The 112,318-nt window shown below is 39.9% G+C and overlaps 5 protein-coding genes and 1 pseudogene across 6 annotated transcripts; all 6 read left to right on the forward strand.

Moving 5' to 3' along the window:
- The first annotated feature begins 882 nt into the window (after positions 1 to 882).
- On the forward strand, positions 883 to 14,409 carry LOC132874032 (uncharacterized). Of its 2 annotated transcripts, XM_060909903.1 has the most exons (5): positions 883 to 944; positions 1,467 to 1,555; positions 7,533 to 7,619; positions 8,471 to 8,655; positions 12,901 to 14,409. In XM_060909903.1, the coding sequence occupies exons 2-5, from the start codon at positions 1,477 to 1,479 to the stop codon at positions 13,762 to 13,764; spliced, it is 1,215 nt and encodes a 404-aa protein (XP_060765886.1). In that variant the 5' UTR covers positions 883 to 944; positions 1,467 to 1,476; the 3' UTR covers positions 13,765 to 14,409. The 2 variants fall into 2 exon arrangements, with proteins under 2 accessions (XP_060765886.1, XP_060765894.1); XM_060909911.1 differs by lacking the exon at positions 883 to 944 and having other exon boundaries at positions 1,450 to 1,555.
- A 15,132-nt stretch (positions 14,410 to 29,541) lies between these two features.
- Positions 29,542 to 36,119, forward strand: LOC132874046 (troponin I, fast skeletal muscle-like). Its single transcript, XM_060909924.1, has 7 exons — positions 29,542 to 29,606; positions 32,885 to 32,917; positions 33,198 to 33,234; positions 33,337 to 33,465; positions 35,285 to 35,374; positions 35,458 to 35,634; positions 35,789 to 36,119. Exons 2-7 carry the CDS (start codon positions 32,910 to 32,912, stop codon positions 35,882 to 35,884), a joined length of 537 nt encoding a protein of 178 aa, XP_060765907.1. The 5' UTR covers positions 29,542 to 29,606; positions 32,885 to 32,909; the 3' UTR covers positions 35,885 to 36,119.
- A 4,030-nt stretch (positions 36,120 to 40,149) lies between these two features.
- On the forward strand, positions 40,150 to 45,643 carry LOC132874054 (troponin I, fast skeletal muscle-like; annotated as a pseudogene).
- A 798-nt stretch (positions 45,644 to 46,441) lies between these two features.
- Positions 46,442 to 49,954, forward strand: LOC132874060 (troponin I, fast skeletal muscle-like). Its single transcript, XM_060909945.1, has 7 exons — positions 46,442 to 46,473; positions 48,072 to 48,104; positions 48,475 to 48,511; positions 48,632 to 48,760; positions 49,260 to 49,349; positions 49,447 to 49,623; positions 49,768 to 49,954. The coding sequence occupies exons 2-7, from the start codon at positions 48,097 to 48,099 to the stop codon at positions 49,852 to 49,854; spliced, it is 528 nt and encodes a 175-aa protein (XP_060765928.1). The 5' UTR covers positions 46,442 to 46,473; positions 48,072 to 48,096; the 3' UTR covers positions 49,855 to 49,954.
- Positions 49,955 to 56,100: 6,146 nt separating this feature from the next.
- On the forward strand, positions 56,101 to 61,156 carry LOC132874068 (troponin I, fast skeletal muscle-like). The gene is made up of 7 exons (XM_060909956.1): positions 56,101 to 56,151; positions 57,350 to 57,386; positions 57,744 to 57,780; positions 57,908 to 58,036; positions 60,349 to 60,438; positions 60,542 to 60,718; positions 60,905 to 61,156. The coding sequence occupies exons 2-7, from the start codon at positions 57,379 to 57,381 to the stop codon at positions 60,989 to 60,991; spliced, it is 528 nt and encodes a 175-aa protein (XP_060765939.1). The 5' UTR covers positions 56,101 to 56,151; positions 57,350 to 57,378; the 3' UTR covers positions 60,992 to 61,156.
- Positions 61,157 to 62,070: 914 nt separating this feature from the next.
- Positions 62,071 to 66,136, forward strand: LOC132874076 (troponin I, fast skeletal muscle-like). Its single transcript, XM_060909968.1, has 7 exons — positions 62,071 to 62,119; positions 63,163 to 63,195; positions 64,198 to 64,234; positions 64,375 to 64,503; positions 65,538 to 65,627; positions 65,714 to 65,890; positions 66,047 to 66,136. The coding sequence occupies exons 2-7, from the start codon at positions 63,188 to 63,190 to the stop codon at positions 66,134 to 66,136; spliced, it is 531 nt and encodes a 176-aa protein (XP_060765951.1). The 5' UTR covers positions 62,071 to 62,119; positions 63,163 to 63,187.
- Positions 66,137 to 112,318: the final 46,182 nt, after the last annotated feature.

Consider the following 112,318-nt stretch of genomic DNA (forward strand, 5'->3'; position numbering starts at 1 on the left):
GAACGGTGTCGATAACTGTGAACAAACATGTCAATAATTGTGGAACGGTGTTGACAACTGTGGACAAACGTGTCAATAATTGCAGAACGGTGTCGATAACTGTGGACAAACGTGCCAATAATTGTGGAACGGTGTCGATAACTGTGGACAAATGGGTCAATAATTGTGGAATGGTGTCGATAACTGTGGACAAACATGTCAGTAATTGTGGAACGGTGTCAATAACTGTGAACAAACATGTCAATAATTGTGGAACGTGTCAATAACTGTGGACAAACGTGTCGATAATTGTGGAACGGTGTTCATAACTGTGGACAAATGGGTCAATAATTGTGGACAAACGTGTCAATAATTGTGGAATGGTGTCGATAACTGTGAACAAATGTGTCGATAATTGTGGAACGGTGTTGATAACTGTGGACAAACATGTCAATAATTATGGAACAGTGTCTCTCAATCTGATACGCTAAGTAATCATGAATCAACTCATTTTTTTCCAGTGGAAGTTTGAGTAAATCTTCATGCACAATTTACGTATTTAAAGTCTTTTCTACTTTTGCGATGGCCAAAAGATCGTTAAGGTGTCGATAATTGTAGCCGCCACTCTAGTACATTGTAAATTACAGTATACGCAGTTCTTCTGCAAAACACTATATAGTCCTAACAGCTGGATCATGATTAAATTGGAAACATGAAGCAGAAAATTAGTTCATAGTCATCCAGGCAGTTTAGTATGTTGATGTGTAATGTTAAAGAGTTTGGCTCATCTTGTGTTTTCCAACATGGCTGTGTTCCAAACAGCGGAAACCGGAAAAGAGAGACGCAGGAGCTTTTTCCGCCTCGACTACATTTCCCATCATCCCCAGCGCGTCGCCAGGATGAGGTCAGTTGTCCGCGTGAGCCTCATTCAGCTGTGTGCTGTGAAGGCTGGGTGAATGGCTGCGGTTTGTGCTTTTCTCATTCTTACCGTGAATGTCATTTTGTCGGTGCTGTTTGTGTGCTGAGGGAGGAGAGGAGAGGAGAGGAGAGGAGGGGATGGGGCTGAGTGCTGCAGCCGCCCGCTCGCTGGTGAAGGCTGAGTGTCTGAGAGACAGTTGGGCTCGAATCCGCAGTGATCCAGCTGATTGCAGACTAATCTAATGCTCCTGTGCTGGCAGGGTTTCCCACCCGAGTGCACTGGATCCCTGAAGGCTGTCTGTAATCCCTGAGACCATGCACACACTTTATTTAACGCTATTTCTGCCTGCATTTGTCGTGTTTATGTCCAGCCGCCAAGTGGTGGAATGCATCAGGATTGCGGGGGTGGTTTTGTTTTCCTTGCCATTAAGTTATTGTGAATGCAGATAGAAAGGAACAGGAGAAGGAAAAAAGCTCATCTCTAGTGCTGCACTTATTTGCATGCATTGCAGTGTTTCATCATCATAATAATAATAATGAAAACATTGCATTTTGTCAACTCTATACAGGAGGCAGAAGATGGAAACCGTGAAAAAATGGAACAAGGATTTTATTGCACTTAACCAACTGGACAGGAAGATCCACTCCAAGCAAAATGGTAAGCCAGTTGTGATTGCTCGGTGCCTGATCAGGGCTGAGTTTCCCAAAAGCATTGCAGCACAAAGATCAAGATTAAATGGTCGTGTTAACATCATACTGTATTAAACACTCTGTCCATGTACCATGATTTTTGATATTAACTTTATGATGTTTTTGGGAAATCGCAGCTCCTCGGTTCAATCCCGAGCTCATTACGGGCTGTGTGGAGTTTTGCATGTTTGGGTTCCCTGTACACTGTCAGAAAATAAATTACATTGTTGTGTGGGGCGGCACGGTCGCCTCACAGCAAGAAGGTCCTGGGTTCGAACCCAGCAGCCAGCGAGGGCCTTTCTGTGTGGAGTTTGCATGTTCTCCCCGTGTCTGCGTGGGTTTCCCCCACAGTCCAAAGACATGTGGTTAGGTAAATATGGGACGGCCTTGGGCTGAGGTGCCCTTGAGCGAGGCACCTAACTCCCAACTGCTCCCCAGGCGCTGTTAGTATGGCTGCCCACTGCTCTGGGTATGTGTGTGTGCTCACTGCTTCAGATGGGTTAAATGCAGAGAGGAAATTTCACAAGTGTGTGATGACTAAAGTTGTTCTTTCTTTCTTTCTTTCTTTCTTTCTTTCTTTCTTTCTTTCTTTCTTTCTTTCTTTCTTACCTTTTAGGGGTACAATGCCTTGTCACTGGGGCAGTGACACTTATTTGTAGCCTTTATATACTGCTTGGGAACATATATGTACCTTTTTGGCCCTAAAAATGTACACAGTTACCTTGAGGTCCAATAGTGAGACGTAGGGGGAACCTTAGTGTAGATTGTACACCTTGGGGTACAGAAATGGACTCGCTCCGACTGTACCCCTATTTCTGACAGTGTAGGCTCTCCAGTACCCCCCCCCCAAAAAAAGGTGCAATGGTTACACTAAACACACCTAGTTATGAATGTTTGTTTGTTTGTTTGTTTGTTTGTTTGTATGATGGACTGGTGTCCAATTCAGAGTGTATTGCCGTGTCACCCAGTGTTGCCCAGGGCTGGCTCTGGATCCACTGTGACCCTGAACAGGATAAAGTGCTTACTGGAAATGAATGAATGTTGTTGGGATACCTGGTAGCCTTTATATACTGCTTGGGAACATATATGTACCTTTTTGGCCCTAAAAATGTACACAGTTACCTTGAGGTCCAATAGTGAGACGTAGGGGGAACCTTGGTGTAGATTGTACACCTTGGGGTACAGAAATGGACTCGCTCTGACTGTACCCCTATTTCTGACAGTGTAGGTTCTCCAGTCCCCCCCCCCCCCCCCCCCAAAAAAAAAGTGCAATGGCTACACTAAACACGCTAGTTATGAATGTTTGTTTGTATGATGGACTGGTGTCCAATTCAGAGTGTATTGCCATCTCACCCAGCATTGCTCTGGATCCACTGTGACCCTGAACAGGATAAAGTGCTTACTGGAAATGAATGAATGAATGTTGTTGGGATACCTGGGGCCTGGTCATTATTTGAATAAAGACCAACATGATAGATGAAGTTTGATGCTGCTTTCAGTCATCTTGATTGATGTTCTGGATTATCTGCCTGTTTTTTTTTCCAGTGGAATATTTTGTCCTTTAGGGCAGTCTATTTTAAAGAGCTTGTCTAACCATTCAGACATACAGTTGTAGTCAGAAGTTTGTGTACATGGACAGGAGTGTCATCACAGACCTGAATTTCATGGCAATATTGGGCTTTCAATGATTTCTTTTAACTGTTCTTTTTTTGTGGTAGGATGTTATACGAAATATAATTTTTAATAGAAAGAAAACCTAAAGAAAAATTTGGTGCACACGTTTTAATTTATTTTGGGTTTTCTGAAATCAACATGGTCAAAATCATATATCCAGGGTAAAAAAATATACATACAGCACACCTAATAATTGGTTAAATATCCCTTAGCAAGTTTCATGCTGACCAGATGCTTTTGGTAGCCATCAACAAGCTTCTGGTTGGATATTTGACCACTCTTCTTGGCAGAATTACAAGAGTTCAGTTAAATTTGTGTGTTTCCTGGGACATACCAGACGTTTAAGCACAGTCCACATATTTTCAATCGGGCTGAGGTCAGGACTTGTTTTAAGCTGAATGTTAACCTTCTTGATCCATTCCATAACCAGTGTTGATGTGTGTTTGGAGTCATTGTCCTGTTGTAACTCCCAGTTATGTCCAGATTTCTGATGGTTTGAGATTTGCACAATGCACCTGTTCCACTGGCATCAAAACAGCCCCACAACATGATGCTACCACCACCGTGCTTAACAGTTGGTACAGCGTTCCTCTGTACCTCTGGTCATTGTGGCCAAACAGCTCAGTGTTTATCTCATGTGACCATAAAACATTCCTCCAGAAGGCTTTCTTTGTCCGTATGATCAGCTGCAAACTTCAGTTGCGCTGGAAGGTGTTGATTGTGGAGCAGAGGCTTCTTTCTTGGTCAGCAGCCTCTCAGACCACAGTGATGTAAAACTCCTTTGCCTGTAGACAGTATTCTACCCTCACTATCTTGGTGGTTATTGGGTTGTTCCTGACCATCTGAACATCTTGGACTTTCCCATTGTACTGTATATTGGTTAACCCAATGAGTGCTGTCAAAGAAAGATCTTTTTATGTTGGCACAGAGAAGCTACCAGCTGTAGTCGATCATGATCACTAGCAGGAAGTTAAGAGGCCTTGGCAAGTTTAGACATTTCGTACCTTTCTACACCACTGAATTAATCACTTTAGTAGACGTGTACATCTTTGGCTTTGTATGTATAAATGTGTACCTTGTGTTGACTTCAGAAAACCCAAAATAAATAAACTTGTGCACCAAATTATTATTATTTTTCCTTTTAAAGATGTACAATCATTCTGCAACAGAAAAAGAACAGTTCAAAGACGACATTGAAAGCCCAATATTGCCATGACATTCCTGCCCATGATGATGTTCATGTCAGTGTATGTAAACCTCTAACTAGAATTATATATGTGTGATAACTGATGTACAATCCTTTATTCACTTCATAAAATAGTGGAATCTTTGGCACTAGAAAACATGAACTGGGCTTTTCCCATTGGCTATCACTCCTCTGTGAATGGTTGTATGGTTCAAGATTGGCACCAATAGGAGCTAATGGTACTCAAGGTGGAGTGATTGGTCAAAACGCCAAAACTCGGGTCCACTCTGTAGTGCTGAAAGCTGTCCAGCGCACTTTGAAGGGCGGCGGCCCACAGCAGCCATTAGTAGGGTCTGTCCTAACTGAACTGATGAAGTGTTTACTTCAAAGGGCCTTTTCGAAGGGAATAATCCAAGGGCACTTTGCTCCTGAGTGTTTTTTTTTCTCTGTTTTTAAGCTGATTGAAAAAAATGGACATGGGGGGGTTGTAAAATGTAGACTGAGTCCAAGAAAGTACCATTTTATTTAGTACTATGAAGTTGTCTGTAAAATTAATAAAGCCATTAAAAGTAGTGCTGCAGCACATGAACTGTTTATACTGTATATTTAATGTATTTATTGATGCATCAGGTTTTTGCGTGGCTTGTGAAATCGTATTAATTTGCCTCAGCTGAAACTGGTGACAGTGTGGGGAGGTTTTTATTGTTGATCTCTTTTATTGTTAACCCTTCAGAGTTCTCTGTGAGGAGTAGAGCATAGTCATGATCACTTCACAATGGACTGCAGGAAAAAAAATATCATGCATGCAGACAAACTGAGTACGGAAGTGTATTGCTGCCACACTAGAAAAAAAGAAAAAATCAGTATTGCGTAATAACAAAGTTTATTGTTATAACAATATATTTTCAGGTTATAGCATAATCATTTGGTTCCACGTTAGAACTTGATAATTTAAGCCCATATTTGAATCTATGGTTTGAATGAGGTGTGTGTGGAGAATAAACGACATTTATATGGAGAATAAACCAGGTAATATAGAGAGTGGCTCATTTACATGATTTAAGCACGTTCTAATTCATGCTTGGGTTGAACTGTGGTAAAGTTGGAAATATATTCACAGATTCAAATTTCCCGGATCAATAACTTTTAAACGAAACGTTGTTAAAACACAATAGATGCCTCTTTCCTACTGTACTAAGGTAGACAACGAGCTACAACCTGATTTTTATCAAAATGAGTCGTTCTTCGAGCTGGACAAATAACACTGTGCTGTGAGATGAGTACATAGGGACCGTCTAAAAAGTGCAAGACAAAAAAAAAAGAGATGCTACAAAAATATTCAGTAACTTCACTGTTCTTCACTGTAGTTTCACGTTTTAACAATATAAACAATCATGTTATAACGTGAAAATATATTGTTATAACGATACACTTTTCACTACGGAAGCAGAGAGAGGCCCTTCATATAATCCTTTTTTTTTTTTTTATTCACCTAGTTATCCCGAGGTAACGACATAATTAATTCAGGATCTCGAGAAAACAACACAACTAATTCGAGATCTCGAGAAAACAAAACCGTTATTTCGAGATCTCGAGAAAACAAAATTATTCCGTGATCTCGAGAAAACAGCTGAGAAATGGTTCATTCAGGTGCGCCAAGAGACTTGTGATATGCTGACTTTGGGGCTATTTCTCATTCTGTATAGACGCAACTTTGGTCATTAGAATGTCTGGAATAATCGACCACCTAATAAGGCAATATTGTTTTGTTTTTTCGAGATCACGGAATAATTGTTTTGTTTTCTCAAGATCTCAAATTAGTTGTGTTGTTTTCTCGAGATCCTGAATTAATTATGTCGTTATCTCGGGATAACAAGGTGAATAAAAAAAAAAGATTATATGAAGGGCCTCTCACGGCTTCCGTATTTCACGTTATTACATGATAAATTTTTTTTTTTTTTTCTGGTGTGGCACAAATACGCTTCCATAACTGAGCCACCAACGTTTAAAGAACATTTCAGGAGAATGTGGCTTTTTTTATTGTTTGAAATAGAGGTAGAGATCCAGACACTAACTCAATCTCCGCCAGTGTATGTTGGATAACCAAACAGCCAAGCAGACAAACTATTAAAGCTCATCCAAGCATTTTTCTCCATTAAAGGTGTGTACGGGTATAAAAAAAAAAAACCCACCTAACCATCTGGGGCACCAGTATTTGAATACTACAGTCATGAAGTCATTGACAAAAATCTGAAAATGAAAAGCTATGTCTGGCAATCATTTGCAACACTGTAGTTGTGTGCAAGTTTGCGTGTGTATCTGGAATGAAGAAAAGGTTTTTACTCTCTCATACCATATATGAGAGAGAGAGAGAAAGAGGGAGGAGGCAGATATGAAGCTTGCAAGGCAAAATATATGACACGTTTCCAATAACATTCAGTAACGCTCCGTAAGACGTGCACACAAAACATCCTCACTGGCCAGTGATTCAAATTTTCCACAGAGCACTGGTTTAGTAAATAAAGCCTGCAAATATCTACTTCATCAGATTATCATAAACATGCATTGCCACTAAAGAGATTAAGTAAGGCTACACAGTGATTACAGTAAGGCTACAGGCTGAAATATTGAGCTGAGTTTCAGTCGAGCTTTGGCTGCGTTTAATATTTCTGTTTGTCAAACACAAACATGTGTACTTTCACACGCAGGAAGAAAGTTTAATTGAACAGGGAAAATGATGCTTTATTATGACAGAATAATGAAGCTTTCTCTCTCTCTCATAATGGTTAACCGAATATTTGTTTATTACCACTTCCTGGTATTCCAGTTTTAAAATTAGACAGAAAGCACATCCCTACTGTTCCGTATAAACACACTGCACCGTGATAACACTGCACACTCTTATTCTAACCATTCTAGTTGTCTGTCCATGATTTGGGCCGGTTTTTGTATGTAGAGTAGCAAACTAGCTTGATGATTTTTAATAAATACAGACAAAGAAGTGCAGTGTGGAACTACTGCAATTGATAATGTAGCTGAATGCTGGATCATCTCAGTGCTTTAATTCTCTTCCTTCCTTTTTAAGGCATGATCGCCAAGAATCTTCTGAATACTCTCAAGAACTGCAACCATTTCCAGCTCCAACCCATTTCTCGTTCGGCATGTGCTATCGGTAAGGATCTATAGCCCCTCCGATCATTTGCCACTCGAAATGAAATGAACATTTGCTCCGTTCCAAGTTTGTGCTGTGTGTTGCTGAGAAATTCTCGATGTTCTTAATTTTATTCGGTGGCTCAGGCTCTCCCTCACACATCCTGCAGTGAAAGGTCTGAGCTGTAGGCTTTCTCAGCTCTAGCCTTATCATCCGTAATCGTATTTAGCCACTCAGTGTGTCACTGCCGTCTGTTAAGGCCATTTCCGAGAATTCCCAGGGGTATCCAGAGTGCAATTTACAAACGCGCTGAAATGTTTTTGTGACTGGTGATTTTGTGACTTTGGCGTTTTTACATGCTGATCCACAATACAGCTGTACAGAAAGATTCATTGTGCTGTCGCTGCTTTTGAAATGACACACTTATCAAATGTGCTTGTTGTCAATCAGTTCAACAATAAAGCGTTTGAGCAGCAGTCTGAAGTGAGCTATGTGGGAGTATTAATGCCTGTGTCATGTTGCTGTGGATCAAAAAGACCCTTCAGCTCCTTTAATGAGCGTCCTTCTAGATTCAGGCCCATGGATGTGATTTTTTTTTTTTTTTTTTCCATGGCCACTCCGAGACAAGTGGCTCACACGCAAAGGGAGGGAGAGGGAGAGAGCACTTTTTTTTTTTAGCTTCCTAATACGTGAACAGGGGGCAAGCTCAAAACATCTATGCAGTTTAATATTAGTTCTGTTATGTCAGCTCTTTGTGTTTTGGCACTTCCCACCGCCACCTTAATTTCTAATCAAATATGTTAGTCCTATAGTTTCGAACTTCGATACCAATAACCATGTGTGATTTTTATATTTTGTTGTTCTGCTGTCAGGCTCCTGTCCAGATCTGATGATGAGTAGGAACGAGCAGCGTGAGTTGCGGTCAGCCCCCGTGGCTCTGACCCCACAGCTGCCACCCAGAACCCACCGGCCTCTCTGTTTCTCAGTGTCCTCGGACAGCAATGGCCGCTTCAAAGCTCTGGAGACACAGGAATGGAAGAACAATCTCAAAGCTCAGGTGTGGACAGCAGGACAGTCTGTCTTTGACTTGTGCACATGATAGTAATGGACTAATCAGAAATTCATTAGCTAGCCTAGCAGGCAAGTGAGAGCGCTAATCTGCTGCCCAGTCCCATGTACTGGTTGCTCAGAAACCTCAATGGCATTTAAATATAACAGCTATTATTCTATCCACATTCACTGGAGTCAGCCCTGTGATGACCTGGCGACTTGTCCAGGGTGTACCCCGCCTTTCGCCCGTAGTCAGCTGGGATAGGCTCCAGCTTGCCTGCGAATCTGTAGAAGGATAAAGCGGCTAGAGATAATGAGATGAGATGAGACATTCACTGGATATGAGCAGTTGCGCACTCTGATTGACTACTAGGATATCAGCTCGTATACCGTGAGTCGAGAAAACCAAAATGGCGGAGCGTGTCGCTGAACCAACCGAGGACGAAATAAAAACTCTACTCTAAAACAAACCCCCAAAAATGATCAGGTATTTAGAAGAAATAGAAATAGTTAAAATAATATAGAGTTTTGTTTTTTCCCCCCCCAATATCTCCTGTTCCACACTCCAGCCTAGTCAGTGGCGGTAATGCACCTTTAAGTTGGTTTGCCAACCGCCAGAAAACCCAAAAGTAGACGAAAAAGAGAACCCCAAAAAAAGCAACAAAATATGGAACGAAAGTATTTGCTGGTAAGAACGTATCTTTTTAAAAAAATAATTTTTCAAGCATTATTATTATAGCATTTTTCACAAATTGCTCCTGTCATTCCGCCGGTTTGTTTACGTTCTGAGCGGAAATGATTTTCTCGGACGTTTTGTATAAAGTTTTTATTTATTGAACATGTAAAAAAATAAAAATGCTCCGTTTCTCAAAATCCAGTGAACGTGGATAGAATAAAACAGTTATTCCACTCAATCTCGTCGTACATGGCTTATAGCTAACACAGCTATCAGTTCATGTACGACTCGATTTCATGGAATAACTGTTAAATATAATGTAATGAAGTATAGCGAGCCAGTGCACTCATACAGAAACAAACTAATATATAAATTACCATGTAGGGGACGACTCATTCATAGACATTATCCTTTTCTAACATCGTGTCTGATGTAGCACATCCTGCTTGCATCCTCGTGGGGGAGAAAGTCATTTGTTAACATTTAGCTATGGGATGCGGTGTTCTGTGCAGAGCATGATACACACTGTGGCAGCGGGGGCGTGGTCAAGCGCCGGTCTGTGACAGGAGGACGGAGTCAGGGAAGGTAAGTGGCAGTATCACTACACTTGATGTCAATTAACCTGTGTTTGTGTGTCTTCCCAGTGACCGCGCCCTACTTAAGGAGGGAGAGCGAGAGCAGAGGAGCTCATCCCCGAACCAGACGCCGGTTGTGTGTGTGTGTGTGTCGGGGGTATTTACTATATGTTCACTGAAAAGTGTGGCAATAAAAACCCCAGTTTTACCAACCTGATCTCTGTCCTGCCGTCCTCTGTGCTCCGCCCTTTGTTAGAACCACTACGGTGGCGAACCGCTGTTCCTGCTCCTTTCGGAGGGTGACTAGCGCTTGTTGCTGGCTTTGCTGGGCCGTGGCGAGGGCGTGGACCAGATCGGCGAATGGGGAGGACTCCATGGGGCTGTTCGGCTTCTGCGCTCCAGATGTCCCGGGTTTCAGCACCACCGTAGCGGTTCTAACAAAGGGCGGAGCACAGAGGACGGCAGGACAGAGATCAGGTTGGTAAAGCTGGGGTTTTTATTGCCACACTTTTCAGTGAACATATAGTAAATACCCCCGACACACACACACACAACCGGCGTCTGGTTCGGGGATGAGCTCCTCTGCTCTCGCTCTCCCTCCTTAAGTAGGGCGCGGTCACTGGGAAGACACACAAACACAGGTTAAGTGACATCAGGTGTAGTGATACTGCCACTTACCTTCCCTGACTCCGCCCTCCTGTCACAGACCGGCGCTTGACCACGCCCCCGCTGCCACACACACCAAATATTAACTTGTTTTGTGAGTCAGTAGGAGCTAGATTTTTTTTTTTCTTGTTTAACAAGACAACTGAAAAAACCCCAACAAACCAAACCTTTGGTGACGGTTAGTCTGTTGAGTTTACTTTTTTGCCAGGCAACTATGATTAAAAAATAAATAAATAAATAAATAAAATCGATCAGAGGTGTAATCATCTTGTCCTGGGTAATTTGTCTACTGATGAAATAAAATGGGGCTGGGTAATAAGGTTCAGTTATTTAGCACAGCAGTCTTTTAGCACAAGATCCAATAACACTTCATCTTTATTATGAATACTTACTGATTGTTTAAAGTTGTTTGATGGATTTTTGTCCGAAAGTTGCTGAGATTCCGACCGAAAATGAGCGATTGTATTTCCCCACTCGCCATCTTGAAACTGCCATGTTTGATGTAGCCCATATGTTAGTCACCAATCCTCCCTCCAAATTATTTAACACAGCACGTACCCTGACACAGTACACTGCTACAGCCAACTTCCAGGTTTGTGTTGTCTTTATTAAAGTGCTCAACTTAAATTAGATCATATTTATTATTTACAATTTGCTAATTTGATAAAGAATGAAAAGTCAAGCAAAATTTGCAAGATGATAAGAGTTTAAAGAAAGCTTTTTGTTTGTTCTTAATTTTTTTTAAAAAAAGAAAAAAGGTCAGAAGAAAGGAAAACTATGTACAGCTGTTTCAATTATTTTATTAAGCTATTTACATTTTAGATAACTGCTGTGACTTCTAAATGCAAGGAAGTGAAATCATTAAACTTGAAACAAACAAAAAATGACAACTTGATAATCAGTTAAACTGCAGGTGCCACTAAAAATGCACACGATTTAAAAAGTTGGAAGATATTCATTTCGTTTTTAAGAATTGGATTTTCAGTTCATGTTTCAGGGATCAACAGCTGATCCTTAACATGCACAGCAGCAGAAATTCTGGCTTCCGGTCCCTAAGCAATCATAATAAACCCCTTCCTATACTACCGTTCAAAAGTTTGGGGTCACTTTGAAATGTCCTTATTTTTGAAAGAAAAGCACTGTTCTTTTCAATGAAGATCACTTTAAACTAATCAGAAATCCACTCTATGCATTGCTAATGTGGTAAATGACTATTCTAGCTGCTGGTTTTTGGTGCAATATCTCCATAGGTGTATAGAGGCCCATTTCCAGCAACTCTCACTCCAGTGTTCTAATGGTACAATGTGTTTGCTCATTGCCTCAGAAGGCTAATGGATGATTAGAAAACCCTTGTACAATCATGTTAGCACAGCTGAAAACAGTTGAGCTCTTTAGAGAAGCTATAAAACTGACCTTTCTTTGAGCAGATTGAGTTTCTGGAGCATCACATTTGTGGGGTCGATTAAATGCTCAAAATGGCCAGAAAAATGTCTTGACTGACTAGATTTTCCATTCATTTTACAACTTATGGTGGTAAATAAAAGTGTGACACTTCATGGAAAACACAAAATTGTCTGGGTGGCCCCAAACTTTTGAACGGTAGTGTATATCACGATGAGTGTTTTTTTTTTTTCTCTCGATTATTGTGACCATAATCCAGAATTGTGCTAAAGAACATGGAGTTGTGCTAAGAGACTTTAGAACTTGTGCTAAAAGACTTTGGATTTGTGCTAAAAGACTTTTGTGCTAAATAACTGGATACCTGTAATGTAATAATATAATGCATTTAATGCTTTTTTTTTGGTAAATCATTGATTTCAATGTCTAGTTAACGGCCTCCAATCCAGTAAAAAGTAGGATTACCATATCATGTATGTTTTCAAACCTTCCATACTATATTTTGTGTAAGCATTAAGTCTAATCAGCTCTGTTTTGCTCGTTAACCTCAGAAGAATTAAACAGGGAGTGCAAAATTTGCAAAACCTTCGGTTAAAATGAAGAAATTGAATGACCTTCAACTGAAGTGCTCAAGTCGGGTTTGGAAGCCAAGAGCCAAAACGCTGACTTTTTCTTCTGTAGAATTCTTTGTTTTGTCTCTTGTAACAGAATACAAGAATATTTCATTTTCAATTTATAAGCTTGGAGGGTTTTTTTTTTCCAACCATAAAACATGTGTAAATCATTATTGTGAAAATGTCTCTTCTGTTTTTTTTCACCCACCCCTCATAAAAATGTTGATCACTGGTTTTTGCCTGTGATTTCTGGTTCCATGTATTCAGTGCACTCAAATTCAGTGTGATTCAATCCGTTACGTTGTTTGTGTGCTGGTGTGCAGATGGAGCAGGCCCACAGCGCTGGTGCAGCCAGCAGCACGGGTTCTCTAGAGCGAGCCTCCCTTTTCTGTGCCTCTGGCTCCACCACTGCCTCCAGCTCAGGCCTCTCGAGTCCTGTGGAGCTTCTCGGCAAGAGCAAGTCCTCTAGCCGCTTCTCACTCTTCTCACCGCCGTGGAACAGCAGCTCTGAATCTGACTCGAACCCTCCATCGCGCTCCGGCTCCAAGAAACTGCGCCGCAGAGCAGGACCAGGGGGTGTCAAGACTAGCCCCGAGACACCCGAACCCAAACCGAGTGGCCCGGAACACTTCCACTACTCTGAACCTGTGATCTCCAAAGTGACGGACTATATCTACGTTGGGAACGTTAATGCAGCATATAGTGGCCGCATGCTGTGCCGGAACAACATCGACAGCATTATCGACATGAGCAGCCTGCCAGGCGAGACATGCCTCAACTTGATCCCTTGCACATGCTCGAGAGGCACCAAGCACAGCTGGTCACGCCTGAAAGTGCACATGGAGGAATCGGGCGAGCTGGGCGAAGATGGAGCAGAGCTGCACCAGCGTTGCTTTGATGCCATCAACGAGTGCATCGATGCCTCGGCAGGAAAGAGGAAGCGAGTGCTGGTTCACTGCCGCGATGGTTTCTCCCTCGCCCCTACATGCGTCATCCAGTACCTCATGATCAAGCATAACATGAGGCTGATTGCTGCGTATGAGCTGCTCAGGGCCAAGCATCCAGTCAACATCCGCGAGTGCCACCAGAATGCTTTAGTGAGTCTGGAGAGGACACTTCGACCTGGTGGAAACACTGACCCTGAGTGCTTCAAACAGGCCATCTCACGCAAGCTAGCTTGGACCTAAACATGCATTTCTTTTCAGCGTCATACTGATACACATCTGGTATACTTCTAGGACTGGCAGCTTGGGGCTAATTACTAACCTTAGCGATTAGCCACTGGCTATTCAAAAAGCTTCATTCAACCCCCCCCCCCCCCCCCCCCCAAACTTCTTCCAGATTAAATCTGATATGGATAAACTCAAGAACAAGTACTGTATAGCTGCTAAACAAGAGCACTGGAGTGAAAATATATCTGCTCTGGTGTTAAGACTCTGGTGCTGAAGTCTTGTGAATATGAGGGTTGCAGCCATAGTGTTACATTTTTCTTTCAGGGTAGCATGATGGGAAATCTCAGGAGACTCAGTGATGTCAAATCATGTCTGGATGGGCAGTGTAAAGCTTCTCCAAATGGACCACCTTTGCACAGTGGTTAAGCATCAGTCTAGTGCCATGTTTCCCAACTCAGTCCTGAGGAACCTCCAGACTGTCCAAATTTAAGCTCTCTCTTGGCTAGTAACAACCGCAAACCAAGCAAGAACACTCCATATCTGGCAGCTGTGTTGGGAGCGTGCAAAAATGTGGACAGTCTGGGAGGGTTGGGACACACTGATCTAGTATCAAGTCTTTAACTGCTGCCATTGTAAAAATAAACCTGCATTCAATCCGAACCATTTTGGTAATCCATGCATTTTTCAGAATCAACGGGCAATCTTGATGTTTTTGTGGGTAAGAATTTTCCTCTGTGAGGAATCTGGTCACAATATTTTCCCAGTCATGTGATTTTATCACCAACTTTTCAAGGTTGAGTGCAAAAGTATGCATACCCTTAGCACAAAGTAAAGAAAGAAATTTCTACATTTCCTGCATGATCACTAAGAAAAATAGTAAATGTTAATAGTGGTGGGAAGAAAAAAAAAATCAAAATATTAGTTCTAAATTTCAGAAAGTGAAGTACTTAAATAATATTGGCTGGTGTTGAGTGGTATATCAGATATTCCGTTCACCTAGCATGATATTGAATGAGTAAAAGACAAGTTACAATGAAAAAAAGCATTATTACTATTATTATTATACATGCACATTCCTTTTGGATCTTCAACGCGTCTTTCTCTTTCAAAATTCTCTCAAAATCTTCTGTATTTAACAAAGCAAACCTGGCGGCCATGTTTGCTTACAAATTGTCACAGTCACTCGCTAGCACGGAAGTTTTACATCTCCGACGTGTGATATGTTTTGACAACCATGCAATATCGTAAACCATATTCAACGCTCATTCTCCATTGGGTAGAGTGACGTAATGCGCATAGGATAAGTGATATGCTAACAATATTGCATGCTATCAAACCAAATGAATGAAACCCGCGAGAAGAGACTAGAATGCATGTTTTATTCCATCGAGAAAGTGTCCTGTATGTATAATAAATATATATTATTTACCAGCTGGGAGGTCCGTATCGTGAAATACTGTGACCGAGGTCTTGAAAATACTGACACGGTATTTCACGATACGGACCGACCTTAAGCTGGTAAATAATATATATTTTTTCTTTACCAAATTCTAACAGAAAATGAGAGTGCCCGAAAGGGAAACCATATTTAGAGCAAATCTGCTACAAGCTCGTCAAAAACCTGTTTTGACAAGCTACGTCAGCTCGGAATTTTCCAAAAATAAAAAAACTTTATCTAGGTGACACAAAACCAGGTGCTTTCATCGTAGTGAAATGCGAAAATAAATGTTGACAAAAAATTGCTCCTATGTTTGTTATTGTGAACGAGCGAGTCGCCAAAGCTCTGTACCCGGGGTCTGGATCGTAGGATACCGGACTACTCACGAGCTGATCAGACCGCACGATTTGATGGAAACCGGACCGGGAAAAAATATTTAATAACTCACCTTTCTTACGTAGTTGCATCATCTTCAAACTGATTCGGATCATCTTATTTGTAATATTCCTGCGGCACCTTACTTGCTATACTGCTTGGCCAATCTTGGCCCTTTTTTTTTTTAAACATCTCTTCTAAAAGGCTATCATATATAGGATCTGGAGACAGATAGTCTTCCTTTTGGTTCTTATCAAACCCATGTAACCCCCCCTTTAACATATAGATGCATTGTGTACGAGTGCTACGTTTGCCTTTTTTCATTCCAAAATGCAAACTGTTGCACTCAACTGGAGCTTTGGTGCTTGGAAAGTGAGAGATATTGTGTCTATCATGAAACTAGTACCAACTAGTGTGTATTTTTGGGTTATCAGCATTAGTAGTATGGCTGTGACTGAATTGTGAAGCAGTGAACTACTGCAAAGACCTTTTTTTATTGCACTAACTGGACGTTGTAAAGAAACTGCACAGGAGAAATGTTCTTTAACTGACATGCCACTTCTTTCAGTTCTTCATTGCTCTGCACAGGTAAACCTTTCCTATTTTTAAATGACTATGATGCACCTGCTTCCTGTGTACTGACTATTAATTGATGCTAAATTACTGTTGTGTTTTAATTTAACATGTAGATAGTTCTAACAAACCTCTTGTGTGGAATTGCTTCTGCTTCTGTACAGTAATGATTATATTTTAATATTTTAGTGAGCAGTGTGCTGAGGTGGTGCGTTTTTGAGTTTTTGGTGCCTTTGAACTCGTTCTGCGTGATTGTATTGTGAGACTCGCACTATGTATGCAGTTGTCAGGCACTGACAATGGTTTTATACTCTGGAATATTCTGTGTAAAGGCTAATCCTTGTCCTGCTGCGAGTACTGCGTTGTGGTGTACGGCAGGACACAGCTCCGTTCAGTAATGTGAAGGTTTTGTTGCAGTGCTCATTCTGTGAGTAGTGGTAGTATTTTCAACCCTTGCGGTGGTAAATTAGTACATCTCTGTCTGACTAATCGTAACTTCTTCCCACTGCTACGCCCCACAGTCTCATCTATATATGGCCTAATTACAGTGCTTTCTTTTGCTGTATATTTCTATCAGTTTGACTTGATCTCAGGTGAACTTTATTGACTTAAGTTATAATGTTCAAACTAGAAAACTGAACAATGTGGCAATGTATTTTCTGTATCATGTTTATAAAGTCTTATGCATTTGTATATGTAGATATTAAAAAAAGCAATCAAGTCATTTTTGACTCAAGACAGTGATTTGAAGTGTGTTACTATAACAAGCTCAATCACCACATACAATTAACTATTATTAACTAAAAGTAAAAAGCAAAGAATTTCTTGAATATAAGTAGTGGTATACAGTTAGGTCCATATATATATATTTGGACACTGACACAAATCACAAATTGGTTTTTTTACCTGTTTACTGAAACACATATATATATATATATATATATATATATATATATATATATATTTTTTTTTTTTTCAAGTTATAGTTATATAATGGACATAAAGTCCAGACTTTCAGCTTTCATTTGAGGGTATCCACATTAAAATTGGATGAAGGGTTTAGGAGTTTCAGCTCCTTAACATGTGCCACCCTGTTTTTAAAGGGACCAAAAGTAATAATTGACTCAAAGGCTATTTCATGGGCAGGTGTGGGCAATTCCTTCATTATGTCATTCTCAATTAAGCAGATAAAAGGCCTGGAGTTGATTTGAGGTGTGGTGCTTGCATTTGGAAGATTTTGCTGTGAAGAAAACATGCGGTCAAAGGAGCTCTCCATGCAGGTGAAACAAGCCATCCTTAAGCTGCGAAAACAGGAAAAAAAACATCCGAGAAATTGCTACAATATTAGGGCAAAATCTACAGTTTGGTACATCCTGAGAAAGAAAGAAAGCACTGGTGAACTCATCAATGCAAAAAGACCTGGACGCCCACAGAAGACAACAGTGGTGGATGATTGCAGAATAATTTCCATGGTGAAGAGAAACCCCTTCACAACAGCCAACCAAGTGAACAACACTCTCCAGGAGGTAGGCGTATCAATATCCAAATCTACCATAAAGAGAAGACTGCATGAAAGTAAATACAGAGGGTTCACTGCACGGTGCAAGCCACTCATAAGCCTCAAGAATAAAAAGGCTAGATTGGACTTTGCTAAAAAACATCTAAAAAAGCCAGCACAGTTCTGGAAGAACATTCTTTGGACAGATGAAACCAAGATCAACCTCTACCAGAATGATGGAAAGAAAAAAGTATGGTGAAGGCGTGGTACAGCTCATGATCCAAAGCATACCACATCATCTGTAAAACATGGCGGAGGCAGTGTGATGGCTTGGGCATGCATGGCTGCCAGTGGCACTGGGTCACTAGTGTTTATTGATGTGACACAGGACAGAAGCAGCCGGATGAATTCTGAGGTATTCAGAGACGTACTGTGTGCTCAAATGCAGCCAAACTGATTGGTCGGTGTTTCATAATACAGATGGACAATGACCCAAAACATAAAGCCAAAGCAACCCAGGAGTTTATTAAAGCAAAGAAGTGGAATATTCTTGAATGGCCAAGTCAGTCACCTGATCTCAACCCAACTGAGCATGCATTTCACTTGTTAAAGACTAAACTTCAGACAGAAAGGCCCACAAACAGACAGCAATTGAAAACCGCTGCAGTAAAGGCCTGGCAGAGCATTAAAAAGGAGGAAACGCAGCGTCTGGTGATGTCCATGAGTTCAAGACCTCAGGCAGTCATTGCCAACAAAGGGTTTTCAACCAAGTATTAGAAATGAACATTTTATTTACAATTATTTAATTTGTCCAATTACTTTTGAGCCCCTGAAATGAAGGGATTGTGTTTAAAAAAATGCTTTAGTTCCTCACATGTTTATGCAATCATTTTGTTCTACCCACTGAATTAAAGCTGAAAGTCTGAACTTCAACTGCATCTGAATTGTTTTGTTCAAAATCCATTGTGGTTATGTACAGAACCAAAATTAGAAAAATGTTGCCTCTGTCCAAATATTTATGGACCTAACTGTATGATACAGGGTTTTTTTTTTTTTTTTTAAATATCCCAGAAATTACATAGTCTAGGCAAATGAAACAACAGGCTTAATGTTAAGCAATATAAGATTTATTCCTCAAAATTTGAAGGAAAAATTCAAAGGTATGTGGATTCCATGAATGATTTCACAAATTTTCAATATGCGTGCCGCCTGAGACACAGCACTCAAACACACAAAACGCCTTTTCTTTTCCAGTGAATGCCATTTCTATACCTAAAAAAAATAAATAAAAACAGAAACCATTAAAGATAAAATTTTGACCTGTTTTCACACATGCTGTTAAAATTTGAGGTCAATTGAACAAGAATTGGCAAAGTTATTAGACTGTGAAATTATATCAAATTTTTTGAAACACCCTGTATTTTGATATTGTGCGATTTATAAAACTCTAAGCTGACCCAACTCATTTATTTGCTGATGATATTTTCATTCTCTTGACAGATCATTTTGGTTCTTTCGAGCAGTTTCTGTCTGCGTGATGTTTCTGTGCATGTCCTCCCTGTGTCTGTGCGGGTTTCCACTGGATTCTCCAGTTTCCTCCGACCTCCCAAAACCATGCTGGTAGACTGGATTGGCTGCACTCAATTGCCCATAGATGCAAAAGTGTGTGTGAATGTATGTACACACAGCACCAAGCTGTAGACATCCTATAAAGGTTGTATTCCTGCTTTAGGCCCACTGTTTTTGGCATAGACTCCATATCCAGTACCACCACCCTGTCCAGGATAAAACATTTACTGAAAATGAAAGAATTACAATTATCTGATAATGGAATATAATTTCAAACTATCATCTGTTAATAAATTTATTTTATGCCTGTGCTTCTAGGCACTGGAGGCGTTATGTTTTCAGGTCATTCATGCGTCCATTTGAGATTCTCCTAAGTGATATTTGACAATGATAGGTTGGTAACCTTTTTTTTTTTGTTTTGTTTTGTTTTTTTTTGTTTTTGTAGGATTTAAATATAATTATTTCTGTAACCAGCAGATTTGAGTTTGAAATTAGATTTTTTTTTTTTAACCACACAGGAGCAAGGTCATGTCTGAATTAGTTTTTCTTCAGCTGCTTCCTTCCTGTTTGAAGTACATTACCAGTCAAAAGTTTGGACACATCAATCCCTGTGTCTGAAATCGCTCACTCGTTCACTACTCTCTATATAGGGAATTACTATATAGAGGACTACTATATAGTGAGCTCATTAGTAAAATGAAAAAAAAAAAAAGCTTTTGGACACTAGTCCATCGCGCTGGTATTTACGTTGTTACTGTCACACAATTAAAACGTGCCGGATCAGTTGGCTGGTGGGTTTTCAAAATAAGAAATACATGCATGCATTGTTGTGATAAATACCTATTGTACTGAGCGTATTTCCCACATTAATCAATACAAAGTACCTGCATCTTTCAGTCTTTAAAAAAAATCAAGGCTGAATACTTTTTCTTCTTTGCCGCTGCCTTTTATTAAATCAAATTTGAGACTTTTGATTTCTTTCAGCCCGACCGCAATGCATGATGGGATATATTGCTTTGGTTAATGACCATCGTTGTAAACTACTTTTTGTGATGCATTGTGGGATACTTTGAACGCACTATATAGAGTGTAAATAATCCTCACTAAGGTTTCGGACAGCACTGCAAAATGGCGTCCCCACTATATAGTGCCCTATATAGTGAGTAGGGAGCGATTTTGGACACAGGGATTTTTTTTTTTTTAATTTAATTTTATTTTTTAAAATTAATTAGAAGTCACTTCCTGTCCTAAATAATGATGGATGTCATTTCTCTTTACTTAGTTGAGCGGTTCTTGACATAATATGGATTACTGCAGTTGTGGAGTAGGGCTATTTACTGTATTTTTATTATTTACTGTTTACTGTTTGAACTCAAACGCATTAAGAAGGAAAGAAATTGCACTCATTAACTTTTGACGAGGCACCTGTTAATTGAAAAGCATTCCAGGTGACGACCTCATGAAGTTGGTTAAGATAATGCCAATAGTGTGTAAAGCGTCGTCATGGTAAACATTTGGCTACTTTGATGAATCTAAAACATGAACCATATATATTTTTGTTCTTTTTACATTTTGTTTCCCACATAATTCTAGCCCTTAATTCATAATTGTAATACTTTTTTGTTTACCACATCATTCCATATACTAGTGCATCTCAAAAAATTTGAATACCATGAAAAAGTTCCTTTTTTTCATAATTAAATTCAAAAAGGTAAACTTTCATATATTCTATATTCATTACATGTAAAGTGAAATATTTAAAGCCTTTTTTGTTTTAATTTTGATGATTATGGCTTATAGCTCATGAAAATCAGAAATCCAGTATCTCAAATTATTAGAATATTCCCTAATATCAATCAAAAAAAGGATTTACAATACAGAAATGTCCAACTTCTGAAAAGTATATTCATTTATACACTCAATACTTGGTTGGGGCTCCTTTACCATGAATTACTGTATCAATGCGGTGTGGCATGGAGGTGATCAGTCTGTGGCACTGCTGAGGTGTTATTGAAGCCCAGGTTGCTTTGATAGTGGCCTTCCGCGTATCTGTATTTTTGGGTCGGGTGTTTCTCATCTTCCTCTTGACAATACCCCATAGATTCTCTATGGGGTTCAGGTCAGGCGAGTTGGCTGGCCAATCAAACACAGTAATATCATGGTCAGCAAACCATTTGGTAGTAGTTTTGGCACTGTGGGTAGGTGCTAACTCCTGCTGGAAAAGGAAATCAGCATCTCCAAAAAGCTCGTCAGCAGATGGAAGCATGAAGTGCTCTAAAATCTCCTGGTAGATGGCTGTGTTGACTTTGGACTTGATAAAATAGTGGACCAACACCAGCAGATGACATAGCACCCCAAATCATCACAGACTGTGGAAACTTCACACTGGGCTTCAAACACCTTGGATTCTGTGCCTCTCCACTCTTCCTCCAGACTCTAGAACCGTGATTTCCAAATTAAATGCAAAATGTACTTTCATCTGAAAAGAGGACTTTGGACCACTGAGCAACAGTCCATTTCTTTCTCTCCTTAGCCCAGATAAGACACTTCTGACATTGTCTCTGGCTCAGGAGTAGCTTGATGTTAGGAATGCAAAAGTTGTATCCCCTTTCTTGAAGATGTCTGTTCGTGATGGGTCTTGATACACTGACACCAGCCTCAGTCCACTCCTTGTGAAGCTCTCCCAAGTTCTTGAATCAACTTTTCTTGACAATCCTCTCAAGACTGCAGCCATCCCTGTTGCTTGTGCACCTTTTTCCAGCCACCCTTTTCAGCAATGACCTTTTGTGTCTTACCCTCCTTGTGGAGGGCATCAGTGATCATCTTCTGGACAACAGTCAAGTCAGCAGTCTTCCTCATGACTGTGGTTGTGTGTACTGAACTAGACCGAGAGATAGACTGTGTTCATACTGTTTTACTCAAACTCGAAATGAAATATTCTAATATTTTGAGATTTTTTTTTTTTTTTTTGTACTGTATGCCATACTGATTAAAATAGAAAAATGCTTGAAACATTTTAGTTTGTGTAATGAGTCTATAATATATAACATTTTCACTTTCTTAAATAACTGATGGAAAATATTGAACTTTTTCACAATATTCTAATTTTTTGAGATGCACTAGTATGCTCTATATATTATTTCATAGTGTTGATGTCTTCAGTATTGTTCTACAATGCAGGAAATAGTCAAAATGCATAAAAACCTACGAATGAGTAGGGGTGTCCAAACTTTTGACTGGTTCTGTACACTTTAAGGGTATTTAAGGCACACAAATTAGTAACAAGAAGGACTAGACTTGTTGCTGGTGGAGGCATCTCAGTTAACAGCACTGCATCAACCCAGTAGGATTTCACATTATTTCATTCATGTTAATGTCACATGATCTGCAATCAGCCACATGTAGATCTCACTGTTATGCAGATGAAACATAGCTCTATATTAGCGGCGCTCTTGCACAGGCCAAAGGCCTGCGAGAGCGGAGCTCCATAGGCATAGAGTGTGGATACATAAAGAAACCCATTGAGTTGTTTTCTGATGGTTTTGGTCCTGTGCGTGCCTGTCACCACAGGAAACCCAGCAACTAGTGAAGTGAGTAGTGAAGTAGAGTGGTAGTCGGGACAGTATAGTAGTGAGTAACTTGTCGCTGTTGTCGCCCAACGTTTTGTACAACATAAGGAAACAGTATAGTAACTATAATGGTAAAGAAATAAAACAAGAGGCTGGCTATGATATAAGAGAATTCTACAACCCAGAAACAGATGGGAGCTCTGCTTTTAGGCAGTGTCTAAATCTATATATTACATTACATTACCCTACAGGCATTTAGCAGGCACTCTTGTCCAGAGCGAAGTACAAGAAGTGCTCAACTTTTAGACAAGAAAGTTCTAGTGTGGTGGCATGGTGGTGTAGTGATTAGCGCTGTCGCCTCACAGCAAGAAGGTCCGGGTTTGAGCCCAGTGGCCGGCGAGGGCCTTTCTGTGCGGAGTTTGCATGTTCTCCACGCGATTCCCTTTTGAATCTGGTTCCTATCAAGGTTTCTTCCTCATGCTGTTGAAGGGAGCTTTTTCTTGTCACACTCATCTGTGGCTTGCTCATTAGGAATTTCAATCTACATCGAGATACCTGTACAACTGCTTTGTGAAAAGTTCTACTGCTAAAAGCACTCTACAAATCAAATTGAATTGAACTGACCTGAACTGATCTGAAATGAATTTAAGTAAGCAGTCTACAACTCCTGGTTGATTAATCACCATACCATATGTAGTCTGGTGGAATTACATGTGTTAAATGTGTAGGCTGGGCAGCACGGTGGTGTAGTGGTTAGCGCTGTCGCCTCACAGCAAGAAGGTCTGGGTTCGAGCCCCGTGGCCGACGAGGGCGTTTCTGTGTGGAGTTTGCATGTTCTCCCTGTGTCCGCGTGGGTTTCCTCCGGGTGCTCCGGTTTCCCCCACAGTCCAAAGACATGCAGGTTAGGTTAACTGGTGACTCTAAATTGACCGTAGGTGTGAATGCGAGTGTGAATGGTTGTCTGTGTCTATGTGTCAGCCCTGTGATGACCTGGCGACTTGTCCAGGGTGTACCCCGCCTTTCGCCCGTAGTCAGCTGGGATAGGCTCCAGCTTGCCTGCGACCCTGTAGAAGGATAAAGCGGCTAGAGATAATGAGATGAGATGAGTTCTAGTGTCAAATGAACAAGTGACAGAATAACACTTGGTGTAATATTCTGTTGAAGTAACAACAATTAGCAAACAGCCAAGGAAAACAAGCCAACCATACAAATGAGCCGATGAAGTACAACTAAATGGAGAAAAATGAAACCTCAATGGTTAACCCCAAGTCATCACGACCAGGCTAGACAGTACACAGCCTGGGTTGGTCAAGACAGCTATGTGATTACACAATTGGCAGGGAAGCAGGGGAGAGATGCAGCCTGAAGTGGTGGGTCTTCAGTCTTCGCTTGAACGTGGTCGGGGATCGGCAGTTCTGAGCTCTATATTAGCACTAGATGTAATGTAGAGCTGCCAGTACCATATTTAAAAGCACTGATACATGATATTAAGCAGTGGATGCATGTAACTTACCTCAAACATGATGCATAAAAATTTAATTTAATTATCACATAGTGACAGGGGAAGAATACAGGGTAAAGCCCCAGGTGATTTTTACACTACATGCCCTTACTGACACAACCCTCCTTAATCTTTCCAGGCTTGGGACCAGCACGAAGTATGCTTGTGCAAACCCAGCAGCTGGGTATTTTTACCTAACCGCATGTCTCTGAACCGTGGGGGAAACCAGAGGAAACCCACGTAGACACGGGGAGAACATGCAAACTCCACACAGAAAGGCCCTCATCAGCTATGGGGTTTGAACCCAGAACCTTCTTGCTGTGAGGTGACAGGGCTAACCACTGCACCACCATGCCACCCAAAACAGATGTTCTCATATTTGGTTCCATGGTTTAATGTTCAAGTGCTTTGACCTTGATCTTGACGATGATTGGTTATAACCTTAGCATCATCTTTGACTCATCACTTACATTTGAGTCGCATATCAGTTTGATCAGTACAACTGCATTCTCTCACCTCTGCAGTATTACAGGATTCTGGCCTATACTCAAATGAAAAGATGTTCAAACCCTAGCCCAAGCCTTCATAAGCTTCAGCCGTGTCCTTTTTACTGGTCTTCTTGTCAAAAGGCTTTCCATATTGCAGCATATCCAAAATTCCCCCACACATTAAATGTTCTTTGAGTATTTCACCTACTTTCTTTGCCTACAAACATGTCCCAGGTTACCTAGCTTAACTGTAACACTTGAAGCCAACCTTTTACACAGGAAGCCATGGCTTAAAGTTTAGAGAAGCAGCTTTGGAACCAAAAGGTCACTGGTTCGGTTCCCTGGACCAGCAGGAATGGCTGAAGTACCTTTGAGTAAGGCACCTAACCTCTGAACTGTTCCTCAGGCTGCTCTGGGTATGTTGTATGTCACTCTGGATAAGACTGTCTGCTAAATGCCATTAATGTATACACTTCCATACTGTGCATATATAATAATAATAAATAAAATAGCTTTAATATAAATTAAAATAGCTTTAATAGTTAGACATAATGAACTTCCACTACATATGTGCATATATAATAATAATAATAATAATAATTTCAATTTATCTAGCGCCTTTCACAAACCCAAGAACGCTTTGCACAGGAGTTACACTAAACAAACTAGGAAGAGTAGTGTGAGGTAAAGAGGAAAGTTTTCAGGTTAGCTTTGAAGGAAGAGAGAGTGGAGCAGTCACAAAGTGATTGTGGTGGTGAATTCCAGAGTTTAGGAGCAGCAACACCGAATGATCTGCCACCCATAGATGCCAGTTTAAAACATGGGACAGTCAGAAGTCCAGAGACAGAAGATCTGAGGGAGCGGGAGGGACAGTACAAATGAATTAGCTCACAGAGATAGGAAGGGGCGAAACCATGAAGAGCTTTATAAGTTAGTCGCAGGATTTTGTATTTAATCCGACAGATAACTGACAGCCAATGCAGTTGCTGTAGAACAGAAGTGATGTGAGCAATGCACTTGGTGAATGTGAGGACTCTAGCTGCTGAGTTTTGGATGTACTGCAGGCGGTTGAGCAATGTGGCAGGGAGACCATAAAAGAGAGAATTGCAGTAAAGACGAGAAAAGATGAACGCATTGACCAACATTTTGGCATCAGTATCAGAGAGAAGAGGGCGGAGACGTTCAATATTGCGGAGGTGAAAGAATGCATTCTTGGTGATGAGTTTAAAATGGGGTTCAAACGTAAGGGTGGAGTCAAAGAGAACTCCAAGGTTTTTTATAACTTGGGAAGGACTTAGACACACCATCAGCATCAATAGTGAAATTGGAGAAGTTAAAAACCTGTGTTTTGGTACCTACTAATAGAACTTCCGTTTTGCTAGCATTAAGTTTAAGGCAGTTCTTATGCAGCCATTGCTTGAGGTCAGTGATGCAAGTCCTTAGCAGCTGAACAGAGGCTATGGAAGAGGTGATAGTGATGTAGATTCGAATATCATTTGCATAGCAATGAAAGTTAAGGCCATGGTTGCAAATAGTCTGGCCTATAGGAGAAACATATAAAAAGAAGGGGACCAAGGACAGAACCCTGAGGCACACCTTGAGCTACGGTAGCAGTGGATGATTTATGAACACCAATAGAGATGAACTGTTGCCTGTTTGCTAGATATGACTGAAACCAGGCTAGAGCTAAGCCAGTATTAAAAAAGAAGATAGTCTGGAAATGAGTATCTCATGATGTACAGTGTCAAAATTATATGTACATAGAAGAAATGTTTTCGTGTAAAGTGATTATTGTTGCAACAACAAAATACATTTAAAGAATCATGGACTCAAAGGTTCTTTATGGAACAAAAATGGTTCTTCTCTGGCATCAATCTAAATAAACTTTTCTGCTACTACTGTATTATTTACAACCCCGATTCCAAAAAAGTTGGGACAAAGTACAAATTGTAAATAAAAACGGAATGCAATGATGTGGAAGTTTCAAGATTCCATATTTTATTCAGAATAGAACATAGATGACATATCAAATGTTTAAACTGAGAAAATGTATCATTTAAAGAGAAGAATTAGGTGATTTTAAATTTCATGACAACAACACATCTCAAAGTTGGGACAAGGCCATGTTTACCACTGTGAGACATCCCCTTTTCTCTTTACAACAGTCTGTAAACGTCTGGGGACTGAGGAGACAAGTTGCTCAAGTTTAGGTATAGGAATGTTAACCCATTCTTGTCTAATGTAGGATTCTAGTTGCTCAACTGTCTTAGGTCTTTTTTGTCGTATCTTCCGTTTTATGATGCGCCAAATGTTTTCTATGGGTGAAAGATCTGGACTGCAGGCTGGCCAGTTCAGTACCTGGACCCTTCTTCTACGCAGTCATGATGCTGTAATTGATGCAGTATGTGGTTTGGCATTGTCATGCTGGAAAATGCAAGGTCTTCCCTGAAAGAGACGTCGTCTGGATGGGAGCATATGTTGCTCTAGAACCTGGATATACCTTTCAGCATTGATGGTGTCTTTCCAGATGTGTAAGCTGCCCATGCCACACGCACTAATGCAACCCCATACCATCAGAGATGCAGGCTTCTGAACTGAGCGCTGATAACAACTTGGGTCGTCCTTCTCCTCTTTAGTCCGAATGACACGGCGTCCCTGATTTCCATAAAGAACTTCAAATTTTGATTTGTCTGACCACAGAACAGTTTTCCACTTTGCCACAGTCCATTTTAAATGAGCCTTGGCCCAGAGAAGACGTCTGCGCTTCTGGATCATGTTTAGATACGGCTCCTTCTTTGAACTATAGAGTTTTAGCTGGCGACGGCGGATGGCACGGTGAATTGTGTTCACAGATAACGTTCTCTGGAAATATTCCTGAGCCCATTTTGTGATTTCCAATACAGAAGCATGCCTGTATGTGATGCAGTGCCGTCTAAGGGCCCGAAGATCACGGGCACCCAGTATGGTTTTCCGGCCTTGACCCTTATGCACAGAGATTCTTCCAGATTCTCTGAATCTTTTGATGATATTATGCACTGTAGATGATGATATGTTCAAACTCTTTGCAATTTTACACTGTCGAACTCCTTTCTGATATTGCTCCACTATTTGTCGGCGCAGAATTAGGGGGATTGGTGATCCTCTTCCCATCTTTACTTCTGAGAGCCGCTGCCACTCCAAGATGCTCTTTTTATACCCAGTCATGTTAATGGCCTATTGCCAATTGACCTAATGAGTTGCAATTTGGTCCTCCAGCTGTTCCTTTTTTGTACCTTTAACTTTTCCAGCCTCTTATTGCCCCTGTCCCAACTTTTTTGAGATGTGTTGCTGTCATGAAATTTCAAATGAGCCAGTATTTGGCATGAAATTTCAAAATGTCTCACTTTCGACATTTGATATGTTGTCTATGTTCTATTGTGAATACAATATCAGTTTTTGAGATTTGTACATTATTGCATTCCATTTTTATTTACAATTTGTACTTTGTCCCAACTTTTTTGGAATCGGGGTTGTATTTTTAGGAATGTACCCCTGTCTGTGTGTTAAGGTCATGTGGTTCCAGTATACTCGTTCCTAGATTTAGACTTGCACGTATGGCCGTTATTCATTTTGTGGCACTTAATTCTGGAAGTTTAATTCCACAGACAGTCAAATTTGTTCTCTGTATTTAAAGAAAAGCTCAAACACACTAAACAGTACTATCACTCTCTCACCTACAGTATTACTAAGCACTTGCTCACTATCTCTATATACTGTATGGCCTCTCTTTAACGCTTGTAAAGTTACCTTAACTAGCACTAATGCCACGAACTGCTGAATTATTTTTAATCATCATTGTGTTGCTACCAAATTACATTGGTTACCAAAGTTTTCTTGTGTCAAGACGAGCAATTTATTTATCTTTATATTCTTGACTTTGCTACATGGCTCACTTTAAACACAATCTGTTCATAATTGTCCTTCAACACTTCAAACCCCCAACCAGTCCACCCACAGATTTCCTCTCACACTCATACATGTTCGTGTGTGTGTGTGTGCACCCTTATGTTCATCCTGGCATTTTGTGTGTGTGTGTGTGTCGTGATAGTACTATTCTGGCTCCATTCCCTTAATGTTCTGCAGAAGTCTTGCTGAGTATGCCTCTCTGACTCTGTTCTTCTAATTAGTGAGATAACAACAGCTAGCGAGTCTCTCTTCCACAGCCACTTAACACAGATGGGATGATGAGACGTCTAACTAAGAACCAAGAGTTTGGGGGAATCAAAGGAGCACTAAATTGTGACATGTTTGGTAACTCTGTGTTTGTTGTTCATTTCCTTTACCACATGCCGCTGAGTTTAAATATTCCATTCCATCACGTTTGCTTATATTGCATATTTCTGCAGTCAGGGAGTCCCTTGTGCCCTTAATGCCTGTGTTTACTACTGCAGTGTCCCAAATGCAGTTCACCTCTTCCTTTATGACCGTCTGTTCTGAAAGTCTTCCATGAAGAAACTTTTACCAGCTCCAGTTGGCAAAGCGTGTTGCCCCCTACCCCTGCCCTCTCAATAACTGGGGGTGTAGTTTGTATGAATAATTAAAAATAAGGATCACTATCTTGAAAGAAGGGTTATTTATATTGATGGTCACGAAGGGAGGAGTTGGAGGATTCCATCTAATGTTTCAGGTGCTTGCTAGCCCATTGGCCTCTGAGTGAAACTACTTCCATAAAGAGGAAGATGGGATTTCCTTCACCATCAGGGAATGCAATATAAACCTTCAGATAATGCCACCTTCCTGCAGCAGTCACAGTTGTCCCCCCGACTCTGTCAGCTGTGAGCTCCTCTCTACCTTCTTCCGCTCGTAGGTGAGCGCCTGCGTTCTCGCTTTCGGTCAGTTGCTCTGTGCTATGCTGCAGCTGTTCTTTTGAGCATTTGAGCTTTTGGATTAGCACCTTAGCTGCTAGGACGGTCCTGTTTGATCTAATCGTGTCTGATCTGGAGGATATTCTTTGGTTTTGCAGCAAACAGACGTTTCACAGTGTCCGTGTCCTTTAGTCTTTGTACATAAGATTGCAGTAGGAGGGAAAAACACACATTAATTTATGAAAATATAATGATACTATATATGTTTATAAAGCTATATATGGCCTTCTTAGATGATGATGATGATGATGATGATGATTGTGTACACATTTGCATAGAGGGTTTTCTGTAATTCTTTACATAAGTGAAGATCAAATTTGGTAAGTAGGGCACATCAGTTTACGGATCTGCTGGGTGATAAATTGTGTGTTGAGCTGAGATATTGAAATGAAATTCCTCAAGGTTCTGATCTCCAGAAAGTGATATGGCAGCGCTTGTCTTGTTGCATCTCCAGAATCTCCATATGTAAATATGAGGCTTTAGATGGCATTTCTGATGTGCATGGAATGTGGTGGACACTGTGAGGATCCCTGTGCCGTAGCTCGAGGCAGAGGTCTATGCAAATGGCTTTGTATGAGTGAAAGGGTGAAAATCATGGGAGATTAACTTGCATTATCCAGAGCTTAATTTCGGTCAGCTCTTCTGATGTTTGAATTGTGATTGCTGACTTTGTAAGACAGGCGATGATGTTGAAATTAGAAATAGTGATGAAGGAAATGACACACTTTTTTTCTTTTGCTGTTTATGTATTAGTTTCTAATTTTGTTCCATGATATTTTTTGGATGTATTCTTTTCAACACCAGGATGCCTTTCTTATCTTTTAAATATATTAAACAGGCTTGATAAGCTGCAAGAAATGCAAATGCGTTGTGCTATGCTGAATAAGCTTACAGAACCTTTATATGAATCCGTAGCTGCTTTATAAACCACAGGCGCTAATTTCTTAGTCATTTTACTGTAGCCACCCCAGGCCATTTCTAGAAGGCCAGGTGGACTCTGAATTGGTATCGGGTTTCTTGACAATCGTCCAAAAAAACAATCTTCTCAAGCCAGTGAGCTGAAGAACCTCACACTCACCCAAATATAGCATCTTACATTGATTTCCACACCACATGCCAAAATAAGGAATCACAAAATGTGATTGGATTAAGTTTAAAATTGGCTCTGGTAAAACTAGACTTGACTGTGATATTCTTAAAATATTTGAAAAGCTGTATATGTCATATATGTATGTTCTATATGTGCAGTGTTGATGCTGTTTTATGGAAGCATTCTGAAATATCACTCTGACGTTTCTCAGTCAGAGTCCTTTACTGCCGTGTAATGCCATTCTAACTTGTGTGTTATTCCTGCACAGACTTTCACAATAAATCATATGACACACACAAAGCAGTGACACTGTTATAAACACCAGCAGATAGTGTATGATTTGTGCACATAGTTGGCATTAGCATCCATGCTGGAATTAAATCATAGCAGATGAATGTGCTAAGTGACTGTTAGTGTCAAATGACTGCAAATTAACTGAACTGTGCACATTGTTAAGAGAATAGTGTTGTAGTTGAGCATGCATGTGTCATCAGTATATTGCACTCCCAAAACTTCAAAATGGCTGATTCCTTTTATAATATATTTAATAGCAAAAAAAAAAATTAAAAGGCTTTTTCATCTCATCTTATTATCTCTAGCTGCTTTATCCTGTTCTACAGGGTCGCAGGCAAGCTGGAGCCTATCCCAGCTGGTTATGGGTGAAAGGCGGGGTACACCCTGGACTAGGGTGCATCAGTTGCATTTTTGTTTAAGTGTTCCTTTTCACCAATAAAGACATCCTGTAAAATTTTTTGACCATGTTCAGAAGTCTAATGGTGGCACCATGAGGTTCATTTTTTGCCAAAAAAACGCTTATTTCATGTTTTCGCGTAAGGTTTGAATCACAATGTTGGACTCCATTTACTGATTTCTTGTGACCCAGAGATCATGTTAAGAACCTTTGCAAGGGATTGAGAAGCATTAATGTGATTCATAATACATTTGTATTGTTTAAAAGCAGTTGAACAATGATTCAATGAACAGCTAAAACTCAAACTGTGCTTGATAATATATTTAGAATATGTACTAAAAATGTGGATCTAAGATATTTGGTATACTCTATAAGGTGCCATAATGTTTCATGAAAAGTGATCGAAATTTTGTCATAAAAGTCATAAAATAGCAGCTTTTTCCATAACTTTGAGCCCCTGGTGCCACCATTAAACTTTTGAATTTTGTCAAAATATTTCACCCAGTGTGTTTTCTTACCAAAAGGAACATAAAAACAAAAATGCATCATGATCGGAGGAACTTTTCATTTTTGGGGGCAACTGATGCACCCTACCCTGGACAAGTCGCCAGGTCATCACAGGGCTGACACATAGACACAGACAACCATTCACACTCACGGTCAATTTAGAGTCACCAGTTAACCTAACCTGCATGTCTTTGGACTGTGGGGGAAACCGGAGCACCCGGAGGAAACCCACGCGGACACCATGCAAACTCCACACAGAAAGGCCCTCGCCGGCCACGGGGCTCGAACCCAGACCTTCTTGCTGTGAGGCGACAGCGCTAACCACTACACCACCGTGCCGCCCCTAACAAAGCTTTTTATTTTCTCTTTTACAACAATTTCATCAAATGATGTAGTGGGTTTTGTAGTTTCCTCCCAGAGTTACTCAATTCTTAGCTCTTCACTATCATAAAAGGGGGGAAAAAACAAAAACCTAAACTGTACAATTACTTGCCCCGGAAAAGCACCCTCACAGGGTATGTTTTTTTTTTTTTTCTTTATGCCTTTAGCATTTGTCTTTCCCCACAGAAAGTGAATGTAGCACACCTTAAAACTCAGCTCTGGTATAACAGGTCAAAATCAGAGCTTTAAATCAGTGAAAGGTAAAAGATACACAATCAAGGTACAAAAGACACTCCTCCAGTGACAAGTAATAGTATGGAGTTTAATATCGGTGGGTTATTTATTTAATTTTTTTTTTTTTTTAAGGCTTTGTGTTGGACTTATTTCTAAAGCCCATTATTTTCTCACTTGCTCCTATCATATAGATCCATTTGCAATGATCCACTATTTTTCTTTTTTTTTTTTTACATTTTAAATGATGATATGCTCGTTGTGTTGAATATTGTTAATGTTGTGAAACTTAACAGACTTCCCTTCCCTTTATACTACAGGGTATAAAAACAAAACCCAGCCAAAATGTCAGAGTAAGTACCTTGTAATCTTTCTCTTGTTCTAGGTATACATTGTAGGTTCTACAATTTGTATAAAAAGCTGTATGTGTAAAAATAAACAAAGTAAACAAGTGGCAGTTCATTTGAATCTATTTATCTTGTGTGTGGGGAAAAGTAGTGGAAGTTCACTGGAGCGCTAAACATGCAAAAATACCCATAATTATCCCATAATTAATGTACATGTGCATGCATAATTAATACTTTATCTGACATTGTTTTTAAAAATTTCACCATTCCCATCCAAACTCTTAAGGAAAAAGATGTCATCGAGTCGCAAGCATAATCTGAAGGTATGTTTGAATTTATCTGTTCGTCTTTCCTGTTTATTATTAACTTGTGCATTTATTACAATCTTTTGTTGCAAAGAAACTGATTATAACTCTGTGCTTCAGAGCTTGATGCTCTCCATTGCTAAAGGTTTACTGGAGGCTGAAAAAAAGGAAAGAGAAGAGGAGAGGAAAAGGTACATGGCAGAGATGTGCCCTTCTTTATCCATGCCAAGTGGCGTACAAGCACTACAGGTACTGATATACAGTAAATACACCCAGCAAGGATTTAGACATCTTTAGCCTAAGATGCAGATAGTTCATTCATGTCACATATTTAAAAAAAAAATAAATAAATTTTATATATATATATATATATATATATATATATATATACATACATACAGTGGTGCTTGAAAGTTTGTGAACCCTTTAGAATTTTCTATATTTCTGCATAAATATGACCTAAAACAACATCAGATTCTCACACAAGTCCTAAAAGTAGATAAAGAGAACCCAGTTAAACAAATGAGACAAAAATATTATACTTGGTCATTTATTTATTGAGGAAAATGATCCAATATTACATATCTGTGAGTGGCAAAAGTATGTGAACCTCTAGGATGAGCAGTTAATTTGAAGGTGAAATTAGAGTCAGGTGTTTTCAATCAATGGGATGACAATCAGGTGTGAGTGGGCACCCTGTTTTATTTAAAGAACAGAGATCGATCAAAGTCTGATCTTCACAACACATGTTTGTGGAAGTGTATCATGACACGAACAAAGGAGATTTCTGAGGACCTCAGAAAAAGCATTGTTGATGCTCATTAGGCTGGAAAAGGTTACAAAACCATCTCTAAAGAGTTTGGACTCCACCAATCCACAGTCAGACAGATTGTGTACAAATGGAGGAAATTCAAGACCAGTGTTACCCTCCCCAGGAGTGGTTGACCAACAAAGATCACTCCAAGAGCAAGGCGTGTAATAGTCGGCGAGGTCACAAAGGACCCCAGGGTAACTTCTAAGCAACCGAAGGCCTCTCTCACATTGGCTAATGTTAATGTTCATGAGTCCACCATCAGGAGAACACTGAACAACAATGGTGTGCATGCCAGGGTTGCAAGGAGAGAGCCACTGCTCTCCAAAAAGAACATTGCTGCTCATCTGCAGTCTTCTAAAGATCACATGGACAAGCCAGAAAGCTATTGAAAAAATGTTTTGTGATGGATGAAACCAAAATAGAACTTTTTGGTTGAAATGAGAAGCATTATATTTGGAGAAAGGAAAACACTGCATTCCAGCATAAGAACCTTATCCCATCTGTGAAACATGGTGGTGGTAGTATCATGGTTTGGGCCTGTTTTGCTGCATCTGGGCCAGGACGGCTTGCCATCATTGATGGAACAATGAATTCTGAATGATACCAGTGAATTCTAAAGGAAAATGTCAGGACATCTGTCCATGAACTGAATCTCAAGAGAAGGTGGGTCATGCAGCAAGACAACGACCCTAAGCACACAAGTCGTTCTACCAAAGAATGGTTAAAGAAGAATAAAGTTAATGTTTTGGAATGGCCAAGTCAAGGTCTTGACCTTAATCCAATCGTAATGTTGTGGAAGGACCTGAAGTGAGCAGTTCATGTGAGGAAACCCACCAGCATCCCAGAGTTGAAGCCGTTCTGTACGGAGGAATGGGCTAAAATTCCTCCAAGCTGGTGTGCAGGACTTATCAACAGTTACTGGAAATGTTTAGTTGCAGTTATTGCTGCACAAGGGGGTCACACCAGATACTGAAAGCAAAGGTTCACATACTTTTGCCACTCACAGATATGTAATATTGGATCATTTTTCTGAATAAATAAATGACCAAGTATAATATTTTTGTCTCATTTGTTTAACTGGGTTCCCTTTATCTACTTTTAGGACTTGTGTGAAAATCTGATGATGTTTTAGGTCATATTTATTCAGAAATATAGAAAATTCTAAAGGGTTCACAAACTTTCAAGCACCACTGTATATATGCTGTAGTATCTTAAAACTAAGGCCTTGCTGTTTTGCTTCTGGGTTGTTTACAGGAGCTGTGCAAAGAACTTCACCATAAGATTGATGTGCTTGATGAGGAGAGATATGATCTGGAGAGCAAAGTTAGCAAAAGTACTAAGGAGGTACAGTTTAGACCTCGCACCAGACCACAGTGCCTCAGTAAACCGCATTCATAATTAAAGATTGTTCTAATGCACCATACTAGATCGAGGATATGAAGATTAAAGTTCAGGATCTGAAGGGCAAGTTCAAGAAGCCAGCTCTGAGGAAGGTGCGCATGTCTGCTGATCAGATGCTTCAGGCTCTGCTCGGCTCCAAACACAAGGTGTCTCTGGACCTGAGAGCCAACCTGAAACAAGTGAAGAAGGAGGTCAAGGAGGAGGTGGGGGCACGATAATTTTTAAAAAAAAAAGTTTTTTGTTTTATCTTTTTTTTTCCAGCTCCTGTTGTTTCTCTCTCATTTACAAATAAAGATCAATGACCTTTTTAATGATGTTTGATTCTTAAATATATTAACTTTTCTCTCTGTATCACAGGATAAGGAACTGCGTGATGTCGGTGACTGGCGTAAGAACGTTGAAGACAAGGCTGGCATGGATGGCAGAAAGAAGATGTTTGAGTCTGAGTCTTAAATAATCATACGTAGGCTAGTCTTCAGTGCTTCTATGGAGTTACTGTTGTGTGCTGCTGCTAGAAGAACAGAAATGTCAGGTTTAGCACTTGGACAAAATCACCAATATTGTTGGAAATGGCAAAGCAAAACAAATGAAAGTGTTGTATTCTGTTTCAAATTATAAGTTTCAGATGTATTTTGTCTAGTTATAAAGAACTTCATACAGAATATGTGCATGGGGCAATTCAAGTTTCCAATGCGTGAATAAATGGTTTAAAATACGTTTGCGTTTTTGTCTTAATTTATGTTAAAATCATGCCATACTTTTCCAAGCAAGGGCTATAATACGTGAACAAAACCTGCATTTTTCCTTATACTTTAATTTATTTATTATTATTTTTTTTATAATTAATTGAGCTATTTGTTAAATTCTTATAAGTTGACAGGCATTTTTTCCTTGTGCCGTTTCCCAGTCACCCTTTGGATGATGTTGACCTCTCTGATACCATTTACACGATAACCAATTAATAAAAGTTGTCAGTAAAAGCTAAAACATCACAGTAAAAACATCTCATCTCATTATCTCTAGCCGCTTTATCCTTCTACAGGGTCGCAGGCAAGCTGGAGCCTTTCCCAGCTGACTACGGGTGAAAGGCGGGGTACACCCTGGACAAGTCGCCAGGTCATCACAGGGCTGACACATAGACACACACAACCATTCACACTCACAGTCAATTTAGAGTCATCAGTTAACCTAACCGGCATGTCTTTGGACTGTGGGGGAAACCGGAGCACCCGGAGGAAACCCACGCGGACACGGAGAACATGCAAACTCCACACAGAAAGGCCCTCGCCGGCCACGGGGCTCGAACCCAGACCTTCTTGCTGTGAGGCGACAGCGCTAACCACTACACCACTGTGCCACCCACAGTAAAAACATGAAATTTCCATATTAAGTAGGCTACCTTTTATTTATCAATGCTTCTAATTCCTTGGTAAAGGTAAGACTTTAACAGCGGCATAATTTAAATGAAGTAACGCAGTGTTTCATGGTGTCACTGTAATAATACTGCAATTAACCCTTTTCTCGTGTCTTGCAAGATTAAATATGGTTCAAATGGTAAAGGATGACTTCAGGACATTCTTCTGTTTACGGTAAGGCAAGCTGATATCTTACAGTATTTACAAGGTGTCTGAAAGGTCAGGAACCAATGAGAGTAAAACTGCATGCACTTCAGTTTATATTTATTATTTACACAATACAATATGGTTTACCTGTTCACCCTTTTCCTCCAAGCATTTTCTCAGGCATTGTATCATGTCTTTGTGGATTTTATGGGCACTCTGTAAATGGATTGTCCTTAATTTGTACATCTACTATAGTATATTGATAGTATCAATCTCTATTACAGTATCTATACTGACTAATATTTAATACAGTATCTATATTGACTGAGTTTATATCTACCACGGTATATTAATTGTGTTTATCTACTACAGTATATTGACTGTATTGATATATATTACAGCATTTATATTGATAGTATTAATACAGGGTGTTTCCAAAAAAAATTATATTATTTGAGATGTAAATATTCCAGAAACTACATAGTCTAGGCAAATGAAACTGAACAGGCTTAATGTTGAACAATATCAGATTTATTCCTCAAAATTTGAATGAGGAATTCAAAGGTATGTGGATTCCATGAACGATTTCACACATTTTCAACGTTCACAAACCCACTTGACCGTCTCTTCCGATGCTGGCGGTCGTCCAGATCCTTTTGCCCTGCACACACAGCCTTCCTCTTTGAACTTTTTGTCCCGTGTCCAAATCTGCATCGCAGTTGGTGCGTTTTTAGAGAATTCTCTCATAAATACACTCTGCACAGTCTTGTTCGAGCGTACTCTAACACACAAAACGCCTTTTCTTTTCCACTGAATGGCATTTCTATACCTAAAAAGATAAAAACAAAAATTATTAAACATAAAATTTTGACCTGTTTCCACACATGCTGTTAAAATTTGAGGTCAATTGAATGAGAATTGGTAGAGTTATTAGATTGTGAAATGATATAAAATTTTTTGAAACACCCTGTATATCGATAGTATATTTATGTTGATAGTATTAATTTTGACTATGGACCCTTTTCAGTCACGTGACCTTCGTAAACGCGACTGCCATTTTGGACATGTAGTGGACTTCGGCTCAAATCGGTTTGAATGCGAGGAAGGCGACAAACATCAAAGAAAAAGGAGCGAGATGCAGAAAACTGTATTTACTAGTTTACTGTAATTATGATCTGGCAGCTATTTACACCGGATCCAGTGTAAATAGCTGCCGGAGCCAACGTCCGGCCGGACCGCGAGCGAGCGCGCGCTGGCTCCGCGGCCGCTGGCTCCGGCCGGGCCGCAAGCGAGCGCGCGCTGGCTCCGCGGCCGCCAGCTCCGGCCGGGACGCGAGCTAGCACGCTCCGGAACCTCGGACGTTGGCTCCGGTGGCTATTTACACTGGATCCGGTGTAAATAGCTGCCAGATCATAATTACAGTAAACTAGAATGGAATGTTAACAGCAATGTAATGCCTTTTCTGGCTAATTTTATTCGTCTTACCTCCAACAAAGTGGTCACTACACAAGCATTGGTATGCCGCTATCCATCTTCTCCGTCGGTCAGCATCTACCGGGATCCGATAAAATGATAACCCTTGCCTTGTTTGTTGATGGTTACTACATCCAGGTGCACAACAACATAGTGGCATGATGGAAGTCTTCCTGAAAATAAACACTTTCTTTGCTGCCGTTCCTCAATGCTGGCTGTGGTAAACTACTGGTAATACATGTCCAAAATGGCGGCCGCATTTGTCGTGACGTCACGTGAAAAGGGTCCATATCATCTAAATATCGATAGATACTGTAGTAGACATCAATACTACAGTATATTGCTATCTAATACAGTATCTGTTAACTGTGTTTATCTGTTACAGGGTAGTTCTTCGGTAACAGAATGACATTCACAGCAAAATGTGGAACTTTTTTAGTTGCAGTACTCAAGATAATCGTACTAAATAAAAATTTCACACTGTATGGGGTATCTTTTGACCAAAAAAAAAAAAAAGCATAGAAAATTGGCTGCTTAACTTTGAACGCCAAATCTTTTATGAGGAAAGAAAAGTCAGTAACGGAATTATGTCGAAAAAAACTGAGCTTTCATTTCTTAAAATTCAAGCTGAGATTTTTCTGAAGCGACATTGCTATAATTGGGGTGAAGATTTTTAAATATAGCTTTCAGTACATTTTGCCCTGGATTCCATACTTTAGCGATATCACTGAGCTGACATGTGAAGGCAATCTTAATAATTTCATAATTTTGGCCTCTCTGCTGAAGAATTGCCATACATTATCTATTTTGACAATAATATCTACTACATCTAAATATTGATAGTATTGAAATCTACTACAGAATCTCTATAGACAGTATTGATATCTATTACAGTATCTATGACCATGTTTTCATTAACTTGCTTAGTGCGCCATTTGAAATTACGAAATTAAAAAAAATGAGTAATGGAAATGCATGAAATTAAAAAAAAAAAACCAAACCTCTCAAATATTGCAAAAACAAAGTTTTTATGCTTATATGAGGTGGTTTTTCAGATGATTCTCTAAAGCAATATTTCACAAAATTGAAATAGAAACCTTTTCTACTTTTAAGTCACATGATATGAAGAGCAACTGGAAACACTACCTTTCTGATAAAGGAGCACTCTAAAAGCTCTAGCAGTAGGAGAAACCATTGCGAGAGGAGAAAACCCAACTTTCATTTCATCACATCAGTTAGTGGAACAAACAGACCATTTGCAATTGCGTTTTGTTTCAATTCTTTAAAATATCCCTTCTATTTTGTGCAAAAACTAATAGAAACCTGGGTAGTATTGATCTACTACGATATCCATATTGAGATCTATTACACTATTTATATTGATTGTAGTCATATCTATTATTAGAAACAATTAAAAGTTCAAAATCTTTTGGCCTACTCATGGAAATTTAGAGTATTTTCACTGTGATGATGATCTCTAAGGCCCCTTTCACGGTCTTTGTCCTTGACAAAATTGCTAATAAAGACAATACCTCAATGATGATCTGGAGGGACGCTTTATTTATATTGAAGAAGCAGGGAAAGAAGCCATAGTACTGTATTTCATGACCTTGTCAGCCCATTGGTTTGGTTGGTAATCCATTTCCATAAAGAGTAAGGCAGGATTTACCCACTGATCAGAGAATGCAATATAAAACTTCTTTGCTCTTCAGCTGCCAGTGTCTCTGCTTGACAGGAGCTTTTCAGCACTTTACGAGCCTCTGTGTTCTCTACTGTCTGTAGGGTAAGAGATGTTCTTTGATGTATTTTGCTGTGCTTTCCTCTGTTCCATCTTTTGTGCAGACGTACATCATTCTTACATCATTTCTACATTATTGTTGTTTCTGACGGTAGTATATGTGTATATTTTTACAGCAAAATGACAATTAAGGTAGAATTAATTATGGTGTTGAATTAAAAACGATTTCATTTTGAGCGTACATGTACATATTTTTAGCATAATTTGGTAGATGCTTAATTTCTTTTCAAATATGCATAATAGTAATGGTAATATGAAATGGAATTAAACACCATTGAGCTTGGTGAACATGCTTTATGTGTTTTAGCGAAGAGTGGACACAGACAGCCAGGATGCTTGCTTAATATATGGAGTGATGATGTGGAACTTTGAAAGTCTACACCTGCTTCAGCAATAAATTATGAAAATGATACTGCCCAGTTTTACTTCTTGTCAACACTCACATTCTGTCGTGTGTAATAGCCTTTTCACAATAATGTCTGTTCCAAAAGATGTGTTTTTCGCCTGTAATTTAAACCAAGTGAAGAAATTGTGGTATTGAATAAGAGATCAGTTGATTAAAAATGTATGTAATCCATCATCTAATCTGGAACCACTTCCACTGACCAATAAATCTTGTTTTTCGTGTTTTCTAGTCTCTAAGAATAGCTTTTTTTTTTTCCAAAGACATGAAGGCCTTAACACGCCCTAACAACTGTCTTTGCAGCTTTTGAAGCATGCGTACTTAAGGAGTGAGATGACCATCTGAACAGACTAAAGCAGTTAACTCAGTCATCAGTTAGACAGTCGGCCTCCTCGGTTTCTCCACACCATATAAATAATGACTAAGAATGGAGTCGGTTGTGAAGGAATAAAGGACACAGTTATTTCTGAGCTCGACTTTCATGTCTTGGCCATCTCAAAGATGTTCCATAAGGCCTGGTGTGTCTCTTGGGCACGTCTAACAGTTGTGGTGTCGCATTGCAGAAACCTCACTAAGAAAATATCAGTCATTTGAGGTCACACAGCCTCCTCACATCTCAGATTTAGAATCAGCGTTCTGTTTATGTGCATGTGAAGACATAACTATTGGTAGCCGACATGGATGAACTTCACCCTGAATTTGACCTTGCACTGTCCAGTATGTTTTCCAAATTCCATTTCAGATTTTCTCCAAGGTCTAGCTTTAAAGAGTTTCTCTTTAAAGGTCAAGAAGCAACGGCAGTTGAGAAAGACCACTGACATTTTACAGAAACCCAAGTTGAGGCTGAATTAATTTCTTAACAGTTGACATTTTCTTAACAATTAGATTCTGCAGAACGTTAATTATACTGAAATGTCTAACGCATCCATGTCTTTCCAAGAATACATCATAAGCATACAACATATGTGCTCTTTCTTTGTATTACTGTCATCAGGGAACGAAGACAAGGAGCCAAGATGACTGAGTAAGTAAGAGTTTTTGTCACTCGTTTTGCTAAGAAGTAGTGCTAAGGAACTTGGCATTAAGGGAACCTGATTGAATGAGAAATAAGCACAAATTAGAGTTTGGTCAATTTCATATGAAAGAAGTAAGAAAAGGAGCAAATGCAAGCGAGTCATGGGAATTGTTGTGTTTAAGGATGAGAAAAATCAAAGTAAAATGTAATATTTAACTTGTAATTTTCTTTATAAATTAGTATCATAATGTAACTACAGAAACAAGGGGAAAGAAAACAAATTAACAGCTGTGGGTTTTATTTTCTTTCTTCTGGTAGACATAAAAGAATGTCCATGAGTCGGAAACACAGCCTGAAGGTAAATACCTTTCTTTAGATTGTAACAAGTTTTCCATTAGTTTTATAGCATATATCCTTGAACACATTTACATTAAACTATTGAGCATGGGCAAATAAAGCAAGAATAAAACCTCAGATTGATTGTGTCTGATAACATCTGTCTCCAGAGCTTAATGCTTCAGGTTGCAAAAGACTTGTTAGAAGCTGAAGCTGAAGAGAAAATACAAGAGAGGAAGACGTACATGGAAGAGCATTGCCCTCCTCTTTGTTTACCCAGCAGCAAGGAGGAGTTACAGGTAAAACTCATGGTAACTTTTCCAAGAGGTTGAAAAGACTTTAATTTATTCTATTAATATAGACACAAAATAGAAGTATCCTAGCCTATCTCTTATGATGGACACTTCTCATCTCATCTCATTATCTCTAGCCGCTTCATCCTTCTACAGGGTCGTAGGCAAGCTGGAGCCTATCCCAGCTGACTACGGGCGAAAGGCGGGGTACACCCTGGACAAGTCGCCAGGTCATCACAGGGCTGACACAGAGACACAGACAACCATTCGCACTCACATTCACACCTACGGTCAATTTAGAGCCACCAGTTAACCTAACCTGCATGTCTTTGGACTGTGGGGGAAACCGGAGCACCCGGAGGAAACCCACGTGGACAACATGCAAACTCCACACAGAAAGGCCCTCGCCGGCCCCGGGGCTCGAACCCAGGACCTTCTTGCTGTGAGGCGACAGCGCTAACCACTACACCACCGTGCCGCCATGGACACTTCTGGGTTACATTTTACATCAAGGTTCCCTTACCTAACATTATTTAGCACATTACATTAAAGGCATTTAGTAGACACTTTTATCCAGAGTGACGTACAACAAGCACACTCACACATTGCCTAGGGGGCATTTGGGGGTTAGGTGCCTTGCTCGAGGGCACTTCAGCCATGGATTTTCCGGATGGTCCAGGGAATCGAACCAGCGAGCCTTTGGGCTCAAGGCTGCTTCTCTAACCTTTAGACCATGGCTACCCCGTTAGTTAACATGAACAAACCATGAACTTCAGCATTGATATAAATGTGTACATGTCTGCTATAGGCAGACTGAGACTATAGAGACTGAACTGGATTACACCATAAGTAACATGAACAAAGTAACTCACACTTTTATTAATTCATGTTGGTTTTAAAATAATAAGCCAATAAAATGCATTTGTAAAAGTCCACAATGACCAACATGAACCCACAACTTAATCAACGTTTGTGATTGTTAACTAGCATAATTTATAAGCGAGGCTGGAAAAACAAGTTCAAATATTAGACTAGATTTCAGTAAATGATCAACATTAGGGATGTCCTGTTGTCATTTTTATTTCCTAATTTATACAAATTTATTTTTAGTCATGTATCTAATTAGTGGTGGTGTAGTGGTTAGAGCTGTTGCCTTACAGCAAGAAGGTCCTGGGTTCGAGCCCCGTGGCCGGCGAGGGCCTTTCTGTGCGGAGTTTGCATGTTGTCCATGTGGGTTTCCTCCGGGTGCTCTGGTTTCCCCCACAGTCCAAAGACATGCAGGTTAGGTTAACTGGTGACTCTAAATTGACTGTAGGTGTGAATGGTTGTCTATGTGTCAGCCCTGTGATGACCTGGCGACTTGTCCAGGGTGTACCCCGCCTTTTGCCTGTAGTCAGCTGGGATAGGCTCCAGCTTGCCTGCGACCCTGTAGAACAGGATAAAGCGGCTAGAGATGATATGTATTGAATTAACTTTCATCAAAATAGGTGCATTTTGCTAACATTTATGCCATCATTTAATGTCTTAAATTGCATTGTTACTTTAACATTTATTGATTTATTAATACTAACTTATTTTATTCAAACTAATTTAAAAATTTGTTCGTGTTAAAGCAGTAGATGATGTTAGTTAAGGAAAATTGAATGCACTTCTGTACACTGCTCCTGATAAGAGCATCTATCACATGTTATAAATGTAAATGTAGGACATTACATCAGGCAGCCATGGTCTGAAGGTTAGAGAAACAGCCTTGGGCTCAAAGGGTTGCTGATTTGATTCCCGGTACCGGCAGGAATGTGAGGGGAGTTGAGTGAATGAACGGTGCTTTCCCCTTCTTCATGTATCATGGCTGAAGCACCATTGAGCAAGTCACCTAACCCCCAACTACTCCCTGGGTGCTGTAGTATAGCTGCCCACTGCTCTGGGTGTGTGTGTGTGTGTGCTCATTGCATACTTGTGTGTGCATTGCGTGTGTTCACTGCTTCAGATGGTTTAAATGCAGAAGAGGAATTTCACTGTGCTTGAGTGTACGTGTGATAAGTAAAGGCGGCTTCTTTTATTAAAGGGTTATTTGGGTTGTCTCTCTGAGGGAACCCTTAAAGGTTCTATATAGAACCCTACAACAGGGTTTTCCATTCAGCTGACAGGAAAACACTCATTTCTGTGGTTCTGTATTGGACACTTAAGCATTTCCCAGAGGAACAACCAAAGGTCTCGATTTAACCTTTTATTCAACAGTGTACAGTCTGAAGAACTGTAGTTGTTTTTGTAATTTATGTCCCATTTAATATTCCATGTTCTTGCATTTGGAGTCTGTTATCTGTCTAGGTTATCTTATGGAGTAAACTCAGATGCAGAAGCCGAGTTAAAATGTTGGCTATAACATTATATCCTTGCTTTCAGTGTAATTGTGTGTATACTCTCAGGCACTGTGCAAAGAGCTTCATGAAAAGATTAATGTTCTTGATGAAGAACGATACAATCTGGAGCACAAAGTCAATATGGTTGTGGAAGAAGTAAGTTTTATTATTTGGAAAAAAAATCAATTTTCTTAATGCAGCATTGACACAAGACTTCTCATGCATATGGATTGATCTCTCTCTCTCTCTCTCCAGGTTAAAGATATGAATATAAAAGTTGTAGACCTCAAGGGCAAGTTCAAGAAGCCTCCTCTGAAGAAAGTGCGTATGTCAGCTGATGCTATGCTTCAGGCTCTGCTTGGCTCCAAACACAAAGTGAACCTGGACCTGAGGGCCAACCTGAAACAAGTGAAGAAGGAGGTCAAGGAAGAGGTGAGGCTTAGCAGTGCATTTTATCATGATTTCTAGCTGTCTCAAACATGGATTTTAAAATCTGAGGTTCATTCTGAAGAGTCAAATGGCTTTATTTTTCTTATGTTACCAAAGCCAACCAAAAAACCCCAAACTGGCCAGATCATCTATATAAAAAAATTAATTACCTTTCATGCTCTGCAAGCCTGCATTTGTCTTTGATGCCTCACTGGTTGTATAATATACAATCACGTCGTCACTTTTCTCCTTCCTTTCACAGGATAAGGAACTGCGTGATGTTGGCGACTGGCGTAAGAGTATTGAGGACAAGGCTGGCATGGGTGGAAGGAAAAAGATGTTTGAGACTGAGGCTTGAATGCACTGACTGGACATTTGTCCCTTAGTGACATTATCAAACTAGTTCCAACTTTGCCAGTAGTAATGTCACGTCTGACTCCGTATACAGTATTTACACTTTTCGCACCATGATTTTTTTTTTTAAAGCAACCATCTGTTCCCATCTATATCCACCACTGGGCTTTCACTACAGTCTCTTTGTAAATGAACGCAATGATGACATGTTTACGAAATAAATGCACTATGATGATGAAAGAAATGTCATTTCTGAATTATTTTAATAATGAATTATTATATAAAACCTTTCTGCTTTCTTGTTGATGAAAGGTAATTTCTGACAAAGCATGTCTCTTACTTAGAGTAAGTATCTGCAATGTAAAATATTATTTAATGAATCTGTAGCATTTGTTTAAAAGTACTTTTTTTCATATACAGATACAGACCAGATTGCTTTGCATTAGAGGTAAGTAATACTTGGGCCAAAATGCATTTATATACTAACATACACTAGAGTGTGCTGTCCATCCTGCTCACGGTCTGCCTTCCAGCAGAAGAGATCTTTAATTGTACTTGTGAAACAACACAGAGTTAATAATGGTTTCTCAAGGTAATAACTTGCTCAGATATAGATTAAGTTTGAAACTAACTCATTAGCATGATAAAAGCTAACGATGCTTTGAATGGGTTCCATCATTACCCTCTTTCGCTTGCAAATCAGGAAACATTTATATGTGTGGACTGTAGAGTTCCTGAGGCCATAAATCTTTGCTTACAGCAAGACATTAACAAGATATATAAGTCATAAAATAAGAAAAACGTCTTAAATGGTCAGTTATTTATACGGAGGTTGAAGGGAGGGGTTGAGGGTAGAGTTTCAGATCCATGCTGATCTGTTGGTCTGAGTGGCACACCAATTCCATAAACAGAGAGACAGTGTTCTGCTGAGCCATCATACAATGACATTAAAACCCCCATGGTGTTTCAGTAGCTCGTGGCAGTCTCTCTGGATCATACTTGTCGCCTTCTTCTCTGAGGTGAGAACCTCTCAGCTGTCTCTCCCGAGTCCAGCTTGTCTTCCCTTTAGCAACAGATGGATTTTATGGATCTGGACAGATTTTTTTTTTCCCCGTGGGACCTTATGATAAATACAATCTCCCAGGATCTTCCTCAAAGCAATGGCAATTTTTTTATTTGATCTGCAATAACAGAAGAATTGTATTTTATGTCAGTTGGGTTTTTGACATATTGCGGCCCAGTAATTTGACCAGTATTTGGTGATATGGTAACTATACAGTGGCCGTTGCAATAATAAAGATTTACAAACTTTATTATTGCTGACATTTTGAGTTCATTAATAAATTAAATTACACGCTTGTTCTTGTAAATTGCACACTGATGCTCCAGTTCTGTGTGAATAAGCTGAAAATGAGTGCTTTTGAAATCTATTTCAATTTTAAATTAAATTATGACTGATTTCTTCTTACTCTATCTCTACATGTTCAAATTTAAAGGCTCAGTGTGGTGTAGCTCCAACTCAGTCTGTCGTTATACTCGTATACAAGTTACTAAACCATAACAATCCATAACTTAGTTTTACAATTATGATTTTTAGATTTATATGTCACACTCGATGGTTTATGAGATTACTTAACACTCTGAAACCTTATATCTGTGCATTGAGGTCAGTTGCAAAGGTCTGGCTTGGTGTACATTCTGTGCCAGTTATCAGTGGGTATGTGAAACCTGTAAAATAATACATATAAAATACATATCTTGTATCATATTTATTCCATGAGGAAATTAAGAATGACATTTATAGCAGTCTGATGTAGATGTAAAATTGATGTAAATGAAAACTGCAGAGTTCATCCGGCACTGCTAATTTACAAATCATTTTAGACGGATGTTTTCCTTAATTATACAAATTCAGTTAACAGTTCATAAAAATCATTCATGCTGTACTTGAGCCCGTTAAGATTTCTCCACGTTTGTCACTAGTGGCTGTTTGAATAAGACTGATGAATCTCAAATGTCAGGATTGATAGCGCATGCCAAGGTGTGAAGTTATAAATGTGTCCTCGAAGATAAGCATATCACCATAAGAGGCATATGAAGTGAACAGCTGGCCTCTAATACAGTACTTACTAGCCTAACTTAATTTAGAAGGGATTTTCATTCTGTCTGTACAGTAGGACCTTACACTTGTAGTCTGTCAGGTATTAGTTTCTACAGAAAATCAACACCGTCTAGATCAGCAGACCCAGATGTAGAGAGTCTGAGTTCCATGGATGGCTAATATTATCATCTAAATGACTGTGTGAACAAATGAGTTTAAATCTGGATAGAAAGAATAGTGTAATTTGGCTGGATAAGAGCTACGAAAAATTATATATAAATATAATCAGATCTGCTCATGGAATTGCTTGTTAACTCGCTTATATTATATCGAAAATTCTCTCAGTTAATCTTTTCCCCCCCCAGAAAGCTTGCCATTTGTCTTATAAATACCCTACAGACAGAGAATTTCTCAGAAATCAGAATTAAGCTGGGAGTGTACAGTCACCCTCACACTTAAAACAGAGAATTAAACGCTGCTTCCCTGAGTTCTAACAAATAAAACAACTTTTCACAGGATCTGAAGCAAACAAGAAGGCAAGATGTCTGAGTAAGTCTGAAAATCTAAATTATTGAAAGTGATACAGTTTTGATTTGCCGGGACTAATAGATAAAGCACTTTCAGTTTTATAATAAGTGTATAATTTTTTTTTCTAACATTTAAAAAGGTTTTTAACAGCACCTACTGTACATATAATGTGAGCGTTTAGTCCTAGATATTTGCACATTATAACAAATTTAATGTCATTTCAGAGCTACTATCATGCAGATGTATTTCATCGTAGAATTTGCCAAATTTATTGCAACATTTTGCCATATTCTACAGTTTCACCAATATTTTCTTAAATGCATTTTTTCATTACACACCATGTAGACTCCTAATACATTTTCTCCCCCCCCCCCCCCCCCCCCCACTAAAGCAAAAAGATGTCCTCGAGTCGGAAGCATCAAATAAAGGTCAATCAGCTTTACTACTGCCATTGCTGACAATATCCTCATTGGAGCTTATTATTACTTTCTTACTATGCTTATGCATTAATCTAAAATTAAATATAATGTTTCACTTGTGTTCCCCAGAGCTTGATGCTTTCCATTGCTAAAGGTCTCTTAGAAGCTGAGGCAGTTGCAGCAGTGGAATCAAGGAATAACTATATGGCAGAGACTTGTCCACCTTTGGACCTCTCAGGATCTATGGCAGACCTTCAGGTGGATTTACACGAGTATTTTTTATATTGGTTTTGATATCTAGTTAAACATGTATGATTTGTATAAACTACTTATAAATGTGGCGGCACGGTGGTGTAGTGTTTAGCACTGTCGGTGGTTAGCACAGCAAGAAGGTCCTGGGTTCGAGCCCAGCGGCCGGCGAGGGCCTTTCTGTGTGGAGTTTGCATGTTCTCCCCGTGTCTGCGTGGGTTTCTTCCGGGTGCTCCGGTTTCCCCCACAGTCCAAAGACATGCAGGTTAGGCTAATTGGTGGCTCTAAATTGACCGTAGGTGTGAATGTGAGTGTATATGAATGGTTGTTTGTGTCTGTGTGTCAGCCCTGTGATGACCTGGTGACTTGTCCAGGGTGTACCCCGCCTCTCGCCCATAGTCAGCTGGGATAGGCTCCAGCTTGCCTGTGACCCTGTAGATCAGGATAAGCGGCTACAGATGATGGATAGATACTTATACATGCAATTTTCATCAATGATGCATTGCAGGAGCTGTGCAAGAAGATCCATTCAAATATTGACAAAATAGATGAGGACCGATATGACCTGGAATGCAAAGTGAGCAAGTGTAACAAAGAGGTATGGATGCTCTGCTCCAGAAAAACATGACTGTAACATTATATCATCAGCTGTGTATCAAATACTGTATGACTTGTGAACTATTTGCATGGGACAGATCGACGACCTGAAAATTAAAGTTCAAGATCTGCAAGGCAAGTTCAAGAAGCCAGCTCTGAGGAAGGTGCGCATGTCTGCAGACTCTATGCTTCAGGCTCTGCTCGGCTCCAAACACAAGGTGAACCTGGATCTGAGAGCCAACCTGAAACAAGTAAAGAAAGAGGTCAAAGAGGAGGTGGGTATAAAAGCAGGCTTCAAAGCAACCTGTGACGACCATTTGTGGTGATATCATTGCTTGACTATTCGATTTCTGGTCTTTTGGCCTTTTAAGACAATAAAACTTGGTGTCAAGTATTTTATGTTGCATTTTTTTTAACAGCCTGCAGAACAACTTGGTGACTGGCGTAAGAACATTGAGGACAAAGCTGGTATGGATGGCAGGAAGAAGATGTTCGAGACCTCCTAATTACCTCATACCACAATGCAGCTGGTTGTTTTTAACTAGAAAAGCAGACAGTATACTTTTCTTTGCTATTGCCACATTACAGGCCATCATTCTTTTGTATATGACCTAAGGATATTTTAAAACATTAAGTCACTTGTTTTGTTCCTGTCTGCTGAATAGTAAGTACTGTACAAACATGCTTCAAGTGATTAATAAATATCAGAAGTATTTTAACGATTCCTGTAGTTTGTCTGAATCTGTGCAGTTGGTTTCAGTGGGTTTCTGACATTTTTATGGACAAAATACAAATGCAGGGATTTGGCACAGTAAACATGATTTGAAGGTTTCAAGGTTCCCAAACCCAGCCCTGAGAAGTGTACATTTTTGAGTTTTACCTGCTCTGACACGCCTGAATAAACTCACGAAATTATTTAACGAGTTAAATCAGGTGGATCAGAAAATGTATATAATAATAACAATGGGAAGCCACTTCTCTAGGCAGTCTGAAAACTCTCAAGTATTGTTTGTATATATGATGAAAATGGACAGAACTTAAACGACTCATTTGAACGTCTGGAAAGAAAGACTGTTCATTTCTTCATGCACAATTGGAGCGTTGGCTCAAGAGGATTTCTCAGTTTATCAAGGCTTAACGAGTGTTTCAGCAAGTTGTCAGGTAAGTTGGCTTTTATTCTGTCATACATCTCTTTCCTCTCTACCTGGTGTGCCAAATGTCTCCTGTTAATGTATCTGTTGACAGCTTTTTAACGTACACCTAATCACGTGCCAAGGTAAATCAATCATCTTGTTGGCGAGTTCGGTTGAACCCTCAAAAATTAGCCACAGCATGTCACTGGGACACTCACATGATGGTAATGGATACTTGTGACTCATTTTTAATAGTGCTGCAGAGACACAGATGAAGACAGCTGGGAAAGACATGACTCCTGGACAAAATCAGAGAAAATACCCAGAGAAACACTGGCATCTGTTGGTCAAGTCTGGAACTAGAGGTATGATTCGGTCTCACATACATTCTCGAGCCTGTATACAATCATTGGCCCTGCCTCTTATGTATCATCCGTATTAAGCATGTTCACATTACATTATATTAATGGTATTTAGCAGACGCTCTTTTCCAGAGTGATGTACAATATACCCAGAGAACCATGGGGAGCAGTTGGGGGTTAGGTGCCTTGCTCAAGGGCACTTCATCCATTCCTGCTGGTTCAGGGAATCAAACTGGTAACCTTTTGGTCCCAAAGCTGCTTCTCTAACCATTAGGCCATGGCTTCCCCTGATGGTATGATAACCCATACGCAAAGGTAATATATGTATATATGTTGAATTTCCATATCTGAAATATATGTACATATACATATAAAATATATATAAAACCTATTAGAAATTGGAACAATTTCATATATTGACATGTATGTCTAGCCCATACAAATATGGTTGCAACATTGAACTTATTTAAATTTATTTAATTTCTTCTTTTTTCAGACAATTTTATCTTCTATTTTTAGACATGTTTACTTCTTTTCTGATTCAGGAGCTTGGTAGCAAATTTGAATTTCCCTCTGGGGATTAATAAAGTAATTCTGATTCTGATATAAAAAAAAAATCCTCATATAGATATTTTTAATACATGTATACAAATTATACTATGTGTATTTTGTACATGTTATAAACTTATATCTTCATATATCTAGAGGATGTATGTATGCGATAATATCACCCTATAGTTAACATGTATGGCAATATCATTCTTGATATAGGGCCATATATGTCATATATTACATTTCCATATGGGAAGTCCGTCCATCCATCCATTATCTGTAGCCGCTTATCCTGTTCTACAGGGTCGCAGGCAAGCTGGAGCCTATCCCAGCTGACTACGGGCGAAAGGCGGGGTACACCCTGGACAAGTCACCAGGTCATCACAGGGCTGACACATAGACACAGACAACCATTCACACTCACATTCACACCTACGATCAATTTAGAGCCACCAATTAGCCTAACCAGCATGTCTTTGGACTGTGGGGGAAACCGGAGCACCCAGAGGAAACCCACGCAGACACGGGGAGAACATGCAAACTCCACACAGAAAGGCCTTGTCGGCCACTGGGCTCGAACCCAGGACCTTCTTGCTGTAAGGCGACAGTGCTAACCATTACACCACCGTGCCACCCCATATGGGAAGTCATTGATGGTTAATCAGAAATTGTTTTTCAATGAGACACAGACAGTAAACTGTGCATTTGCTGAAGAATCACAGTCCAGTGCAGTCACAAGTTGTATTCAAAACTTGACTTGTCATTTAATTAAAGGCATGCTATAGAATTGTCTTTGATAAAAACATGGCCATATTGTCACCTTCAGAGACACAAAATGGAAATGGAGCATCCTTGACTTATTCATCTGTTTTCTTTTCTGCTATAGTTAAATGGTAAATTAACTTGGTAAAGTAATGGTAAATAGCACTGTTGCCTCAAAGCAAGAAGGTTCTGGGTTTGAGCTCAGTGCCTGATGGGAGCCTTTTGTGTGGAGTTTGCATGTTCTCCCTGTGTCTGTGCTGGTTTCCTCCAGGTGCTCTGGTTTCCTCCACAGTCCAAAGACGTGCAGTTAGGTTAACATGGGGCGGTCTTGGGCTGAAGTGCCCTTGAGTGAGGCATCTAACCCCCAACTGCTCCCTGGGTGCTGTAGCATAGCTGCCCACTGCTCTGGGTATGTGTGTGTGTGTGCTCATTGCTCACTTGTGTGTGCATGTGTGTGGTCACTGCTTCAGATGGGTTAAATGCAGAGGAGGAATTTCAGTGTGCTTGAGTCTGTGCTTGAGTGTACATGTGATTAAATAAAAAGGCTTCTTCTTCTCGCTTATTTAATCTTCCATGACTCGAGAGTGGCATCAAATTAATATAGTTTCAAATAAAGCTCTGTCCTGCTAAATCTGTTTACTTGTGCATTCATTGTTAAGTATATTTCAATACATAAAAATGAATGCACAAGTAAACATGTACATTTGATTATACTGACATCATTATAACCCTGAATACATCAAGAATACGAGTAATTGCAAAAAATGATACCATGCACTGAAAAAAATAACAAATGAATAAATAACGTATGATCAAAGAAAAAAAAAGAAATCAAATCTAAAAGATCTGCACACAAGAAATATAAACTAAAGGACTTGTTTTAATTTTTTTGAACCCAATTAAAATTAGCAAACAATAATAAAAAAAATGTAAATTTAATGTCAGTATTTTTGTTTGACAGCAAATTACACAAATCATTCCAAGACATCCTGATTACACCAACTCACAAAATGTTCTGCACTTTTCACCTATTCTGCAATCAGTACATTACGTCCCATAGCTGGGACAGTCTATGGGAGAAATATGAGAGAAACATAGTTTATTTCATTCTTGATAACACAATGTCAAATCACTGAGCATTCTTCAAGTACACAAGCATAAGATAAACTGGAACACTTTCTTAAAAGTGAACATCAGTTGAAATATTCTCTTAATTTAGAGTACATAGAGAATGTGACCATGTCTTTTGGAAAATTACTATTCATTTTTATGTATTGAATTTGAAATATACTTAACATTTTGATTATATACTTAACATTTCTATTCCAGTTCTATTAGAGTTAACAAACAAAATAAATGGTGTTGAAGGATAACCATTATGAGTCCAGTAGGACAAATCTTTATGAAAAAGTAATATCCAGAGATAAGCCCGGTGGCTCTGTGTAAATCTCACTACTTCTGCCCACTTCTTCCTTACTGCAGCTCCTGAGCTATTTATTTATTTCACTGTGACAGATCCCACCTCCTGCACTGGGATTGGCTTGTAGTTAATATTCACAAGCAAACTGTACAACAAACTGCCAACCAATCACTGTTCACGCAGATTTTAGCCAAGTTCTGAATTATGGCTAGAGAGTGCACTAGTCTGGAGTGACCCTTTGAGGGCAGTATTTAACTTGAAGACTGTCTTTCCCAGGACAAGGTAAAGCCCACAACCATGTTAACACAAGCCTCATTAACATGAATGTGTTAACATCATTGGCTTATTCAGAACTTTTGTCACGGGGTTGAAGAAAGATGCCACAGAAGATGCGTCTTAGAGCCGAGTCAGTCGGAGTGAAGTAAACAATCTGAAAAATGGATCAATAAGGGGTCCTGTGGGCAGATAAGGGATCTTAGCATCCCAACAAATCCTATACCCTTTTTTGTGAAATACTCTGTCAAGTCCGACATGCATCCGTGCAGAAACTTTAAGGGCCTCAGAAGGACAATTGAAAAACCTTTAAGAAACCTGCATTTGATTTTTGGTATGTGGGGTATAGGGGCCACTGCTAAATTTTATCACAGGGTCCAGGTGTTCTAGTCTTTTCCCATCTGTACAGTGATCTAACGTTACGTTTCTTGTATATGAGCACCCTAAAGTTTCCTTTGGGTAACCCCTCAGGGAACCCCTTTAATTAAGGTGTAAGGAACAAAAAGGTTTTGTTTCCAAAGGTTCCAAGAAGATCCACTTCAGAAAACGAGAAACAGTAACCATCCATTGAACCTTTAAGGAACCCTTTTCCTCTGAGGTGTCGGAAATGGGGGTACAGTAGGAGTTCATATCTGTTCCCCAAGGTACAATCTACACGACTGTACCCCTTATGGCTCATTATTAGACCTCAAGGTAACTATGTGTACCTTTTTAGGGCCAAAAAGGTACATATATATGTTCCCAAGCAGCATATAAAGGATACAAATAAGTACCTTAGAGGATACTGCCTCAGTGACAAACCATTGTACCTCTAAAGATGCAATAATTTACTTTATTTTCTGAGTGTGTAGCATATATATTTTGGCATGTATGTGTGTCCTGAATTTACTTTAATGCACTATCCAATACTTTTACATGTAGTTTACTTTTCCAATACTTGTGCATGGATAGCTAGTTCTTATATGCTCAGATCAGGCTTAATAAAGATCCCAGGAGTTGTTGCAGAACTTTTTTTTTCTGATATTTTAATCGTTCACAGCATCGACTATTATACCATTTTATTTATTTTTTTATTATGACTTCCTGACTGAGGCTTTTGAGGACAGTGGTGGACTGCAGTCTCTGTTCAGTAGGGCTTTAAAGAGAAAAGCAATAAATATTGCTATGAGATACTTAGAAAAAATTCCCATTCAATTAATTAGCAATTGCAGTATCCTGTCAAATACGTTTAATGCAGAATTTGAAAGGAGGCACACGGGAAACCAGGGCTAAACAATTTTTGAGCTGTCAAACATTTAAATAACTGCAAATTTCACAGCCTACTATAGGATCTTATACCATGGATGGTGGATAGGGTGCATCAGTTGCCCTCACTTTCATAAAATCTGATGCATTTTTGTTTGGGTGTTCCTTTTCACCAATAAAGACATCCTGTAAAATGTTTTGACCATATTCAAAAGTCTAATGGTGGCACCATGAGGTTCATTTTTTGCCAAAAAACGCTTATTTTATGTTTTCGCGTAAGGTTTGAATCACAATGTTGGACTCCATTTATTGATTTCTTGTGAGCCAGAGATCATGTTAAGAACCTTTGCAAGGGATTGAGAAACATTTAATGTGATTCATAATACATTTGTATTGTTTAAAAGTAGTTGAACAATGATTCAATGAACAGCTAAAACTCAAACTGTGCTTGATAATATATTTAGAATATGTACTAAAAATGTGTATCTAAGATATTTGGTATACTCTATAAGGTGCCATAATGTTTCATGAAAAGTGATCGAAATTTTGTCATAAAAGTCATAAAATAGCAGCTTTTTCCATAACTTTGAGCTCCTGGTGCCACCATTAAACTTTTGAATTTTGTCAAAATATTTCACCCAGTGTGTTTTCTTACCAAAAGGAACATAAAAACAAAAATGCATCATGATCAGAGGAACTTTTCATTTTTAGGGGGCAACTGATGCACCCTAATGGTGGAATCCATTCATTTTGTACAAAGTAATATCAGTAATCGTCATTCCCATGCACATTTTATTGAAACTAAGATGTGATCTTCACTGGCCTGGCTATTTTTAAGCAAAGTGATTAGTTGAGATTGGAAACAGTGTGTATTTCTGGCCACTGGCACACTAATCGCTTTGCTCTTATTACCATAAACAGGGTGGGAGGTATTTCTTTTCGAGGTCCATGCCAGCCTTATATACTGTTAGCAACTGGTAATTGGGGTACCAGTGGCTCGCTTCCTTGAACCATTCCTCCATCTAGCCAGTACAACTGCCACACTTTTTCATATAGGTGAGAGTAAGGTGCACTATACACTTTCCTCTGATTGTGCTTTATAATCCTTTTTGCTCTAAAAATTCTGCATGGATTCTGCTCTTGCTGATGGATTGTTGGGCCATTAATGATGAGATGAGACATACCAATGTTTTCTCGTGGTATATGCTTGTTTTAACTTCAAGGCATCACAAAGTTTTGTATCTGTATGCATAATGTGCATAGAAGAACATAAAAGTTTTAAACAGTAAATATTTGGACCTTTGGCCACCGGAAAAAAAATTGAGGCTGCTTAACTTAGGGTTTGAAGGATCAGAGTTACCATGAGTAAATGTTTAGCAATGTATTGCATGATAACTTGGATTATAGCTTTGAATAGCAGTGTTACTGGATAAGGCTTTTTCCCCCTAGTTTACCATTTTCACAATGTCACTTTTAGTGACGTTGCAGGATGGTAATTATTTAAAATGAACATTATTTTGTGTCATATTTGTGCAAAACTGCTGGTGTGTGCTTGAAAGAAATACCTTGCAATGATAAAGACCAGATTTATAAGCTGGAATGCAGGGGCTTTCATAGAAACGTGAAATGTTGTTCAATATTGTACTTTTTCTCAGGGCATAGCTTTATCACCGCAACTTCAAGAAGCATTTGAAAGAGCAAACCTATGTTTGGAGCCCTGACTCAGCTGGTTTAGCAGATCTATGGCAGTTTCTCTGTGTATAGTATACAGGCAGTTGCCAAAATGAAAGGCCTGGAAAAAGTTGGTGGAATATGATAAGCCCTGCCTTGATTAATATTGGCATATTGGTGGCAGTGGAGGGGGTTGACGGGGTCTGGTGCTCATCTTGCAGCCATCTGTGGAGGTTGTTCCAGAAGCTGAGGTTGGACATTAGATCTCAAAGGTTGAAACAGATTCGATGAGCTTGCAAGAAGCCTCAGCGTACTTGTGGGTGTAATAAAAATACATCAAAAGGACCTTAAATACTTGTATTTCAGGTGGTATTAATGTTATTATGTGTGAAACAGTTGCTGGGTTTCTGGGCTGTAACATTCAGAGCAATTAAAACAAATATGATTAGCTGGACGTGCCAATATGGAGAACTCTACGAAAGGATCTCACCAATTTTCTTAAATTTATTAAATAAATGTAATTGACACTGTAAATAAATATTAAATAAGTAAAATGTTTTTCTTTTCCTGTGTGTTTCTATAGAGGGAGGAAATAAAAAAGGCGCCGCCAAGATGTCTGAGTATGTATTATATTTTTTACTGATTTTCCAAATGGACTCTTAATCCACTTTTGTAATTTTATATATATATATATATATATATATATATATATATACACACACACACACACACACACACACACACACACACACACACACACAAAACATGTCTTATATTCCACTAATGCACTCTAAAGCTTTCCTTATCTGCTAGAACCTTTGAAGAGTCACTGTAGAACCCTACAAAAGAGGGTTTCTCTTTTAAAGAGGGTCCCTTTAAAGAAATGAAAAACCCCTAACTCTAAAGAACCCTCTTTTATCCATATATGTACCCGTTGCTAATTTGTGCATGTTGTTTCCAATATTCTTCTCATACAGAAAAAAGATGACATCGAGCCGCAAGCATCATCTCAAGGTAAAAAAAAAAAGGTTAAAGGTTTAATTAAAGGTGTGATTCTCTTATATAAAAAGATTATACTGAACAAAAAGAACAACAGTGAGTGCAGTGAACATATTATCAAACTGCATTTTCTTCATCACAGAGCGTGATGCTTGCGATAGCTAAGGGATTGCTGGAGAAGGAGGCCAAACAGTCTGTGGAGGACAAGGCTGCCCACATGGCACAGAACTGCCCTGAACTCTCTTTGCCAAACTCGGTGCAGGACCTGCAGGTACACCACATTCACTCTCTCACACTCAACCGATTATGAACACGTTCATATGAATGATGTTTAATATTGTGATAGTTAAAGACATATTTCAGATTCATGTCACACACTGTTTACTTTTACTGATGTTTTGCTTACAAAGAACCAAGAAAAGCATGGACTTGTAATATGAAAATCTACTTTTTAACTATTTCTAGTTTAACATTTTGTAAAATCTTAGTCATAACGAGAAAATAAGCGGAAATGAAAAGTTGGCAGATAAGTACATTTATAGGTTAAATTTAGCTACTCATCATGGCCGTGTGCATCACAGTGGAGTTACAAGTCTTGTTAGTATAAATACACAGGTGATTATAGAAAATTGTGCACCGATTGGTTGAGACATTCGGACTATTTCTCGATATTCACCTCGAGCAACTCGGCAAAATGGCGGCCAATCACTTCGTCACCATAAGTGAGGAAGAACCACAAATTATGAAAGAAAACGCTGTTCCTAAAAACGCCTAAAGATACTATGAAGTTTGGTCTAAAACTGTTCAAAGGTAAGGTGTAATTATGATTGATCTTATCTGTTTCAAAACAAAGTATTTTATGTGAGTCGGCAAAGATAAGTGACACAAGCCTGCGCCGCACCTTTATTACATTTGCATGCTACGTTTGAAGACTGAAAAAATGTTGTTTTTTTAATATGATCTTTTAAAATAATCACCTGTGTATTTATACTGAAACAATTATTTGCCTCATGCTCAGCGAATATCGGTGAATATCAGTTTGATAATACGCCAGAAGGTGGTACTGGAGGAAGAAGAAGAAATAATAACCTCCACTTCATCTCAGTTATTATTCATTGATATTCACTTCGCCTTCAGTGAATAATTGTTAATTCATATATAGTTAGGGTGTAAGGATTGGAAGGTTTGGATCAATGCATCCATTTAAAAGGCAACAATTAAAAATGAATGGAGGTAAAAGTCATAACGTGATTATTATCAGAAAAAAGACAAGTGTGTAAAAAAAAAAATTCTTAATTTTAAACTGTTTAATTAGGCAAGCAAGGTGATTTGCCCATAACACTGATACTTAAAACAATCCTTCTCAATGTAATTGCATTAATGAATTGATGGTAGACGTACACCAGATTCTGAACAAAATCATATCATATCGTATACAGATTCAGTGGTTATTGTAAAATATCAAGTCATTGCCTGAAGAATTTAAATTGTACTGTGTGGAAGCCTGAGGTTTACACCCCTAATATATAAGTTAGTCAAATCAATATCATACTGTCATATCACCCAGACCTGTCAGCTCATCTGAAACCATCTGATTTAACCTCTTAACTCCCAGAAGCCATTGGTGGTAGAGATTTACATTTTTCACTCTTTGTTTATTGTGCATTTCTAATATTTGCACTGTAGTTACTGATCAATTTACAGTAGTTTCTAAATAATATGCTCTAAGATGAGGAACTGAGTAAGCTTGGTTTTAACGGGTTAATGTAGATAGCTATTTGTGGGACACTGTGTTATTTAGGGCGGCACGGTGGTGTAGTGGTTAGCACTGTCGCCTCACAGCAAGAATGTTCTGGGTTTGAGCCCAGTGGCTGATGGGGGCCTTTCTGTGTGGAGTTTGCATGTTCTCCCCATGTCTGTGTGGGTTTCCTCCGGGTGCTCCGGTTTCCTTCAAAGTCCAAAGACATGCAGGTTAGATTAACATGGGGCAGCCATGGCTTGAGGTTGGGCTGAAGTGCCCCTGAGCTCCCCGGGCACTGTAGCATAGCTGCTCATTGCTCACTTGTGTGGGCATGTGTGTATTCACTGCTTCAAATGGGTTAAATGCAGAGGAGAAATTTCACTGTGCTTACTGTAAGTCTGTGCTTGAGTATGTATACGTGTGACAAAGCCTTCTTCTTCTTAACTCGGCTGAAGTGATTCCACTGATTGTCCTTCTATGAGACTTTGTCATTATCAGTTGCACCAATAATGGATCCCCAAGATATAATGAAAAGCATAGCATACAAAGATGGTCTCATCTTTTGGTTCGACTCAGAGATAAAATCTGGTCTTAGAACTCTCACATGACACAAGCTATCTATGCTTACCCTTAATGTCATTAGAACTATTTCAACATAGTTTAAATAGCTATCATTTATAGCTGAGGAAAAGAAATAATGTACAATATTTGGAATTACCACTGTGACGCTTTTTTTTTCTTCTTCACCAAAACCTCTTGCTTCCAAAACCCTGAAATATAAAGATGAACCACAGAATGTATACGCTTTCTTTGTGAACTTTTCTAATTCAATCTGTCCTTAGGATTTGTGCAAGAAGCTGCACCAGAACATCGACAAGGTTGACGAGGAGAGATATGACTTAGAAGCTAAAATTAAAAAAGGAGAGAAAGAGGTACATATGTTAATCATTTAATGTTCCTGAGCATCTTGGTAACCTTGTTGGCATTACGGTTTGAATCATTATTTAACCATGGGTGGTTGTTGTGTGTATGCAGATTGAGGATCTTAAGATTAAGGTGATTGATCTGAAGGGCAAGTTCAAGAAGCCAACTCTGAGGAAGGTGCGCATGTCTGCTGATCAGATGCTTCAGGCTCTGCTCGGCTCCAAACACAAGGTGTCTCTGGACCTGAGAGCCAACCTGAAACAAGTGAAGAAGGAGGTCAAGGAGGAGGTGTGTTGTATTTATCATATGGAGTATTAAGTAAAACTGTGAATTAAAAAAAAAAGTCTGTTTTTGTGAATGAGTGAGTGAGATGGAATTCATGAAATTATGTTCTTCTGTGCTTCTGAAATGGTTATAGTATATCTTTATTTTATCGTATTGTTTACCCAAACATATGCATTGTCGGTTTCACAGGCTACAGAGGTTGGTGACTGGCGTAAGAACGTTGAAGACAAGGCTGGCATGGATGGCAGAAAGAAAATGTTTGAGGGCGAGGCCTAAATTTCTGGACTACTTTGTTTAGTTGCTCTGAGCACTTTCTCCAGGGCGGTGTAGTGCCTCACCTTTTTTGCAATAGTTGGATTGTTTATTCCAGTACCAACGCCTGTTACTTCCATTTGTTCCATGCAGGATATTTGTTCTGAAGGGGAAATGTATGTTATTGCAGAGCTACTACCATTAAATGAATGGACATGGAAAACTCATTCCCATCATGCTTGTTTTGTATTACTTTGGTTTTCATATTTTGTGAAACCCAATCACATACTTTTTTAACTTTCTCAAGACCACTGGAGGTCACTACAACTACAACCATCTAATCTCACTCCTCTTATTGAGTCATATTATTTCCGTTCATTCCACTCGAGACTTCTCTCTTTTATTATATATTGTTTTAGTTTTCATATTTCAGCATGTCCCTCTGATAATACATCAAGTTAAATCCCTACTCTAATTGTGTTATATATATATATATATATATATATATATATATATATATATATATATATATATAAACTGCTATTCTGTGCAACAATTTTGTTAACCATTTTTGAAAAATTAAGAGGAGGATTCTTTTTGTATGGTGGCCAAAACATTTGACGCATGCCCTGGTAAGTAACATTAAATTAATCACACTAGATATTTGGATTCTGTCAATTAATTATTTGAGCTCTTTTTATTCTTACACCATAGATATTATTGGACATTATTATGTATTATATTATTGTGTAATATATGTGCTATATTATACATATATTATAATATTGTGTGTAAACACACACATTTTCCCCTTTAACCTATAATTGATATAAAGTATATGAGTATATGTACATGAACATAGAGCTTTTACTACATTAACTATAGGTTAAGAAGGACCCAGTACTCATCTCGGACCTCTTCAAAGAAAGGAAATTTATGAGGTCTGCCGAGTTTGCGCTGGAAGTATTTCAGGAACTCGACGGCCTATTGGTCTGGGGTGGAATCCACTTCCATAAAGAGGACTCTTGGGATGTGCTGAGCCATCAGAGGATCCCATATATATATCCTATTTAACTTTTCCTTCTCTTGGTGGGGTTGCCAGTCTTTCCTGTCCTTTTGCCAAGTGCGTTCTGCCCTCGCTCTCGTGCATAGGTGAGCATCTTTCGAGTGAAATCTGGCTAATATGGATAAAACCACAACCATTACATTGTTGCTGAAAATATTTGAGGTTAAAGGAGTAACATATAGGTGTGTAAATAATTTTATATGAATAAAAAAATTGCACATATGGTAAGTGTCTTTCCTATTGCTTTAGAACTTTGCATGTGGTGAGCCAAAGACTCAGTGTGTTAAGAGAGAAGTTAATTGCGGTACTGTACAAATCCACAGTCATTAATTGGTTTTAGGAACAGAGCCATCTAGATTAGTTTTTTTTTTGGCTATACTCCTTATTGAACATAATTACTTAATTGCATGCACTGGAAAGGTTCATTTAACATGGAAAAATAATTTGCTTAGGTTGATTGGAGAGAATCATTTATCACTTTTTTTATTCTTAGCGTGGTGTTTGATGTGTAATTGCTTGTAGTGTTAGTTGTATAAAATCGACTTTGTATCGGACCTCCTGCTGCTCAGTTATAATATAATATAACATAATAAGCTACATCATATTAATACAGTAACTTCTCTGTCCTGATCATGCACTTTGAATTGTTGTTCATGTTGTGATAGACCCTTAACATTTAGTACTGAAAGGACAATATCTTGAGCTACAGATTAAAAAGAAAATATATATTTCTCGTCTGAATAGTTGATCATATATTTCATGTCATAGCAACTCTTTTTATTTTCTACTGATTATTCTATGCCGATATTTAATTCTCTTTTAAATAGATTTCATAATTTCTATTTGAACTCTAATCATGCTATATTCAATGAAATCTTTATTAACGTTAAGTCGACCTTTACTTTACGCAGGCCGCATGTCACAGATGCTATCTGACACTGCTATACTAAATTTAGTATCCTTAGTCTTCAAGTATCTACAACATGCATGTATAAGCTCCTGGTGGGAATAATGGGGATTCTCAGATAAACAACAATGAAATGGTACCAGTATGAGAAAGTAAACTTCGATGTATAATGTGTGAAGACGTGACGCTGAAGTAAATACTCTTGTCTTTTTCTGTTTGCAGGGTGTGAGGACAATAAACTGCCAAGATGTCAGAGTAAGTCCTGTAGCTGAACTCTATCTATCTATCTATCTATCTATCTATCTATCTATCTATCTATCTATCTATCTATCTATCTATCTAATTTGTCACAGTTAAGCGCAGCCAAAGAATAGCTTGACTAAATGAGTGCAAATGTTTGTACACCCTTTATAGGTGTGTTTTAAAATATTCTTTAACGTATACAGTATGTTCATGCTTTTCATTTATAACCAGACCCCCCCCCCCCCCCCACACACACACACACCTTACACTGATTTCATGGCCATGACAACACTGAATTTTTTCTTTGTATTATATTTGAATATAGGGTGGCACGGTGGTGTAGTGGTTAGCGCTGTCGCCTCACAGCAAGAAGGTCCTGGGTTCGAGCCCCGGGGCCGACGAGGGCTTTTCTGTGTGGAGTTTGCATGTTCTCCCTGTGTCCGCGTGGGTTTCCTCCGGGTGCTCCGGTTTCCCCCACAGTCCAAAGACATGCAGGTTAGGTTAACTGGTGACTCTAAATTGACCGTAGGTGTGAATGTGAGTGTGAATGGTTGTCTGTGTCTATGTGTCAGCCCTGTAATGACCTGGCGACTTGTCCAGGGTGTACCCCGCCTTTCGCCCGTAGTCAGCTGGGATGGGCTCCAGCTTGCCTGCGACCCTGTAGAAGGATAAAGCGGCTAGAGATAATGAGATGAGATGAGATATTTGAATATATATTTGTGTATGCTTTAGATTGTTTTTAAAGGAATGCTTTCATTTCTTTTTAACTTCTTGAACGAGTATTCTTTTCCTTCTCTATTTTTTTTTTCAAATGAATAAAATAAAGGTACTTTTTCCTCATTCCTTTCCTCATTCTGAATCCATGGAGCGTGCAAACTGTTGCACATGACTGTACAGACAGTGTGTTAATTCAATCAAGATTATGCAAACTTCTAAGATCTGTATGCTGCATTAGATGCCATGGTGCCATCATAGGATTAATGAAAATAATATTACATATTCCTTCCCTAACAGGAAAAAGATGTCATCCAGCCGCCGGTATCACTTGAAGGTAAGTCGGACTAAAATGTATTTAATTAAATATTGTTTACAAATGTGAAACTAAACTTTCATACCCTACTGAAAGTAATAAACAACCTTAAATAATTTCAACAAGCTTCATCCATTGATGTTTCTCTCTCTGTTCTTCAGAGCCTGCTGCTCTCCATTGCTGCTGGCTTGCTGGAGGCTGAAGCCAAGCAGCTTGTTGATGATAAGGAGTCTTACATAAATGACCACTGCCCACCACTGACCCTTCCTAGTTCTGTGCAGGAGCTGCAGGTAGGGATTCAAGCATAACACAAGATAGAGCTGAACCTGACAAAGCCAGAAATATATAAGAACCTTCGTTCAAGTACAGCGAACACATAGTGCAATTTGTGTAATATAGTATAATTAAGGATAACCCCATGATGAAGGCTAAATGCTGATACGATGCTTCAGGCTCTGCAAATCTTACTGCTCTTTAATGGCTTAACTACTAAAAAGGTAGCATTTACATAAGCTCCCATGGCTTATTTTGATGAAAAACTATAGTTATGCTGCACATTTCAGAGAATTATTCTAAATACAGTGAAAGTACATATTATAGTAGGATTCTAAAAATTGTTTACGTTTGTTGATTTATCCATTCTTTTATCCAAAGCGATAATCCAAGCATATACACTACTGTTCAAAAGTTTGGGGTCACCCAGACAATTTTGTGTTTTCCATGAAAAGTCACACTTTTATTTACCACCATAAGTTGTAAAATGAATAGAAAATATAGTCAAGACATTTTTCTGGCCATTTTGAGCATTTAATCGACCCCACAAATGTGATGCTCCAGAAACTCAATCTGCTCAAAGGAAGGTCAGTTTTATAGCTTCTCTAAAGCGCTCAACTGTTTTCAGCTGTGCTAACATGATTGTACAAGGGTTTTCTAATCCTCCATTAGCCTTCTGAGGCAATGAGCAAACACATTGTACCATTAGAACACTGGAGTGAGAGTTGCTGGAAATGGGCCTCTATACACCTATGGAGATATTGCACCAAAAACCAGACATTTGCAGCTAGAATAGCCATTTACCACATTAGCAATATATAGAGTGGTTTTCTGATTAGTTTAAAGTGATCTTCATTGAAAAGAACAGTGCTTTTCTTTCAAAAAGAAGGAAATTTCAAAGTGACCCCAAACTTTTGAACAGTAGTGTAGCTGCATGTAGGAGAGTTAGGGGCCATCAGAGCCTCTTTGGCAGTCCTGGGATTGGAACGAAACCCTGTCTAGCATTACATTAGTACATTGTTATATTCTAAACCTATTCTTTGTCTCTTAGGAGCTCTGTAAGAAGCTCCATCAGAACATTGACCAGGTTGATGAGGAGAGGTATGACATGGAGGCCAAGGTTACAAAGACAAACAAGGAAGTAAGAACATTAATTTACCACATGTAAACAACATGCAAGACCTAGAAGTTTTAAGCCTTACATTTTAACATGACCTCTTCCTATAGATTGAGGATCTTAAGATTAAGGTGATTGATCTGAAGGGCAAGTTCAAGAAGCCTGTGCTGAGGAAGGTGCGCATGTCTGCTGATCAGATGCTTCAGGCTCTGCTCGGCTCCAAACACAAGGTGTCTCTGGACCTGAGAGCCAACCTGAAACAAGTGAAGAAGGAGGTCAAGGAGGAGGTGGGTATAAAACCAGGCTTCAAAACAACATGTGATGACCATTTGTGGTCATATCGAATCATGGATATTCACTTTCTGGCATTTTGGCGCTTGGTAATGCATTAAAACATTTCATGAATTGTATCAACGTTTTCTGTTTTTTTTTTTTTTTTACAGCCAGCAGAACAAGTTGGTGACTGGCGTAAGAACATTGAGGATAAAGCTGGTATGGATGGCAGGAAGAAGATGTTTGAGTCTGAGGCTTAAGAGGGAAGACTGATTATTGTCTGATTAATCCCTGGCAGTTATTCTCTAACAAAGCCCCCCCCCCCCCCCCCCCCCCCCCCCCACACACACACACACACACACACTGTTGTTTCAATAAAGGTGGTTTACTGGTCATTTTCCAATTTTTTTTTTTACACATCATGTGTATGATAGTGTATACAGTGTACTGAAATATGTGTCTTTATTTTTTCTCATGCATAAAGCAAATAAAAATAGTGTAAAATAGCACAAAACTTTGAATCTCTATTGAATAGGTGAACCTCCACCCTCAATAAATAAATAAATAAATATTCATCTCATCTCATTATCTGTAGCCGCTTTATCCTTCTACAGGGTCGCAGGCAAGCTGGAGCCTATCCCAGCTGACTACGGGTGAAAGGCGGGGTACACCCTGGACAAGTCGCCAGGTCATCACAGGGCTGACACATAGACACAGACAACCATTCACACTCACATTCACACCTACGGTCAATTTAGAGTCACCAGTTAACCTAACCTGCATGTCTTTGGACTGTGGGGGAAACCGGAGCACCCGGAGGAAACCCCCGCGGACACAGGGAGAACATGCAAACTCCACACAGAAAGGCCCTTGCCGGCCCCGGGGCTCGAACCCAGGACCTTCTTGCTGTGAGGCGACAGCGCTAACCACTACACCACCGTGCCGCCTAAATAAATATTGATTAATAATAATAATAATAATAAATGTAGTTTTCCATAATAGATTAATACAGGTTTATAATATGAGGTGATTTTTAAGATTGCTTTAAAGATTGAGTTTGAGGGAAATTTAATTATGATAATGTGTGTGTGTATATATATATATATATAAGTGAATTAATTCAAGGAAAAGTTGAAAAGGTAAACAGAAAACAAGGTAGAAGCATATAGATATACAGTACCAATCAAAAGTTTGAACTCTGTATTTCGACTATTTTCTCATTGTAGAACAATACTGACGACATCAAAACTATGAAATAAGGAACATATATGGAATTATGTGGAAAAAAACAGACTGTTTCATATTTTAGATTCTTCAAAATAGCCACCATTTCCCTTGATGACACTTTATACACTATTGGCATTATCTTAACCAGCTTCATGAGGTCGTCACCTGGAATGCTTTTCAATTAACAGGTGCCTCGTCAAAAGTTAATTAGTGCAATTTCTTGCCTTTTTAATTGTTTGAGATCAAACAGTAAATAATAAGTATACAGTAAATAGCCCTATTCCACACCTGTAGTAATCCATATTTTATCATGAACTGCTCAACTAAGTAAAGAGAAATGACATCCATTATTACTTTAAGACAGAAAGTGTCTTTTAATTAATACAAATAAAGAAAACCCTTGAATTAGGAGGTGTGTCCAAACTTTTGACTGGTACTGTATATTCTAAGTGAGTTGGTCAGTAGTTTCAGTTGCTAATTTAAAAAAAACAAATTATTTTATCCATTTTTATCCTTTAAATAGAAGTTGGATTTAGTTATGGTTAACATAGCTTCCAGTAATCCTCAAGTTTAAACATTTGCTTCTCCTATCCATCAAAATGCAATTGAATCCTGAGTTTATTTAGAAATATTGCTATTCTGTTTGAGTTCCTGGCAGCACGGTGGTGTAGTGGTGTCACCTCACAGCAAGAAGGTTCTGGGTTCGAGCCCCGTGGCCGGCGAGGGCCTTTCTGTGCGGAGTTTGCATGTTCTCCCCGTGTCCGTGTGGGTTTCCTCCGGGTGCTCCGGTTTCCCCCACAGTCCAAAGACATGCAGGTTAGGTTAACTGGTGACTCTAAATTGAGCGTAGGTGTGAATGTGAGTGTGAATGGTTGTCTGTGTCTATGTGTCAGCCCTGTGATGACCTGGCGACTTGTCCAGGGTGTACCCCGCCTTTCACCCGTAGTCAGCTGGGATAGGCTCCAGCTTGCCTGTGTCCCTGTGGGACAGGATAAGCGGCTACAGATAATGGATGGATGGATGTTTGAGTTCCTGATTATGGATTAGCAAGCCAAGTAGCACTCCTGTCTGTCAGACCAAACCATGTGTAATGAAAAAGCACGTGCAGCCTATAACTCCTGAGTGTTATATACCACTTGAGTTGCAAACAACAAATTTTCAAAATAAAAGTGTGTCACATGACACACGTGACACATGATTCAGGGACATGGATCATACTGTAATTTCTGTAATTTTATGATATTGATCCTAATTTACTCTCACTTTTTTCTTCAAGTGTTTAATTGATTATACTTGTATATTTTAAAGCCTAAAACATAAAAATGTTGATCAAATGTTTCATAATGATAAAGTCTGTCACATTTCACTGTGGAAAAGCGTGTTTCCAGGCTTCTGGCAAAATGAATAATTTGGCTGTTAAATCAGATCTCCTACTGAGAAAGCAAGAGTGTGTTTCACTAAACGCCAGCTATTCACAGTCACGCAAGGGAATCAAATAACTATGAGTTTGTAACAAGAAGCAGTTTCTTGTTGTTTTCCTTCATGCATAACTTCATATGCATAACTAATCAGAACTTCTCAAACTATTTTTCTGGGTATTTCTTTCCTAATTCCACCAAGAGTTGTTCTGTAAGTTCTAAAAGCAGTCATCTCCTCATGGAAAAGTCCACCTGAAAGTCAATGTTAAAAATGTTAACGCAAACAAGATGTTTCGAAATCTAAATGTTCTAATCTTTTTTATATCTGTCATACTGGATTTTCTTTTTTTAATTACAAAGTTTAAATAACAGGGTGAAGTGGATATTGAAACACATAAGCCTAGGATTAGTTGTTGTAGCAAGCAGGCACTTGTCCCTATGATCATGTGCCATGTGAGACTCTATTCACTTGCAAGAATATATATTTTAAAGCCTCATTTATAAAGTTAAAGCAAACAAAAATGATGTTTTGTTGCACTGATCTATCATAACAGAATGACTGGATAACATGATCCACATGATCAGGAATGCAGCAGGCATCATTTATAAATATCACCTTATTAACGGTCCAAAACCCATTAAAGTTGATCACTTTTTCCAAACCACTTTTTGTTCTGCTATAGTCTAATAGAAAAAAGATCAGTCCCTTGAGTAGGAATCGTATTATTCCTTTTACTTTGCAAATGAGCCAGAAACACCCAAAACACCTTTCACTGCAGAAAGTGACTTTTATTTCCAGACACACAAATGACCAGCTTCAGTTAATTTCCCCTGAGTGACCCTGGACACCTTGTACCTCTGTATATGGTATGACTGCCTGGAGTTAATAGCCTCTGCCATGCCCACTTATTTAGTGTCTGCTGATCTTAAGTTACTTCTAGAAGCTCAAGTGTAGGACCAAGATGAGTTGACTTGCTAAGAATAACTCCTGAATCTGTAGCACTGAATGCAAGGGGATACTGAGCTATGTTAGGTGCACAAGACGTGCACTGAGACGCCCTTAGCTGTAAAATATAGTTATGAGCTAGCTCGCTGGCACTTTACCCATCCATGATACTATTTAGAAATTTTAAATTTGAATTTTGAGGTATAATCAATTCCCTTATCTGATTGAATCACGTTATTGTATGACTTAATGTGGGTTTAAGTTATCATTATCCCATGTTTTTTTTTTATTTTTACATTTTTTGGCAGTGACATATTGCATAATTTTCCAGAAATAAAAAAAGCAAATAAATCCAGCCAGCACGCCTGTAAAGCTAACATGTTATTATGCCAATGATGTCATGACCCACTGCAGATTTTTTCAAATGCAGGAAAGTGTGAGAAAACAGGCCTGAAAACAGCTGCTTCCACTCATTACAGAGAGCACACACCACATCACTGCTCACAGAGTACAAAGCGGGTTTTGAGACTTTAAGTCTCCGAAACACATATGGAAAAACAGGCTTAATACCTGGAGTAACTGATACAGGAAATTTTGTAGATATGAAGGAATTGGGTAGGAACTCGATCCTAACTAAGTTTGGAACTAGCTATAATGGCTGTGCTCGCTCTGGGTGTTTAATGGGTGGCCTTTCTGGACTAATAAATCCCCCACAGATTCAGTGCACACGTCGATTCTACCACCATCTGGTTAAACGTAGCACATGTAACACAGTGTGTCATGTTTACACCAGCACAATGTTCTAGAAGTGGAGACACACAGTCCAAGGATTTAACAGAAAGTGACTAACTGGAAGCAAGCTGTGAGCTCGCTCCACTAAAAATATAGTTTTATGTGTGCTTTTATGATACCGCAATTAAAATTTGGCATTTTAATACCACCTGTGTCATGACCGTATATTATAAGGTTCTATCTCACTCATTCTTAACCCAGACAGAATGTTATAATAATAAGTTCATGAAATATTTTTAACTGCGTTGGGTGACATGACTTTCTAACGCATCATGCAACTTGTAACAAATTGTTAAAAGTTTATCCAAAGTGAGTCAAATCGAGTCTGCTAATAATGCCTGTTTTAGCATGCACGCTGATGCTATCAGCCTTGACAGAGCAGGCTGTACAGGATATGCGTGGAAATGACCTGCATTAACCTACACTCTAAACCCCAATGCAATCCTTGTTTCCCAGACTGCATGAGATCATTGCATTCGTCAGAAGCCTCAGTGTGCCTCGGGCATTTTTTTTTTTTTTTAGGAAACTTACCCTGTTGAGCCCACTTTATGAGAAAAAAAAAATTGTATTGTGGTGAAGTTTAATTTGTGTATTTGGCTTGTACTCAGTGCTTGACTTGGGAGATTATCTTTTCCCACAGACACAAATTACACCAGTCAGGCCTGGAATGTATCTTTTAACTTTATAGATATATTTAGCTGTACTTAACTCCATAGCTATATATCTTTTAAATTTAATTAATTAATTTATTCAAACTGATCTTCTGTGTCTCTTAATTTCACCAGTAGAGGGTGCATGGACTCAGGTCATGTCTAATGTGCCCCTGGCATGCCCCTCTATTGGTTTCTCTTCTTAATAATTTCAAGCTGTTTGTGCTACAGATATCAGCCTTATTATGACAAACAAATTAATATCTGGTGAACATCAAGCCAGGTATTGTTTTTCAAAAACATGTTTTTCCTCTGTGAGGTTGTTCATTATATCTGGCTTGCTTTCAGCAGGACTGGTAATATCTTGTATCTTAAGTTTCATGGCTGGAGCATGTCAAGATGTCTGGCATATCATTTCCTGCCCTCTTTATGTGTATAGAGTTAAAAGTAATGTCTACATTTCCCACAGAACGATGGCTCAGAAGAAAGCAATGTTCACCTGGCACCTCATATTAAATATCCATCCATCCATCCATTATCTGTAGCCGCTTATCCTGTCCTACAGGGTCACAGGTAAGCTGGAGCCAATCCCAGCTGACTATGGGCGAGAGGTGGGGTACACCCTGGACAAGTCGCCAGGTCATCACAGGGCTGACACATAGACACAGACAACCATTCACACTCACATTCACACCTACGGTCAATTTAGAGTCACCAGTTAACCTAACCTGCATGTCTTTGGACTGTGGGGGAAACCGGAGCACCCGGAGGAAACCCACGCGGACACGGGGAGAACATGCAAACTCCACACAGAAAGACCTTCATTGGCCACGGGGCTCAAACCCAGGACCTTCTTGCTGTGAGGCAACAGTGCGAACCACTACACCACCGTGCCGCCTATAATATATATATATATATATATATATATATATATATATATATATATGGAAATTTAAGAAAGGTTTTGAGAGTTTTGAAATGGGTTTGACATTAAGAATGCAGTCTAATGTAATGTATATTTCATTATATTTTCTTTGCATTTGCCTGTGCTATATGAAGCCAAATAGTTTGCTGTTGGGTCTCTTGATCATAAGTGTTCAGATTGGTCTGGCATTTTTCAAGGGGTTCTTAGCTTCCTAAAAACCTTCCAGTTGGTTTTTCTGATAAGGAACTCCTCTGTTACTCTGTTATAGAGTTCTGCATAGAACCTTAAAAGAAAAAAATCCACCCTGATTGACTTGCATATTAATATTTATAATCAATACATGATCTTCACTGGTGATGGTGGTTGATTTTTTGGTTTAAATTTCTTTCACAGGCATGCTGGTCTATTTATATTTTGGTTAATGGTTTCTTAATGATTAGACTACCCACTGATAGTAGCACCACAGTTTTATCCCTTGCTTCATCACTACCTACAGGTGTGGAAAAATTTGTTGGTACCCTTATAGCTTATTGAAACAATGATTTATTCCTCCTGAAAAGTGATGACATTAAAATCAATTTTCTTATGTATAAATGCATACCTTTGGTATGTCATAGAGTAAAGCAAAAAAAAAAAGTTTGAAAAGAGATAAATTATTGCTTATTCTACAAAGATATTCTAAAATGGCCTGGACAGATTTGTTGGTACCCTGAGAAAAGATTATAAATAACTTGATTATAGTGATATTTCAAACTAACTGTTTTCTTTAATTAGTGTCACACGTGTTCAATCTTGTAATCAGTCATTCAGTTTATTTAAATGGAGAAAAGTCGTCACTCTACTGTTTGGTATTGTTGTGTGCACCACATTGAACATGGACCAGTGAAAGCAAAGATCAAAAAGAAAATTATAGTCAAGCATGTTAAAGGTAAAGGTTATAAGACCATCTCCAACCAGCTTGATGTTCCTTTGACTACAGTTGCAAATATTATTAAGAAGTTTAAGTTCCATGGGACTGTAGCCAACCTTCCTGGATGTGACTACAAGAGGAAAATCCATCACAGATTGAACAGAACGATAGTGCCAATGGTAGACAAAGAGCCAAGGATAATTTCCAAAAAAGATAAAAGTTGAATTTCAAGGTCAAGGTACAACCCCAATTCCAAAAAAGTTGGGACACTGTGTAAAACATAAATAAATACAGAATATGACGATTTACAAATCATGGAAACCCTATATTTCATTGAAAATAGTACAAAGACATATCAAATGTTGAAACTGAGAAATTTCATTGTTTTTTGAAAAATATATGCTCATTTTGACATTGATGTCAGTAACACATTTCAAAAAAGTTGGGACAGGGGCAACAAAAGACTGAAAAAGTTGTGTAATGATAAAAAATAATAATAATTTGCTTAATTGGCAACAGGTCAGTAACATGATTGGGGAAGAACATCCCAGAGAGGCTGAATCTCTCAGAAGTAAAGATGGGGATGGGTTCACCACTCAGTGAAAAACTGCATGGGCAAACAGTGCAACAATTTAAGAATAATGCTCCTCAATGTAAAATTGCAAAGGATTTGGGGATCACGTCATCTATGGTACATAATATCATGAAAAGATTCAGAGAATCTGGAGAAATCTCTGTATGCAAGAGACAAGGCTGAAAACTGACATTGGATGCCTGTGATCTTCAGGCCCTCAGGAGACACTGCATTAAAAGCAGACACATGTCTGCATTGAAAATCACTGCATGGGGTCAGGAATGCTTGAGGAAACCATCGTCTGTGAAAACAGTTTATTACTGCATCCACAAATTCAAGTTAAAACCAGATATAAACAATCCCCAGAAATACTGCCACCTTCTCTTGACCCGAGCTCTTTTATGATGGACTGAGGTGAAGTGGAAAATTGTCCAGAGGTCTGATTAATCAAAAGTAGAAATTCTATTTAGAAATCATGGACACCATGTCCTCCAGGCTAAAGAGGAGAGGGACCATCCAGCTTGTTATCAGTGTACAGTTCAAAAGCCAGCATCTGCGATGGTATGAGGGTGCATTAGTGCACATGCCATGGGTAGCTTGTACATCTGGGAAGGCATCATTAATGCTGAATGATATAGACACGTTTCAGAATAATATGCTGCCATCCAGACAAAATGTTTTTCAGGGAAGGCCTTCCTTCTTTCAGCAAGACATTGCCAAACTGCTTTCTGCACATATTCAAACCGCATGGCTCCATAGTAAGAGTCAGGGTGCTAAAATGGCCTGCCTGCAATCCAGACCTGTCTCCCATTTAAAACATTTGGCACATTATGAAGTGCAAAATACAACAAAGGAGACCCCGAACTGTTGAGCAACTGAAATTGTATATCAGGCAAGAATGGGACAACATTTCTCTTTCAAAACTACAGCAATTGGTCTCCTCAGTTCCCAAACGTTTACAGAGTGTTGTTAAAAGTTGAGGTGATGAAACACAGTAGTAAACATGCCCCTGTCCCAACTTTTTTAAAGCATGTTGCTGACATCAAATTCAAAATGAGCATATATTTTTCAAAAAACAATAAAATTTCTCAGCTTCAACATTTGCTATGTTATCTTTTTACTATTTTCAATGAAATATAGGGTTTCCATGATTTGCAAATTATTGCATTCTGTTTTTCTTTACAGTTTACACAGCATGCCAACTTTTTTGGAACTGGGGTTGTACATCAATGTCTGTTTGTTCCATCCATCACTTTTTGAGTAACAGTGGGCTCAATGGAAGAAGACCCAGAAGGACTCCATTGTTGAAAGAAAAACTTAAAAATAAAAAAGCCAGACTGGAATTTACTAAAATGTATATGGACAAGCCACAATGCTTCTGAGAGCATGTCCTTTGGACAGATGAGACAAAACTCAAGCTTATTGGCAAGTCACATCAGCTTGATGTCCGCAGAAGAAAAAAATGAAGCTTTCAAGGAAAAGAACATCAGACCTACTGTGAAACACGGAGGAGGCTTGGTTATGATTTGGGGCTGGTTTGCTGTGTCTGGCATGGGGTGCCTTGAATCTGTGCAGAGCACAATGAAATCTCAAGACTATCATGGCATGCTGGAGTGAAATGTACTACCCAGTGTCAGAAAGCTCTGTCGCAGGTCATGGGTCCTCCAACAGGATAAAGACTCAAAATACACAACTAAGCCCATGTTTACATTAGACCATATCAGCGGACCATCAGATTAACGTTTTTAAAACGATTAGTGTGCACACAGCAACACCAATACACGATTCGCGTGCACACAGCAACACCAATACACGGATACGCTTGGCTCCGCAGGCATCCTGCGCTCCAAATCACTCCGCCCTGAACAGCGAGTGCCCTCTGGAGGGTGCGCACTCCGGCCCTGCGCAGCTCACAGAGCGAGCGAGTGAAGCACACTAGCAGTGTTTTCGGGACTGAGCCGCTGTGTGTGTGATCTCAGTGCATATCACTTACCACTTGCAAGTGGAAGGATGGCAAGCCTAAAGACAATCATAACTACACAATGGGCAGTATTTGCATCAGTATTTGCAGTATTTTCATACTTTTATACTCTTTAATGAAAGGTGATACAAGGTGGAAGTCCGCGCCGTTTTTCAGCAGTCGCGTCACATGACCAACGCCAGCGAATCAGGAAGGTGGATGTCACAGTGACGTTGTCCAATGACGACGCCAGCTAGAGCTCAGCACAGCGTATTCGCGTATCTCAATGTTTACACAGCACCGGAGCAGACACGATCTGGATTGAATACGTGGACGCTGGCGGATTCCCGTCTCCCGGTGTTTCCAGGTGGTTTAATGTAAACGGACAGTGCATCCGCGAAGAAAACGAGACAGATACGGTCTAATGTAAACGTAGCCTAAAAAAGCACCCGAGAATGGTGAAGAACAAAACGTTGGACTATTCTGAAGTGGCCTTCTGTGAGCCCTCATCTGAATCCTACTGAATATCTCTGGAGAGAACTGAAACATGCAGTGTGGAGAAGGCACCCTTCAAACCTGAGTCAACTAGAGCAATTTGCTCAGGAAGAATCGGCCAAACTACCTGTTGGCAGATGCAGAAGTCTCACTGAGAGCTACAGAAATCCCTTTTTTTTTTTGCAATGATTGCCTCTACATGTTGTGCAACAAAATATTAGATTAAGGGTCCCATCATTTTTGTCGATGCCATTTTCATTTTTTTTTATTTAAAATATTCTGTTGAATCAAAAATCAAAAGCAAAGTCTGATTTTTATTATATATGGTATAAACAATGATGGATGCAGTTAATTTTGTCAGTTTCAAGTTATTTCAGAGAAAATTGCGGGTTCTTCTTTTTTCAGGGAAGGGTACCAGCAAATGTGTCCACGTTTGTATTTCAACGTGCAATGTGCTTCATATCGAAGGTTTCCTTTAAGAGTTCCTACCGAGGCATTTTGTGGAGTTTCAGTTGTCACCTTTTTTCTAGGAACGCAACTGAATGAACAAGTCTGTTTATACTTCCTTATCTCTTAAAGAATTAATAAGAAAGAAGATTAGAACTGAGAACTGATCTTTATCTGCAGATTCGGTGACTATCAACTGTCAAATGTCCAGAGCCTAGCAGGGAGCCAGAGAGGCTTCTGTTGCTTTTTAAATCCACATAGCTAAAACAATAGGCCGTTTTTTTCCAGTGTTTTGCTCTACTGCTGAAAAAGACATTTGCAATTCTAAATCAGGCAAGAAACCCAGTGAAAAGATTATAATCTCTATAATGTTTTACTGAGATTTGCATTAATATGAAATTCCTGTACAGTTCACTTTATAAACAGAACATAATCTACAACCCCAATTCCAAAAAAGTTGGGACAAAGTACAAATTGTAAATAAAAACAGAATGCAATGATGTGGAAGTTTCAAAATTCCATATTTTATTCAGAATAGAACATAGATGACATATCACATGTTTAAACTGAGAAAATGTATCATTTAAAGAGAAAAATTAGGTGATTTTAAATTTCATGACAACAACACATCTCAAAAAAGTTGGGACACGGCCATGTTTACCACTGTGAGACATCCCCTTTTCTCTTTACAACAGTCTGTAAACGTCTGGGGACTGAGGAGACAAGTTGCTCAAGTTTAGGGATAGGAATGTTAACCCATTCTTGTCTAATGTAGGATTCTAGTTGGTCAACTGTCTTAGGTCTTTTTTGTCGTATCTTCCATTTTATGATGCGCCAAATGTTTTCTATGGGTGAAAGATCTGGACTGCAGGCTGGCCAGTTCAGTACCCGGACCCTTCTTCTACGCAGCCATGATGCTGTAATTGATGCAGTATGTGGTTTGGCATTGTCATGTTGGAAAATGCAAGGTCTTCCCTGAAAGAGACGTCGTCTGGATGGGAGCATATGTTGCTCTAGAACCTGGATATACCTTTCAGCATTGATGGTGTCTTTCCAGATGTGTAAGCTGCCCATGCCACATGCACTAGTGCAACCCCATACCATCAGAGATGCAGGCTTCTGAACTGAGCGCTGATAACAACTTGGGTTGTCCTTCTCCTCTTTAGTCCGAATGACACGGCGTCCCTGATTTCCATAAAGAACTTCAAATTTTGATTCGTCTGACCACAGAACAGTTTTCCACTTTGCCACAGTCCATTTTAAATGAGCCTTGGCCCAGAGAAGACGTCTGCGCTTCTGGATCATGTTTAGATACGGCTTCTTCTTTGAACTATAGAGTTTTAGCTGGCAACGGCGGATGGCACGGTGAATTGTGTTCACAGATAATGTTCTCTGGAAATATTCCTGAGCCCATTTTGTGATTTCCAGTACAGAAGCATGCCTGTATGTGATGCAGTGCTGTCTAAGGGCCCGAAGATCACGGGCACCCAGTATGGTTTTCCGGCCTTGACCCTTACGCACAGGGATTCTTCCAGATTCTCTGAATCTTTTGATGATATTATGCACTGTAGATGATGATATGTTCAAACTCTCTGCAATTTTACACTGTCGAACTCCTTTCTGATATTGCTCCACTATTTGTTGGTGCAGAATTAGGGGGATTGGTGATCCTCTTCCCATCTTTACTTCTGAGAGCCGCTGCCACTCCAAGATGCTCTTTTTATACCCAGTCATGTTAATGACCTATTTCCAATTGACCCAATGAGTTGCAATTTGGTCCTCCAGCTGTTCCTTTTTTGTACCTTTAACTTTTCCAGCCTCTTATTGCCCCGTCCCAACTTTTTTGAGATGTGCTGCTGTCATGAAATTTCAAATGAACCAATGTTTGGCATGAAATTTCAAAATGTCTCACTTTCAACATTTGATATGTTGTCTATGTTCTATTGTGAATACAATATCAGTTTTTGAGATTTGTAAATTATTGCATTCCGTTTTTATTTACAGTTTGTACTTTGTCCCAACTTTTTTGGAATCAGGGTTGTAGTTTTCATTTCCAAGTTAAAAATATTTATTTTCATGAAACCTTAAGGATCTGACAGTGATATAAATAATAATATGTACAGTATACGTCAGGCCAATGTAAGTGTGAATGGTTGTTTGTTTCTGTGTTAGCCCTGAGATAGCTTGGTGACCTGCCCAGGGAGTACCCCGCCTTTCGCCTGAAGTCAACTGGGACTGGCTCCAGCTTCCCCGCAACCCTGAGGAATAAGCAGTATATAATGGATGGATGGATACATAAGGCCAAACACAGTTCTCTTTGGCAGGAAGCACATGTTTAGACTTTTAAGCATATTAAACATTAGTATACAGTGTTTGACATTTCATCTGGATGAGCAAACAAATGTAAACTTGTTGACTTTCATTGAAGTCAGCCCTATTTGCATCCACTCACTAGTCCACAGGAGACGAGTCACATGGTGAGTAATTATGGTACTCGGAATCAGCATCACCTCTGTGTTATTATCTCAGCCTGTCGGTATGCACCCACACACTGCTTCTATTTCCAAATCACTGAAGGTTTAAGAACCTCTGGAGCTTCAAATTCACAAGGCTGACTATTGGAGCATTATTCTGGCTGAGGATTAAGTAAGACTTGTATGCTGTAAAGCTTTAGGTGGGGGCAGTAAAAGACAGCTAGACTCTGTAAAAATACCTAAAGTACCTAGGTAGCAGATATTGGACAACATGGAGAGAAGAAGACTATATCTAGTTAAATGTTGGATTACACTGACTATAGAATTTATGTAGTATAACTGTTGTGTTGCTTGGTTGTGTTCAGGTATTACATAATTGCTATTCACTGATGAATAATGTGTATGCATGTTTCTGAAAATGTTGGTTCCATTATCTTGTTTTCTTTTGTTAGAACATAGAGTTGAGCACAACCTTTCTACACACAAGAAAAATTTTTAAAAGACAAACAACAAGACATTTATTGTGTTAGGATTTACAGTTATTCCTTCATTATCACAAGTAAAAAAAAAAAGTGGTCAAATAGCCAGAGTGAAGATTTTAAGAGTGGAAAAAAGTTCAGAAGTCTACATCTCCCTTTTTGAATGTGACATAAACATTCTCATAACTTATAAGCTTTCACATAAACTGATAACAGCCTCCTCTTTCCTATCCTTTGAAGAGCAGCTGTAATATTCAGATTCCATACTGGAAATATTCTGCCAGATGTCATACACTACCTTCATGGAGCCCAACCCTTACAACAAAGTAATATGTATTTCACATGTAAATAATAACATGATTCACATGTGAAAATGTTCCATATGCGATTTTCTCACATGAATCATTCTTTTTCACACGATCACATATTATTCACATGATGTCACGTGTGTTCACATTTCATGGCATAACATATTGAAATGTACTTCCACATGTTTTTCATGTGATCACAAACATCATTTAATTTTATACTCTTGTATCTAGTTTGTATAATATAATGAGAAAAACATGAATCGGTTCTTTTTGTGCATTATTTTCACTGATTATCTCAAACTTCCCTATAAAATACAAACACATTACAGTAGTAATGTACAGTAGTAGTAGTTCCTAAGGTTGTCATAGCTGGGGGTGATAGTGGGGTTGAGCGCCCTCTGTCATTAAATACTCTCAATGGCATGCATCTCAAACAGCCTCTGACACCCAAAGTCCAACTCCTGGCCTTCACATGGTGAAACTGTTTTCACAGACAAGGAGAAAGGGTGAAAGGCAGGTTACTGGTGCCTTCAAACTAGTTGCTTTAGGCAGATAGAGCTCGTTAGCTTGGGAGGGCAGTCTATCTAGGGGAAGGAACCCTGACTCCAAACCTCCACTACCTTGCAGCCATATCCACACATGGAAAAGGCTGTGGAAGTAAATCCAGACAGAAGATCTGGAGTGGAGACCCAAAGGCGGTTGGTTGTCATTTTTGACTTCCTTCCGGCAACTCCTGCAGCCTAGCTGGCCCCAATCGTAATGCCTTGCATTCCATTGGCTCTTACTGGTATAGACGAGAGGGTGGCCTTGATGACTGGGCAACACTAGACCTCCATACACCCTGCCCAAGCCTGTGCTCTGAAGAGGTCACTTCAGTTTCATGATTGGTGAGAGCTTATGGCAGTCTGTTGTGGTCGATGATGACATTTCATCTTCCTCCCCTCCGACGTCCATTCCCTCAATGCCTTCTATGGCCCCGCATATGAGAAAGGAAACCAATGCGGGACCCACAAATCCGGGGGCAGATGGTGCAAGGCAAGTCGCTGGCTGGGGCAGTTGAAAGCCTGCACAAAGATTTGTTGATAATGGTGGTGGCGAGCTTGCGCAATTCCTGTCTGCACCACTTGACTCCACAGCAGTGATCCATAGGGCGAGACAATCGGGCCAGTGAGGAGCTGCACCACTGATCCTGGTTCCCTTGTGGGGCGGGGTGCCAGAGCTCTGTTGGCCACATCGTTTCGGGGTTCCAGCCAAGCCTTCACAGCTACCGTGGTGGCGCCAGGGCACACAAAGTCCCCACCGTACTTCACCTTGGCTGGCAGTCCCTTAATTTGATACATTGCCTGCCAGGGGACGATGTGGATGTGGAGTTGGACTTGTCCCCCAGCTTGGTGAGAGCACAACACAGAAAACAGCAGTATGGGTTATAAGTCAATGCTCGATTGGAGTAAGAGTCAGAAGTCACAGGTTGCCTTTGATGGTAGGAGGGATGATTGAGTCCCATTGGTCAAATACCCATCACAATCTGCCTGCTTTGGTGGGTGCTTGGAGCTTAGAACCTCTCTTTCAACAAGCGGCTCGTTAAACAACACACCAGGCAAAAATCGAAAGAAAACAAAGACTCCACCTGTTCGTATTGCAAGCTGGAATGTACACACAATGTGTACTGGACTGTTAGATGACCTCCAGCAAATAGACGATGCCCGCAAGACCGCAGTGATTGACTACGAGCTGTGCAGACTGCATATTGACATTGCAGCCTTGCATGAGATCCACCTCCCAGACAACAGATCACTAAGGGAGAAAAACTATACCTTCTTCTGGCAAGGAAAAAGTGCAGAGGAAACCAGGAAACATGGTGTTGGTTTTGCCCTTAGAAACACCTTGCGCCGCATGATTGAACCTCCAATGGGGGGCACTGAGAGAATCCTCACCCTACACCTCTTTACACTGGAGGGTGTCATAAATCTTGTTTGTATTTATGCACCAACACTAACAGCCACACCTGAAGTCAATCAGTTTTACGAACATCTAGACAGCACCATCAAAAGAATCTCAGCAACTGAGCATACCTTTCTTCTGGGTGACTTCAATGGAAGGGTGGGTGCAGACCATGAATGTTGGCCAAACGTGTTAGGTCACCATGGCATAAGGAAACTGAATGAGAATGGCCAGAGGCTCCTGGAGCTATGCTGCTATCACAACCTATGTGTAATGAACACCTACTTCCAGAACAAAGCATGCCACAAAGCATCTTGGAGACACCGAGGTCGAACCATTGGCACCAGCTGGACTTGATCATTACCAGATGCGAGTCTCTAAAGAATATCTGCAACACCAGTGCATACCACAGTGCCGATTACGACACTAACCACTCTCTGATTGTCTCAAAGGCAAAACCAAAGCCAAATAAACTCTACCATTCCAAGAAGAAATGTCAGCCGAAAATTAACATCAGCAGAACTGCTTACCCAGACAAAAATCTGGATTTCATAGAGGAGTTTTTAACCAGTGACCAATTGCTTGGCACAGAAGATAGATGAAAGTCTCTTCGGAACACTATCCATAACACTGTGGACAAGACGTATGGCAATATAGAGCGTAAGAATGCTGACTGGTTTGAACCTAACATCTCTGTGTTAGAATCAGTCATTGACGCCAAGCACAGTGCACTGATCAGGTACAAGCTTGACCCTAGTCAGTAACTGAAAGCTGCTTGCAGCAAGGCCCAGCAAACTGCATGTCACTGTGCAAATATCTACTGGCTTCATCTTGCAGATAACATCCAGCATGCTTCAGACTCTGTTAACACTAGGAGCATGTATGAGGGTATCAAGAAAACAACAGGCAAAACAACTATGAAGACTGCGCCTCTGAAAGCTAAAACAGGGGAGGTGATTACTGACAGAAACAAGCAAATGGGTTGATGGGTTGAACATTACCTGGACCTCTACTCCAGAGAAAACAGTCTCTCAAGAAGCACTTGACAGCATCGAGAATCTTCCTGTCTTAGAGGAATTGGACTCAGGACCCACTGTGGAAAAGTTTAGCAAAACATTGATGCCCTATCCAGTGGCAAAGCACTGGGCAAGGATGGCATACCACCTGAGGTTATCAAATGTGGAAAACCAGCCCTACTGGAACCACTTCACGACTCTTGCATTTTTGTTGGAGAGAAGGCAAGGTACCTCAGGACATGATCAATGCAAAAATATTCATCCAGCCCAAAAACAAGGGTGACCACAGTGATTGTAACAACTATCGGGGTATCTCCCTGCTGAGGATAGTTGGCAAAGTCTTTGCTTGTGTTTTCATGACACGTCTCCAAGTCCTTGCTGAATGCATCTACCCAGAATATCAGTGTGGTTTTAGGGCTAAGAGGTCCACAGGAGACATGATTTTCTCTGTCCACCAACTCCAGCAGAAATGTTGAGAACAGCAGATGCCATTATGTATCACTTTCATCAACCTCACAAAGGCATTTGACCCCATGAGTAGGAATGGTCTGTTCCAACTGCTGAAGAAGATTGGCTGCCCTCTACAGTTGCTCAGCATCATCACCTCTTTTCACAAAGACATGCACGGCATGGTCAGCTATGAGGGAGAAGTTTCAGAGCCTTTTGCAATCCAGAGCATCGTAAAACAAGGTTGTGTACTTGCACCAACTCTGTTCAGCATCTTCTTCTCGCTGTTGCTTGACTTCTTATTCAGACACTCATCACAGTGTGTCCATTTACACACAAGAAGTGACAGAAGGCTATTTAACTTGTCTAGATCGAGGGCCAAGACAAAAGTGCACACAATACTTATTAGAGAAATGTTGTTTGCCGATGACTCTGCCCTAATCTTGCACACCAAAGAGGGCCTCCAAGTCTTGATCAACCAGTTTTCCCATGCCTGCAAGGAGTTTGGGATAACTATCAGTATTAAGGGGCGACACAGTGGTCTAGTGGTTAGCACTGTTGCCTCACAGTGAGAAGGTTCTGGGTTTGAGATCAGTGGCCTACAGGGGCCTTTCTGTGTGGAGTTTGCATGTTCTCCCTGTGTCTGTGTGGGTTTCCTCTGGGTGCTCTGGTTTCCACCACAGTCCGAAGACATGCAGTTAAGTTAATTGGCTACTCTAAATTGTGAATGTGTGAGTGCACAGAAAGGAACTGGCCACCCTACTGATTCAATTCTGGCCAAGTCAATCAAACATGGTTTGACTTGGTCAGAATTCAACCCGGATTGGGTTCAGCAACCTGGATTGGGTTCAGCAGTGGTGCTGACAACTATGATCAGTATCAAGAAGACCAATGTCATGGGCCAGGATGTCCCTTCACCACCATCGATCAGAATTGACAATGAAGTGCTTGAAGTCACCGAACACTTCACTTATCTGGACTCCATCATCACCAACAACCTGTCTCTCAACATAGAAATTGACAAACGCATTGTGAAAGCCGCAGGAGTGTTGGCCAAACTGAGCAAGAGAGTGTGGGAAAAGAACCAGCTAACCTTAAACATCAAACTCAAAGTTTATCAGGCATGCATTCTAAGTACCCTAGTTTATGGCAGCAAAGCCTGGACTACTTATGCCAGACAGAAGAACCACCTGGAAAGCATTCATCTTTGTTGCCTACGATGGATCCTCAGCATTACATGGAAAGACAAAGTAACCAACACCGCCATGCTGCAGCAAGCTGGTTCCCAGAGAGTGCATCTCCTTCTTTGCCAGCGCCATCCACGTTGGCTGGGGCACGTGTACCATATGCAGGACAGTCACATTCCAAAGGACATCATATACCGAGAGCTGGCCACAGGACACTGCCCAGTAGGCCGCCCAACACTGCTTTTCAAAGACGTCTGCAAGCGTGACATGAAACTTACAGGAATTGACCCAGACAGTTGGGAACTACTTGCTGATGAGCACAGGTGCTGGTGGCATGCTATATGCAGGAAGCAGAGATAGCAAAGACAGCAAACTCAGGTCCCCCATCTGTACTCCATGTTCACCTGCAACTTGTGCAGAAAAGATTGTCATGCAAGGATTGGACTGCTGAGTCACTCCAGATGCTGTTCTCAACAGGACTGACTACTACCAAGGTGCTATCTTGCGAGATAGAAGGATGCCTACCTACAGATAGGAATAGGATATGAGATTATGTACTCCAGATAATCTCTGCTACCAGTCCTACACAATCCTGTACAGTTTAAAATGGATGGAAAGAATGAGTTTGTAGAATATGGCATAAAAGTTGTTTGCAAAGCCTGACAGAAAAATTTTATATCGGTTCAACCCCTTCAAGCATCATGTTCATTTTCATGTACTATATCACACACAAAGATTTTAAAGCAGAATTGACTCCCAAAGAGGCCAGATTCCTGCACTTACACATCTCATCTCATTATGTCTAGCCGCTTTATCCTTTTACAGGGTCGCAGGCAAGCTGGAGCCTATCCCAGCTGACTACGGGCGAAAGGCGGGGTACACCCTGGACAAGTCGCCAGGTCATCACAGGGCTGACACATAGACACAGACAACCATTCACACTCACTTTAGAGTCACCAGTTAACCTAACCTGCATGTCTTTGGACTGTGGGGGAAACCAGAGCACCCGGAGGAAACCCACACGGACACGGGGAGAACATGCAAACTCCACACAGAAGGGCCCTCACCGGCCCCGGGGCTCGAACCCAGGACCTTCTTGCTGTGAGACAACAGCGCTAACCACTACACCACCGTGCTGCCCGCACTTACACATGACTGTGTAAATTAGAAAAATTTTTAATTGCAATAGTGAGGTTGAATCATGATTTTCCTTGTGCAGTTGTGGATTTCATAAAAGTGGTAAATCACTGGTTCTTTTTACCAGTCACTATGAATCATAACATAGAGTTCGGAATTTAAATGGGAATTTAACAAGTCATGCAACAGGAGTTTCAACAGAACTGAATGCTGATCAGAATATGTTTTGCACAGCTGGGATTCATTCCAGATTTTATGAACATGATGCTTTATACGTTTTTTTTTTTGACACATTGCATCACGATTATGTGGCTTTGTTTTGTTCTTTATCCGTTTCCAAACCCCACTGCATGCAGCTGCAGCCTTGAACTTTAAACAAGGATGATTACTATAGTCAACCAATTTTTTTCCCTCAAAGACCTGTTTGTGGTGATTTCTAGAGAATAAGCTGTGAGACTCACTCGAGTTGTAGCATGTTGATGTGAACCGCATATGTTTTATGTATCTTTGTCACTGATCAGTTTCAAAGAAACCATGTGCTTGCCAAGTTATTATATTTCTGTGGCTGGACTGTGTAGGTGGGAAGTGATGAGCATGGCTGTGTGAGAAAGTGAGATTGTGTATGATTGTGTGTGTGTGTGTGTGTGTGTGTGTGAGAGAGAGAGAGAGAGAGAGAGTGGGAGTGCAGGCCTTTGCATTCCTCACACTGAGTCATGGGTCAGCCCTTAGCTCTGTGAGATGACTGGATTTATTTCCTATGATCAGCAGAAGTTTCTCTTTCATCTCTGAGCTGAAATGAGCAGTGCACAGTGTGGAAGAGGGAGAGCCACAAGGTCAGGGGTTGCATGTGTGTATTCATCTATAGCAATATCCAAAAATCCCTAAATGATAAATCAAATGTTTGGTCTATGCGAAGTTATTTATATGGGAGGGTTTTTTTTTTTTTCTTTCTTGTTTTTTTTTTTTTGCCAAATGACCTTTTTCATGGCCAAATGACCTTTTAAAATGGCATTTTGAGGTCATGTGATCCCCTTTGTTTAGCTATGAACTCAACACTGGATATAGTACCAGTAAAACTTTTGGACACACTTTCTAATTCAGTGGTTTGTCTTTATTTTTATTATTTAAAAGACAATTCATGTCTTAAAATAATGATGGACTGTCATTTCTCTTTAGTTAGTTGAGTGGTTCTTGACGTAATATGGATTACTACAGTTGTGGAACAGGGCTATTTACTGTATTTTTATTATTTACTATTTACTGTTTGATCTCAAATGCATTAAGAAGGAAAGAAATTGTACTATTTAACTTTTGATGAGACACACCTTTTAATTGAAAAGCATTCCAGGTGACGACCTCATGAAGCTGGTTAAGATAATGCTAATAGTGTGCAAAGCGTCATCAAGGTAACCAGTGGCTGCTTTGAAGAATCTAAAACATGAAACCTATTGGGTTTTTTTTTAACATTTTTTTGTTTACCACATAATTCCATATATGTTCCATATGTTATTTCATGGGCGGCACGGTGGTGTAGTGGTTAGCGCTGTCGACTCACAGCAAGAAGGTCCGGGTTCGAGCCCCGTGGCCGGCGAAGGCCTTCCTGTGCGGAGTTTGCATGTTCTCCCCGTGTCCGCGTGGGTTTCCTCCGGGTGCTCCGGTTTCCCCCACAGTCCAAAGACATGCAGGTTAGGTTAACTGGTGACTCTAAATTGACCGTGAGTGTGAATGGTTGTCTGTGTCTATGTGTCGGCCCTGTGATGACCTGCAGCTGGTTTCACTAAGTTAGACTATGACTTTAACTTAGACAGCAGGTATAGTCGGGCTTAGCATAGACGTCTAACAAATACTGTTGCACAAAGCAGTTAAGACTCCGACTATCTTAAGTCATACTATGCTGCAAAGGATTGTGGGTATTTTAAGACTCTTTTCAAAACAAAAAAATGGCGGACAGTGGTCGTTCAGTGCCGTTTAGCCACTCGGAAAATCTGGCTATATTAGAGGAATTTAATTCCTACAAAGACGTTTTATTAGGCAAATTCAGTGAAGAATGTAGCAATAAGAAAAAACATGAAGTGTGGGAAAAAATAACGTCATCTGTGAATAGCGTTAATCCATCTGCGAGAAGAGATGTTGCTGCCGTGCAGAAACGGTTTAAAAATATGGTCCAAGAAGCAAAAAAAGAAATTTTCAAACGTAAAAACACCCCCAGAGGGGGTTTGAAGAAACTAAAAGTAACCACCAAAATGGTCATCAACATTTGTGGCGACGAGTCGCCCTTATTCTGGGGCGTGAAAGGAGGAAAGGAGAGCGGAGTAACCGGCTTCGCCAGACCCAGCAGCAACTCTCTTAGCAACGTTGCTAGCAACGTTGAAGCTGAGGCTCCTTCACCCTCGGAGTTGTCATCACCCAGTACCTGCACGGATGTGACACTACACGAAGAGCCTACCGATCAGGAGGAAATTACAGGTAGAGTCTTGTTTAAGTTATAAACGTTGTCAAGTGGGGTTTTATTGTCATTTCAGCATAAACAGTAGGGGAGATTATGTTCCCACAGCACTGAGCTAAGCTACAGTTACCTTGCGATGGCGAAATAGCTATTCCACTCGGTTGATACCAAGGTCTGTTACTAAACAATGGAACATAGGTTTGACCCATAGACTATAAAGTCGTTGGTTTGACCAACATAGATTTAAATTCTGCTACAGTAGGTAGTACACGTAAAGAAAGACGTTTGGAACAAGTTGACCTAAATACTATGTTGTGGTGTGACTACAGTTTCTAATAATGAAAACCTTGGTCTGATTTTTTTTTTTAAGTTTCCTTGATCCCTGAACCGGTTGTGGAGGACTCCCAGACATCTGCCACCACCACCACCATGGCCATGGTGCTTGACAAGCAATACAACAAAAACTCCTACTGGAGATTGAGGTCTTGCAGCTCCAAAAGGAAAGACTGCAACTTACTGTAAATTGAAGAGACTCGCGCAGATGGAGTAGTGATGTAGTAATGTGTGTGTGTGTGTGTGTGTGTGTGTGTGTGTGTGTGTGTGTGTGTATGAGAGAGAGAGAGAGAGAGAGATAAGTGATGAGTGGTGATGTAATTATATGCATAAATGAATTGATATATTTGTATTATTTATATATATTTATATTATTTATAAGTAATAAAATGAATAAGCTGGCATTACACTGTTTGTTCTTTATTGAATACTTTATAGTTAGATTATAATAGCCTAAATTTGTGTATTACATACTTGCAATGTACTTCACTGCCTTAACATTTCAAGCTTTCTTGTAGTTATTGACACTGATGGCACTTATGGCTTGACTGTTTTTTTTTTAAATTAAATTTTATTCATTTAAGAAAGTACAACCCCGATTCCAGAAAAGTTGGGACAAAGTACAAATTGTAAATAAAAACGGAATGCAATGATGTGAAAGTTTCAAAATTCCATATTTTATTCAGAATAGAACATAGATGACATATCAAATGTTTAAACTGAGAAAATGTATCATTTAAAGAGAAAAATTAGGTAATTTTAAATTTCAAGACAACAACACATCTCAAAAAAGTTGGGACAAGGCCATGTTTACCACTGTGAGACATCCCCTTTTCTCTTTACAACAGTCTGTAAACGTCTGGGGACTGAGGAGACAAGTTGCTCAAGTTTAGGGATAGGAATGTTAACCCATTCTTGTCTAATGTAGGATTCTAGTTGCTCAACTGTCTTAGGTCTTTTTTGTCGTATCTTCTGTTTTATAATGCACCAAATGTTTTCTATGGGTGAAAGATCTGGACTGCAGGCTGGCCAGTTCAGTACCCGGACCCTTCTTCTACGCAGCCATGATGCTGTAATTGATGCAGTATGTGGTTTGGCATTGTCATGTTGGAAAATGCAAGGTCTTCCCTGAAAGAAACGTCGTCTGGATGGGAGCATAAGTTGCTCTAGAACCTGGATATACCTTTCAGCATTGATGGTGTCTTTCCAGATGTGTAAGCTGCCCATGCCACACACACTAATGCAACCCCATGCCATCAGAGATGCAGGCTTCTGAACTGAGCGCTGATAACAACTTGGGTCGTCCTTCTCCTCTTTAGTCCGAATGACACGGCGTCCCTGATTTCCATAAAGAACTTCAAATTTTGATTCGTCTGACCACAGAACAGTTTTCCACTTTGCCACAGTCCATTTTAAATGAGCCTTGGCCCAGAGAAGACGTCTGCGCTTCTGGATCATGTTTAGATACGGCTTCTTCTTTGAACTATAGAGTTTTAGCTGGCAACGGCGGATGGCACGGCGAATTGTGTTCACAGATAATGTTCTCTGGAAATATTCCTGAGCCCATTTTGTGATTTCCAATACAGAAGCATGCCTGTATGTGATGCAGTGCTGTCTAAGGGCCCGAAGATCATGGGCACCCAGTATGGTTTTCCGGCCTTGACCCTTGTGCACAGAGATTCTTCCAGATTCTCTGAATCTTTTGATGATATTATGCACTGTAGATGATATGTTCAAACTCTTTGCAATTTTACACTGTCGAACTCCTTTCTGATATTGCTCCACTATTTGTCGGCGCAGAATTAGGGGGATTGGTGATCCTCTTCCCATCTTTACTTCTGAAAGCTGCTGCCACTCCAAGATGCTCTTTTTATACCCAGTCATGTTAATGACCTATTGCCAATTGACCTAATGAGTTGCAATTTGGTCCTCCAGCTGTTCCTTTTTTGTACCTTTAACTTTTCCAGCCTCTTATTGCCCCTGTCCCAACTTTTTTGAGATGTGTTGCTGTCATGAAATTTCAAATGAGCCAATATTTGGCATGAAATTTCAAAATGTCTCACTTTCGACATTTGATATGTTGTCTATGTTCTATTTTGAATACAATATCAGTTTTTGAGATTTGTAAATTATTGCATTCCGTTTTTATTTACAATTTGTACTTTGTCCCAACTTTTTTGGAATCGGGGTTGTATGTCCAGTAATAATAGTAACAGTAGTAATAATAATAACAATAGTAATAATAACAAGAACACAATAACAAGAACAACACTATAATAATAATAACACACACACACACACACACACACACACACACACTGATTCACACACTATTTCGCTAACACACAATGCAAGTGGTCTTTATTTTCTGTTGGAGATTGGTCAGTCTTGTGCATTGAAGATTCTCTCCACATACATTTGGACATAGCCCTTAGACCCATATTAGACTGGGGGGAGGGTGTCTTACTTTTTAAGCCTAAAATTAGACTTAAAAATTTAGTCTTAACTTTTGTGAAACTGTCTTACTTGCATTAGACTGGTCTATAAAGAAACTTAAGACCAATCTTAACCCATAGACCAGTCTAAACTACTTTAGTGAAACTGGCTGCTGGCGACTTGTCCAGGGTGTACCCCGCCTTTCGCCTGTAGTCAGCTGAGATAGGCTCCAGCTTGCCTGCGACCCTGTAGAACAGGATAAAGCGGCTAGAGATGATGAGATGAGATGTTATTTCATAGTTCTGATCTCTTCAGTATTGTTCTACAATGTAGAAATAGTCAAAATACAGAAAAACCTATGAATGAGTAGGTGTGTCCAAACTTTTGACTGGTACTAAACATGGGGACATATACTATGTTTCCACAATAGCATCAGCTGAAATGAATCTCCCCACTCCTTCTAGCTGTGACAAATCTTATTTGGTACAAAGTAATTCTCAGAAATAATTTAAGCCAAATCCAGACATTCGGTTTGAACTGAAATTTTAAATACAAACCCCTGCATTCTAGCTTAGTTAAATATACCAGGCTGTGTGTCTGAAGAATGTTGCGCTCTGCCCTAGACACAGATTTTGTGTTTTTGCCACTGTATGTAGTGGTGGAGCAACACAGAAGATGACATCTCTAGAGGCTCCAACAGATGGAGGTGAGAATTCAGGAGAGATACAAGAGACTGTAAGGTTGTAACAAGGTCAAGATTAAGGATGTGAAAAGAATTTGTTGCTCTCTGATCCAGCTGTGCTTGTCTCATCTTCATCTAAACATCACCCAAACATGGAAAAATTATGCAACCATTTACTGCTTGAAGAAACTTACAAAGCCTCAAAATGTTAATGGTATGTTGATTGAGTGTGCTTCTCTTTGGAGCAAACAGTTTACAAAGAGTTACAAGAAGTTTGTGAATTCTTGATCATTTAAAATGCCACACATTTTACTATACCATATAGTTGCTTTGGCCTAGCCATTAGGAAAACACAAAAATGTTGCAGGAATTAACATTTAATATTTAGTTACCAGGTATTGCCCTTGGTATTGTCAGATAAGGGGTTGCAGATGGATGTAATCGCAGGAAGGTGTTTATTTACAGGCGTGCACATATGATACAGAAAGCTTGAGACAAGGAAAGAATGAAATTAAACAAAACAGAAAGCAGAGTTGATAAACAGCGTGACACAGAATAAGGCTTGGAAACCTGGAGCAAAAATGTATGATAAAATGAGAATACTTCATGAAGTCTAGAGTAAAGAGGAGTCTTTTTATGAGTGGGTTGATTGTGCTCAGAAGAACAACAGATAATTCCAATAATGATTGGTCCTTAGGCGGCACGGTGGTGTAGTGGTTAGCGCTGTCGCCTCACAGTAAGAAGGTCCGGGTTCGAGCCCCGTGGCCGGCGAGGGCTTTTCTGTGCGGAGTTTGCATGTTCTCCCTGTGTCCGCGTGGGTTTCCTCCAGGTGCTCCGGTTTCCCCCACAGTCCAAAGACATGCAGGTTAGGTTAACTGGTGACTCTAAATTGAGCGTAGGTGTGAATGTGAGTGTGAATGGTTGTCTGTGTCTATGTGTCAGCCCTGTGATGACCTGGCGACTTGTCCAGGGTGTACCCCGCCTTTCGCCCGTAGTCAGCTGGGATAGGCTCCAGCTTGCCTGCGACCCTGTAGAACAGGATAAAGTGGCTAGAGATAATGAGATGAGATGAGATGAGATGAGATGAGATTGGTCCTTACAGAGCACAACATGCTCAGTGTGCATGGACAAGAGTAACCCCTCAAGGTGCGCCAGGCTTGAGCATGTGCTGACGTGACAGGTATCTGCTATAGAGAAGTACTGGAGCCAATGGATCCTCAAGGATGGGGTTGAAGATCTCTTTTATCTGGCATGTTTGGAAAATTCCACGAATACAGACCAATATTCATGTCTGTCACCTTTTTTGTGACTTTCCAATATTTTGTGAACAATAACACTTTACACAGTTTTATATAACAGGGTCCTTTATTATTATTATTATTATTATTATGGCCCAAGCACCGTTCGGTGTGAGACCCTATTGTTTTTTGAAGGATTATTATTATTATTATTATTATGCTGCGTTTGGCTTTATTTGAGGCATTTCCCATGCACAAAAACTCATGAAATTCGATACACACATCAGTCATTGTCATCGCTACTCAGCCACAAACTTTTGGCCCCGGGCATGGCCCAGGGACTTCATAGCGCTCCTTTTCCATTTCCCATTGAAATGAATGGGTAGAACTTTGGAATGATGATGTCATAAGGCCATTTGGAGTGAAATTACACATGGTCATTTCTAACGTACTTCTCCTAGACAGTTCATCAGATTCATGTCAAATTTGGCAAACATGATGCCAAGACATTGCTGAAGTTGAATTGCTAAGGGATTTTTGATATGTTGTAATACAACCCCGATTCCAAAAAAGTTGGGACAAAGTACAAATTGTAAATAAAAACGGAATGCAATGATGTGGAAGTTTCAAAATTCCATATTTTATTCAGAATAGAACATAGATGACATATCAAATGTTTAAACTGAGAAAATGTATCATTTAAAGAGAAACATTAGGTGATTTTAAATTTCATGACAACAACACATCTTAAAAAAGTTGGGACAAGGCCATGTTTACCACTGTGAGACATCCCCTTTTCTCTTTACAACAGTCTGTAAACGTCTGGGGACTGAGGAGACAGGTTGCTCAAGTTTAGGGATAGGAATGTTAACCCATTCTTGTCTAATGTAGGATTCTAGTTGCTCAACTGTCTTAGGTCTTTTTTGTCGTATCTTCCGTTTTATGATGCACCAAATGTTTTCTATGGGTGAAAGATCTGGACCGCAGGCTGGCCAGTTCAGTACCCGGACCCTTCTTCTACGCAGCCATGATGCTGTAATTGATGCAGTATGTGGTTTGGCATTGTCATGTTGGAAAATGCAAGGTCTTCCTTGAAAGAGATGTCGTCTGGATGGGAGCATATGTTGCTCTAGAACCTGGATATACCTTTCAGCATTGATGGTGTCTTTCCAGATGTGTAAGCTGCCAATGCCACACGCACTAATGCAACCCCATACCATCAGAGATGCAGGCTTCTGAACTGAGCGCTGATAACAACTTGGGTCGTCCTTCTCCTCTTTAGTCCGAATGACACGGAGTCCCTGAGTTCCATAAAGAACTTCAAATTTTGATTTGTCTGACCACAGAACAGTTTTCCACTTTGCCACAGTGCATTTTAAATGAGCCTTGGCCCAGAGAAGACGTCTGCGCTTCTGGATCATGTTTAGATACGGCTTCTTCTTTGAACTATAGAGTTTTAGCTGACAACGGCGGATGGCACGGTGAATTGTGTTCACAGATAATGTTCTCTGGAAATATTCCTGAGCCCATTTTATGATTTCCAATACAGAAGCATGCCTGTATGTGATGCAGTGCCGTCTAAGGGCCCGAAGATCACGGGCACCCAGTATGGTTTTCCGGCCTTGACCCTTACGCGCAGAGATTCTTCCAGATTCTCTGAATCTTTTGATGATATTATGCACTGTAGATGATGATATGTTCAAACTCTTTGCAATTTTACACTGTCGAACTCCTTTCTGATATTGCTCCACTATTTGTCGGTGCAGAATTAGGGGGATTGGCGATCCTCTTCCCATCTTTACTTCTGAGAGCCGCTGCCACTCCAAGATACTCTTTTTATACCCAGTCATGTTAATGACCTATTTCCAATTGACCTAATGAGATGCAATTTGGTCCTCCAGCTGTTCCTTTTTTGTACCTTTAACTTTTCCAGCCTCTTATTGGCCCTGTCCGAACTTTTTTGAGATGTGTTGCTGTCATGAAATTTCAAATGAGCCAATATTTGGCATGAAATTTCAAAATGTCTCACTTTCAACATTTGATATGTTGTCTATGTTCTATTGTGAATACAATATCAGTTTTTGAGATTTGTAAATTACTGCATTACGTTTTTATTTACAATTTGTACTTTGTCCCAACTTTTTTGGAATCGGGGTTCATCTCATCTCATTATCTCCAGCCGCTTTATCCTTCTACAGGGTCGCAGGCAAGCTGGAGCCTATCCCAGCTGACTACGGGCGAAAGGCGGGGTACACCCCGGACAAGTCGCCAGGTCATCACAGGGCTGACACACAGACACAGACAACCATTCACACTCACATTCACACCTACGGTCAATTTAGAGCCACCAGTTAACCTAACCTGCATGTCTTTGGACTGTGGGGGAAACCGGAGCACCCGGAGGAAACCCACGCGGACACGGGGAGAACATGCAAACTCCACACAGAAAGGCCCTCGTCGGCCACGGGGCTCGAACCTGGACCTTCTTGCTGTGAGGCGACAGCGCTAACCACTACACCACCGTGCCGCCCCGGAATCGGGGTTGTATGTTGAAATATTATAACATATAATATGACAAAATATTGCTGAATGTTGAACTTGATATCTTGTAATATAATTCTGATTCTGATACTCTTCAGCCGTTATGGGCCTGTCTGGTATAGCACCACTAACTGGCCAAGGAAAGAATAGGGTTTTGAATATGCGTGTTTTGACACATGATGAATTTTAACATGCTCCTCCTAGACTCATGTGAAATTTGTTATACGTGATGCCAAGATGTCGCTGATATAAAATTGCGAGGGGATTTTTTATATCTTGTAATATGTTGAAATGGCCTTATGATTTTAATATCTTGCCACATAAACAGGAAACGTGTCAGAAAGCCACAGTGCACTGACTGTATGGTCGGGCACTTCTTACTTCAATAGATATTATGATTATTATGATAACCTGGGGCGGCACGGTGGTGTAGTGGTTAGCGCTGTCGCCTCACAGCAAGAAGGTCCTGGGTTCGAGCCCCGGGGCCGGCGAGGGCCTTTCTGTGTGGAGTTTGCATGTTCTCCCCGTGTCCGCGTGGGTTTCCTCCGGGTGCTCCGGTTTCCCCCACAGTCCAAAGACATGCAGGTTAGGTTAACTGGTGACTCTAAATTGACCGTAGGTGTGAATGTGAGTGTGAATGGTTGTCTGTGTCTATGTGTCAGCCCTGTGATGACCTGGCGACTTGTCCAGGGTGTACCCCGCCTTTCGCCCGTAGTCAGCTGGGATAGGCTCCAGCTTGCCTGCGACCCTGTAGAAGGATAAAGCGGCTAGAGATAATGAGATGAGATGAGATGAGATGATAACCTGACACCCAATGGGCCTGCCTGTTATAGCACCACCACCTGGCCAAGCAGGAAATGTGCCAGAAATTGGCAATGCCTTAACTCAGTGGTTCTCAACCGGGGGGGCGCGCCCCCCTGGTGGGGCGCGGAGGTACTCCAGGGGGGTCGCGAGTAGGCTTCATGTATGGAGGAAAAAAAAATCTGGGGCTAACAGGCTATAGTAGCTAAGCAGATGCAACACATTTACCCATGTCAAAATGCAGGACATTGGACTATTACATACAAATCAATACTATTATAAAATCTATCATCAATCTATCATAAAATCTTGTGTGTGTGGCCGCATCAGTCGGGGGAACTGTGATATGTTCCCAAGCCTTGCAGACTTTATCAGTAATGCAGGCACTTCCCACGATTTCTCATCTGTCTTTCAAGCAGCGTCAGAGCACCTGTCGGTAATGAGAAAACAGTTTGCGGCATACTTCACAGAGGATTATCGCTCTTTTGCGTGGGTTCGAGATCCATTTGTGTGTACTGCTGACGAACTTCCAGTTGACATGCAGGAACAGCTTATTGAGCTGAAGAGTGACAGTAGACTTAAGGCAGTCTTCACCTCATGCCCTCTTTCGACATTCTGGGCAGCATTGATGCAGGAGTACCCGCAACTGTGTGACGTAGCCTTGAAACTGCTCATCCCATTCGCATCGACCTACTTGTGTGAGGCAGGATTTTCAAAAATGACTGCGCTCAAAATGAAATATCGCAATCGTGCGCAAATTGAGGATGACTTGAGACTGTGCTTGTCAAACATTTCGCCAAGAATCGAGGATCTTTGTAAGGCAAAGCAGGCTCAGGTCTCGCATTAACGCAAATGCAGATCACAAAGGCACAGTAAAAAGTAAAACCTAAATTCACGCCTGGTCCCAATTCCCAATGATATCAATAGCCAGCTAATGATAAGCCTAATAAAATACCTAATAAAAACACTAATAATAATAATAATAATAATAATAATAATGATGCCTATTAATAATAATAGCATAATAATAATAATAATAATAATAATATCAACAACCAACAACAGCAATAATAATAATAATAATAATAATAATAATAATAATAGGCCTAATAATAATAATAATGCCTGAAAGAACATAAGTCTTGTACTACTGCCAACAGCTTAGTAATGATAATAGGCAATAATAATAATAATAATAATAATAATAATAATAATAATAATGCCCGAAAGCAGATTAGAAATGTGGTGCTACTGCCAATTATAACAATAGCCTAATAATGATAATAGGCCTATGTATTTCTATGGAATGGATAATGCTACTACTGCTGCTACTGCTACTACTACTACTACTACTAATAATAATAAAATAATAATAATAATAATAATAATCTAGCCCAGGGCTATCTATCTATCTATCTATCTATCTATCTATCTATCTATCTATCTATCTATCTATCGGTCAATATAAGGTGCTGTAGGTCGGGTGGCGTCACTGCGGGTGAGTGTGTTGGGGGGGGGATGGGGGCGGGGCGAGAAGAGGGGCCCCCAGCTGCAATGAACCAGCTTTGGTGGGGCCCAGGTTGCAAAAGGTTGAGAACCCCTGCCTTAACTGATTGATCTGACACTTTACAAAATATTGTGTATTATGATTGTGATGATATTCACATGTGTAATTCAGATACTTAGCATAGCGCCACCATCTGGCCAAGCAGGAAATGGGGAAAAAATGTTCAATTCATTGATGGATTGATCTGAAACTTTACAAAATATTGGATATCATGAGTCTGATATGACATATACAATTCTGTGCACAGTCATACACACACAGTCATATGCATATTTATGCATACACACAAGTATCCACTCACATGCACATGCAACATCTATGAGCACACTCTCTCTCACACACACACACACACACACACACACACACACACACACACACACACACACACACACATTTTCTCTCTCTCTCTCTCTCTCTCTCCCGCCTAGTGGTCAGTGTTAGTAATTACCAGCCATACACACCGCCTAGTGGCCAGTGTTAGTAATTACCAGTCATGTACACCACCTAAGTGGTTAGCGCTGTCGCCTCACAGCAAGAAGGTCTGGGTTTGAGCCCCGTGGCCGGCGAGGGCCTTTCTGTGCGGAGTTTGCATGTTCTTCCCGTGTCCGCGTGGGTTTCCTCCGGGTGCTCCGGTTTCCCCCACAGTCCAAAGACATGCAGGTTAGGTTAACTGGTGACTCTAAATTGACCGTAGGTGTGAATGTGAGTGTGAATGGTTGTCTGTGTCTATGTGTCAGCCCTGTGATGACCTGGCGGCTTGTCCAGGGTGTACCCCGCCTTTCGCCCGTAGTCAGCTGGGATAGGCTCCAGCTTGCCTGCGACCCTGTAGAAGGATAAAGTGGCTAGAGATAATGAGATGAGATGAGATGAGATTATGAGATGAGATGAGATGAGATGAGATGAGATGAGGTTAACTGGTGACTCTAAATTGAGCGTAGGTGTGAATGTGAGTGTGAATGGTTGTCTGTGTCTATGTGTCAGCCCTGTGATGACCTGGCGACTTGTCCAGGGTGTACCCCGCCTTTCGCCCGTAGTCAGCTGGGATAGGCTCCAGCTTGCCTACGACCCTGTAGAAGGATAAAGCGGCTAGAGATAATGAGATGAGATGAGATGAGATGAGACACACCGCCTAGTGGTCAGTGTTAGTAATTACCAGCCCTACACACCGCCGAGTGGTCAGTGTTAGTAATTACCAACCCTACACACCGCCTAGTGGCCAGTGTTAGTAATTACCAGCCATACACACCGCCTAGTGGTCAGTGCTAGTAATTACCAGTCATACACACCGCCTAGTGGCCAGTGTTAGTAATTACCAGTCATACACACCGCCTAGTGGCCAGTGTTAGTAATTACCAGTCATACACATTGCCTTGTGGCCAGTGCTAGCTAGTAAAGAAATAAAACAAAAGAGACTGGCTAGGATATAAGAAAATTCTACAACCCAGAAACAGATGGGCGCTCCGCTTTTAGGCAGTGCCTTAATCTATATATTAGTGACCTGCCATCATTGTGCATTTTGTTGCAGACATATGAAAACTCTGCATGTACACACACACACACACTGCAGACACAGGAAAGCTAAGATGACTTAAGATTACAGCGTGAGATAGAGATAAGGAGGAGACACATGTATAGTTTTGTACATATATAAATATACATTTTCACACCACACACACACACACTTACAGTCTTTGTCTGACTATCTCTCATCTGTCAAGCAGTCATGGCATTTGCAACATGCACATCACCTTTGAACATTTGATGAATATATGACATGTGACTGTTTTGTTGGGTGGCGGGACGTCCTGGGTTGCGGAACCACACGTGCAAGGGCCCGTCAAAGCCGCTAGTGGCTTTAATTATTATTATTATTATTAGAACAAGATAAAGTGGCTAGAGATAATGAGATGAGATGAGATATTAATAATAAAGTATGCACTTAACATATTTCATACTGCATGCTGCAATTTGACTATTTTACCCAAACTCTGTGGCTCAAACAAGTACAAGATGAATTTTACCAGCTTTCTGACTCTTAAACAGTCCAAACAGTCCATTCAGTACAGTAGATCTGGAAACAGCACCAGATGTTTCCCCAACAGTGTCATTTTGCTCATGGTGCCTCATGCCACATCACTGCCACATCATTTTCTTTTAAATGATGTGGCGTGAGCCACCCTGAGAAAAATAACACTGAGCATACAGTGCAAGAAATAAAAGCAATATACTTGCAACATATCTGTATGATTTATATAAGGTCAGAAGAGTAAATACCATGGATGACAATATTTATATATTTAAATAACCACTGTGGCAAAGATGAAAATACAGCACAATAATAATAATAATAATAATAATAATAATAATAATAATAATAAAATGGCACAGAAATGTATCGGAAGTTCAGAGTCAGAACAATTGGTTAGGCCCAACTGTCTAAAATGTGTAAAACTTTACAGCAACTTTTGCCTTCAATAGTGAATTAAAAACAAAACAAAACCCAGAACTTGCTTTTTACATTCTGTACTATTTGATGCATTATGGATAGTTTAGATGACAACTAATTATATTTGATTACAAATAATTATAGATTAATTATCTAAATATACTTATGTATTATCTAATTATAACTGGCATCACAGTGGTTAGCACTTTTGCCTCACAGCAAGAAGGTTCCAGGTTCAAGCATCATGGTTGATGGGGGCCTTCCTGTGTGGAGTTTGCATGTTCTCCCCATGTCTGTGTGGGTTTCCTCTGGATGGAAATATGTCTGTAAAGGTTATCAGTCATCCAGGTCATCATAAACCATAGGCGCTAAAGAAAGCAACTGGATTTACTTGAAATCCTTGAAGATGTTTCACCTCTCATCCAAAAGGCTTCTTCAGTTCTGTCTGACTAGTGGGAAGTTCCAGGTATTTATCCTCTAGTGGACCTTCTCTGGCTAAAATGCATACATTGCAGTCCTGAAACGAGTGTCCTTTGTTACTGAGATGAAGATAGACTGCAGAGTTCTGGCCTGAGGAACTGGCTCTCCTGTGTTGAGCCATGCAGTTGTTTCATTTCCCCAGTGTACAAGTCTGTGCATTCCTCACTGCATTGAATTGCATACACTGTGTTGTCCTGTTTGTGTCTGGGTATTCTGTCCTCAGGGTAGACCAATTTCTGGCTCAGAGTGTTACTGGATCTGAAGTGTAGAGAGATGTTGTGCTTGTAGAAGATCCTCCTGAGTTACTCAGATAGCCCAGAAATGTAGGGAATGACAATGTTCTTGCGTTTGTTGTGGTTTTCTTCCCTATCTGTTATGTTTCTTTTCCTTGTCTTGATGAAAGCCTAGTTGGGATACCCACGGGGGCGGCATGGTGGTGTAGTAGTTAACACTGTCGCCTCATAGCAAGAAGGTTCTAGGATTGAGCTCAGTGGCTGACAGGGGCCTTTCTGTGTGGAGTTTGCATGTTCTCCCCATGTCTGCGTGGGTTTCCTCCAGGTGCTCCAGTTTCCCCCACAGTCCAAAGACATGCAGGTTAGGCTAATTGGCAGCTTTAAATTGACCGTAGGTGTGAATGTGAATGGTTGTTTGTCTCTATGTGTCAGCACTGCGATGACCTGGTGCCTTGTCCAGGGTGTACCCCACCTCTCGCTCATAGTCAGCTGGGATAGGCTCCAGCTTGCCCGTGACCCTGCATAAGATAAGCAGTTACAGATAATGGATGGGTGGATGGAGACCCACAGTCGGCTACATCCACACGACAACGGCAACGAGATGTTATTTAAAAAAATATCACGTCCACATGGGCAATGATCAGTAAAATATCAGGTCCATATGGCAACGCAACACTTGCTGAAAACGATGCAATACACATGCCACACCTCTAGGGGCGCTGTAAGACGGTCCCTTCGGAGACACCAGAACAATAGAAGAAGTAAGGACGCATGCGCATAAACTATTATGCGCGAGACTTCATATTAGCCACAAAGTCAGAAAAATCTGTTCGTAAAATTACATTATAATGACCAAATACAATGAAAAGTATTTTTCCAGTCTCACCTGTGAAAGGTAATCCCATGTGATCTCGTTTGGACGGTAAACCTGTTGGTACAGTTAAATGCAGCACATGAATGAGGCATCTTTATTCTCTGCTTTGACCCATCCAATATGGTGGCGAGGATGACGTATGATTCTACGCGGAAGGTGGCGTCTTTAATGGTCCGGAATAAATTGAATGCTACACGTTGATGGATTAATTTGTTCTTCTACGCCCTTTTTGAGGAATGTATTGTAGGACTTAAACCAACATCTGAAGAGGTGAGATCGCTCCTTTTTTTCCCTATTTTTGCTGGCGGGATTGACTCTCTCTCTCTCTCTCTCTCTCTCTCTCTCTCTCTCACTTTGCACCATTACACAATAAATATTCACAGTGAAAATATTTTGTAAGCGCATTTCATGAACCAAGTTATAGGATTTGTTGACAACTCGCATCGAGTTCGTTACACTTCTACCCGGCGTGAAGCACTGACAGTCATGTGGTTGTGACGTCATCGTAAACAAATCTGTTCTACTCATCCAGACGACTTCGCAACGGCAACGTTGCCAGATCTTTCCACTCTGGAACCCGTTCTCAAAAGATTACGTTTTGGGGCATCCAAAACGCCGGTGCCGTGTGGACGCCAGGCCGAAACGATAAACAATTGTATCGGATTCACCTGAATCCGTTGCCGTGTGGACAGGGCCTAAAGTCTATCTTCATCTCAATAACAAAGGACACTTGTTTCAGGACTGCAATGTATGCATTTTAGCCAGAGAAGACTGGTGGTTTGAAAGAGGAGTAAAAGAAGCCATGTTTGTCAACCTGGAACGACCATCACTGAACAGAGGAGGTGATCTGAGACACCACTTATCAGCCACCTACAATGCAGTCCTTGGCACACTTCCCAGAAAACTGAATACACATCCACACCAAGACTCAGCTGACTTCAATGACTCATGTGATAGCAGAGAGAGCCAATGACCCACAGATCACCCTAATGACCCTCTAGGCTGTTAACACCATTCAGTCCTGGCCTCCAGTGACCCTAATGGCCTCTGCATGCTCTTGCGACAAGGCTTTCGCAGATAGCTTTTTGCAGACAGTTGTAATTTACCGTTGAGCGGGGAGTAATAGGCGTATGCGATGTTATTCACCGCCACAACGCAAGGGGGTGCGAAGTCGCGAAATCGCTAGGAGTAGTTGGTGGGTGTGGTTAGTGGAGTGTTTATCCTCCGGTTACTTATAATGACTAGAACTGGAGTCATATAGATGTACGTACTTCCTCACTTCCTCGATCAACCGCTCTTCGTGCTGCTCCATCTTCGCTTGTGTTTTTAAAAATGGCGGTCGTGAAAACAAAACAAACCGGGAAAGTAGGGAAGCGGAAGTGCGTGTACAGCGGATGTAGAGTGGACCAATCAGAGCCCTCTTGTCTGCGACGCTGTCTGTGAGGCTGTCTGCGGTGGTCACAATTTTTGGGAGGTGCGTGCAGAGCGTCTGTGAAGGGGGGGGGGCTTCGCAGACGCCATCTGCGACGCCATCTGCGAGGACTGGGTTGTGAGCATAAATTGGCCTTAACACCTACAGCAGGCCTATTCAAATGGCGGCCCGCGGGCCACATGCGGCCCACACGCGACCCAGATGCGGCCCGGACGCGGCTGACGTGATGCGTCACTAATTCCGTATAGGCCAATACCACGAGTCTCCAAAACTTAGTACATGCATTTTCATTACCTGATAAAAATAAATAGATAATATTGTAATAATTATTTTGCACGTTTGTTATTTCCCAGCTACTGTTAACTCAGTATGTTCAAATGGAAACAACAAATAGCCTATGCATACTCTATCAAGTGCGCGGAAAAGCGGAAGAGTGGTATGTGTGGAAGAGCGGAACTAGCGACACTAGCAACATATGAGTCCCTAGCAACATGCTGCATACAAAGACGTGCTGTATTTTAAGCTAGGCACTGTTTAAAAAAAGAAAGAAACAAACATGTCTCTCTCTACATGTAAGCGAAAAATTGAGGACGAGAATCGTCGATTCAACCCAGCATGGACTGAGAAATATTTGTTTATTTTGCCGACTGCCAACGCCAAACCAATGTGTTTGATATGCAACGAATGCATTTCTGTGCTAAAAGATTACAATATTCGGAGACACCACCTGGAAAAACACCCAACATTCCGCGTGAACTTCCCGGAGGGATCTGCAGAGAGGGCTGCTAAAGTACAGAGCCTGATCGCGTCTTACTCTCGGAGCACGACAACCATGGTAAGAGCTTGCACCTCTCAAGAAAGAGCTACATCAGCATCTCTGAGGGTAGCTTGGATTTTGGCTAAAAAGAAAATGCCATTCACCATCTCATGAACAGTGAGAAATGTTGATAAATGTTGAATTTTTTGTTTGTTTTAAATAAAGGGCACAATAGTGTTGTTCAAGTGAATTTTGATTAGGCCTCTTCAATGTTGGATTGAAATATAATAGACATAATAGAATATAGGGCAGGCTAGACATTATTTATTTTGACATAATAATAATAATAATAATAATAATAATAATAATAATAATAATAATAATAATAATAATAACAATAATAATAATAATAATAATAATAAATAGATAGATAATCGGCTGTGCCACTTGTTAGTGACCTCGGAGAACTTGTGGCCCAGCTCAAGCTCTTGGATTCAAAATGTGGCCCAGAAGGAAAACTAATTGAATAGCCCTGACCTACAGCATGACTGAGAGGGTCAACGACTCATGTGACCTCAACGACTCTCCTTAGGGTTGCTTTTGGTCCGCTAGAGGATAAATACCTGGAACTCCCCACTAGTCAAATAGAACTGAAGAAGTCTTTCGGACAAGAGGTGAAATGTCTTCAAGTATTTCAAGAAAGTCCAGTTGCTTTCTTTAGCACCTACGGTTTCCTCTGGGTGCTCCAGTTTCCCCCACAGTTCAAAGACATGCAGATTCGGTATAATGGGGCCACTGTAATTGGTGCAAGCTGTAGTGGTTTTCCAGCCATAATGTATGCACATATGCTGTATCTTACTGTGGCAAAGCTAAATAAAGTTAAATTATATGTTAAGACTGAGCCAATGTATAATTCCATCAGTGACAATTTTAATTCTTCACTTTTGCATCACCTGTAATGATGACATAAATGTGGCAGTGCAATGTTATTTACATGTCAAGGATATTTAAACATTATACTGTAAATATCAATATACAAGTAAAATTTTCACAAATATTTCAATATTTATTGATAAATACTCAAAATTAATACTCAAATCGATTGGAAAAGTTGAGGATTAAATGAATAAATATGTACTCGTATAAAAGTGGAATGATTTGTTCTTATACCACATAACTGTTTCTACTTAACGCTAATCAGAAGGTTTTGGTAAATTTTCTTTAATATTATTATGTATTATTAATTTTGGCGGCATGGTGGTGTAGTGGTTAGCGCTGTCGCTTCACAGCAAGAAAGTCCGGGTTCGAGCCCCATGGCCGGCGAGGGCCTTTCTGTGAGGAGTTTGCATGTTGTCCGCGTGGGTTTCCTCCGGGTGCTCCGGTTTCACCCAAAGACATGCAGGTTAGGTTAACCTTCATCCTACCAAGTGGGGTCCATCTGGACCCCACACCTATATGTTTGTTTGCCATTTTAAAAATATGTGACATACTGCCTCACCGTTTTATGAATTTGTCGGAATTTATGTCTTAATTAAAACACTAAAGCACCGGAAGATCAGCTTTTTGCATTGTGAAGGTATAATTAATTTGTTACTGGGGTCCAACCGGACCCCAGAGTAAAGTTTATCTGTCTTTCATTTTATAATTGAATAGCACACTGAAAGTTAACTTCTTTTATTTCTTTTATGTTCCATAATGAAACTACCAAGGCATTCCTTCTTGGGGTCCGTGTGGACCCCACTGCTGCAATAAGCACAGGCTGCAAAACAAAAGCCCTAAATTATTTTACAATTACTTTTTTGTTTTAAATTCTGTAAGAAAAGACTTAAGTTGTAATCCAGAATGTTTTACAGCTGCATGAGCTGCAAAAATCATGTATATAATGCCAATTTTTTTTGTGGCGCTATAATTTGCTACATGTATGCTAGTTATTGCAATATTATTGCAATGTTATTGCATTTATAATACATCATTGATATTCAGCCATAGTGGATTTTGTTCTTCAATAAAGTTATGTCTGTTTGCTGCATTGAATTGGTTCTTACTGCATTGATTTCAAGGTATTCCCTCCTGGGGTCCATACGGACCCCGCCTGGTAGTTTGTGTATGTAAAATTGGCTGGTAGGATGAAGGTTAAGTGTGTTCTTTATGCCTTGGGCCCTTTAGTGTATTGCTGTTATTAATACAAGATGTTCTGAACAAAACTTATCTGGTGATTTTGTCTTTATAAGCTTTAATTTTAAAGAAAAGTATTGGGGTCCAAACGGACCCCACATGGTAAGATTAAGGTGTAAAATAGCATGGTAGGATGAGGGTTAACTGGTGACCCTAAATTGACCGTAGGTGTGAATGTGAGTGTGAATGGTTGTCTGTGTCAGCCCTGTGATGACCTGGCGACTTGTCCAGGGTGTACCCCGCCTTTCGCCCGTAGTCAGCTGGGATAGGCTCCAGCTTGCCTGAGACCCTGTAGAACAGGATAAAGCGGCTAGAGATAATGAGATAAGATGAGATGAGATTATTAATTTCCTACATTTCAATAACATTACTGCTCTGAGAGTACTGGCAGCTGCAGAGCAAATCACAGGTCCATGTTAATATGCTTGCTCTCATGCATTATCATCACATACTGTACTGTACATGGGAACCTGTGTGTAATTGTTGATATGGTGAGGTTTTCTGTTTATTTAGCAATTAGCAAGCTGGCTCTGTGTCAGCTCTGTCAGAGGTAAGACTGCTGCTTGCAGGAGAGAATAATAGGTGTTTTGTAGTTTCTTGGTAACATGTCAAACTGTGTGTTTTTTTAATTAACTTCAAAAGAGAGGAAAAACAGAGACTGGTGAAAGAATGACTGCTTATAGTTGTTGTAAATGATGACATGAATTAACTTGTTTGAGTGAACATAACTATATGAAAATGTATGATGTCATTCTCTAATAAACAGAAAAATGTTGGTATAGTCTGTGGTATAAATTGCTTTGATATAAATAACAAATTGTGGTATATATAGGAATAAAACTCTTTGGGACATTTTTATTGGAAAATAATAAACTTCTAGGTGGTAAAACCTTCCTGGCATTGATTATTTACCTATAACAGCACACATGCAAAAGATTTATAGACCTATTTCTTGTTTGTAATCAAAAAGAAATGTGAGCACAATTTAGTGATGAAAAGACCTGAGTAGCCTAGCAACCGGATGCTAATTGTTTGTGATCTGACTGAATCTATCAAGAATTTTATTTAGGAAATGGATTGACATTAGCTAAAATGGTTCTCTGAATCATTTAATGATATTATGTACCATAGATGATGTGATACCCAAATTCATTGCAATTTTACATTGAGGAATGTTATTGTTAAATTGTTGCACTGTTTGCCCACACAGTCTTTCACAGGTGAACCCATCCCCATCTTTACTTCTGAGAGACTTAGACTTAGACAAAACTTTATTTATCCCCGAAGGACAATTAGAAGGGCGAAGAGCGGTACATTAAAAGAGCAAGAAAATAAAATCACAAAAAGAATAAAATCACAAAAATGGGTGGGCAAAAAAAAAAAAACCCAGCGTATTATGTACAATGGCAGGCCTGTTGCCAGTAACAAAGTAAAAAAAGAAAAGAAAGGCAGCAGATAAAATATGGCAAATAAATAAAATGACGCGTGGATAAAATTAAAATGACAATATGATTAGAGTGACATTGTAGTTAAAGTGACAAGGTGATATTGTAATATTGCACATCAGGTCATGTGATATTGCACTAGAGTATTGTACAGAAGACTTAAGTTATTGTAACTGTCTTAAGACTTCTTAGAGTTCAGGAGGAGAATAACACTTGGAACAAAGGTTGCTCTCCTCCTCTGGGTCTTACAGGCCGGACAGCGGAACCTGCGACCAGATGGCAGCTGCTCAAATGCCGGGAACAAAGCATGAGTCGAGACTGAGCGGAGCATGACTCCGTCTCTCTGGGATGCTCTTTTTATACCCAATCATGTTACTGACCTGTTGCCAATTAACCAAATTAGTTTTTTTTTTTGCATTACACAACTTTCTCAGTCTTTTGTTGCCCCGTCCCCAACATTTCTGAAATGTATTGCTGACATCAAATTCAAAATGAGCATATATTTTTCAAAAAACAATAACATTTCTGTTTCACCATTTGATCTGTTGTCTTTGTACTATTTTCAATGAAATATAGTGTTTCCATGATTTGCAAATCTTCACATTCCTTCTTTGTTTTTTTTTTTTTAACTGATGTTTTACACAATGTCCCAACTTTTTTGTTATTGGGGTTGTATAACACTGAGAACATTGTGGTCATGAAAGTTGAGTTGTTGCCCAAACAGATGTAATCATCTCATTTTTAAGCTGAACAAAGTTAGCTCGATAAATATGTTGATTATGAGCAACTCCTTAGTAAGAATGTGATCTACAGTAGCTACTATCTTCAGCCAGCTAGTTATGTAAGTATATAAGGTATGTAAGTTTATTAAAGCAATAAAAATTAGGCATGTTTGCTAACTAGCAAAAAACAAAACAAAAAAACAAACAAAAAAAAGCCAGCCTGTTATTCTTAATTAACAAGCCAACTTCACTGACAGTTGAGGATAATTAGCTATTTATTATCCCTCTTAATTGCTTGTAATTCAACTGTCTTCTGTTGGTTTGGAAAGGTGTATGTGAGGCACAGTGGTGTTTGAAAGTTTGTGGACCCTTTAGAATTTTCTATATTTCTGCATAAATATGACCTAAAACATCATCAGATTTTCACACAAGTCCTAAAAGTAGATAAAGAGAACCAAGTTAAACAAATGAGACAAGCATATTATACTTGGTCTTTTATTTATTGAGGAAAAGGATCCAATATTACATATCTGTGAGTGGCAAAAGTATGTGAACCTCTAGGATCAGCAGTTAATTTGAAGGTGAAATTAGAGTCAGGTGTTTTCACTCAATGGGATGACAATCAGGTGTGAGTGGGCACCCTGTTTTATTTAAAGAACAGGGATCTATCAAAGTCTGATCTTCACAACACGTTTGTGGAAGTGCATCATGGCACGAACAAAGGAGATTTCTGAGGACCTCAGGAAAAGCGTTGTTGATGCTCATCAGGCTGGAAACGGTTACAAAACCATCTCTAAAGAGTTTGGACTCCACCAATCCACAGTCAGACAGATTGTGTACAAATGGAGGAAATTCAAGACCATTGTTACCCTCCCCAGGAGTGGTCGGCCAACAAAGATCACTCCAAGAGCAAGGCGTTGTAGGTGCAATTGGGTAATTGAGTGATCAATCTCATTAAATCTGAAGGTTAATAAATCATTAAATTGAATCAGTCTCATTTGAATCATACCATTGAATCATTCTCATTGAATCGGTCTCATTAATTATTGTCATTAAATCAGTCTCATATTATCATTAACTCACTCATGGAATCAGTCTCATTCATTGATACCATTAATTTTGGTGCTTAATAATAAATTACCAAACAGCTAAATTATGGTATATTCCAAATTATTATGATCACTTACCGTATTACACAACTTATATGCACCTTTGAATTCTTTTGAGATTGTGTGACTTCATAAATATCGGAACACAAATAAACACAGTTTCAATAATAAATGAATTTATTATAACAAAGATAAAAATGGATAATATCAGTTGGAATCTATATATACAAATATGATATATACTTGATGAGCATGTGTTTGTGTGTGTGTGTGAGTGTGTGTGTGTGTGTGTGTATGTGTGTGAGTGTGTGTGTTGGGGGTCACCACGTGGGGGGTGACCACGTGTTTCTAAGTAGAACAAAAGAGTTAGCTTTGGTTGCTAATTGAGATGTGTTGGCCATGTGTGGAGACACAGATTAGCCTTGTGTCGCTAGCTAAGACAAAGGAATGCTAGCTAAGGTGTGTTGGTGTGTGGCCACGTGGTGGAGGCCTTGTGGCCTAGGCAAAGACTAGTGTTGTGTTGCTAGCTAAGGTGTGTTTGTGTGTGTCCACGTGGCCTGACAAAGAGGTTAGCCTAGCTTGCTAACGAGACAAAAGAATTAGCTGTGTGTTTAGCTAAGGTGTGCTTGTGAGGCCTGTGGCCTACGACAATAGGATTAGCTCTGATTGCTAATTCACTAGCTTATGCATTCCTAAATCCACTGAAATCTTGATAAGGTCAAAAGATGTGTAAGAATGAAATTAAAAGTGTTAGGAAAGAATAGAAGATAGCATGCAACCTGTCTATTAAACAATTGAGAGAACATAGAACAATTATGGAACACAAAATCAGTGTGCACACTTAAACAGTTCCTGAGTTAAAATTCACACTAAGTAAATAAACTAATTCCTAAGACTAGTCTTTTTGCCCCAAAATTGCCAGTCTTACTCAGTATTTTGCCTCTACGCAAAATTATGAAGAGATGTTCCGAGACTTTTGGAGTTTCACCGTTGTAGAGCACGTGAGTCACGTCTGTAGAAAGCAGAGGGTTTCTTGGTCCGACACGTGGTTGCTCGTGATGAAAAGAGAGTCTCTGATCAGAATAATGTGCACAGCGCTTTAAAATTAGAAGGATCTGGTCGCTTCTTAACTTTAAATTAAACTACTTTGGGCTGCAGTTTTGTACATACTTGATAATAGAAATAAAACCGGTTATAACTCGACTGAGTTTAAAAATCGCGTGATCTTAGAGTCTACCGTGGCCAAAGGTAAACAAAGAAATCACGTTAAATCGTGGATCTTGCAAGAAAGAGAAGAAAAGACATCTTATCTTGGGTGCTCGGCGGAGCAAATCCTCTTTGTATTCAGACAGCTTGGAGTCCAGACGGAAAGAGGAGGAAGCGGAAACGTGTTCCGTTACTTATGCCTTCATGGTGGACGTGATGTTAGTGATCCCGCCCCAGCGTGACACAGGTCAACGCGGAAGCTGGTGATGGGAGTTGTAGTCCTTAAAGGGACTGTGTTGTAGTTCTTAGATGGACTGTGTTACCTACAGCGTGTAATAGTCGGTGAGGTCACAAAGGACCCCAGGGTAACTTCTAAGCAACAGAAGGCCTCTCTCACATTGGCTAATGTTAATGTTCATGAGTCCACCATCAGGAGAACACTGAACAACAATGGTGGGCATGGCAGGGTTGCAAGGAGAAAGCCACTGCTCTCCAAAAAGAACATTGCTGCTTGTCTGCGGTTTGCTAAAGATCACGTGGACAAGCCAGAAAGCTATTGGAAAAAAGTTTTGTGGACAGATGAAACCAAAATAGAACTTTTTGGTTTAAATTAGAAGTGTTATGTTTGGAGAAAGGAAAACACTGCATTCCAGCATAAGAACCTTATCCCATCTGTGAAACATGGTGATGGTAATATCATGGTTTGGGCCTGTTTTGCTGCATCTGGGCCAGGACGGCTTGCCATCATTGATGGAACAATGAATTCTGAATTATACCAGTGAATTCTAAAGGAAAATGTCAGGACATCTGTCCATGAACTGAATCTCAGGAGAAGGTGGGTCATGCAGCAAGACAACGACCCTAAGCACACAAGTTGTTCTACCAAAGAATGGTTAAAGAAGAATAAAGTTAATGTTTTGGAATGGCCAAGTCAAAGTCCTGACCTTAATCCGATGGAAATGTTGTGGAAGGACCTGAAGTGAGCAGTTCATGTGAGGAAACCCACCAACATCCCAGAGTTGAAGCTGTTCTGTACGGAGGAATGGGCTAAAATTCCTCCAAGCCGGTGTGCAGGACTGATCAACAGTTACCGGAAACATTTAGTTGCCGTTATTGCTGCACAAGGGGGTCACACCAGATACTGAAAGCAAAGGTTCACATACTTTTGCCACTCACAGATATGTAATATTGGATCATTTTCCTCAATAAATAAATGATCAAGTATAATATTTGTGTCCCATTTGTTTAACTGGGTTCTCTTTATCTACTTTTAGGACTTGTGTGAAAATCTGATGATGTTTTAGGTCATATTTATGCAGAAATATAGAAAATTCTAAAGGGTTCACAAGCTTTCAAGCACCACTGTATGTGTATGTGTATGGTGAGATGTTCATACCCCACATGTGTATGGGGTAAAACCAAAAGTGTTTATGATAATTTTTCTGATTCTGTCACTCAACAACACACTGAGACATGTTAGGAACCAAATTCTGGCTTGCTCTTAAAAATCACTATAGCCTCTCACCAGGTTTTTTTTTTTCAACCAGGAGGCATGGCTGACATAAGAGTGTTATTTCTCAATCAGGAGTCCATTCCTTACATAATAATTTTCTTCAAACTGAAACAATGACACAAATGAGCTTTGAAATATATACAAATAAACATACAATGCTATGAATAGACTCGCATGGTTTTGAAGCAAAGTGATTTTAGCAAGTAGCATAAGGACCATCTGAGTGTGGCACAGGCAACATGAAGTATCAGTACACAGCCCAGAGTGTAAATAGGAACGTGGTAGGATTTCACAAACACTAAATGAGTGAGTCTGTCTGTCTGCAGGTCAGAAGTTTGATGGCTTGACGCTAGACACCCCCCTGAGTCACTAGGCAATTCAATGCCCTCGTACTGCCATACTGCACCCCAGAGGTGAACAAAGTACCCAACTTCATTACTTAAGTCAAAGTACAGATCCCACTGGTCAAATGTTACTCCGATACAAGTGAAAGTTGTACAGTCAAATTTTTACTTAAGTTAAGGTACTGAAGTACTTCTCATCTCATTATCTCTAGCCACTTTATCCTGTTCTACAGGGTCGCAGGCAAGCTGGAGCCTATCCCAGCTGACTACGGGCGAAAGGCGGGGTACACCCTGGACAAGTCGCCAGGTCATCACAGGGCTGACAC

This window comes from Neoarius graeffei, chromosome 2 (genome assembly GCF_027579695.1).
Source record: "Neoarius graeffei isolate fNeoGra1 chromosome 2, fNeoGra1.pri, whole genome shotgun sequence".
In the NCBI taxonomy this organism is placed as follows: Eukaryota; Metazoa; Chordata; class Actinopteri; order Siluriformes; family Ariidae; genus Neoarius; species Neoarius graeffei.

What these genes read in the sequence shown, in the direction of transcription:
- LOC132874032 (XM_060909903.1), top strand. Translation starts at nt 1,477, where the DNA reads ATGGAAACCGTGAAAAAATGGAACAAGGATTTTATTGCACTTAACCAA. An exon ending in GATCCACTCCAAGCAAAATG is followed by an intron (nt 1,556 to 7,532) that starts GTAAGCCAGTTG and finishes TTCCTTTTTAAG; the next exon opens with GCATGATCGCCAAGAATCTT. An exon ending in AGAACAATCTCAAAGCTCAG is followed by an intron (nt 8,656 to 12,900) that starts GTGTGGACAGCA and finishes GCTGGTGTGCAG; the next exon opens with ATGGAGCAGGCCCACAGCGC.
- LOC132874046 (XM_060909924.1), top strand. An exon ending in GTGGCGTACAAGCACTACAG is followed by an intron (nt 33,466 to 35,284) that starts GTACTGATATAC and finishes GGTTGTTTACAG; the next exon opens with GAGCTGTGCAAAGAACTTCA. An exon ending in AGAAGGAGGTCAAGGAGGAG is followed by an intron (nt 35,635 to 35,788) that starts GTGGGGGCACGA and finishes TCTGTATCACAG; the next exon opens with GATAAGGAACTGCGTGATGT.
- LOC132874060 (XM_060909945.1), top strand. An exon ending in GTCGGAAGCATCAAATAAAG is followed by an intron (nt 48,512 to 48,631) that starts GTCAATCAGCTT and finishes TGTGTTCCCCAG; the next exon opens with AGCTTGATGCTTTCCATTGC. An exon ending in AGAAAGAGGTCAAAGAGGAG is followed by an intron (nt 49,624 to 49,767) that starts GTGGGTATAAAA and finishes TTTTTTTAACAG; the next exon opens with CCTGCAGAACAACTTGGTGA.
- LOC132874068 (XM_060909956.1), top strand. An exon ending in ACTCGGTGCAGGACCTGCAG is followed by an intron (nt 58,037 to 60,348) that starts GTACACCACATT and finishes ATCTGTCCTTAG; the next exon opens with GATTTGTGCAAGAAGCTGCA. An exon ending in AGAAGGAGGTCAAGGAGGAG is followed by an intron (nt 60,719 to 60,904) that starts GTGTGTTGTATT and finishes TCGGTTTCACAG; the next exon opens with GCTACAGAGGTTGGTGACTG.
- LOC132874076 (XM_060909968.1), top strand. An exon ending in GCCGCCGGTATCACTTGAAG is followed by an intron (nt 64,235 to 64,374) that starts GTAAGTCGGACT and finishes TCTGTTCTTCAG; the next exon opens with AGCCTGCTGCTCTCCATTGC. An exon ending in AGAAGGAGGTCAAGGAGGAG is followed by an intron (nt 65,891 to 66,046) that starts GTGGGTATAAAA and finishes TTTTTTTTACAG; the next exon opens with CCAGCAGAACAAGTTGGTGA.